At 35.7% G+C, this 136,785-nt stretch overlaps 15 protein-coding genes, 1 long non-coding RNA gene and 1 pseudogene across 27 annotated transcripts; 11 read left to right on the top strand and 6 right to left on the bottom strand.

The window, feature by feature from the left end:
* The first annotated feature begins 22,238 nt into the window (after positions 1-22,238).
* On the top strand, positions 22,239-27,635 carry LOC113693640 (protein trichome birefringence-like 5). 4 transcript variants are annotated; one of them, XM_027212219.2, is made up of 6 exons: positions 22,240-23,189; positions 25,129-25,321; positions 25,765-25,958; positions 26,363-26,518; positions 26,667-26,757; positions 27,058-27,229. In XM_027212219.2, exons 1-5 carry the CDS (start codon positions 22,366-22,368, stop codon positions 26,710-26,712), a joined length of 1,413 nt encoding a protein of 470 aa, XP_027068020.2. In that variant the 5' UTR covers positions 22,240-22,365; the 3' UTR covers positions 26,713-26,757; positions 27,058-27,229. The 4 variants fall into 4 exon arrangements, with proteins under 4 accessions (XP_027068019.2, XP_027068020.2, XP_071911312.1 ...); XM_072055211.1 differs by lacking the exon at positions 26,667-26,757 and having other exon boundaries at positions 27,038-27,229; XM_027212217.2 differs by lacking the exon at positions 26,667-26,757 and having other exon boundaries at positions 22,241-23,189; positions 27,058-27,635.
* A 2,578-nt stretch (positions 27,636-30,213) lies between these two features.
* LOC113693867 (nucleotide-sugar uncharacterized transporter 1) lies at positions 30,214-35,333 on the top strand. 3 transcript variants are annotated; one of them, XM_027212621.2, is made up of 7 exons: positions 30,214-30,513; positions 32,034-32,182; positions 32,280-32,488; positions 32,573-32,666; positions 33,637-33,803; positions 34,297-34,467; positions 34,718-35,333. In XM_027212621.2, the coding sequence occupies exons 1-7, from the start codon at positions 30,441-30,443 to the stop codon at positions 34,998-35,000; spliced, it is 1,146 nt and encodes a 381-aa protein (XP_027068422.2). In that variant the 5' UTR covers positions 30,214-30,440; the 3' UTR covers positions 35,001-35,333. The 3 variants fall into 3 exon arrangements, with proteins under 3 accessions (XP_027068422.2, XP_071911310.1, XP_071911311.1); XM_072055209.1 differs by having other exon boundaries at positions 30,302-30,513; positions 32,034-32,155; XM_072055210.1 differs by lacking the exon at positions 32,034-32,182 and having other exon boundaries at positions 30,324-30,513.
* Positions 35,334-38,879: 3,546 nt separating this feature from the next.
* LOC140010007 (auxin efflux carrier component 2-like) lies at positions 38,880-42,113 on the bottom strand. Its single transcript, XM_072056373.1, has 6 exons — positions 40,826-42,113; positions 40,480-40,741; positions 40,189-40,274; positions 39,931-40,088; positions 39,485-39,561; positions 38,880-39,331 (listed from the first exon to the last, which is right to left on the bottom strand). Exons 1-6 carry the CDS (start codon positions 42,033-42,035, stop codon positions 39,265-39,267), a joined length of 1,860 nt encoding a protein of 619 aa, XP_071912474.1. The 5' UTR covers positions 42,036-42,113; the 3' UTR covers positions 38,880-39,264.
* Positions 42,114-46,356: 4,243 nt separating this feature from the next.
* On the bottom strand, positions 46,357-49,462 carry LOC113709365 (uncharacterized). 3 transcript variants are annotated; one of them, XM_072055207.1, is made up of 5 exons: positions 49,152-49,462; positions 48,646-49,077; positions 47,902-48,006; positions 47,489-47,816; positions 46,357-46,642 (listed from the first exon to the last, which is right to left on the bottom strand). In XM_072055207.1, exons 3-4 carry the CDS (start codon positions 47,968-47,970, stop codon positions 47,505-47,507), a joined length of 381 nt encoding a protein of 126 aa, XP_071911308.1. In that variant the 5' UTR covers positions 47,971-48,006; positions 48,646-49,077; positions 49,152-49,462; the 3' UTR covers positions 46,357-46,642; positions 47,489-47,504. The 3 variants fall into 3 exon arrangements, with proteins under 3 accessions (XP_071911308.1, XP_071911309.1, XP_071911307.1); XM_072055208.1 differs by having other exon boundaries at positions 48,646-49,065; XM_072055206.1 differs by having other exon boundaries at positions 48,646-49,062.
* A 2,868-nt stretch (positions 49,463-52,330) lies between these two features.
* Positions 52,331-54,745, top strand: LOC113692627 (uncharacterized). The gene is made up of 2 exons (XM_072055205.1): positions 52,331-52,467; positions 53,357-54,745. The coding sequence occupies exon 2, from the start codon at positions 53,364-53,366 to the stop codon at positions 54,501-54,503; it is 1,140 nt and encodes a 379-aa protein (XP_071911306.1). The 5' UTR covers positions 52,331-52,467; positions 53,357-53,363; the 3' UTR covers positions 54,504-54,745.
* Positions 54,746-62,172: 7,427 nt separating this feature from the next.
* Positions 62,173-65,189, top strand: LOC140009497 (uncharacterized). Its single transcript, XM_072055204.1, has 2 exons — positions 62,173-62,505; positions 63,763-65,189. Exon 2 carries the CDS (start codon positions 63,770-63,772, stop codon positions 64,907-64,909), a length of 1,140 nt encoding a protein of 379 aa, XP_071911305.1. The 5' UTR covers positions 62,173-62,505; positions 63,763-63,769; the 3' UTR covers positions 64,910-65,189.
* Positions 65,190-66,655: 1,466 nt separating this feature from the next.
* Positions 66,656-68,766, top strand: LOC140009496 (uncharacterized). Its single transcript, XM_072055203.1, has 2 exons — positions 66,656-66,793; positions 67,334-68,766. The coding sequence occupies exon 2, from the start codon at positions 67,341-67,343 to the stop codon at positions 68,487-68,489; it is 1,149 nt and encodes a 382-aa protein (XP_071911304.1). The 5' UTR covers positions 66,656-66,793; positions 67,334-67,340; the 3' UTR covers positions 68,490-68,766.
* Positions 68,767-69,208: 442 nt separating this feature from the next.
* LOC140010053 (uncharacterized) lies at positions 69,209-71,486 on the bottom strand. Its single transcript, XM_072056425.1, has 2 exons — positions 71,302-71,486; positions 69,209-69,637 (listed from the first exon to the last, which is right to left on the bottom strand). The coding sequence occupies exons 1-2, from the start codon at positions 71,372-71,374 to the stop codon at positions 69,324-69,326; spliced, it is 387 nt and encodes a 128-aa protein (XP_071912526.1). The 5' UTR covers positions 71,375-71,486; the 3' UTR covers positions 69,209-69,323.
* A 4,063-nt stretch (positions 71,487-75,549) lies between these two features.
* LOC140009495 (RING-H2 finger protein ATL43-like) lies at positions 75,550-78,223 on the bottom strand. Its single transcript, XM_072055202.1, has one exon. It carries the CDS (start codon positions 77,578-77,580, stop codon positions 76,099-76,101), a length of 1,482 nt encoding a protein of 493 aa, XP_071911303.1. The 5' UTR covers positions 77,581-78,223; the 3' UTR covers positions 75,550-76,098.
* Positions 78,224-87,077: 8,854 nt separating this feature from the next.
* Positions 87,078-90,483, top strand: LOC113692752 (glutaredoxin-C4). Its single transcript, XM_027211287.2, has 4 exons — positions 87,078-87,517; positions 89,121-89,194; positions 89,951-90,049; positions 90,147-90,483. The coding sequence occupies exons 1-4, from the start codon at positions 87,315-87,317 to the stop codon at positions 90,221-90,223; spliced, it is 453 nt and encodes a 150-aa protein (XP_027067088.2). The 5' UTR covers positions 87,078-87,314; the 3' UTR covers positions 90,224-90,483.
* A 611-nt stretch (positions 90,484-91,094) lies between these two features.
* On the top strand, positions 91,095-95,946 carry LOC113693128 (uncharacterized). The gene is made up of 4 exons (XM_027211704.2): positions 91,095-91,467; positions 91,917-92,153; positions 92,880-94,127; positions 95,238-95,946. The coding sequence occupies exons 1-4, from the start codon at positions 91,211-91,213 to the stop codon at positions 95,839-95,841; spliced, it is 2,346 nt and encodes a 781-aa protein (XP_027067505.2). The 5' UTR covers positions 91,095-91,210; the 3' UTR covers positions 95,842-95,946.
* Positions 95,940-97,095, bottom strand: LOC113693129 (uncharacterized). The gene is made up of 2 exons (XR_011816908.1): positions 96,609-97,095; positions 95,940-96,375 (listed from the first exon to the last, which is right to left on the bottom strand). It is a non-coding gene; the product is annotated as an uncharacterized lncRNA (long non-coding RNA).
* Positions 97,096-99,776: 2,681 nt separating this feature from the next.
* On the top strand, positions 99,777-100,810 carry LOC113695222 (homeobox-leucine zipper protein HAT4-like). The gene is made up of 3 exons (XM_027214240.2): positions 99,777-100,025; positions 100,303-100,382; positions 100,473-100,810. The coding sequence occupies exons 1-3, from the start codon at positions 99,789-99,791 to the stop codon at positions 100,693-100,695; spliced, it is 540 nt and encodes a 179-aa protein (XP_027070041.1). The 5' UTR covers positions 99,777-99,788; the 3' UTR covers positions 100,696-100,810.
* A 5,497-nt stretch (positions 100,811-106,307) lies between these two features.
* LOC113695403 (homeobox-leucine zipper protein HAT14-like) lies at positions 106,308-107,350 on the top strand. The gene is made up of 4 exons (XM_072056001.1): positions 106,308-106,547; positions 106,656-106,748; positions 106,831-106,910; positions 107,038-107,350. Exons 1-4 carry the CDS (start codon positions 106,308-106,310, stop codon positions 107,348-107,350), a joined length of 726 nt encoding a protein of 241 aa, XP_071912102.1.
* A 5,471-nt stretch (positions 107,351-112,821) lies between these two features.
* Positions 112,822-117,143, bottom strand: LOC113697525 (protein LOL2-like). 5 transcript variants are annotated; one of them, XM_027217186.2, is made up of 7 exons: positions 116,617-117,136; positions 116,337-116,468; positions 115,788-115,898; positions 115,212-115,321; positions 113,411-113,491; positions 113,241-113,315; positions 112,822-113,153 (listed from the first exon to the last, which is right to left on the bottom strand). In XM_027217186.2, the coding sequence occupies exons 2-7, from the start codon at positions 116,461-116,463 to the stop codon at positions 113,112-113,114; spliced, it is 546 nt and encodes a 181-aa protein (XP_027072987.1). In that variant the 5' UTR covers positions 116,464-116,468; positions 116,617-117,136; the 3' UTR covers positions 112,822-113,111. The 5 variants fall into 5 exon arrangements, with proteins under 5 accessions (XP_027072987.1, XP_027072988.1, XP_071911299.1 ...); XM_027217187.2 differs by having other exon boundaries at positions 113,241-113,312; positions 116,617-117,134; XM_072055198.1 differs by having other exon boundaries at positions 117,049-117,114.
* A 5,069-nt stretch (positions 117,144-122,212) lies between these two features.
* Positions 122,213-130,376, top strand: LOC113696334 (uncharacterized). Its single transcript, XM_027215762.1, has 2 exons — positions 122,213-123,170; positions 129,709-130,376. The coding sequence occupies exons 1-2, from the start codon at positions 122,213-122,215 to the stop codon at positions 130,374-130,376; spliced, it is 1,626 nt and encodes a 541-aa protein (XP_027071563.1).
* A 5,380-nt stretch (positions 130,377-135,756) lies between these two features.
* LOC113694767 (uncharacterized) lies at positions 135,757-136,167 on the top strand (annotated as a pseudogene).
* The last annotated feature ends 618 nt before the right edge of the window (positions 136,168-136,785 follow it).

Genomic DNA, 136,785 nt, shown 5'->3' with positions numbered 1-136,785 from the left:
TCATCTTTCAAGGGTATGACATGTATAGGAACGAGTTTATACCGTAGAAGGAAGCAAAACTTTTTTCTGTACGCGATATGCTCCTACCTAAGTTCAAGCGGCTCTAAATGGTAAGGGTGCTTATTGCCGACAGTTTTGCTAGGTGGTATTCTTCTTCTTCCTTTTGTTCTTGTTTTCCTTTTCCTCTTGGGTTTTGATAATCGAGTAATATTCTGGCTTGTGAGATGATAAATAATACACATCTTAGCAAATTCGTAGTTTTGGAATTCTGAAATCAGTGCTTTCTATGTAAAGTGCATGACCATTGTCGTTCATTTTGGACCAGTGACATATATTTCCTGGAAATGCAGATACTGTTTACTAATTATTGAAGTGAGTCAAAAGATACAGCTAGAAAGAAAAACGGTAGGATCCAATATGCATTGTCACGAGAGCTTGTGGGTCTTTTCCGGAAACACCAGCATAAGATGGGATTGCCATTGATAACCTTTCTATTGATTTCATGAAAAGGGAGAAAAAAAAAACTAAGATTTTAAGTATTTGTTTCCCCTAATTGACATCAATGACAATAATGGATGACCCTTGCACCGTGTAGTAATGGGCGACCATCCTGAGGAATAATGTGGTTTTGGTTACTGGCAGATGTCACTGTTTCAGGTAAACAATGCAACGTGGTTGGAAAATATAGACAAGGTTGCTTCCTGCTATGCACATACTTGGGTACGAAAAAACGTGAAGATGGATGCAGTCTGTAAATTGAACCCCAAAACTGAAAGTTGAAAGTTTTACTGCTTGAATTGTGTGGAGAGGCATGTCTTTTCCCATTAGACGGGTCTACACAGAAGTTGCCCAAAGAAAGTCGAATTCATCTTGGCTTTTGTTTTGCGAATTTATGCACCATTCTTGCTATTTACAGGCAATCGCTAAGTTACACTTTGCCGATTTGGTAGCCAAGTGTTTTAACGAGTCTACATGTGATTATTTTGCACTCTACAATGTGTACACTAGCTACAAATGTATATATTAGTAGAATAATTGTATTGGTTTGAACAGTAAGAGTAAAACAACAGTCACCTCTTACATGTTTTTGGGAGTTGCAAATATGTAATCCCCATTTGGCAAATGAGTTTTTTTGGGTGTGTGTCTAAAATTTTACTGTATCTTACTATAGAAGTTGTAGGAACCCTTTGTGATGTGTGTAAATTTTTAAATTTTTTGAAAGGTATAGTTTAAAATTTTTGAAATTTTTTTTGAAATTACTGTAGTTAAATTTGTTAAAAAACTTGTAGCAGACAAACTTGACCAAAAACTTGTTTGTCAAATATTCGCAGCACTGTTTGGCAAGGCAAGTTTTTGCCTAGTTTTTCTCTTATAAGTTTTTTTAACTACTTTAACTATAATAATCTCAAAAAAATTTTCAAAATTTTTAAAATACACGCTTCAAAAATACAAAAAAAAAAAAAATTTCCCTTCTTTCATTTTTTTCTTCTTCCTCCCTCACATCAACCTACCACCACCTCCAGATCACCTCTTTCAACAAAGGCTTTTTTTTTGTTCTTTCTCTTCTCCCTCTCTCTCTCTCCTCCTCCCCTCCCCTCCCCTCTCCCCCTCTCCCCCTCTCCTCCCCTCTGCTTCGCCACCTCTCTCCCCCGCCACCCTCCCCTCTCTAGGGAGGAGGGCGAGGGTGGCGGGGAAGAGGAAAGGAGGAGGAGGGAGAAGAGGGAGAGGGAGAAGAGAGAAAAAAAAGCTTCTGTATTTACCGGCTCTGGTCATTGGTGGAGGTTCCAGCGCCGGCGGCTGGCAAGTGTTGAGGTAAGGGAGAAGAAGTGGAAAGGAAAGAAAAGGAAAAAGAAAGAAAGAAAAAGAAAAGGAAAAAAAAGTTTCATACTTTAAAATTTTTTTCTACAACTTCTACATTAAATTACAGTAAAATTTTAAATAAATATTTAAAAAACTCATTTGCAAACGGGATAATTTATGCAATTTTGATCTACATTTATAGATATCTAGATCAGCCTAACACCAATCAGACGTAGGCCATATGAGAATTGAGAACGTAATCATTCCATAATGATAGTGGTAACTGTACGTTTTAGTCTCACACCAAGTGTAAATATTGAAGGGAATTCTGTTATAAATCCCCATCAGTATTGTCTCACATGGTATCAGTCAAAATTTCCCGGAAACCAAAGCTTTCTTCTTTGCTTTCCATTTCAGGCCTACTTGAGCAGCTACTCCTCCCATGTCTCAAGCAATATTGTAATGTATTAATTCGTTACCGATGTTGATGGGATCTGTTTCCTAAACAGTGAGAAGGCATTGAATTGACATCAGAATTCTGAAGGAGACTTCAATGCTCTATGCCTCCCTGTTCCTATTCCTCCATGACAAAAGTAAATGGAGGCAAATTCCATTTAATTGGCCTTTCTGTTTCTGTTTCTGTTTTATTGCAGCCAGCCAGCGTCCCAGCAGCAACTATCCATCCATCCATGCATGCAACTCTATGCTTTGACCCACTTTTTCCCAAACATTAACATTTAACACCCGTTTTGCTTTATGATTTCGAGAGTCGACAATTCTGGTGATTGTGACCTTCGTCTTAACCCCCTCCAATACCCAATGTTCCAGTTCCCCCATCCTCCCAACTCATCTTTGTCTTTTATGGAAGAAAGATGATTTGTTGTTGGTTTCCAAAAGAAGACTTGCAATATTGGCATAAAAGGCCTCCTGTATTTTTGTCGTAAGAACACTACAACAGCTAAATCTACTGTGTTTTACTCAAATTTTGTTCCAAAAGTTGAACATTTCCACAGTTTCACTCAACTTTTTCCTGGTCACAATTTTATACCTTTCCAATCCTGTCTGTGTACAGCAAAGAAAAGAACAAATTTGTGAATGATAAAGCATGAAGTACTTAGTATCAGTGTGTAATGTACTTTCCCCTCGAATTTCTGAGTAATGAACCAAAAACCACTAGATGAAAAGTAACCATATCAATTAAAATGGATACTAGAGTACTTTTCAGGAAAATTAGTGAAGCGAAGCCATCGGGGGTGGACTAAAATTCTCAGAATCCTCTAAACTACATGCCATAATTCCGCCACGAAGCAAATAAAACTGAAAGGGAAAAAAAATTAGTACTAGAAGCCAATATCAAGCAACAGTTGAAATTTCGAAAAGAAAAAAATACTCTCCTTTCTCTAGCTACTAGCCAGTAATTCTTAATTACATAGTATACCAAGATTACATGCTGAGTAAGTTTACTCATCCGTTAATCTCGTCACGGGCTAATTAAGTTGTAGGAGCTGATCACATGTACGCATTCTATCTGTTATGCAAAGGATTCGGACCTGTTGGAACCATGCGTTTGTCATTATCATCAATCTTGTTCCTCCATTGTTTAGAAGAATACCTTGAGAAATGAAGTCCGAATGAGTTGCACCTGCTTAATGAATAACTTGCAGCATCTTCTGATGATGAGTTTATGCTAATAGTATTGGCTGATGGAGTCGTGAGGAAGAGCCCTCTTGCGGCAGCATTCGTCAGTCCATTACCTGCCAGAATCTGATGAAGTACAAGCACGAGCAAAATAGTACTACCATGTAGTCTCATTGCAACCAAGATATGAATATGTTAATTAGGAAAAATCCCAGTAGTAGTAGAAGAACAAGAAGCCAATTAAGAGTTAAGGTAGCTCAAGAAAGGAATTATACATACGAAAAAAATGGAAGATACATGCTTGAAAGAGAAGGGTCGGCAGGCCTGTGGGATGATGGGTTTAGTGGGGTTGCGGTAGGGGGAGGCAAAGGGAATAGAAGATGAGAATGAGCATTTGAGGATGGTGAAAGGAGGATGGATTTGAAATAAGGTTTTTGATGGATATTTATTACTACAGTATTGTATGATGGTAGTAGTATCTTGGATATACAGCAGAGACTTTAATTGATACATCAACATCCATTGGATCAGAAGGAAGGAAAGTGTCTCACCAAACTGTATTAATGGCTTTGAATTCTAGTCCTTGTACAAGTAGGTATAAAAGAACAGAACCGAACAGGCTGACAGAAATAAGTCCTTCCTTTTACCTGAAATTTATTAACATTTTTCTTTTAGAAGGGAACCAGAAAGTTGTTTAATGTCGCGAGTACGAGAGCGGAGAGGCGAAATAATATATGCTCAATTCAATTCCGTTATAGTGACATCTCTATTTCTCTCACACTCGGACCAGTTGACACATGCACGATTGCACAGCTTTAGGGGCTCTCTCTCTCTAATGAAGCAACTTGATGCTTCAGACGTGCTGGGAGAAAAGGAGAAAAGAACTAGAAAGAAGTTATGGAATTAAGTTGTTGGTTGAAAAAGGTTCTTCACATTACTGGAGACATTTCTCTTCCCTGTACCATTTCGAGTCATACAGTAGACAAAGTGTTCAACGTTTCCATCTTTTCATCATTGAAAAGGAGAAAACCTTTTTACGGTGAGGGCTTTAATATCAAGAAAAAAAGGAACTCCATTGTTGCATTATTCAAGTTTTTGTTCATTTATATCTAGAAAACGCCATCTCATTGCCCTTCTGGCCCGTAAAAACAACTGAGATACGTCAATGATGACGACAAATGAAGTTGTTTCATTGGAATAATCTGCGTGGAAGAAATGCACTAAATTTTTCCGAGTAACTAAATGATAAGCGGAATTAGAAAAGAAAGGGAATGATCGCAATTGAACCGTGGGATGCACTAAGTTTTTAAGGGAAAGATCGCAATTGAACCCTGGGATGCACTAAGTTTTTCCCAGAAATGACCTTTTTATTTCGTGCAACATGTTAGTTTAATAAATGTTTAAGTAATTGGGTGGTTGGGATATAGAAGCAAAAAGTGTAGGGATATTGAAGAAGTATGTGAAAGTTGCAGTTAGGTCTGCATACGAGTTAATGGTGTCAATGGGTTGGATTTGGATCTGGACTTGACCTGAATTCGATAAATTTTTTCAGTTTTGGGTTGAAAATAATTCCGATACTCTAACCCGGATCCGATCCAGTTTACTCTAACAAAAAAAGGGATCGAATACGGAGTATAGGATTCCGAACTGGATCCGAACAATATATTAATAATTATAATATATAAATATTTCTAAATATATTCTTTTACTAAATTAACAATTTAGTAATGACTTTGTAGATTGATTTGTGGTTAATTTTCAATTGACTATTGCGAGTTATTTGTGATTTAGTTTTGTAAATTGATTTGTTTAAGTTTGGAGATTGGATTTATGATTGGTTTTGGATTTAATTTTGAAATATTTAAATTTGGACTTTTTAGACCCGACTCGACCCGGACCAGTCGAACCCGGTTTCGAGACTCTAAGATCAAGACCCGTCGGGTATATGGGTCGGGTCCGGATCTAAAATTTTCAATTCCTGCCTGAACCCAACCAGTTGACACTCCTGAACCCAACCAGTTGACACTCCTAATACGAGTCGAGCAAATCGCGAGTAGATTATGAGTAGCTTGAGTCAAAGCTTGCTCGGTCAACACCAAACTCGAATTCGAGTTTAAAGATGCTCAATTTGTTAATTCGCGAGCCAGTTTGATTTTATATGTGTGTGTGTGTGTATATATATATTTTTATTTTAATAGTAAAATTACATATATATCCCTAATATTTTATTATTTGTTAAGAAAAACTACTATTTTATTCTTTTTTTTTAAAATAAAATAATTATTTTTTTATATTTCTAAGCTCGATTCGACTTGAATTTGAGATCGAGTTCGAGTTCGAACTTTACATTGAGGGCTCGTCGAACTCAAGTTCAAGCTCTAATTCAAGTTTGGTACAATTAAATTGGAACTTGACTTGACTCGTTCGCTACCCAGTTGCAGTGGCAATTTTCAAAGGAGAGTAGCTGCAACGATAACATGTTCCAACTAGGCATGACCACGGTTCCAAAACCGCCGGTTCTGGTTCCAGAACCGCCGGTTCTGGTTCTTCAAAGAGGTAGAACCAGAACCGCACCATATAAGATGGTTCTGGTTCTGGTTCCAGAACCGGCGGTTCTGGTTCTTCAAAAAGATAGAACCAGAACCGCATAGTTTTGATTTCGATTCCTTATGGTTCTGGTTTTGGTTCCGGTTCCGGTTCCGGTTTCGTATGGTTATATACAATTTTATTTAATTTCTTATCCTTACCAATTTTAATACGAATATAACAATATATTTAAAATTTTAAATAAAATGTAAAAAAATAAATACAAAATAAATATCATATTTTAATTTTATTATTATTCTACAAAGTACGAAATAATAAATAGATAATACAAATTTTATGAAAAGTACATTACATTGTCAAATTACATTACACTATCAAATGGTAATCATTTTAAATGGAAAAGAAAATATTTGATTTTTTCATTGAAATTGAGATGAAATATCAAAACAAACATTAATTATTTAATCATCTTCATTGCTTGCGACGGCACTAGAATCAGTTGTATAATTGAATTCTTCTTCTTCATTTTTTTCCATTTCTTGTTGTCTATATTCTGCTCTAGTCCAATCATCCACGCATGCTTGAATTTCTAGTGATTCTGGGCTTAATCTCGATCTTGTCTCATCCAAAATGCTTCCACCGGCACTAAAAGCTTGTTCCACTGCTACTGTTGATGCTGGAGTTGCTAAAATTTGCTTAGCAATAAGGGAGAGGATAGGATAATTCTCTGATTTTCGCTTCCACCAGTCAAGGACTTTAAACTGTTTAGTTAAGCTACTATCATCATGCTCAAACTTGGTAGTTAGATATGATTCGAGTTCCGTATTAGTATTAAGTGAACCCTTTTGTCGTTTTGACCTTTCAAGAAGTATTCTATCACCAATCTTGACAGCCCTTTTAAGACTATTATCAGTGTTACTAGAGGGTTCCAAAATACTAGTAGGAAATCGATCACCATAAGTAATAAAAAATTCATTATATAAAGAACAAATAAGCTCTTTAACTTCAAACACTTTTTTACTAACATCGTGGGCATAATTTTCGCTACTATATATTTGTTCATAATATGATGACAAATACTCATGCAAACCATCTAATCTAACACGAGGATCAAAAACAGAAGCAACTAAATATATATGTGGAATATGTTCATAATAGTTAGTCCATTTCCTAAACATTTCCCTAATAGGTTGCTTCAGAAAATCATCATTTTTAGCTTCATTTAGACAACCAACAATATTACATGCCTCAGTAAGGAATAAATGAGTAGTAGGATAATATACACCAGACAAAGTATAAGTAGCATCATTAAAAACTGATAAAATTTCTAAAATTTTATTACAAACAATCCAATTATTTTCATGCAACAATATTTCGGTCATGTTAGTTGCAAAGAATGCACATAATAATTCACTATAATTGTGTGATTCTTTGAGTAATTCAAATGTTGAATTCCAACGAGTAGGAACATCTCTTGAAAATCTTTTTGGATTTTTTCCATTGACTTTACAAAAAGTGCTCCACTTTTTCATTAATTTAGGGTGTGCCCATAAATAAGAAATTGCTTTTCTAATAGGTTTTATATGATTTTCAAGTGCTCGTAAACCATCTTGTACGGCTAAATTTAAAATATGGCATGCACATCTAATATGAAAAAATTTACCACCTAATCCAGGTTGGCAAAGATCTCGCAACTCTCCAATAGAAGCGGTATTTGCGGATGCATTATCAAAACCAATTGAAAAAACTTTTTTACATAGACCATATTCTCCCAAAATAATACTAATCATTTTAAAAATGTTTAGAGCATTGTGAGATTCATCAAAAATACGAAAAGCTAGCACTCTTTTTTGTATATTCCACTCATTATCAATCCAATGACAAGTTATGGCCATATAAGAATGTACTTGCCAATGGTCACTCCAAATATCGGAACATATAGATACACGACTATCTAAATTTGAGAATAATTGAATTAACTCTTTTTTTCCTTGATTATAAATATTTTTAAGTGTTCGTCTAAGAGTGGTTCTAGGAACATTTTTAAATTGAGGATTTAAAGAATTTTGACAATATTTCTTAAAACCCAACTTTTCTCCAAAACTAAAAGATAAATGTTCAATAGCTATCATTTTTGCTAATTCATTCCTATGTCTTTCTTCACTAAATCGAAATAGAGAAAGGTTAGAAGTAGCAAACCCGGTAATTTGTGTTTGTTTGTTGTCGATGCCCAATTCTTGAGGATGAAACTTTCTCAAATGCTTGTGATACTTTCCATAGCCATCTCCCATTTTGTATTGATAACTTTTTGGACAATAATTGCACTTTGCTTGACTTTTGCCATTGACGTCAATTTCTTTGGTGAAGTGCTTTGTGAAGATTTCAGATTTAGGAGTTTTGCTTCCACTTCTTTCCTCGGCTTCAATTGTTTGATCTTCAAGGATGGTTGTCATATGTTGACTTTCTTGAGTTGGACAATCATCAAAGTTGAAGACTTCATTTGAAGGAATATTTTGCTTACTTGATTTTGAAGATGAGCTACTGCCATCAAAACTTGCCATTTGATAGCAAATAAGCAAAAAAAAATTGTAAGTAATAATTTAATACTTACAAATTATAATGATAGATATTAGATGAATAAAAAGAATTAAGTAATTAGTAAAATATATAAAAAAGTGAACAGGAGCAAAATAGAATAAAAGTGAAAAAATTAGGAAATAGATGAAGAAATTGAGAGTAGTTTAGAGATGGAAGAGAGAAGATTGATTTTGGTGTAGTAGAAAATAAAATTTCAAGTCTTATTTATAGGACAAAATGAAATTAAAAATTTGGAACGTTGTATTGTAACGTTCCAAATTTGTAACGTTGTATTGAAAATTTGGACAAAATTACAACGTTGAATTGTAACGTTGTAAACTTGTAATTCAACCTAACCCCCAATTTGTCAAATTTAGCAGGCAGCCACCTTTCTTGTTTTTTTTCTATCCTTTGCTTTGTTTCTTTCTTCCGTTGAGAGCCTGAGGACCTTTGTGCAAGTCAGGAGCCCCCGAGAGCAAAAATTGAGAGCAAAAATTGTGGTGGCATCATGATGACCAAGGTCATCATGATGTCTCTACTTTTATTATTTTTTATATTAATTATTTTTAAATTTTTTAACGGTTCTGGAACCGGCGGTTCTGGTTCTGGTTCTATTTTTTAAAGAACCAGAACCGGAACCTTTATCCATGGTTCTACTACGGTTCTGGTTCCACGGTTCTGGTTCCGGTTCTGGTCCGGTTCCAAACGGTTCGGTTCCGGTCCGGTTCCCGGTTCTAAGTGGAACCATGGCCATGCCTAGTTCCAACGACTATTTTTTTCGGACATGTACAACTAAATACAAAGGCCATAAGCAAAGAATGGAAAGCAGAACCATTTTGGCAAGATTCAATGAATAGAACCCATAAAGAATATGAAGTTGGTAAAGAACAAGAGAAGCACATCATCTTCAGATTGTTCAGATACATCAGCATATATTTTGTAGGGGGAAAGGTAATCATTGCTACTTCAAGCTTCAGTAGGAATTCACTATCATCATTCACCATCAGGAATCGATATTGTTTGTGCAAAAGGAAGGCCACGATCAAAATTTCAGAGAGCAAGAGAAATCCAAACAAGCTATTCTTTTGTTGTGCAAATTACAACTATTTCCAATGGTATGAAGATAATGATTATGAGGTGAATAGCAGAAGAGGAGAAAGTCATTTAACATTTAAAAATGTCGAGGTAGTGCACCAAAATTCCACAAGAACCTTTCTGATCATGATCAACCTCATGCTAGTAGCAATATATGTGTTAGTTCAAATTGTGAAATCTATTGGCTGAGCACAGAGTCAGGTTTTCAAGTATTGTACTAGTTGTACCAACTAGTAAAACCTTTCTGGACATGGATTACCAGAAAGGAAGGTACTATAGGTTGGACATAAGTTTAAGGAAATGAATTAATTGGGCAATTCAAAAATATTTCGTAACATTTGAAACAGAAGCAACTATTATCATTGTCATCCAAGAATGCTGATTTAATGCAGATTGAGCAATGCACGAAAAATTCAAACATCAACAAAACCAAAAACATTCAAGGATAGATAAGAAGCTACATAGTATATAGTGCAATCAAGAATCCAACATCAAGAGAAGCACATGCATTCAATAAATTCAGAACAACACTAGAAAACAAATTAAATTTCAAATGAAGACAACTCAATTTTTTCAAGTTGCCTATCTTTGTTGGAATTTCACTATTTAGGGTTTTCAATTTTGGGTTATCAATTGATTTTGGTCAAGTTCAGCAATTGAAGATTTGATAAATTAGTCTATAAGTCAAATAGGGTAAAACAATTTTACCCTAGCACATATCCTGTGAAGACGAAAATGTCCCTCAATTATTGCCCTTGCTATGCACGTGGTAATGTTTTTGTTTGACATAACAACTCAAGTTGATAGAAGAGTTAAAATTATACGTTTTAATTAGTTGCAAGGATAAAATTTATCGGCAAATAGTTGGAGGATCATTAAATTTTATAATAGTTTAAGGGTCACTGCTATACATGTCTTGCTATTTTTGTTAAACATAACGACTCAAGTTGATGGAAGGATTAGAATTATATGTTTTAATTAGTTAGAGGGTTACAACTTATCAGTCAATAATTGGAGGATCAAAAGGTAAATTTGTGACGACCCCACCTCCCCCTAAGGCGTACCAAAGGGTTCGGCGGACCGCCTGCCCAACTCTCGCCAGGACTCACTCACTATCTCAATCGAGTCACGTACACACATTCATGAACCATAAATAACATTCCCAATTCAAGCTTATAATTTACATTAATAGAAATCGAAGTACGAAGTCTCAATACACCAAACTAGATCAAAACGAATACAATCCAAATACAACATGTTCCATCCGAGGAATAGCGTGAGTACAAGTCAAAATCAAACAGCTAGTCTATGCTAGACTTTACATATCTCACACCTCGCTCGTACCCCTGAAAGGAAAACAAATGGAGTGGAATGAGCTAAAAGCCCAGTGAGGTTCCAAATAGCAAATTGACCATTATTTATAAGTACGAGTTTTCGATATAGCAAAGTAACGAGCATAAATTGTTCATAAATGTGAACAGTAACACGTCAAGTAGAAATCTTAAAATGAGCGAATGTAGAAAATTTTTCAAAAGAAACAATAATCCAATAAACAATAACTACTCCAAAGTATAAGGATACGGATGACTCTCAGGAGCCAAATTCCCATTACATTACTAGAAGCTTGATCCCGTAGTAGTTGACACTCCGTCAACTTTCAAGTAAGTAACCAATCCAGTAGAACACCACTTAAACGACTCTCCGTCCACCGTTCAACCCCCAGCTGGGCCCAAAATCCTCAAGAACACGGGTGGTAATACTCGAGTATACCGATTAGTCGAGGAGATATCACTCCACTCGACAATACAAGAGACCCAGGGTTCGTTACCCAATCGACCAAGCCCTTGCCGGCTCGACTAGAGTAACTCGCCACAGGGTTTCTGGAATTCCAGGAAGTGCGCGCATCATAAACAAGTATATCAAGTCAATTGCAACAATAAACAAGTATATCACGTAAGGGCAAGTGCGATAAAGTACACTCTTGCCTTTACAATTCACGTATATAACATGTAATCAGATTGGTCACGTATCAAGTTCAAGTATCAAGTTCAATTCGGTATTTGAAAGCACTCACCCAAAAGATATAGTGCTACTGGTCACTTTCAGGTTATACTCCGAGTTCGGAGTCCAAATCTGCGATAAAACTCAATTTGAGAACTTTGAAACATGACTAGAGTTCGAAACTTAGACGTTTCGTTCAATAAGAATCAAGAAATTGAAATTCACTTGGAGAATACTCGTGAGATACTCGCTCACTTTTTAAATGATAAAACTTTGTAACATTTATACTTGAAATGGTCATGCGAGTCGAAAGTACAAGGGAAAACGTATTTTGAGCAATCATTATTTCATTTCTCAAGGGTACAAGTTCGGCCAAGTCCTTACTTATATACCTCGAACAAGAAGACTCAAGTACCCTAGATGGTTCAAGTACTATTCATATCAACTCGACCCAAGTCGCAAGTGTATTTATATAGTCCTCGAGCGTAAATTTGGGCAGCATGCCCTTTGTGTTTACCTAATTTTCCAGCCATTTAGGCTTCATTGTTTTTCTCAAACACAACCCAACATCATACATATAAGCAATTCAGGTCAAGAGCCGTTCCATAGGCTCACAATATCATAATAATAAGATTCGCATCAATAGCAAGAACAGAAATTCCATATAGCCGAAAGACAGATTTGACGTATAAAAGCGGAAATAACTTATCCGAGCCTACGCTAATCGGATTAAGGCGAAACCTATGCCGTTTCGAAGCTAAGACTCAGGGCTACAATGTTCATGAATATCACTAAGTCCAGTTTCTAATGTAACTTGGTCAAATTCGCCAATTACTAAACCAGAAACCAATTCGTCGGCTGCTTAAACGCAGAACACTGTAATGGTCATAACTCAGTGTACACAAGTCCGAATCAGGTGTTCTTTGAGGTATTTTAAAGCTACTTCAGAACACTACAACTTTCAAGTTTTGGCCCAGAGCTAAATCAGAATGGATCCTGGTCAAAAATCGTGATAAACTGGACTGAACTGAAGAAACGGACTGCTGGGAAATTCTTAAAACAGTAGGGGTATTTTGGACTTTTCACGACCTCCGTTGCTCCGATTGAGCTGAAATTTTACAGGCACCTATAAAATGCCATTCTCTACAACTTTCCTTATTTGACCAAAGGCCAAATCGGCCTCTAACATATAGATACAATTTCAGACAGAATGCTTGGGAAATTTTCCAGAAATCTGGAATGTTTAGCTCTAAGTGTAATTTCCTCAAATTTCTGGTTCTAATCACCACTAAACAACCTTATATAACCTTAATTGCAACATTTACACATCATACATCACATTGAGCAGAAAATCAGAACCCCTAGTTCATCAAATAAATTGGGGAAAACCTCTAAATCATGCTAATCATCCATGATTCCACCACTATAATCAAACTACTAACTTAATTTAACAAAATCAAAAGCAAAACTTAGAGAGATGAGTTCTCTTACCTTGGTTAGAAGTCTCTAAAAGCAGCCCCAAGCTTTCCTTTTCCAAACTTTCACCACCAAACACTAACTAACCACTCAAAGACAAGATTAATCGGTTTCTTTTGTTTGATTTCTCACTTTGTTGGTGGATTGAAGAAGAAATGGAGAAGAGTTTTGTTTTTCCTCTCTTATTCTTACTCTCTCTCTCTCTCGGCTCTTGGCAGCAGAAAATGAAGAGAAATGAAGCTGATTTTTGTCTTATAAGGAGTAAGAAGGTTAGAGTTAATTAAGACCACAATTTGGCTAACACTTGGACAATTCTTAGCCACTAATTTTTCTCTTTCTTCCCCTTACTTATAAGCCACAAATTTCGGTCCCCTTAGCTGTAATATAAGAAGATATTTTGGCTCAAATATCAATAAGCTTGTGGTGCAAGAAAGTGGTGGTCCAGTGGTGCGTTCAAACGGTAGTGCGCGGGACCCGCCGGTTCGCGCCGTTTTTCTTAAAAACTCACGTACTAGGGTTTTTACTTCCCATTCACTAACCTTATATTACTGCTACTACTCACATATTATTTTTCACTTAAAAGTCACTTTTAATCTCCAAATTTAATCCTTACTCTGTACCGAAAATTCATCCGGCGAAAAATCGCGAAAACCCTAATTTTACTCCAAACTTGAAACCAAAGCGTAAAACCTTATTTTCTAGGTTTAATTACACTTATCATGGAATAATTGGATAGTAGGGCTTTAATAAATGATAATCTTCAAATAAAAAGAAATTTTTAAGAAAACGTGAGGAATTTTCCAATTCCAGTAATTAAAATTAGGGTTTCAATTAAAATATGAGACATTTAGGAAAACCGGTTAGTCACAAGTAAACTAGGGTTTTTGGCTACAATATTAGGGTTTCTAGTCTTTTAAACCAAAATAAGGTTTTAAATCAACCCAAAGAAATACACTTTAATATTTTCTTCACAAACAACCTCCTAATATTCGGGATGTTACAATCTCCCCTCCTTAAAAGAATTTCGTCCTCGAAATTCATACATGCACTTCGAATAACATAGGGTATTTTCCTTATACATATCATCCAATTGTGCCATCTCACAGATTCACTGGAACTCAAGTGATAGCCTGTCAGGCAGATCAACAGATCAGGGTAAGTAACTAAACACAAGTAATAATCTAACCATATACCGGTTGGTTGAAAAATCGAATGAGACGGACGGGAGGGTAGAACATAATCGGGGCAATATCTTAAAATGACATCAAGGAAGCATAACCAAAGGAAGAAGAAAGAAATCGGTCTTTGGCGAGACTTTCTCGACATATACTACAACCTAATCATCCTCTATAGGAACCCTAGCCAAACTATTACTCGATTCGTCCATGAAAACACTCCTGGGTGTTCAGGTACAAGAATCCACAATAAGGTAATTCACAACTCGAGCCGGCCGGTCCCAAGAGTAAATTACTCATATTAGAGATTCCTACCCAGCATACATATCTAAGGTCCCCAACAATAGACAATTGTTCCACACTTAACAAGTCAATCCCCACAGTCCAAGAACCTTCTCCCGGCACGAGCTCGATAGGAGCTCTTATACCATCTGTGACGACCCCACCTCCCCCTAAGGCGTACCAAAGGGTTCGGCGGACCGCCTGCCCAGCTCTCGCCAGGACTCACTCACTATCTCAATCGAGTCACGTACACACATTCATGAACCATAAATAACATTCCCAATTCAAGCTTATAATTTACATTAATAGAAATCGAAGTACGAAGTCTCAATACACCAAACTAGATCAAAACGAATACAATCCAAATACAACATGTTCCATCCGAGGAATAGCGTGAGTACAAGTCAAAATCAAACAGCTAGTCTATGCTAGACTTTACATATCTCACACCTCGCTCGTACCCCTGAAAGGAAAACAAATGGAGTGGAATGAGCTAAAAGCCCAGTGAGGTTCCAAATAGCAAATTGACCATTATTTATAAGTACGAGTTTTCGATATAGCAAAGTAACGAGCATAAATTGTTCATAAATGTGAACAGTAACACGTCAAGTAGAAATCTTAAAATGAGCGAATGTAGAAAATTTTTCAAAAGAAACAATAATCCAATAAACAATAACTACTCCAAAGTATAAGGATACGGATGACTCTCAGGAGCCAAATTCCCATTACATTACTAGAAGCTTGATCCCGTAGTAGTTGACACTCCGTCAACTTTCAAGTAAGTAACCAATCCAGTAGAACACCACTTAAACGACTCTCCGTCCACCGTTCAACCCCCAGCTGGGCCCAAAATCCTCAAGAACACGGGTGGTAATACTCGAGTATACCGATTAGTCGAGGAGATATCACTCCACTCGACAATACAAGAGACCCAGGGTTCGTTACCCAATCGACCAAGCCCTTGCCGGCTCGACTAGAGTAACTCGCCACAGGGTTTCTGGAATTCCAGGAAGTGCGCGCATCATAAACAAGTATATCAAGTCAATTGCAACAATAAACAAGTATATCACGTAAGGGCAAGTGCGATAAAGTACACTCTTGCCTTTACAATTCACGTATATAACATGTAATCAGATTGGTCACGTATCAAGTTCAAGTATCAAGTTCAATTCGGTATTTGAAAGCACTCACCCAAAAGATATAGTGCTACTGGTCACTTTCAGGTTATACTCCGAGTTCGGAGTCCAAATCTGCGATAAAACTCAATTTGAGAACTTTGAAACATGACTAGAGTTCGAAACTTAGACGTTTCGTTCAATAAGAATCAAGAAATTGAAATTCACTTGGAGAATACTCGTGAGATACTCGCTCACTTTTTAAATGATAAAACTTTGTAACATTTATACTTGAAATGGTCATGCGAGTCGAAAGTACAAGGGAAAACGTATTTTGAGCAATCATTATTTCATTTCTCAAGGGTACAAGTTCGGCCAAGTCCTTACTTATATACCTCGAACAAGAAGACTCAAGTACCCTAGATGGTTCAAGTACTATTCATATCAACTCGACCCAAGTCGCAAGTGTATTTATATAGTCCTCGAGCGTAAATTTGGGCAGCATGCCCTTTGTGTTTACCTAATTTTCCAGCCATTTAGGCTTCATTGTTTTTCTCAAACACAACCCAACATCATACATATAAGCAATTCAGGTCAAGAGCCGTTCCATAGGCTCACAATATCATAATAATAAGATTCGCATCAATAGCAAGAACAGAAATTCCATATAGCCGAAAGACAGATTTGACGTATAAAAGCGGAAATAACTTATCCGAGGCTACGCTAATCGGATTAAGGCGAAACCTATGCCGTTTCGAAGCTAAGACTCAGGGCTACAATGTTCATGAATATCACTAAGTCCAGTTTCTAATGTAACTTGGTCAAATTCGCCAATTACTAAACCAGAAACCAATTCGTCGGCTGCTTAAACGCAGAACACTGTAATGGTCATAACTCAGTGTACACAAGTCCGAATCAGGTGTTCTTTGAGGTATTTTAAAGCTACTTCAGAACACTACAACTTTCAAGTTTCGGCCCAGAGCTAAATCAGAATGGATCCTGGTCAAAAATCGTGATAAACTGGACTGAACTGAAGAAACGGACTGCTGGGAAATTCTTAAAACAGTAGGGGTATTTTGGACTTTTCACGACCTCCGTTGCTCCGATTGAGCTGAAATTTTACAGGCACCTATAAAATGCCATTCTCTACAACTTTCCTTATTTGACCAAAGGCCAAATCGGCCTCTAACATATAGATACAATTTCGGACAGAATGCTTGGGAAATTTTCCAGAAATCTGGAATGTTTAGCTCTAAGTGTAATTTCCTCAAATTTCTGGTTCTAATCACCACTAAACAACCTTATATAACCTTAATTGCAACATTTACACATCATACATCACATTGAGCAGAAAATCAGAACCCCTAGTTCATCAAATAAATTGGGGAAAACCTCTAAATCATGCTAATCATCCATGATTCCACCACTATAATCAAACTACTAACTTAATTTAACAAAATCAAAAGCAAAACTTAGAGAGATGAGTTCTCTTACCTTGGTTAGAAGTCTCTAAAAGCAGCCCCAAGCTTTCCTTTTCCAAACTTTCACCACCAAACACTAACTAACCACTCAAAGACAAGATTAATCGGTTTCTTTTGTTTGATTTCTCACTTTGTTGGTGGATTGAAGAAGAAATGGAGAAGAGTTTTGTTTTTCCTCTCTTATTCTTACTCTCTCTCTCTCTCGGCTCTTGGCAGCAGAAAATGAAGAGAAATGAAGCTGATTTTTGTCTTATAAGGAGTAAGAAGGTTAGAGTTAATTAAGACCACAATTTGGCTAACACTTGGACAATTCTTAGCCACTAATTTTTCTCTTTCTTCCCCTTACTTATAAGCCACAAATTTCGGTCCCCTTAGCTGTAATATAAGAAGATATTTTGGCTCAAATATCAATAAGCTTGTGGTGCAAGAAAGTGGTGGTCCAGTGGTGCGTTCAAACGGTAGTGCGCGGGACCCGCCGGTTCGCGCCGTTTTTCTTAAAAACTCACGTACTAGGGTTTTTACTTCCCATTCACTAACCTTATATTACTGCTACTACTCACATATTATTTTTCACTTAAAAGTCACTTTTAATCTCCAAATTTAATCCTTACTCTGTACCGAAAATTCATCCGGCGAAAAATCGCGAAAACCCTAATTTTACTCCAAACTTGAAACCAAAGCGTAAAACCTTATTTTCTAGGTTTAATTACACTTATCATGGAATAATTGGATAGTAGGGCTTTAATAAATGATAATCTTCAAATAAAAAGAAATTTTTAAGAAAACGTGAGGAATTTTCCAATTCCAGTAATTAAAATTAGGGTTTCAATTAAAATATGAGACATTTAGGAAAACCGGTTAGTCACAAGTAAACTAGGGTTTTTGGCTACAATATTAGGGTTTCTAGTCTTTTAAACCAAAATAAGGTTTTAAATCAACCCAAAGAAATACACTTTAATATTTTCTTCACAAACAACCTCCTAATATTCGGGATGTTACAAAATTTCATAATAGTTGAATGGCCAAAAGTTAAATTTAAGATTGACAAATTAGAAATAATTAAGAAAGCATGTAAAAACTATTTGAAATACTGTACAAACGAAGAAAATAACTTTTTCACCTTCTAAGCACCTCAAATAAGTTTAAATATAATTTTAAACATTTTCTCCTTTTCTAATTTTCAAGCCATTGATGTGGATAAATAAAAATTAAAGATTCTAAACAGTTTATAAAATTTATTAAATTTGCTCAAAACATTTTACATAAAAAGAAAAGGTTTTCTCATTTGGTAATCTAAGGGCATGCAATAAGCATATGAATAAATAAAGATGAGCAATATAGAAGTTTTAAAATTATAGCTATCTTCCTGAATTGTAGCACTTTTATAAAAGAAATCTACGTTCTTGCCAAAAACAAATAATAATAGTAATGTCATAGTTATTTCTTATTATATGACCTTAAAGTACCAAATAGACAAACTCTACAGGAAAAAATTCTTTTATAATTTGAAAACGTGTTAAATAAATTTTTATTATTTATTTGTACTTTAGAAAAGCATATTGCTTATAGTTACAGCACCTATATTTTGGCCCCTTTAAAACAAGTAGATCTTCATACTTTTTGTCCTTATTTTTAATATTTGATTATCATACTTACATTTTTTTTTTAAAATAAGGCAATAAAATGGCAGTATTGGAGATTTCTGAAATTCAAACTTTCAATTTACATAACAGAGAAAGTGCGGAGTGGTGTATTACATTTTTAAGTCTGAAATAGGCGGTTCTACCTAGGCAATTATCTCAACAATGGGCTCGACAACAAATGCTGGACTATCTCAACAATGGCTCGACAAGAGGGACTATTGCAAATGCTGGATTGATGTCGATGATGTGGTCCAATTAATTTTGGTCGTGTGAATTTGGTCTATAAAGCTTGTAGTAATAAGTAATAACCTCAAATTTAGTATTGAGTCTGAGTCAAATGAATCAGGCAAAACATCGTAACCTGCGTCAACAAATCCCTTGGCATTATTATATTCTTCAACCACTGCATCGTTTTTCAAGAGAACATCTTGAATTTGATTCCTTACCGTGCTACCTAAGAGTATCCATCCTTTTCTTCACTTCCAATTATCAACTATTACCTTAAATTATCTATGATGTCCTAAGCAATAGAACGTACATGAAACTCTCCAATAATTTCATTGAGATTCGGAGATAGTTTCATCCACTCACAATAATTTCATATATAGTCTGATGGACGTTTGAAGGCAGTTCGAACAGCTCAAATTGACTGACAAAGGTGTCAACATGATTAATTAAACGCTTTAAAGTAGGAATCCACTATGAGAATTCCAGAGTCAAAACCTCCGCCATAGTTACTGCTGCATTGTTATACCTTCAAGAAAACCAATTAACCATTTTTTAGTCCAGATCAATTTGGTCTTACTGAAGAATAATAAAATTCTTACTACATCTTTCATATAATTTGTGTCATTTATGCAAACAAAATTTATTTAAAAACTAGCTTTTTGTGGTTAAATTTTGTGTTAATTCTAGTCCATGAGTGAGAGAGTTGGAAAATTATATTGTATATAATAATGATTTTAATAGATATTTAATACGCTCTATGTTTAAGAGATTTTTAGTGTAAACATGCATTTACTTTGATTATTTTCTTTAACATGACCTATATTTTTTTAAAATAAAATTTGAGCTTTATCAACTTTCGATGTCATTCATTGCCATGTTTGTCTTACAGACATGTGACAACCCCTTCAACCACCGTACTAAAGAAAATGAAATGCTTCTTTTTTTTTTTTCTAAAAAAAAATTTAGATGAATTTGACTCCTGTCACTGCTACGAATTAGGGTATAGCTTAGAATTTCAGATCATTAAAATGTTTTTAACAATTATTAAAGTGCATTTCTCCCTCTTCATTGTTGCCACTACGGATTAGGCTATATGTTTGAAATCTTAGACCATTGAAGGTTTTTAACAATCATTAGAGGGTCATTTTTCCCTCCCAATTGCTACCACCACTAACCGCCACCTCCTTCGCCATCTCACCCTTTCCTCTATTTTTTCTCTTTCTCTCCCCGTCTCTCCTCCTTTCCCTTCTCCTCCACCCCCCTTCCCTTACCACCCCAACGCTTCTATTCCCTTCCCTTGGTATCTCTCCTCCTTTCCCTTCTCCTCCACCCCCCTTCCCCTACCACCCCAACGCTTCTATTTCCCTTCCCTTGGTATCTCCTGGTTATAATTTTAATATTATATATATCAAATATAACAATACATAACATAATATAATTATATACATATAATATGAAATTGATAATATGATATTTTCTTGTGATAATATAGTATAATGTTTGTTGTTAATTTTTTGTGATTAAATGATAATCTCGTTATGTTAGTTAACTCTTTTTTTTGTGGCATGTTGTTTATAAAAAAAATAACGATAATTGATTCAAATTTTATATAATATCAAATTTTATAGAAATGGATTCATAAGATGAAAATGACTTTTAAATCTATCTCACGTTAATATTAGGGAAGTGGATCCGAATTGCATTGTAATCCATATTGAACATCAAAATTGCAGATTTCACAAGGGAGCGGGGTACGAGGCGACCTGCTTAGCCTTTTATTAATATATTGTGGATGCGCATACATATATATATATATAATTATACACGATACATGTGTATGTATGGATGTTTTTTTTTTTTTTTTCTGTTTTGGTTAAAGTAAGAGCTTTGTGAGTCCCCCTTAGGTTACCTCTTAGTTACTCTTAGCTTTAACCCTCAGTCAAATTTAATTAGTTGGGTGTGTGTGTCTTATGTCGTATTCGATGGGCATCCGTCCCACATCGCTAGGATGTGGGTTCTTTAACCTGGACTTAAGGTCCACAGGTTTGCCTTCCAGTTACCAATTGGCTGGATAGGTAAGCTCTATGGATCCCCATTAGGTTACCTTTTAGGTCCTCTTAGCTTTGACCCTCAGTCAAATTTAATTAGTTGGGTGTGTGTGTCTTATGTCGTATTCGATAAAAAAAAAAAATAAATAAGGATTAACTTGATTTTAATTCTCTAAAGCAGTATAAAATTTTAATTCCTTCTATACGACCTAAAAAAATATATAATTTTTTGTCATACATCATTAAAATTACTCGTAATATAAGCGATCTCAAAGATTTAAGCACATACACAGTACAAATTATTCTCTAATCATGCAAGCAACAAAATTGCTGTGGAACGGTTGACGAGGGAGGATTGAACAAAGTCTAAAAATGACATTGCTCCAGAGAAAATCTCCTTCAAACCACCTCTTAAAACTTAGGCACTATATGATAATAAGCCGGGAGACTTTTTATTTCATGCTTGCAGTATTTACACTTGGGATGCATAATCGCAGTTAATTAGTTAACCGTTTTTCCTCATCGACACTTTTTTAGTCTGCTGTTGCCTTTTCGGACGGCGTAGGTGGTTCTGGCATGGAATTGATTTGAAGAGCTAATACTCTACTACTGTCCTCATTGCTACACAATAATACTAACATTGATGCTGCTATTAGTAGCACAGTACTTCAACATTGGTATCCAAAGAAAACAGAAATTGCCATTTGACAACCTCTTCCCTCGTAAGACAAAATATATAAATACTTCATAAGAAAGGAAATACACTTGCATGGAATCAAATTGGTAGACTAACGACTTTAATTGATTGTCCTATTTTATAAGTATATTTAATGAATGCACATGATATCACCATCAAAAACAAAATGATGGACCAAAAACCAGGATTAAGTTAGTAATATGGTAGCCTGCAGATAAGATTGGTAAATGTCGGCTTTTCTCCTTTTCTGACATTTAGTTAAACAGATGTTGTTTAGTGTAGCAAAATTCTTGAATTATGTTTAATGGCTAAATAAATCACCAAATTACAGAGATGTGACGTTTTTGTCATTTTAGCCCTCTGCAGGCTTCTTAATTTGCACAAAGTCCAACTCCCTCTGCTCCTGTGTGAATTTTAAAAGGGCGTGGGAGGATCTATTAGCAAAATGGCAAATGCTGGCAACTGCTCATTCATTCCCCATTCCCCATTCCTTCACTGTGACAAAACAAAACAGAAAAATAGAGGAATCAAATGCTAATAGACCAGAACATGCTTTCCCCAAATGGCAACTGCCTCCACTTCTTCCCAGAAGAAAAATCAGCGCACTCTTAGAATTTTTATATTGCTGCTTTTGTTTCTCTTCACCTTATTCATCCTCAGCAGGGACGCTCTTGAACCCCAGTTGTCAATCTACAGAGATCTGTTTGTACAAACCCGTCCTCCCTCTTCCCTGAATTTACCTTTAAGATCTACCGAGACACTCATTTCAGCAGATCCTGAACTTGATGATAATGCAGTAGCTTTGATTGGTAAAAATGGCCTAAATACGTCTCCTGAGAATCCCATTTCATCAAAAGTGAATCTTGAGGATGAAACTAGTGCAAATTTATCGCTTGCTGATGGTAATGATGCTTCTTTGGATGCACCTGCTTCATCAAAATCGAATCTTGATGGTGAATTTCATGAGAAATCAACAACTAAGGAGCACCCTACATCCTCAAAATCTGATTTTGGTGACAAGGACACCGGAAAAGAAGCACCGGTTGACGGTAAGGAGACATCTTCTGAGGGACTCTTTTCATCGGAATCTGGAAATGATAATGAAGTCAGAAAGGACTCCACTTCAAGTTCTCAATCTGATGATGATTTAAGCAACACAAAAAGGGAAAAAGAAGGGCCAGTTTCTGAAATTTATAGTGAAGATTTTGCATTGTGGAAAGGTTGTGATTTTTACAAGGGAAAATGGGTGAAAGATGAGCAGTACCCAATATATAGACCAGGATCTTGTCCTTACGTTGATGAGGCTTTTGATTGTCAAAGTAATGGAAGGCCAGACTCTGAGTATTTAAAGTGGAGATGGAAGCCAGATGGATGTGATTTGCCAAGGTTAGATTTCATTCTTACACTAGATTTTCCTGATTATTATAGCCCTCTTGAGGATGGTGGCAATAATTCTATTCTGCTTATCAAAATTTGATTTTTCTAGTTGCATATGTTTGTATAGGTTAACATTGTAAATTGGTTTGCCTAAGTGGAACAACTTGGTATTAATTTGGTTAATTTTGAGTCACGTGGTCATTATTGATATTAGTTTATCATATTATGGAGGACAGATGTGTCAGACATTACAGTCAAAAAATAGTTAAAGCTATTTAACAAACTACATATTCTGCAAGATCAAAGGTTACGTAAATTAAACTCTGAAGAAGAATGTGAAGAAGTGCCTATCCTGGTGAAAGAAGCTGGAATGTATCCAGACATGGTTGATTTTGTGCCGTTTTCTAGGCTGGCAGCATTATATAGAAGATTGTTACGGTTGTCTGGAGTGGATTCCAAAATTCTATTGGAAAATTTACTTGTATTTTGTGGTTGTTCCCAAACATCTAACATGAAAAACAATTTCTGAGAATGATGTCTATCTGATTAAATTCAGGTCTTACTGATACTGTGTTGGCGCAGGTCAAGTATAAAAATGTTAGGTTACTGAAGGAGGGAGCAACTGAAAACAGTAGAAATAGAAGAAATATTTTATCTTGAGACAGATACAGTAGTAATTGTAGGGGGAAAATCGTAGGAGTATCGGCTGGGATAGTTTGGATATCAAAAATTAAAATTGACAAATTCACTCATCAAAGGTATGAAATAATAGTTTCTGCAAAGAAAAGCTGATTGAATACAATATTAATTGTAGGCAGAGTTAGTGCAATATCAGAAGTTACTCAAATGAGGTAATGAATCCAAGAGAGTTGGCCACAAAATAAAGCCAAGAGACAGGGTTATGGGGTTGACTTTTAAATTTGGAAGACGTCCTAGTAGAGTTGAGGTCTTTTAGCATGGTCCAATCCTTGTAATGAGGAGATGATTTTATTTTCTTTTTCTCATTCTCCTCTCATGTGATCTTACCATTTTGTATGCTTTTTCTGCTTTAACAGCATGATATTGTCATCAATCATACTTACAAGTCTTGTAAGAATTTGAATCCAGCTTTTTAAAATCTCTGTAAGAATTGATATTATCCCTACTTCATGTGCTTTTACTCTTGATGATTGGCATTATGGAAAATTACCTAAATAGTTTCCCATTTATTTTGGTTGAGAGTTTTGGCTCATCAGATCTGCTTGCAATTTCCAGGTTGTCTTCGCTGATTAAGCACCAATCATTACTTCTAAAGAGCCCATACTTATGCCGTATGATTTCAGCACAAACAACCATAAGTTATTAATCACAATGGATTGAAAACCAAACCTTTGCATTGTGCTTTAATAGTTTGTGTCCACCTCTCATTACTTGCCTTCATTTGGTTTCCTAATCTGAATGTCAATTTTCATAAACTTGTCTAAAATGCATTCAATAGCTCCTATGACATTTTTTCAAAAAGATAAACTATCTTCTTGGTTTATAGGATAGTCAAATTTATTTTTCTAGCAGAATGCAGGAGATATTGGGAACTGAACATCTTTTATGTTTTTTTGAGACAAAAAGACAGAATTTATTTAGAGAAAAAAGAGAAGTTACACCTATAAGAAAATGAATAATTCTGCTAGAAGAACCAAATAGTAACGAAAAAAAAATCTTTCTGACGCCTCAGAAAATCTGTTGCACTTGTACCCTTAAGAGTGCAGATAAGAACCGAAAGAAAGAGTGAAACACTCTATACATTTTTGCGGCTCTTTGGTTATTGGCAAGGAATCAATCTATTTCTCAACTACTTCTTGATTACTGACCAGTTTCTTAATAGTTGGTTTTGAAGTTTTTATCTTCAAATGAGCTATAAATTTACATTCGAAATCTTTTGAGACAGACATCTGACTGGTCCTCTTTGCAGATTTAATGCAACAGATTTTTTGGTTAGATTAAGAGGAAAGAGGCTGATGCTGGTTGGTGACTCCATGAACAGAAACCAATTTGAATCACTTCTTTGCATTTTGCGTGAAGGCTTACATAATAAAAGCAAAATGTATGAAGTTCATGGATACAGAATAACAAAGGGGAGAGGCTATTACATCTTCAAATTTGAGGTTAGTTCCGTGATCTTGCAGTTCTGATCATAAACATGGCTGATTGAATAAGGATCATTTTGCTTTTTGTTTGAAAGAGATGCCATGCCCTAAAGGACAATTGTGTTTCATGATCTGTGAAATGCCAGTAATTGGTGGAGAATCCCTTTCAGAATCTGTAATTACTAACTGGAATGCCTATCTGAAATTTTAGCCTGTATAAATGATTTTGATCCAAATAATGTTTATTGGATTACCAACACAAAAAATAAAAAAGGAGAAAAAAAGGTGCCGCAATATATGTTTGTTGGAGCTCCTCATGTAGCATTTGTCTGTTGCATTTCTAGCACATGCTTCTTTAACATTTTTCCCTCTTTTTTTTTTCTTCTGTCTTGATCTTTATAAAAGAATACATCATGTAGATAGTACTGATTAATAGGCACACTCATGAAATCGATGGGCAGGACTATAACTGCACAGTGGAATTTGTACGATCTCATTTCCTTGTCAAGGAAGGAATTCGTATCAATGCACAAGGAAACTCAAATCCAACTCTGTCAATAGACCGCATAGACAAGTCAGCTGGCCGATGGAAGCGAGCTGACATTCTTGTCTTCAATACTGCTCATTGGTGGACTCATGGGAAGACTGCTAGAGGGTAAGTCAACATCTGTATCATTCTAGTCTGTCATCTGTTCTTTCTGAACTCTCATCTGTTTTCTTTCTTTTGCTTCTTTTAAGCGTTTAAAACTGTACGGAACTCTCATCGTGACTTCACATGCAAAGCTTAGAGGAATAGGAGTATGCCATGTATGATGGCATCAGAAACTTCCATACTGAGTGTATATAGAGTGATACCATAATTACAATGTGATTAGCTCATAGTGTGCTACACATAGTAGTGGACAAGGTCATGGAACTTGAAAGATGTTTCAAGTGTAGTTTAGCTGGGTAATTAAGTGCATTCGTCCTACATGAAACAACACACAACCTCTTCTGCTGAATAAGCGTAGACAATTTGGAGCTTTAGACATGCAGCTGATGTCTGTTGATATTACGTAGGCAAAATTATTACAAAGAGGGGAACTACATCTATCCTAAATTTGATGCTGTGGAGGCTTATAGAAGAGCTATAAAGACATGGTCAAAGTGGGTTGACAATAACATGAAGAGAGGAAAGCTGATCTTTTATCGTGGGTACTCATCCGCTCATTTCAGGTACTCAAAACTTAAAACCATTTCTAGAAAGCCTTTCACACTTGCATAGGTTTGTCAAATAGGATAGAGACTATTTAAGGAGAGCCTCCTTTCACTACTGATTTATTCTCTCTCTCTCCCAAATTTACTTAATTCTTTGCTGCCACAGAAACATCTTAGGATCGAATTTTAAGGCTGGGCTTAATAGTAGCTGACTCACTTGGCTGCATCAATCTTGTCATTTTTATTTTTACCGTCAGGTTGTTGGTTTCTCCACTTCTGCAAACTTGGCCGCATCAGTATTATTTTCATTTGTACTCCCTGTTTCTGTTTTCTTTGGGTTCTCCTCTTCTATATTTTTCAAGTACAAGTAGCTTCATTTCTTTGCAGAAAGCAAAAGAGAAAAGAAAACAATAAAATAGAAGAACTGCATGGAAGTAATTCGGTCCTTAAACGTAAACTGCAGTTTCGAAATAATTCATACAGAATGTTCATATCCTTTCAACGCGTTAGAGAGATAACAAAGATTTAACTTTTTAGGCATCATTTTCGTTTTACAGAGGTGGAGATTGGGATTCTGGTGGAACATGTATACGGGAGACGGAACCTGTTGTAACTGGGAGTATCCTAGATAGCTACCCCTTAAAAATGAAGATAGTGGAGGAAGTGATCCAGGAAATGAAAGTCCCGGTGTGTCTCCTGAATATAACGAGATTAACAAACTTTAGGAAAGATGGCCACCCATCCGTGTATGGTAAGAATGTCACTGGTGGACGAAAGGTCTCCGCCAAAAGGCAAGATTGCAGCCATTGGTGTCTTCCTGGGGTACCCGACGCCTGGAATGAACTAATTTATGCAACTTTAGTTGCTGGACAAGGTTCTTTGATGAAACATTATTGACACCCTTTATGCTTTGTACAATTGATATTTTTCGTGTAAAGAAATTGAGCCAGAAATTCTCTCGCGGGGCTTAGAAAACTGGGAACCATAGACGCCCCTCCGAGATAGAGTTTTGTTATCCCTGTCAATATGGCTGGTTACGATCACCTGGTGACACCTTTATGGATGGAGAATCATGTACCAACAGCCATGTACAATAGTCTTTAGCGTGCAAATGAAAACAAGCTAGATTCTGTAATTTACACAAGCGGCTTCGGATATAAGCTGAAAAAAAAGCCAGTCAAAAAGGTGGAGGTCAAAAACAACTTCACCTCAGCTTCCCAAAATTTTAACTCATGATCAGCAGCACTTTTTGAGCTGTTGATGCTATGAGGTGGCTGCTTCCTGAATTTGTATCCGTGGGAAGATAATGGTTAGATGGTGCATGAGACGTGGGGCAGCCAAATTTTATTGAGCACTAGATCTAGATGAGATGGTCAAGTACAATTTGAGGTCCCTGCTTCGTAAATTTCATCCCCTCCCCTGCTAATTTTTTCTTTTTTGTTTTCAAGACAAAAGTATAATTTGATCACTGTCGAGTGACATTTGTCCCAAAATGTCAGAAATGGTACCTCAATTTTGTTTTATTGCTCATATCGGCTCTTCTTCCCGTGATGCTTGAGACTCACCGATTCTTGAACACCACAGACTGCACTGAGGATCACAGTTAATGGATTCAGTTTGTCAGGCTTCACATCATCACATGCATCTGTTGTTGACTCCTCATGCAATTGAGTCTTTACAATTCTTTGCTTGGTGTGTCATCGCCATCGCCCATCTACCTCCCTACCCCCACAATGGCTCAATACATCATGAAATTGCTGCTTGTACCCGAACCCATCTTCAACTCAAATCAAAAAGGGAAACTATCTTCTGCTGATTTCGTCCATTTTGCAGTGGTCCATTTATATTGTCCGGAAAAGCAATAAATTCTTAGACAATTAAGATTCTTGAAATCCATTGTGATGTGTTCCCTCAAAAAAAAAAAGCATTGTGATGTGAGGCAGTATTGAAAGTACTTGATAGTCCTCCGTCTTTTTTTTTTTTAAATAATAAGTGAGAGATCTTAAATTTTAAATTTTTTATTTACAATTCATTCCTCTTATCACATAAGCCAATCGGCCCCTCCTCTTGATTGTCCACCTTTGATAACCTTTTATAATGTGACTCACTTTTCTTTTCTTTTCTTTTTTTTCCTCCTTTGATTGAGCTATGATTAGCGGGAACGGACAGGCCTACAGTTGTCCAATGCCTCTCCGTTTGCGTAATCTATTGTTGATCCGCCTATAGGCTATATGACTCCAATAATTTCATGAACAACGCCCCCAACTCCAACTCCAACTCCAACCATTATTTCTAAAACTTTGCATGGTAAAAACTTTCAAACGCTTTACTGAATAAAATACTTGCTACCCGAAGCTGAAAAATCGAAGGTCAAGATGGGATATGGTCCGGTATTATCTTGAAAAGATAAATTTGGTGGCTTAATGTAGGATGTGATGATAAGCACAAAAGACCTTTCTTTGAGTCAATCAACTATATATTCTTCCTTGGTTCTTATCTATTCTATGATTATCTATGCTTGGAATGGAATCCCCCATATGTGAATGTGTAGGGTAAGGTAAAGTAATCACCAATCAAAAGAACTTGTTTACTTAAATGATGACCCTTTTTTTGTGTTTTTGTGTTTGTTTTGGAGGGAGGAGGGGGGGGGGGGGGGTTAGGGTTTAAATGCTCAAATATGAGGGGCTCCGGCGTTCATCGACATTGGTAATCAAATCTTTCTTTCAAGGTGTAATTTGTTGACTCAGTTCCATGTCTGTCCTCCATTTTGCTGACTCAAAGAACATCAATAATTACCAACTGACCAATTACAAAAAAATGTACATATATATAGACCTAACGTGAGAAAAATCAATTTCACTTCTTTCACTAATGCAGAACATCAAACGAAGAGGTTAGATTCTACTAATTCGCACCAAAGTTAACTCTTAACACCCATTGGGTTACTTATAGGTTTGAAACTCGGTTAAAATATTGTTTGGATATTCCATTTTTTTAAATAATATTTCGTTTGTATCATAAACATATTTTTCAACTCACATTTTTATATTTTCAATCATATTTTTATCTCACATACATCATATTATAAAAAAATATTACAATAATTATTTTAAATAATATTCAGTATCCAAACAGAGTTATCCCTTAAAAAGAAAAGAAAATATCCCTTAAAAGAAAAGAAAAGAAAATGGACGAAATGTACAAGGAACCAGAAATGTGGGTGGTCCACATTGCTTGGAACGAAAGTCCAGTTGGCAGCCCCAAGAGTAGTGTAGAGTTGAAGCCTGTGTGGGTATCAACCATTGTCTGCTTGTAACAAACTACCTTAATTAAACTTAAGCCGCTGACTGCAACTTGGACTCTCAGTCTCCCCCACTACTAGGCAAAGGTAAAGCCGTAAACTACCACTACACTTACACTACACTCCTGACTCCTCACACGCACACACACTGTCTCTCTCTCTCTCTCTCTGAATTTAGTCTGATTTAAGTGTCGGTCGGTGCTGAGTGATGAGGTCCATCTTTCTGTCCCGTGATTTCCTCATTTTTCTCAAATCTAAACTCATCCGTCATCTTTAGTGCGACTTGTACTTCACGCTTCATCTGTTGTACCAATCACTTCCCCCAAATCTCTCCGCCAAATCCTCTCGTCGCTACTCATTTTTCTCTCCAAGCTCTTATCTTTTAGCAGCCCTTTACTTTCAGACGCACACCCTTTTACGCATTTTCAGTTCTTCTTTTCAGCATAGTAGAATATAATCTAGAATGGATGTTTAGTAGTAGTAGTAGTACTATTAGAAGCTACTTTGTATCCTCTCGTTGTTTTTCCCCTTCTTGGTGTATTCCCATCTGAATATAATAATTGTATAACAAGCACCAAAGAAGAAAAGCTCTGAAAAATCGAATGCTGTGAATCTGCATTACATCAGTGGGGGGGAGAAATGCTGGGCTTTCTGATCAGAAAAGATGTCAGAAAAATTCTCAAGCGCAAGGACAGTGACGCTGGTGAAAGAGGTACTCTTCTACTTCACTCCCTTTTCTTTTCCTTTCTTTTGATTTATATATATATATAAATTTTTTTTTGAAGAGATTCTCTGTTTCTGGTTTCTTTTGCTTGCATTTCTGATTGCGAGTATGCAGTCTTTGTCATTTTTCTTTGACTTGACTCTACGGGTTTTTGCCAATATGCTCTGTTTTAGCAAAGATTAGAATGAAAAATTAAAAAATAAAAATCAAAGCTTTCTTCTTTCCTCTTTTCTTCTTTTCTTTTCGCGTTTTTTCAGAAGTTTTGTTTTATATGGGCATTGCAGTTAGCACTTAACATCTACTTACTAATTGGAGAAAAAAAAATTTCTATGATTAAATTAATATGACTGATCTTCAAGAAAATGAGTAAAAGAGCTCCATTTTTTTGGCGTGTTGAAAGTTATGCTGCTTGGTTAATAAGCACGTTAGGAAATGAGTTTGCTTTGAGCGAAGATATTGATTGACTAAAGCAATGTTCATTTAGTAGTATAGTTCGAAGACGAGGCTTCAAAAAGTGAACCAATTTTATGCCATTTTCATCTCTTTTGAGAACCAATTTTATGTCATTTTCATCTCTTAATTAGGAAATAGGTAACTTCAGGTCACAGGATGAATTGTATGAAACGGCTAGTTTTTACTGTATTGAAGTTAGATGAAACCATTCATAGTTTTGGGAATGCAACTATTATAATTTGCTTCATCCATTTGACATGCATATTTAAAAGTTTTTCATCTTCACTTGGTGCTTCATTTTCGTCTGAGATAGTTGCTAGACTTTTGTGTTAGCGGGGTTAATTGTTAACATATGTAACTTTTTCGTTGTTTAAGAAAATACAAGTTTGATCAGGATGGTTGGGTGGGGAGTTTCACTGTCAACATATCGTGTGCTACTCAATTAAGGCCTAGCAACTATTTCAGCATTTTTTTCTGATTTATTTTATTTATTACTTATTTATTATTTATATTTTTCCGTGGTTGAGGTGGGAGGTCTCATTGTCAACATATTGTATGCTACTCAGTAAGAGTGAGTTCTTACTGATGCTGATGCATCACTACTACTAGCTATTTGTGGACTGAAAATGTGAGACATGTAGTTGAAATGGACTTTAAGAACTTGACCCCCTCCTTTTCTGTTTTCGAATCAACTATGTAAATATTATGTGAAGGAATATCTGTTTTCCTTTTTCAGAGAAGAACCTGTTTAGAAATTCTTGTGAAACTTATGTGTTCTTTGGTTGATGCTAGTATTTAGCTGAAATTTGCTTAATCATTCCTGATTTTAGTTCCTAGCTGCAATAAGAACTATGTATACTCTATGCTTTGATAGTTTATCTGTGAAAATTACTCTTAGACCTAAATTCATAGCTGGTCAGAACCATAGTTTCCACAGGGCATCTTTCTAAGCCTCTTTACTAATCCAAAAATTTGCACTTTTGTATGGTTGTTATGAGATTTTTTTTTTGTTGAAAATTTCTCATATAAATGTACATTGATTGCAACATATGTAGGAAGAGCATTGGAGGAAGTGCGATCCTCTTTATTTAGCAAGTTAAGGTCGTTAGGAGGTGGGAAGCGTCAGCAGACATCACTTGGGCCTCCTGTTGCTCTTGCATTTAACTTTTTGGTGTCTGTCAGTATAATTTTGATGAACAAGTTGGTTGGTCAACTCTTCCTCTCCCATGAATCAGATTGATGTACAATTCCAATATATTTTTGGTTATTATTTTTACATTTTTGTCTGATGAATTTTACAGGTGCTTGTTAAAGTTGGATTTAATTATCCAATTTTTCTAAGCTTTATACACTACATATGTAGTTGGTTGATCATGGCTGTTCTGAAGGCCTTATCCATTCTTTCTCTATCTTCACCACCAAAGTCAACTAAATATTCTTCCCTATTGTCTCTTGGTATTGTTATGTCCCTCTCAACTGGTCTTGCAAATGTTAGCTTGAAGTATAATAGGTAAGGTTGCAATATATATTATCTACTTTCTCAGTAATCATGCCTTTCACTTGTTTAAGTCTTAATCAAAATGCATATTTTCAGTGTTGGGTTTTATCAGATGGCTAAGATTGCAGTCACACCAGCAATTGTGTTAGCTGAGTTCATACTCTTCAGCAAAAGGATCTCTTTCTTGAAGGTAGATTCTTGTTGCTATAATGTAGTCCTTCGATAGGACCAAACGTAGTCCTGGGTTCTCTTTCAGGATTTTAGTTTAGAAAAATGCTAATTGTGTGCATTTGAAATGGAGAAGACTAAACAGTTTTTCACTTAGAATGCTGATAAAATGTGAAACAACTAAATTGCTTGTTTAGCAAATGAATTTGTTGAGGCTGGACATTAAAAACCAAGACCTAAAATTTTGAACATGAAAATGTATGACTTTAGAATGTGATGTATTTGCTTCCAAAGGGAATTGAAGATTGCAATGTGTTTACTTGCAATTCTAAAACAGTGATCGAAAGGAAGTTTGAGCTTGCTTTAGATTGATAACTCCTACTTGCAGTTCAACTCTACTTTACGGATATGCATTGTAGAAATATTCTTTTTTCACAAACATAATGATTCAAAAGAACCAAAATGTTGCTGATTGTCATCAGACCATATTTTACTTGTTTGCACGAGTCATTGCTCCCACCTTTGAGGATTCCCTTGGCTAGAGTTATATGTTAATGACCTTTGATGTGCAAGAGTTCATTCATGATGTTTAAGTAACGTCTGCATTTTTTTGGTGAACTTGCAAACAATTTTCCTAGATTCAGTTAAATTAGAGTTTATATCAATTTGCTTTTATCAAGTCCTTTCGTTCTCTCTATGCCTTTTACGTCAATTAAGTAATTTTGAACTTTTTCCTCTGGTTATTTTGATTGCAATTCAGATTTATCTTAATTGTGAGCTTTAACATTCAATTACATTGTGGAGTTTGTCAGCATCATCTCAGTTTTGTTTTGGAGGCACTTGAGATGGCATGTAGCTTTTTCTCACCTTTATTACAAGAAGAAGTTGTAGCCACTTGCATTGGATGCATCATGTGCTCGTACACTTGTATTACCTAGAAAACTTTTTTCCATATCTTTTGCTGAGGTTTTAGTTCTTGATTTTCTCGCCAGGTTCTTGCACTTGCTGTAGTTTCTATTGGCGTTTCTGTTGCAACCGTGACCGATCTTCAATTTCATCTTTTTGGTGCTTGTGTTGCATTGGCGTGGATAATACCTAGTGCAATCAATAAGATACTTTGGTCCAATCTTCAGCAACAGGAGAACTGGACTGCTATGGCGTATGCTACATAATCCTGCTAAATCTCTGTTTAGTCTCTTTTTCTTTTTCTTTGTTTTCTTTGTGTTGAACTTTAGGATTGTTTGTTTCAAGCGGTTATAATTGTTGCTTTTCATCCAAACAAATTAAATTTTCATGAGATTTGGTTTGTCATTAGTGTCCAAAATTTCTCTGTGCAAAAGTAATTACTTGTGAACATCATTGGCCAAAATAATCTTACTTTGCTTTGGTTTTTATTCTGAAGTTGTTAGAAGGTTTCAAGTTCTGTTTCTTCTTTTATTTGTATCACGATCAGCTCTTGAGCTGTAATCATTGTTTGCTGTTACCAAAGAAAAAATTATCATAATCTCTATGTTGAATTGGTTTCTTCATTTCTGTGGCAAAAATTTTCAAAAACCTAGGGCCTTGGAATTTTTTTTTTTAAAAAAATTCTTTGTGTTTGTTCTTCGACAATCTATTATAAGAATATATTTTCAGATAAGATAAATGTGCAGGTTGATGTGGAAGACGACACCTATCACTTTGTTCTTTTTGCTGATGATGATGCCTTCACTTGATCCACCTGGGGTCCTTTCCTTTAATTGGAACTTTCATAATTCTGCAATTATTGGTGGTTCTGCTTTTCTTGGTTTCTTGCTTCAGTGGTCAGGTGCCTTGGCACTTGGGTAAGTGATGCTTATAGTTTTGATTTTACTTCTGCAAACTCCTCCTACAATTTGACTGCTTTAGCTGACACAGTTTAAGGCGACGATAAAACTTTTATCAGGCTTTAGCTGTTAAAATTTCTTATTAGATTTGTTGTTTGGCTTTGGCTTTAGCTTTGGTTGAAAAAACAAAAACATGTGGTTTACTTGTTTGGACATATGTGTTATTTGTGACTAATTGTGCGTTCTTCCTCTCCCAACGCTAACACAGGGCTACTTCTGCAACCACCCATGTGGTCCTTGGACAGTTCAAAACATGTGTTATTCTTCTTGGTGGCTTCCTCATATTTGGCTCTAACCCAGGACTTACTAGTATTTTGGGAGCAATGTTTGCTCTTGGGGGTATGTCTTTCTACACATACCTTAATTTACATTCCCAGCAACAATCAGTGATAACGTCTTCCAGACAGTCTTCATTCTTGTTACCAAAATCTAAGCTGAGCAAAGAAAACGGAGATGGCCATGAGGAAACCTATGGCGAGGAACATGTCTAAACCTGTATACTAACCAGAAGAGATTTAGCAAACCCTGGAGATGATTTTTTTTTTCCCTCTATACAAACATGGAGCCCTACACATTATCAGGAGTAGAATTGCCTTGTTATTTTTTTTTTTCTTTTGACAGCTAACCATGTAATACCCTTATTTCATTGGACAGCATGCAATGGTTGTCATATGGGGAAGCCTCTCGGGAGGGTGGTTTGTATATGCTCTTTGATTACTTCAAAGGATCACAATATGTGTACATGTAGCTTTGAGGCCTTCTTGGACTAAATTACAACATTTTCTTTCCCTTTCTTTTCTTAAATCTTAATTGTATTTGAGTCCTGTTGTGACGGTCTTGATTTTGCAACGATTTCTGCCATGTTTGAAACCGCATAAACTTGAGGTGTGTTTTCCAAGTAGGATGGGCTCAATTACTTGGGCCATTCGCGTATCCTAACCAATGATTGGTGGTGCACCTCATTTCTGAAGAGAAACTGATGGTGACTGATAACATCTTCCATGAATCATTGTCTGATTCAAAGGATATTGTTGGTATGCTTTTGTTTCGAATTATTCTGTTGGCTAGATATTATCATGCTTAAATTTTATGATGATAACGAGACCATGTTATGTCTTTTGCTGGTGATAGTCGATGTCAAGTTCATGGCAGTTAATTAATCACTTTCACTATCAATCACTGCCTTGGAAGCGGGAGATGGTACTACTTTTTTCTGTCTCCTCTGACAAGCAGTAGTGCCTGTATTGCCAACCTGATCCAGACAGATCGACAATGATCAGAACTGGTGAGTTGACGGTGGGAAAAGTAAAAAAGTTTCAAGTACCATAAAAAGGCACCGAACCAGAAGATCACTTGCATTTGCTGTCAATAGTTGCATATTGTCCTCTGCCGGGACTAGAGCAAGTCTTGTTCATTTTCCCAGAGATGGCAGGAAATCAAAGAAAATCCACATATGCACTTCTGCAACTATCTGCTAACTAACTGCATTATCTATTTATTTATTTATTTATAAAAAAAAAGTGAGCCTGAGTGAATAAAAAAAAGAACAACCAGCATTCTCTTGTCGGCTGTCCACGTGAGGCTGTGAAGTTTGCGTTACAACAATAACACAAAACCATATAGATCCCTTTTTTTTTTTCTTTGTTTGAGGTTCAATATATCACAACTTAGACTCCAATAAAATACACCTGCTTTAATTACTTGCATTAACTGAAGTGAATTTTTGGGGTTGTGCAACGGTTCATTTCCGCGTTTCTTGAAATCTGCTGGAGAAGAAGAATGTGCTGGCCTCCTCAATTTTGGATCAATCTATGAGGAAGTAGGAACACTAGCACATGTACTGTTTCCAGCCACTGAGGTTAACGGTAAGAATTCGGATAAGTTATAATTTGAAGCTCATTCATTGCTTAGTTTTATTTTTCTTCTTAAACCCATCATTAGTTTTCTTAAAAGCGTAATGTTACACTTAATGATTCAATTGTACGATCAGATTACAACCCTAATCTGCTAGCTAGAAAAACATTAGAATTAGGTCAAGCACCACCACACAAAGCAAAGATAACGCAAATGCTCTTTTAAATTTCAATAGACAGTCTTAATTCTTAGGTTTTGTATTTAAAGCATCTGCTTTAGCTTCAAATCCCATTTCCAGAATATGCTGGCAACTTTAGAATAGAATAAAAATTCAAAAAAGTAAAAGTACTTCTGTTTCAACAACTCCTACGTTTGAGAGAATTAAGAATACATAAGCTTGTGAATGAGTTGAGTAGAGCATTTACTATTTAGCCGGTGTAAATGCATAGGCACGACCGCCTAGGTTTGACCTTTCAATGTGCACGTAATAACTTAGGCCGAAGGGATAATTTCATAAACTTCCCCTGAGGTTTATGACAGTTGTACTGAGCTTTTCTATAGTTTGAAAAGTTATACTTACCTCCCTTGATTTATAGTTTAATTAACAAAACCTTAAAATAATATTGACTTGGTCAATTTTTTAAATAAATACCCAAAAATGTGCTTGTGTAATGAGTTTTAATTTATTTCCCTATACAGTTATAAGATTATTTTGTATAATTATAAGGAAAAGTTGCCAAATTTTCATGTCCATATCTACTATTTGATAAACAGCTATAATAATAATTTTATTACTATGATATGATACTTTTGATGGTATTTTATTATTGATTTGGATTTATAAGATAGAAAAGAAAATGTTGAAATAATTCGTTTAGAATTTATGAATTTTTGGAGTAGTGAAATTATCATAATTTAGTAGTGCTTTTGGGCCATTTTTTGATTTATTGTTAATTTTAATACCAAAAAATAGAAAACATAGATCATAAAAAACATTGGATTACATATAAAATTAACTCGTCAAAAAAATCACTAGTTCAATATTTGATTATATAAAAATTAGAGGAAATAGTGATAGTTCTACAGTTTTATTGGCAAAAAATTTAAAAAAAAAAGGAAAAAGAATGAAATTATCCCTAGGCCAAAAGCATGCAACTGAAATTTGTACGGTGGGAATTCTGTTTTCTTTTCGATCTCTTCCTTTTCCTCCTGTCAAATCAGGGTCTTGTTTTCTAAATGTTTATGCGCCTTTTGATCTTTTAGTTTGTATGTTGTAGTCATGGAAAGGTAAACATTATTAATCTTCCTTCTATATTACTATATCAACGGAATTCAAAGACCTAAATTAGCTAGCAACTGAACATACTGATGGTTGTTTATCAAGATATCGTGCGCTAAACGGTGATGGATGCCTTCAATATATTTGCAGTGAATTCGAGAAATTGCTTGCCAGAGTTCTTGTTCGGTTGTCACAAAAGAACAACTTGGAATGATAGAGATATTGTGAAGGGAAATCTGTGGAGAATGGTTTAATCCAATCTTGTTAATACATGTACGTAGACTAGCATTTTACACCAGCAGTGTAAATGCAAATGACCTAGCTAGGGAAAAGTTAACTCTGAAAGAAATATTCATATCAAATTCTAATGGTCGTCATCTGCCCTCGTTCTTTGACTGCATCATACCGTCAAGTCCAACATATTATGATTTACATAGATCTGATCAGGCTGGTGAGGTGTACTAAATTAAATGATTCCACTTACTTTTGAGTTCTTGAAAATGGAACCAAGTAAAATGGAATCTTGAGCATAGATTTGAAGGAGTGTTCCAAGTCCAACAACTAGACAAAGAAAACATGCATGTCTGAACAAATTGACATTTTGCGTCCGAATGAGAACAATTAAGAACAAAATGACTTTGGAGGGTTAGATTCATAACTCTTAAACCCCAGTTTCCTAATCACTGACGCACATGACAAACCATTAAATTAGATCAAGAGACATCACAATCTACAACGAGCATTTCAAAATCAAAAGGTGAGTTTTGAGCAAGCATTGAAGGCAGTCTCATCTATTCCCTATTTAAGCATTCACATGAATTGAACTTAATTAGCTGGTGTACCAAGCCAAGATTGCCGGAATAAAAAATGTTTCTACTGTTAAATTTCATCCTTAAAAAATTCGGATGCAGTACAATTATTTGGAACTCTTTGAAGTATCTTCAACTCAAACCCACCTCGTTTGACTTTTTTAGGGTATCAAATCTAGTAATTGACAAAAGAAAAAGGGCGCAAACACCTTTGTTTAAGGTGTGTTGAGTTTTTTTACATCAGGTTGTATATATATGTTGGAACTGTGTATTGTGATTGGGATACTGAGTTACAAACTTATAACACAAGTCGATCACATGCAAATCAGTTTGACGTAAATAACAAATTTTTATGCTATACGGAAATGGAGATTCTGTATCTGTACTAAGGATAAGATTAGGTTGAAGAAATGGTGATTGGCCGCGTCGAAAATTGACAGAGTTCTAAGCATGCATTCCATATTGATAATAAGCAGTAAATTATACAACAGTAGTTCTAAGCATTCCATCTAGACATACTACATTGATACTTTCTGCCTAACTAGCAACCTAACTTAGTCAATTAAAGTAAAAAGAAGAATAGATTAGGAGTAGAAGAGGAGGACCCTTTGGAGCTGTGAAGAACTACTTAAAAATGAAGCAATTTCTATAACGTATTCCAGAGTAACATGCAGGCAGGCAGGCAGCATATAGTTTCCAAGTCACGCACTGAATCCAATGGCATATTTTATAACCGTAGGATAGTTGATTCACAAAGGCTGTCTTGGATTTATCGATACAAAATCTTTTTCCTTTTCTGCATTCTGAAAAAACTCATAGCCCAAGAAGCACATAGTAGAGTATTGTGATGGGTAAAGCAACCAGCATTCCAAAGATAACCCTGCAAAAGATTTCAATCTTCTAATTACTACTTGTAGCAATTTACTTAATATATTGTTTTTATTGTTTTGGTGTGTGATTCACATTTCAACTATGCATGTAAATGGATGAGCTAATCAATTTGTACGTAAAAGTTGACTAGGGAAAAACTTACGCTGTGCTCAAAATGTCTGGATGGACATTGTATTCTTTTGCAAATACGAAGGGAACGATGCCTTGGGGAAGAGCAGCCTGCAAAGTCAAGAAAATCAAAGTTGAGTTGGAGATTCAGCCTAATCTCCAACCTAAGTAATCATCATGGAAATGATGTTCACATAGGAAGCATTACGTGATAAAGAAATGATAATGACCAACCGGGCACATGAGATACTCACTGTTAAGCTATGGTTGTTGGGAATATCCAAATTAAGAATGCATCGTTGCATGAAAAATGAAATCCAAAAAAAAAAAAAGAAAAGGCAAAGACAACTAGATGAATATTTGAAGAGCTAGACAATTTTTCAAATTCATCTTTATTGATCAAAAGAAAATGGTACGGTTATTTTGATTGGTCTTGCAATGAAGTTCTGGCATTTTAGTGTCATGAAAAGTGTAAATCACCTGGACAATAGCCACATGTAAAAGAACTCCGCGGAGACCAATGGCGATAGATGTTGCTGCCATTACTGCTGGCCCAGTTAAGAACCTAACTGCCATTGAAAATGTGGCCACGGATTTTCCACAGGCTATGATTTTGGGTTGCAAAGCCATGAATAAGCCTTCAATTTCAAGAAATAAGTAGCTTAGTTATCAGCTTTGTATGCAAGACATGATACTGTAGATACTAGAGAACTTCTTAGAGTGATCAAAGTGAAATACCTAGACTGAACATAGCCATTCCAAGGCCAGCATCAGAAAGGATGGATATTGATCCCTTAACAATTGCAGGCATTTGAATGTTCCACCTGTCCAATAAAATCACCAGTTTAAGTATACAGTAAAGCACTTTAGCATCAAGAATAGGTGTAACATTTTACAAGTTTCCTAGTCTACAAAAGTTGTAAACACATGTAGAGAAAAAAATATATACACACGCACCAAAAAAAAAAAAAAAGGCAATAGCAAAAACATAATGCAACAGAGTAAAAAAAGGGTGAGAAAAATGGAAACCTGAATGAAATGAGAGACCATATGAGGCCAAGAAGACTTGAATAGGTGTTGGGATTCCTGATGAGCTTTCGCCAAACCATGATGAGTATCAGTCTAGTCATGACCGTTGCAGGAGGCATCTGATGCTTTTTAGCCTCAGCTACATCATCGAAATCTATTTTCTTGTGGCACGAGAAAGGAGAAGCATTTGCTGGAAACTTTGAAGCATCCTCAATCTCAATCTCTCTATCCCCATTGGTTTTCCCTGCTGGACTTCCAATTCCTATCAAAATATGCATGAACGCATTTTAGTTAACACAAAGCACTGCAAGTTTTATTTTTCAAAGATCAATAATTTCTGGTATACCTCTTGAAGCAGCAACATCCTCTTGAAGCTTAGTAGGATCAATGGCCCCTATGTCTGTTGAATTATCTCCATTAACTGCATTTTTGGTATGTGCTTCAGATACAGGAGAGGCACTGGAGCTCCAAACAAACATGTGAAGCTCTTTGTTGGGCATTGCAGCACTGCCACTTTCCTTTCTCTTAGGTCCACTGGCAGGCCCTGAAAACATTGGGTTTGGAGGAGGATATGAAGCTAATCCATTATTGAACAGCTCTCCGCTCATGCTTCTTCCTCCCTTCTTCTTCCCAATCTTCATCATCTCCTCTTCAAAATTTGATGTCCTTGGTGTAGGACCCTTAGAGGAATGCAATGAAAATACTTCCCCACCAAAACTATTTGTATAACCAGGTTTAGGACTCGCACTCCCAGCCTTGCTTGAAAACATAGCATAGAAATCTGTCTGATTAAAACTCGAAGCCCTCGGGGTTGGCTCCCTTGAAGATTGAACAGAATAAATCTCCACTCCAGTCAGGTTTGATGCTCTGGGAGTGATGGCTGATGAATGTAGTCCTTTATTGAATGAAGATATCATGGAAGCCGAGGTTGATCTCCTAACCACCACATGTAGCTTTCCATCATCACCAATCTCAGCATCTGCCTGCAAAGGCTCTCGACCGTTTAAAGAAATAACATCCGACTCAACGCGAAAAGAGGTGATGGAAGCTGCAGTTTCAGGAAATTGCTCAGAGATGAGAAGCTTTGCTCCTCTATATTCAAACATGACCAGCATAAGAGTGTACCAAATAACACTCTGCATAACCACAATTTGAACCATTAGGTTCCCTGAGAAATCTCCATACATGGCTCGAAGGAGAGGGATTCCCATGACAAGAGTGTTTGGGAGAGATGAAAGGGAAAAAAGAGTGATCATCCATTCCAAGCTTCCATTTTTGGTAAAGGCCTGCCATACGAAAAGGGCTCCAAGAATTACGACTTTTTGCAACGAATCAGCAGCAATAAAATGGTAATTCATTGCATAAATATCATTTGAGGAGATGAAATGGAATCCCAGTAATGGAACGGCAAAAACAGCAACAAAACGGTTGATGCCTGAACATTGATCAGGGGTAAAGATTTTCCACCACCTAACTGAGCCATAGGCCAGAATCATAGCAACATATAGTGGTACTATGGCTGCAAGAACATCATAAATATCTTTTCCAGTTATCATTGTAGCTAACACTATCTGTAAGATAGAGAGAAAAGAGGAGCTGGTTTTATGAGTATGAAACAAACTCTTTTGGCCTTATTCCTTGCGAGGAAATGATATGAGAACTAAGGGATGTCATATATATATATATGAAAGTGGTAAAGAAATTCCACATTTTCTGATAATTATCTATACTATATTAAAAGCACCAATATGATTTAGTGATTTAATTTTTTTTTTCGAGAATGCCCTTTGTTAGAAATATTAATGACTTGCTTCTATTTACAAACATAACTATAATTCCGAGTAATGTTGAGGGCTATTCCCGTAATACCAACCTTTAAGTTACGATTTAGAAGTAAAGTTTCTCATGGAACAAAAATTGATTTGGAAAGGTTATAGATTTTATTTTTTTGTATAAAGTTTACTTGAAAAATATCCCCATTAAAATTTAATGACCATTTAAGAAATTGGACATTAGTTAGTCAAATTCATAAAAATTTTGACTAACTTCATGTATATTTATAAATTCATTGTCTTATTTCATAGCATCACATTAAATAAGTTGTATAATCCCTTAGTACATAAGATAGTCATACAAAGAATATAGACACGACTAAATTTAGTTCAAGTCCCTTAGATCATATTCTGTTACCGATTCCAAAAAATATGAGAGAACGGACATTGCGGACACATATTTATTATAGATTAATATTAATAGAATAAGAGACCCTTAGTAATTACATTACATTCCCAAGGTCATTTTCTGTTCTTGTTTTAACAGCCACTCATGCAGTGCTAGCTTTTAAATTTTATCTAAGAAAATAAACAATTGAAGCAAATTTCCATATTGAATAAAATCTTATGAATATATTTCAAAAATTAGTGAAGAACAAGAAAGAATCTTTAGTTGAATAATTTGGAAACTAAACATGAATTCGAAAACTAAATTTATGAAACAGAACAAAAAGAACAAAAAATGACGAAAATGAAAGACAAATTAAACGAATCAAAAGAAAGTAAGATTCTCTGTTGTTTTAATAACAGTTTAGACAAAGGGAAGCTAAAGGATCTTGGATGTTGGGAATTTTTCTCCCAATGTAACGTGCATTAAAATCATACAAGTATCCAACTAAATTATTGAGGACCCCATGGTTTCTACTTCCCGGTGACAGTTTCTAACATTTTTTTCGTTTATTTTGCATGTCGTTGTGACCTTTATTCACGATAATACTAATTTTGAACTTGTATTTAGGAAGATGAAATGCTTTCTTACCAAATAAAATTTTATTGGAAAATAGTTTTAAGGAATAATTTTTTAGAAATTCATAAAACAAAAAGGGAAAATGACCTGTTTCATCCCTCATATTTCGCAAAAATATTTTTTTCGTTCCTCACTTTTAAAATGAAGCAAATTCGTCCCTAACATTTAAAAATTAAAGCTATTACATCCCTGAACCTAATTTTCAATCTGAATCAAACTGTCCAATAACCCAGTAATAAATTTCGAAAATAGCATTGATAGATAATTCGGTCAACTTCATCATATTCACATGACATTTATTAAACCAAAAAAAATAAAAATTATAACATAAAAGGCCATTCTTTGTCTTGGAATAGTAGAGTTTTTTTTTTTTTTTTGATAAATCTTTTCATGCACCGTTAGTATATCCGCTTGCGAATCTAGATGTGTATCATAAATATAAAATTTGGTGTTTAAATTAAAATTAAAATGATATGGAGGTGCATAAAACCGTCAGTGTATACAATCATAATGTAAAAAAAATTAATCTTTCTTTTTTATGTTATAATTTTTTATTTTTTATTTTTAGGTTCATTAAATTTCACATGAATATCAAGTTGAGTTAACCAAGTGATCTACCAATTACACCCCCAAAATTTATAATCAGGTTGATTGGTGGTTTGATTCAGATTGAAATTTGGGTTCAGAGATGTAATAATTTCAGTTTTTAAATGTCAAGGACGAAATTGCTTCAGTTTAAAAGTAAGGGACGAAAAGAATATTTTTGTGAAATGTGAAGGTTGAAACCGATCATTTTTCCAACAAAAAAAATAAAGATATTCTTTTTGGCTATTATGACTGTCAAAAATAAAAATAATGGAAGTCGTAGCGTTAAGGTGAGACTATCCGGCAGCAGTAAGATAAAGGGCAAAAGCCCAACCCTTAGGGTCTGTTTGTTTCGCCGTAAAATATTTTCCGGAAAAAGATTTTTCTAACTTCCAGTGTTTGGTGAGATTTAAAGCAATGAAAATATTTTCACAGGTAAAATGATTTCCTCCCGCCAACGGAAAACAACTTCCATTGAGATATTACTGAAGTTGTTTTCCTTGACTTAAAGGCTCGTCCTTCAATGAGCTAAGTACTCTTCAGATTAGGAGAAATAAGAGCGAAGGATAAATAAAGTGCTTGTAGATGAGATATCTCTAGAAGGTTCGCCATTGAACACATCACCTTTCCTCCCTCTTCTTATCTCGTCCCTTCGTCTTCTCTTGCTCCATCTCTGATAATTCTTCCCAAACTCAAATCCAAGAAACCCAAACACTTGTAGGAAATCGACACATGTACACTTTGTAAGGGTCTGTACAATGAATAAGTTTTTTGATTCTGGAGCTGAAATCTTGATTTATATTCTTATATAGGATTCTCTGTATTTAGGTTCTTCTCCCTTTTATCACTTTTTATTTTCTAAAGCTGAACATTTTCGCTTTCATTTTTCTTTGGACATCTTTGGTTTCAATTTTTTTTATTTTCCCTGCTTTTTCAAAGGAACAACATAATGACATGATATTATACCAATATAGAATACTGTTTGGCTAGGTTTTCTTGACTTTTAACTCTTCTTTCCCAGCCCTAGTGCAATAATGAAAAATGAACCAAAAAATGTGTTTAGTTCATTTCACAAAAGATGTTGCCTCTAGTGCAGAGGTTATCAAATTTTTTCTAGTATCACTAATTTGAAACAACAAAGAAAATGTTGCAGCATCCAATTTGATAAAAAAGACCCTTCACCCCTTAATGATTTTTTTTTAAAGAAAGATGAAAAGCCAATTCATTAGCTTCATTAATAATTCCATTTAAGAATTCATGGTGTAATATGAATAAATATTTTATAAAAATGATAATATGATTATAATGGATAGAAACTAAAAATAACTTGTAATGAAATGAATGTTTTGAGAGTAGAAAAACATTTGCAACCTATCAACATACATATTAGAAATTTTTTCACTAAATAACCAAACACTGGAAAATTATGGGGAATGAAGTAATTTTCCAAGAAAATGACTTCGATGGAAAATATTTTCCCTAGGAAAACATTTTCAGCCCAACCAAACGAACCCCTAGTTAGCCACCAAGAGATGGAAATGAGAGGGAAAAAAAATTTATTTTTTTTTGGCAAAGTACTTATTTTGTATCTTAGTTAATGGATTTTTTAAAAGTAATTAAGACCCCTTTATCTTGAGAATAATTCTATTTTATGTGATTAATTTTTTGTCATTTGATTGATATACTGAGTGATCAGGAGAGGACTTTAAAGTTTTTTTTCCTTACCGTCAAACTCATGTTTAGAATCTTTTGTGTCAAATAAAAACATTATCATATCCTCGTAAATACTATATATTGTTCAGCTAAGGCAAGTGATTGTTTTTCTGACACTTGACAGCGTCATTCACAAGATCGATTCACTTTCCTATCGGGAGCAAACTCCATCAGGAAAGTGCTTTACCGACCGTAAAGATTAGGTTGATCCAACTCAATTAACAAGTCATAATCCCGAGGATTAAAAGCCATTTGACCCTACAAAAAGCCCAATCCACACTACAAGAAAATTGCGTTTCTGTGACAGGCGAAAGTCGTCACTAAAAATTCAGAAGTTGTCACAAAAAAAAGCTTGTGACGACTTTTACTACTGTCACAGAGCTGTCACTAGTTCTATGTCACAAAAGGGGGTCCATGTGACGACTATTGTAAGTCGTCACAAACGATTTCGCTTTTGTGATGACTCTTGTCGTCACTCATTGTTGTACATTGTGTGACGACTTTTATTGTCACTAAACTGGCTAAATTCTTGTCATAGTCAACCCTTGGAGTTGTCACATTATGCTTCCGTTCAGTGACGACTTTTATTGTCATTGTTTTCCATCCATAAAAAGTGACGACTTTCTAGTGTCACTAGTAAAACTTGTTGGCAGTGACAACTTTTTTATTGTCATTTATTTTTTTGTAAAAAGCAATAAGCTAATGTTAATTACGCAACATAGCTACCAACAATCACAAAACGTTCATTGAGTAGCAAGGAGAAAAAAAAGCCAACCTACGAAAAGAAAACCAACATTCATTTCCAATAGAAGATCAACCGAAATACATATATATATAAATGTTGCCTCAAATGAGTCATAAACCATGCACCATCCAAAATAAGCCATTCAGTTACAATACTAGTGATTTCCCATCCACAATAGAGAGTAGTAAAGTTCTATACAAAAATATGAGCACGATTCCCATCTAGAACAAAACATGAGCACGATAGGCCTTGTAGTCTTCAATTCAAAAACCATCTTCACAGCAATGACTGGCTTCTTCTTCTTGGGAATCGTGTTAGAACCTACACGTTACCAAAATTGAAGCAATGAGCACTGGTGTTAAAACTGGAACTATACTTCTAGATAGGCACCATATTATAAAAACTAATGTACACTGTTCAAATGACACTAACCAAAGAAAAGGTCATCGCCATCTAAAATGCCTTGACAGTACGTTATGGCTAGATTAGTGTTATACCATCAATTCTGGTTTGACATCCTTGAATAGGCTTGACGAGTAAGAAGGAAGACAAAATATAACAGTTCAGGAAAGAGACTACGAGATGACAACATCAGAGGGCTGACCGATGAAATTAAACTAATACAAACAACAAGAAGTTTGGACTTAGCAGAATCATCTTAAGTCAGCAGGATCGTGTAGTAAAAGAGTGAAAGAAAAAAGAATTTAAGGCTGTGGAACACAAAATGGAAAACCAGGAGGCTTCCGTCCAATAAAGGCCTGAAAAGTATCAAGAAAATTATTTATTTAAGAATCATGACACAATCAAATGTTTCTTCTCGTATCAGGCATAGAGGATGGGGCTACAAGTACATAGCCCAACGGCCAACATGCAGCTAAAACCTAAAACTTAAACTAAAAAAGTCAATAAATCAAATATGAAAAAAAAAAGAAGCAAATCACGTTGAACAGATCACACGTATCTTTAAGAGTTATTAACCAACCAAATTGAAAATTAAAGTGTTACATGAACCAATTCTTACAAGACACACTGAAATTGATTTAGGGGTGCAAAGTTTATAACTATGAAGAGCAAACAATTGTATTAAAAATGAATCTCTATTTTGTAGAACCAGAATTCATTTCCCTCAATTGTAATAACTATGAAGAGCAAACAATTTATTTATACCTGACACAAAAGTTGCTTATTTGCGCAAGTCTTTCAGCTGGTTAGCTAACTCATCATATAGGCTTCTTGTTTCTGTTTGTTGCTGTTGCAAGGTCTTAATCAACTCTTGCTGAGCAGTGAATTGTTGAGTTACTTCTGCAGCTCGTTTTTCTGCTTCATCTGCTCTTTTTCGGCTGTCCTCAATCTCATGCCTCCAGCGTTCTACCTCAGCAGCTTGCTTCTTGGTTGCACTACGACCGCGGATGTGTCCAGGTACGTAACCAAGTTCTTGCTCGCATATTTCCTTGCTAGTCATTGAAGTTGTAGCCTGCAATTCCCTCATTTTGTCCTAGGCAAGTAAAAAATATGATCATTATGTAGCTGGAATGGATGTCAATAATTTAAAAATCCATTATCCAAGTGAAACAGCTCACCAAGGTCTCTTTTGCTTTGTCATTTACCAGCCCCCCTGACTTCTTTGACTTTCGACTTAACTCAAACATGTCTATCTCTGAAAGCTCGACATCTTCTTTCCTTTTCTGTCCAAATTTTCAATTTTTTCATTTTCAGTCATATGACAAAAAGTAACAAGAAGTTAAATCTGCAAATGTGTGCAATTCAATAGGAAAGCTCAGATTGAATTGAAGCCTGTGGCATTTGTCAGATTACAAATTTCTCAGATAGCAGACGTGGCATATGAAATTGAGGGAGCTACAAATCAACGTATATAGCTTTAGTATACAACCAGAGCTAATGCTAGAGTCATCCAATTTCCAAGACAAAGCCTCTCAAGACTCTGTTTTCTACCATGAAAAATTAGCTATCATGTTCGGACAAACACTGAACTAGCCGAATGTTCCTTTTTCTCACACGCAAAACGCAAGCAAAATCATCTTCAAGTAGAACTCTCAACTGGGCATTTCATCGAACAGGTCAGGGGTATAAAGAATTTCGCCAATCCTTTGCTCAATTTGAAGTTAATCAGCCCCAAAATTTACAGCATCCCAATCAAATTTCTCACACAACAGAAATTATAGCCCCACATGAATACATAGACGTCAGAAAAGGATAAAAGTTTTACTAAAAAGAAGAAAGGAAGAGAAAATCAGGTCAATACCTCTCATTTTCACCCATCCGCTAACAAAATTAAAGAGAGGAATGGAGAAAGGGAACCTTACCAAGCTTTTGCGGTGAGGACTTGCAGGTGGTGGTGGTGGATTCTGGTGGCAGCAGCGGCAACAGCAACTCCTTGCTGATTCCTTCGATTCTTGGTTTTTCTTTGCTCTGTTTTCTTGTCGAAGCTCTTCCCTTTTTCCACCCCTCTTTTTTCAATTTTTCTTCCGTCTACTCTCTGGCTCTCTCTCTCTCTTTTTGCTCTGTTTTCTTTTTCCTTTCTCCAAACCTCCTCCCTTTTTCCGTTCAGCCGAAGACCTCCTCTCCTTTTTTTCTTTCATCCAACCAAATTAATGCAGTCAAAATATGTTCGCATTTCATAGCTCCTCAAAGAAAGCCGGTTCTGACCATCCCTAACACTGTTAATACTCCAGATCGCAAGTGTTTCGGATGCGATTTGGCCAAGAGTATTATCTTCCCCACTGCTAATTAACAATCTAATTCATAAATTAGTCTTTACAATAGAAGGCTGAGCAGCTTTTGAAAGCAAAAAAAAAAAAAAAACACATACCGCACAATTAGCTGAAAAGGGGGTCGGAGAAAAGTCTAAACTAAAGTCGCGGAACGACGAGGGGGCTTGGAAGTGTTCTGACTTCGCTTCTTCGGCGAGCTTGACCTGAAGATTGGCACTCGTCAATGGTGCTTTAGAGGAGCATTTTGCGGAAGCAGAAGGTGTTAGAGGTCCAGAGTTTTTCGGTGTTCACCATAGGAAGGAAAGATTGAGAATGAAATTTGTCTTTAAGCCTAGTTTGGGAGATGAGATTTGAGCAGAAAAGAAAAGAAGGGAAGAGAAATGTAGCATTTCCCACGTTTGACAGTTTTAACTGAAATAGAAAGGAAGAGAATCTGACAGATTTGGAAGGAAAAAGAGGCTGCTACAGTTTAAAAAAATTTCCAGCCCAAATCGGGCGGAAAGTAGAGAAAAGCTAAGGAAAGGCTGCAAAAAATTTTTAGATTACCCATTCTATCCTTAAAAAGCTATTGAATGAAATATTTATTGACCAATGTATCCAAAATCACCTCCTTTCTTTCGTAAACTCCCAAACAACACTAAAATCTCTTCTTTTCTTTTCTTATCCTTTCTTTTCTCTTATAACTTAACCTTTCTCTTCTTTTCTTTTCTATCCTCAACTCACAAACTAGCTATTAGTGTTGGAAGAGAGAAGCGGCGAGACTTTTGTTTGTCTGTGAACAACCAAAAACGACGTCTTTTTGTAGAGATTTCAGCCACAAGCTTCGCGCCTCTTTCAGATTTCAGACTGGCGCTCTTTTTTTTTGGCATCTAAACACGTCTTTGAGATTCCAGGATTCACGCCTTTAGCTTCATACATCTTTTTTCTTTTTTTTTTTCCCTGGTAAAATTTTTTTTTTCAGGTTTCTTTTTTCATACTTAATCTCTTTTTTTTTTTCTTAATCTCATCTATAAATATCAAATAAATTATTTGATATTGGTTTCTTTTTTGTGCATGTATATATATGTGTGCTTGTTTGTGTCTATATACATCTTTTTGGGTTTGGACAACTCAATATACAAATTATTTATGAAATTACCTTACAATAAAACTTACACAATAAAATATGTTTCAAAAATTTAACATGCATAGAATTGCTTATATACAGTATAGCACTTCTTACTCATGCTTATCATACTCTTTGTCTATTACTTAGTTTTTATAATAAATTAAAAGAAACATGTAATCAAATATTCTGTTAAATGTGTTACAACTCTCAATCTTATTGCACGACAGATATTTTACTGAATAATTTTAATTTCGTATATACCCATTCCATATGAAAATAATTATTACTTATGATGTATTACACGTTATACTAATCTTTCACAATGCTAACATTAGACTACAAATTATATTCAATTACACTTTTTCAAATTATTTCAGTTATTGATTTTTGGGGGTTGTTATAAGTAATAATAAACAATTCATGAAAAAAATTTTATGCTCAGACATGTCTATTATGTCAACTTAGCAAAAATTACAAATATCTAAAACTAGTTTGTTATTATATCATTTGCATTTTGCTAATACGTAATGAATAGGGGCTAAATTATAAAATTAGGGTGTCATATCTTCTGTGCTTTTGCTCATATAAAAGAATTGGGGGCTAAATAATAAAATTAGGGTGTCATAGTAGAATTAGTGAAATTTGATGAAAATACTATAGAATTGCTTATATACATTATAGCACTTCTTACTCATGCTATCCTACTCTTTGTCTCTTACTTAGTTTTTATAATAAATTAAAAGAAACATGTAATCAAATATTCTGTTAAATGTGTTACAACTCTCAATCTTATTGCACGACAGATATTTTACTGAATAATTTTAATTTCGTATATACCCATTCCATATGAAAATAATTATTACTTATGATGTATTACACGTTATACTAATCTTTCACAGTGCTAACATTAGACTACAAATTATATTCAATTACACTTTTTCAAATTATTTCAGTTATTGATTTTTGGGGGTTGTTATAAGTAATAATAAACAATTCATGAAAAAAATTTTATGCTCAGACATGTCTATTATGTCAACTTAGCAAAAATTACAAATATCTAAAACTAGTTTGTTATTATATCATTTGCATTTTGCTAATACGTAATGAATAGGGGCTAAATTATAAAATTAGGGTGTCATATCTTCTGTGCTTTTGCTCATATAAAAGAATTGGGGGCTAAATAATAAAATTAGGGTGTCATAGTAGAATTAGTGAAATTTGATGAAAATACTATAGAATTGCTTATATACATTATAGCACTTCTTACTCATGCTATCCTACTCTTTGTCTCTTAGTTAGTTTTTATAATAAATTAAAAGAAACATGTAATCAAATATTCTGTTAAATGTGTTACAACTCTCAATCTTATTGCACGACAGATATTTTACTGAATAATTTTAATTTCGTATATACCCATTCCATATGAAAATAATTATTACTTATGATGTATTACACGTTATACTAATCTTTCACAGTGCTAACATTAGACTACAAATTATATTCAATTACACTTTTCCAAATTATTTCAGTTATTGATTTTTGGGGGTTGTTATAAGTAATAATAAACAATTCATGAAAAAATTTTTATGCTCAGACATGTCTATTATGTCAACTTAGCAAAAATTACAAATATCTAAAAATAGTTTGTTATTATATCATTTGCATTTTGTTAATACATAATGAATAGGGGCTAAATTATAAAATTAGGGTGTCATATCTTCGGTGATTTTGCTAATATAAAAGAATTGGGGGCTAAAAAATAAAATTAGGGTGTCATAGTAGAATTAGTGAAAGTTGATGAAAATACTGTAGTATACAGTGATGCAAAACGTTGTCACAAAATTGGAACCAGGTAGACTTTCAATGACAACAAGTTATGTTGTCACTGTAGAGAGAGCGTTTGTGACGACTTTACTTGAGTTGTCATAAAATCATTTCCCGCGGCATCAAATGAGATGCGCGCCAACTATTTCGTGACGAGTTGAGAATGACAACTTCCAATGTTGTCACTGATTATACTTGTGCTGTACTCATCTGTGATGACACCTAATGTCGTCACTGAATTAGGTTATCTGTGACAAGATTTTTGTTGTCACATAAATTTTTGTCACTGAAAAACATATTTCTTGTAGTGCCAGAAAAAGGAGAAGGAGCCCAACACATTACCATAAACTTTAGGCGGTGGGCGAGGGTCCTTGTGGCAGACGGCTTATAAAAACATGTCAGTCCGAGGAAGGGGAAATTTAGGAATTCAAAGCTGCAATAGAAATCAGCGTTTTTTCCGCACTCAACCGCTTCTGCAAGAGGTATCTTCAGATCTATCTATTGTCTTCCATCGATTCAAACTAGTAATCGAAGCACTCGATATGTATGCAAGTGATATAAAAAAAAAATTATTTAGCTGTGAACTTTCATTATTTGACAACAAAATTTAGTAGTAGTAAATTAAAAGAGTTAATACAACAAAATATCATGAAAATCAAACAAAAAATTTAAATCAAACAATTATCTGTAATCAGTTGTGTTTTAAACATGGATTTCATTGGTTATGTATGTTAGTGGTTGAGTTGAAGTGATTGGTGGTGAAGAGTTAAAAAAAAATCTAAAAAAGTGAAAACAATGAGTTTGTTTGGAAAGGAGTTTATTTAGATGATTTATTTGAGATAATTATTAAGCACTTTTAGCACTTTTTATGATGTGATGTATGTGAGATAAGAAGGTGATTACGAAGATAAAAGTTGATTGAAATTTGTGAAGTAGATTTTTTTATTTCGAAGCTTTCTAATCCAAACACACCCAATTTGCTTCCGCTTTAGCTTTATTATTGTAAAGATATCTGCTAACAAACTTCTGATATTCCTGTTTGTTATTTCGTTGTGCATAGTTTTTTATTTTTTTTCGTTTTATTTGTTTGTTCTTTCGTTGACAGTTACTCTTGCATTTTGCCTTTTTCCCTTTGTCGAGCTCTTTCAAGCAAAGTAGATTTCTTTTTTTTTTTTGTGGTTATTTTTATGTAATTTTTCATTTTGAAATCTGATCTGGTCTGATGGAGTAGATGAATAAGCAATTGTTTAATGGTTACTCTTTTCTGTTCCTCCATTTGATAGTTTTCGTTGCAATTTTATGTCCTTTTTCTATGCATAGCTTGTTGAGTTGAAGATGATATATCAATGAATATGTATATTATTTTGTCAGGCTAAACATGAGTGTACAAGAAGCTGATATGCTATCTTCCCAACCCATACCAAAGAGGCAAAAATTCGAACCTGACAAGCATCTCTTCGTGTGTTTCCGGCCCGTTGTATTTCCTCTCAATCCAATGTGGTATGCTGTGAAGTCTGTTTCATTATCGCATTTGTCTGGCGGTTCATCTGAGCACGACAATCGGCTCCAGGATGTGGTTGAATGGAGTGACACGACCTTACCTCATGCTATGGGCTTTTGTTGTGCAGAAGGTATTCTCTATGGTGTTGGTGGTGAAATTTTTGGCGAGGACAGTATTGACCAAAATTCTTTGGTCCGAGAGTTGAGGTTCACGCATCTCCCTCTTGGAGGAAAAAGTTATCTGCATTCTGGTATAAGAAGCTCAATGAAATGGGGGAAGATTTTGCCCATTGTAGTAGAAATTGGTGGTCTTATCTATGCCCTCTCTCGGCCCCCAATCTTAGATTATGGACGACGTGAAACAGTCTTTGAGGTTTATGATCCTTCAAAAAATGAATGGACTGGTCTAGATGGCCCCCCTTTCTTGAGTCCATTTACTTTTGGTGCTTTCCCTTATTCATACGTGGTTATTGATAAGAAATTCTGTGTTTCAAATCGGGCTGGCTCGTGTGCTTTTGACACTGAAAATCGGACATGGGAAGCTTGCAATTTATTTGCTGGTTTCTATGATAGTGATATTATGAGCTCTGAAGAAAAGTACTTTTTCATGGAAAGCCATGAAGATTATAAGTACTTTTTAGGTGGTGATATTGGTCCTCCATTTCCATTTGTTGAAGATGCCATCTTCTATGAGGATTTCTTGTTGTGCAACGTGCCTTATTTCAACCCCCCTGTAGTCGCTCTTGAGATTGTTGATGGGAAAGTTGCCAGAAGGCTGACCTTGTTGAACGGCATACGGCCCCGTGCTAATTCTCATTTTGTTGATCTAGGAGGAGGTGACTTTTGTCTTGTTTCCCAAGCAGTTGAACGGGACGAATGCCCGGAAGAGCTGACAGTTGTCAAGTTTAAGGTTTGGAAAGGTGAAGATGGAGGCTTGGGATGTGCAGATGTGATGGAATCCACTCTTAAATTTAGTGCCCCAGGTCTGTGCGAGACCATCTATGTGTTCGCAATGTGAGACAGAAAAAGTTTTTTAAGACTTGGGTGAACCTATTTAGCTACAGTCATCGCAATTAAGGTAGATATTCAGAGCATATGCAGCTGAGGATTTGAAAATCTTTGGAGCATTCGTGTGTTCTTTTTGTAAATTAGATGCTGGCGCCCGTGCACGAATTTTATCGCTTCTATGCCCGTGAAGGGGGATTATCTGTAGTGAACTTCTTGATGTTTATTACTAATTATTGGGTTTTATTGATATCAGCTTAATGGTCTTCCTGCAAAATGGTCAAGGTTGTTGTTTGCAAAGGGTAATCAAGGATTGGATTTGCTAATTTTCTTGATCCATCATCTCTGAGCATGTGACACATGTTTTCTTTTCTAAAACCATTGATTTGAACTTCAAATGCTGTTTGATGAATCAACAGGAGAATAATTACCAAAAGCAAGCATTTCATCCTTTCCGTCTCTCCTGGATTTCCCAAGTAAAAGTTTTCAATACTCCATTGGAAGATCAATGTTCATGAAAAAAGGAGCTAATAATTACAGAAAAGGAGGAGAGAATTTTGAGTTGGACTGGATCAACGAATCAAAAAAAAAAAAAAATGTTAACGCAAACCATGCATTCATTATCTCTTAAAGGCATTTAAAATGTAGTGGAAGTGGGCTTATAGCTAACTTTTAATTTCTAGGGAAAAATTTTTTGAACTCAAAGACCATCCTTTGGTAGATATGGGATGACCTTTTTTTCCTTTTCCATTAAGATTGTTAAGATCTCAGTCAAATTCTTGGAGCCAAAACAATGGCAAAGAAGGAAGGAATTAGTTCTTGATATAAGCTCCAAGCTAGCCAAGTAAATTGTATCCGACAATTTTCATTCAACTAGAATTTTATTTTTCACAAACCGTGTTGACAAAATAAAAATCAAAAGGCACCTGGTACACTTTTATTCCTTCAAATTCGTAATAAAAACTTCTAATTGTTGATTGTTTTGGTATAAGAAAAGATTGAAGCTAACCTTTAAATATCCTTAATTTTGGGCCAAATAATGTGGAGCCAAAAAGATGCAGTTTCACTACCTTTAAGTAACAAATAAATCAATTAGTTGAAAGCAATAAGAGAATTTGGCAGTTTTACGTAATTAATAAAAATTAAACATCTAGTGTATTTCTTTGTACGTAAAATACTAGAAAGCATATGTGCTTTGCCCTGGAACTGTTGGCAGCGTCGATGAGCCGCACATCCCGATGGCTTACGATCCTATGTATCATGTATGCATGTTTTACGAGATTACATTCCTTTCATTTTGTTTTTTTAATGATCTATGGTTTGTTTTTTTCTGATCGACATATCCACATTAATCAAGCGCTATATAATTTATTTCCTTAGAGCCCTAGTTGCCGCCTGCATAAATTGTTTTTTGCTATTGTGTGTTTCTGTTGTTTAGGCCTCATCGTCTTTGACGTTTTGGGTTGAATGAACTCTATTATATCTAACTCGTATATTATGGAATCGTTTATTTAATTATTTGTTAACAGAAAAACTAAATTTAACAACTTTCAAACAGATTACAATAATTACTACATGAATTTGAAGTTTTTAAAAACAGGAGAACAAAAGGCAAATAAAGTCCTGAAAACAAAATTATATACATACACACACATATAACTTTTTTGCTATAAATTTACGGTCGCAACTTCTCTACAACAAAGGGAGAATCAATGTGAGATTAATTGTTGGTAATAGTTTGTAATCAGAAAGTTCAAATTCATTGTCCTACATTGAAAGATGATAGAGTGCTCATTGTCTATATATGTTCTTGTCTTCTTTCCTTAACAAATTTGTTTCAAATATTAGTTTAGAGGGAAATTTTGGTAGGAAAGTTATGCCAATTTATGCACCAGTGGTCAAAATTACATCTATAAGAGTATTATTAGCATTGGCTTCGATGATTGATTTGTGTGGACATGGATGTAAAAACGACTTTTTTAAACGGTGACTTAAATAAAGAGGTGTATATGAAACAACCAGAAGACTTTGTTCTACCATGAAAATGAAAAGTAAGTTTGCAAACTGATAAGATCTCTGTATGGTTTCAAGCAAGCGCCATGTAAGATGAGAACCCCATGCTTTCTACTTCCTGGTGATAGTTTCTAACATTTTTTCATATATTTTTGTAAGGATCGAAAACAACCAAATGGAAGAAATAAACTATGTAAAGATCACAAACGTAACAATAAGTAAATAAAAAGGAAAGAATTGCAAACCAATTAACTGCCACCTCCTCTTGAGCTTGTAGATTAATTCAAACAAGCTTCTTCAAGTTGATGAATTACAATCACTCTTGTGTACAAAGGAAGGTTCACCTCCTCCTTGCTCCAAACTCCACTCGGTCAAGTTAGAAAATTTTACTATCCCTCAGGACAATTCTCGCAGAGTTACACTCATGAAATATTCACTCACAAATGAAAAGCTTACAATGAATCTCACACTACTAAGACTACAAATCTTCCTTGGAGAGTATTTTCTCACTAAAATCACTCTAGATCTTTTGCATTTTCAGTATGCAAAAGTTGTTTGAAGATTCTGAGCATACTCTATTTATAGGAGACCAACAAAGTGCATAATTAATGCTTCTAACGGATAGAAAGTAGCTGAACAGTCAACTAACCGTTAGAGTATCGAACGTCCGGTACTCCTATTTTTTGTGTTCGACAGCAGGCAGTGAGTTTGAAAATTTTTCTTCAATTCTATCGGACGTCCGGTGCAAGCTCTTTGTGCGTCCGACAGCAAACAAAGAGATTTGAGAAATCATCTTGTTTCTATCGGGCGTCCGGTGGAGACATATTCAGCGTCTAATAGTTTGGTTGACTTTGAAGGATCCTATCGGACGTCCGATGCTTCCGTCCGATCGAGGTCAGTGATCCAGGGGGAATGTCTTATTTCTTTCGGACGTCCGGTGGTGGAGTTCTTCATGCGTCCGAAATTACGCAATGATTATCGGACGTCTGATCCCAGCGTCTGACAGCTTTCAACAGCCTTTGTCCCTTTCAATTGCACTTGATCTTTGAATTTGATTTGCTTCACAACTGAAAATATTTTTTGAAGAGATATTAGTATTATCCATTATTTTGTAAACATCAACAGTTAGGGACCAAGATCAACATTCTCCCCCTTTTTGATGATAACAAAACAATGGATGGAAGAAGGAAAAAGATTGAGCATATGAGCGAGCATAATCTCCCCTTCACTCATTGCATCCAAACTTATAATCTCAGAATAACTCCTCCTTACACATAGCATCCATTTCTCCCCTTTTTTGTCATCATAAGGTGAGAGTAAAAATCTCATACCGTAATCCAGCAGCAATAACAGAGAATTCAATATTTCAAACAAAAACAGAGAAATGATACCAGAATTCAGCAATTACCAATATATCACAGAGACTTGATACCAAAAGAAATACCAACATATCACAGAGAGTTTAACAAAGCAAATCATCATTAGATCAGAATTGTTCTTTTCTCTCCCTTTTTGACATAATACAGATTCAGTAATATTCAAAAATATCAGCGAAAACTCAATTCAAAGTATCAGAAATATCACAAGAGAATTAAAAAAAAATATATTATGAACAAGAATCACACCAATCTTACCAATATCTCCTACTTGTTAAAGTTAGTATCATGTCTAACTATCCACATGCATTTCATGTCTCTTCTCATATTCTTTCTCACATAACAATCACTTTTCATGTGATCTTTTTGACAACAAAAATTACACATAACCAAAGAGTTATTTACATGAACAGATTTAATAAATCTTACTTGTCTTCTCTTATAGATAGCAAATTCATTTGCAACAAAATTTATCTTCTTCTCATAAGTGCCAAAATGAGGTTTTGATTTATTACCTTGAAAACAGTTTTATTTTTTATGTTGGAACAATTCATTTAAATTATCCATTCTTCTTTTCAAATCACCCTGTTCCTTTTTGAACATTTCACAAAGTCTTGTTTTTCTATCAAACTCAAAGTGTAAAACAGTCTCACTCTTTTTTAAGAAATCACTTTCAGTTTTTAGTTTTTTATTTTCTTGAAAAAGACGTGTATTATCCTGAACAAGAAAGCTAATTTTATGTTTTAATTTCTTGTTTCTAGCATAAGATTCTTTCAAACTATCATGCAATTTTATAATGAAAGATTCAACATCATCATCACTTTCAAATTGAGAGTTAGAAGAAATTACCTCATCATCTCCAATGGCCATAAAAGCCAATTGAGCAGATTCTTCTTCCTCTTCAATTTCACCATCAGAGTTGCACTCATTCCATATGAATTGAAAATTGTTGAATCTTGATTTTCTTTCAACTTTCTTCCTCTTCATTGGACACTCACTTGCATAGTATCCAGGTTGGCCGCATTCAAAATACTTATCAGTTTGTTTTTTGTTAAACTCTAGTTTTCCTTTATTTCTCAAGTTGTTGGACTGATTCGGGAAGAAATTGCTCGGACCACCTTTTCTGAATCTCCTCTTGTTGAGTATTCTTTTGAAACCTCTTGTGATGAGTGCAATGTCACTGTCATCACCTTCCATGTCTTCTCCATCCAGGGAGGCTGTATCCTCTTCATCTTGTGAAGTTTTCAAAGCAATACTCCTCCTCATTTTTGTGTCATCTTCTTCCTGCACCTTGGATTTGAATTTCAACTCAAAAAAGGTTAGAGAGTTAATAAGAGATTCAATAGGTAGCATATTTAGATCTTTAGCTTCCTCTATGACAGTCACTTTACTCTCCCAATCCTTCGATAAGGCATTCAGAATTTTTCTGTTTTTCTCACCTAGAGAGTAATCCTTCTCTAGCACTTCCAAATCCTTAATAAGGTTATTGAATCTGCAATATATCTTGTCAATATTTTCATGAGATTTCATCTTAAAAAATTCATACTTAGTGACCAGAATGGATTTCTTTTATTCTCTAACATTCTCACTACCTTCATGAATTTCTCTCAGTTTATCCCAAATTTTCTTGGCTGACTTGCAGCCTTTGATTCTAATAGATTCATTTGAGTCTAAAATATAATATAACACATTCATGACTTTTGCATTTAAGGTGAGATGAGTTCTATCCACAGCAGTCAGTTCATTTCTTATTTTTGATCTAGATCTATGAGTATTTTCATCTATAAGAGAGGCATCATATGGACCTTCACTAATAATAAACCACAATTCAATGTCAATAGATTGTAAAAAGATAATCATTCTTTCTTTCCAACTCACATAATTTGACCCATTAAACATAGGTGGTCTAATGACAGAATATCCTTAAAAAAATATAGCATTATTGGTTGTCATTATTACTCCTAAGCCGATTGAGTTTAATCTCTAGGAGACCAAACTCTGATACTAATTGTAAAGATCGAAGACAACCAAGTGGAAGAGATAAACTATGTAAAGATTACAAACGTAACAATAAGTAAATAAAAAGGAAAGAATTGCAAACCAATTAACTACCTACCTCCTCTTGAACTTGTAGATTAATTCAAACAAATTTCTTCAAGTTGATGAATTACAATCACTCTTGTGTACAAAGGAAAGTTTACCTCCTCCTTGCCCCGAACTCCACTCGGTCAAATTAGAAAATTTTACTATCCCTCAGGACAACCCTTGCAGAGCTACACTCATGAAGTATTCACTCACAAATGAAAAGTTTACAATGAATCTCACACCACTAAGACTACAAATCTTCCTTGGAGAGTATTTTCTCACTAAAATCACTCTAGATCTTTTGCATCTTCAGTGTGCAAAAGTTGTTTGAAAATTCTGAGCATACTCTATTTATAGGAAACCAACAAAGTGCATAATTAATACTTCTAACGGATAGAAAGTAGCTGAACAGTCAACTAGCCGTTGGAATATCGGACGTCTGGTACTCTTGTTTTTTGCGTCCGACAGCAGGCAGTGAGTTTGAAAAATTTTCTTCAATTCTATAGGACGTCCGGTGCAAGCTCTTTGTGCGTCCGACAGCAAACAAAGAGATTTGAGAAATCATCTTGTTTCTATCGGACGTCCGGTGGAGACATATTTAGCGTCTGATGGTTTGGTCAACTTTGAAGGATCCTATCGGACGTCCGATACTTGCGTCCGATCGAGGTCAGTGATCCAGGGGGAATGTCTTATTTCTTTCGGACATCCGGTGGTGGAGTTCTTCATGCGTACGAAGTTATGCAATGATTATCGGGCGTCCGATCCAAGCGTCCGATAGCTTTCAGCAGCCTTTGTCCCTTTCAATTGCACTTGATCTTTGAATTTGATTTGCTTCACAACTGAAAATATTTCTTGAAGAGATATTAGTATTATCCATTGTTTTGTAAACATCAAAAGTTAGGGACCAAAATCAACAATTTTGCATGACGTTGTGACCTTTATTCACGATAATACTGATTTTGAACTTGTATTTACGAAGATGAAATGCTTTCTTACCAAATAAAATTTTATTGGAAAATAGTTTTAAGGAATAATTTTTTAAAAATTCATTAAACAAAAAAGGAAAAATGACCTGTTTCATCCCTCACATTTCGCAAAAATATTCTTTTCGTCCCTCACTTTTAAAATGAAGCAAATTCGTCCCTAACATTTAAAAATTAAAGTTATTACATCCCTGAACCTAATTTTCAATTTGAATCAAACCGTCCAATAACCCAATAATAAATTTTGAAAATAGAATTAATAGATCATTCGGTCAACTTCATCATATTCACATGCCATTTATTAAACCAAAAAAATAAAAATTATAACATAAAAGGCCATTCTTTGTCTTGGAATAGTAGAGTTTTTTTTTTGATAAATTTTTTCATGCACCGTTAGTATATCCGCTTGTAAATCTAGATGTGTATCATAAATATAAAATTTGGTGTTTAAATTTGAATTAAAATGATATGGTGGTGCATAAAACCGTCAGTGTATACAATCATAATGTAGAAAAGATTAATCTTTCTTTTTTATGTTATAATTTTTTATTTTTTCTTTTTTGGTTCATTAAATTTCATATGAATATCAAGTTGAATTAACCAAGTGATCTACCAATTACACTCCCAAAAATTGCACTCAGGTTGATTGGTGGTTTGATTCAAATTGAAATTTGGGTTCAGAGATGTAATAATTTCAGTTTTTAAATGTCAAGGACGAAATTGCTTTAGTTTAAAAATGAGGGACGAAAAGAATATTTTTGTGAAATGTGAAAGATGAAACCGATCATTTTTCCAACAAAAAAAAAAGATATTCTTTTTGGCTATTATGACTGTCAAAAATAAAAATAATGGAAGTCGTAGCGTTAAGGTGAGACTATCCGGCGGCAGTAAGATAAAGGGCAAAAGCCCAACCCTTAGTTAGCCACCAAGAGATGGAAATGAGAGGAAAAAAAATTATTTATTTTTTTGGCAAAGTACTTATTTTGTATCTTAGTTAATGGATTTTTTAAAAGTAATTAAGACCCCTTTATCTTGAGAATAATTCTATTTTATGTGATTAATTTTTTGTCATTTGATTGATATACTGAGTGATCAGGAGAGGATTTTCAAGTTTTTTTTCCTTACCGTCAAACTCATGTTTAGAATCTTTTGTGTCAAATAAAAACTTTATCATATCCTCGTAAATACTATATATTGTTCAGCTAAGGCAAGTGATTGTTTTTCTGACACTTGACAGAGTCATTCACAAGATCGATTCACTTTCATATCGGGAGCAAACTCCATCAGGAAAGTGCTTTACCGACCGTAAAGATTAGGTTGATCCAACTCAATTAACAAGTCATAATCCCGAGGATTAAAAGCCATTTGACCCTACAAAAACCCAATCCAGAAAAAGGAGAAGGAGCCCAACATATTACCATAAACTTTAGGCGGTGGGCGAGGGGCCTTGTGGCAGACGGCTTATAAAAACATGTCAGTCCGAGGAAGGGGAAATTTAGGAATTCAAAGCTGCAATAGAAATCAGCGTTTTTTCCGCACTCAACCGCTTCTGCAAGAGGTATCTTCAGATCTATCTATTGTCTTCCATCGATTCAAACTAGTAATCGAAGCACTCGATATGTATGCAAATGATAACAAAAAAAAATTTTTTAGCTGTGAACTTTCATTATTTGACAACAAAATTTAGTAGTAGTAATTAAAAGAGTTAATACAACAAAATATCATGAAAATCAAACAAAAAATTTAAATCAAACAATTATCTGTAATCAATTGTGTTTTAAACATGTATTTCATTGGTTATGTATGTTGCTGGTTGAGTTGAAGTGATTGGTGGTGAAGAGTTAAAAAAAAATCTAAAAAAGTGAAAACAATGAGTTTGTTTGGAAAGGAGTTTATTTAGATGATTTATTTGAGATAATTACTGAAGCACTTTTAGCACTTTTTGTGATGCGATGTATGTGAGATAAAAAGGTGATTAGGAAGATAAAAGTTGATTGAAATTTGTGAAGTAAATTTTTTTATTTCAATCTAATCCAAACACACCCAATTTGCTTCCGCTTTAGCTTTATTATTGTAAAGATATCTGCTAACAAACTTCTGATATTCCTGTTTGTTATTTCGTTGTGCATAGTTTTTTTTTTTTCGTTTTATTTGAGCTCTTCCGGCTAAAGGCATCTCCTTTTTTTTTTTTTCCTTCTGTTCTATTATTATCTGATATTTTTATTTTTAATTTTGTGAAATTTTAACTTGGTTACGGAGGAGATCAGAGAGCGAATTTGATATTGTTGGTTACACCCTTTTTCGTTATTTTACTTCTGATATTCCTGTTTGCTATTTCGTTGACGCATAGGCTTGTTGCAGTTTTATTTTCTCGTTTATTTGAGCTTTTACAGCTTAAGTATTCTCCTTTGTTTGCTTTTCTATTATCTGGTATTTTACTCTTTTTTTTTTCAATCTTTTGTGGAAATCTGAGTTAATTTCTTTAGGAGATGAGAGAGCGAATATAATATAGTTGTTTATTCCTTTTGTTTGTTCTTTCGTTGACAGTTACTCTTGCATTTTGCCTTTGTCCCTTTGTCGAGCTCTTTCAAGCAAAGTAGATTTCTTTTTTCTTTTTTGGTGGTTATTTTTATGTAATTTTTCATTTTGAAATCTAATCTGGTCTGATGGAGTGGATGAATAAGCAATTGTTTAATGGTTACTCTTTTTTTTCCCTCCATTTGATAGTTTTCGTTGCAGTTTTATGTTCTTTTTCTATGCATAGCTTGTTGAGTTGAAGATGATATATCAATGAATATGTATATTATTTTGTCAGGCTAAACATGAGTGTACAAGAAGCTGATATGCTATCTTCCCAACCCATACCAAAGAGGCAAAAATTCGAACCTGACAAGCATCTCTTCGTGTGTTTCATGCCCGTTGTATTTCCTCTCAATCCAATGTGGTATGCTGTGAAGTCTGTTTCATTATCGCATTTGTCTGGCGGTTCATCTGAGCACGACAATCGGCTCCAAGATGTGGTTGAATGGAGTGACGCGACCTTACCTTATGCTATGGGCTTTTGTTGTGCAGACGGTATTCTCTATGGTGTTGGTGGTGAAATTTTTGGCGACGACAGTATTGACCAAAATTCTTTGGTCCGAGAGTTGAGGTTCACGCATCTCCCTCTTGGAGGAAAAAGTTATCTGCATTCTGGTATAAGAAGCTCAATGAAATGGGGGAAGTTTTTGCCCATTGTAGTAGAAATTGGTGGTCTTATCTATGCCCTCTCTCGGCCCCCAATCTTAGATTATGGACGACGTGAAACAGTCTTTGAGGTTTATGATCCTTCAAAAAATGAATGGACTGGTCTAGATGGCCCCCCTTTCTTGAGTCCATTTACTTTTGGTGCTTTCCCTTATTCATACGTGGTTATTGATAATAAATTATGTGTTTCAAATGAGGCTGGCTCGTGTGCTTTTGACACTAAAAATTGGACATGGGAAGCTTGCGATTTATTTGCTGGTTTCTATGATAGTGATATTATGAGCTCTGAAGAAAGGTACTTTTTCATGGAAAGCCAAGAAGATTATAAGTACTTTGTAGGTGGTGATATTGGTCCTCCATTTCCATTTGTTGAAGATGCCATCTTCTACGACGGTTTCTTGTTGTGCAACGTGCCTTATTTCACCCCCCCTGTAGTCGCTCTTGAGATTGTTCGTGGGAAAGTTGCCAGAAGGCTGACCTTGTTGAACGGCATACGGCCCCGTGCTAATTCTCATTTTGTTGATCTAGGAGGAGGTGACTTTTGTCTTGTTTCCCAAGCAGATGAACGGGACGAATGCCCTGAAGAGCTGACAGTTGTCAAGTTTAAGGTTTGGAAAGGTGAAGATGGAGGCTTGGGATGTGTAGATGTGATGGAATCCACTCTTAAATTTAGTGCCCCAGGTCTGTGCGAGACCATCTATGTGTTCGCAATGTGAGACAAAAAAAGTTTTTTAAGACTTGGGTGAACCTATTTAGCTACAGTCATCGCAATTAAGGTTGATATTCAGAGCATATGCAGCTGAGGATTTGAAAATCTTTGGAGCATTCATGTGTTCTTTTTGTCTCTGTGTCTGTTAGCAACGAATGTGTGTGTTATTTGTAAATTAGATGCTGGCGCCCGTGCACGAATTTTATCGCTTATATGCCCGTAAAGGGGGATTATCTGTTGTGAACTTCTTGATGTTTATTACTAAATATTGGGTTTTATTGATATCAGCTTAATGTTCTTGCTGCATTAACCAATGCCTTGACGTCAATAATCTGGTCATTACAATATTAGGAATCTTAGTCCTTCCATGATATTGCGTGTGGATATATGCATGTTTCGCAAAATGGTCAAGGTTGTTGTTTGCAAAGGGTAATCAAGGATTGGATTTGCTAATTTTCTTGATCCATCCTTGCTAACATATAACAGTGCAAACACTTTCATCATCTCTGAGCATGTGATACATGTTTTCTTTTCTAAAACCATTGATTTGAACTTCAAATGCTGTTTGATGAATCAATAGGAGAATAATTACTAAAAGCAAGCACTTCATCCTTTCCGTCTCTCCTGGATTTCCCAAGTAAAAGTTTTCAATACTCCATTTGAAGATCAATGTTCATGAAAAAAGGAGCTAATAATTACAGAAAAGGAGGAGAGAATTTTGAGTTGGACTGGATCAACGAATCAAAAAAAAAAAGTTAACGCAAAACTTACATTCATTTTCTCTTAAAGGCATTTAATTAAAATGTAGTGGAAGTGGGCTTATAGCTAACTTTTAATTTCTAGGGAAAAATTTTTGAACTCAAAGACCATCCTATGGTAGATATGGGATGACCTTTTTTTCCTTTTCCATTAAGATTGTTAAGATCTCAGTCAAATTCTTGGAGCCAAAACAATGGCAAAGAAGGAAGGAATTAGTTCTTGATGTAAGCTCCAAGCTAGCCAAGTAAATTGTATCCGACAATTTTCATTCAACTAGAATTTTATTTTTCACAAACTGTGTTGACAAAATAAAAATCAAAAGGCACCTGGTACACTTTTATTCCTTCAAATTCGTAATAAAAACTTCTAATTGTTGATTGTTTTGGTATAAGAAAAGATTGAAGTTAACCTTTAAATATCCTTAATTTTGGGCCAAATAATGTGGAGCCAAAAAGATGCAGTTTCACTACCTTTAAGTAACAAATAAATCAATTAGTTGAAAGCAATAAGATAATTAGGCAGTTTTACGTAATTAAAAAGAAATTAAACATCTAGTGTATTTCTTTGTACGTAAAATACTAGAAAGCAAATGTGCTTTGCCCTGAAACTGTTAGCAGCGTCGATGAGCCGCATATCCCGATGGCTTACGATCCTATGTATCATGTATGCATGTTTTTGAAAAGTTTTATTGTAGGTATAGTTGTTAAAAATTTTGTAGCAGACAAAAAACTTGCTTGATTGTTCAGCTAAGGCAAGTGATTGTTGTCCCGTCAGTTGAGTCATTCACAAGCTCGATTCACTTTGATATTCGGCCTTCTCACTCCCAAATAAATTCACCAAAGTCCATCAGGAAAGACCCTAAGATTAGGTTGATCCAACTCAGTTAACAAGTCATAATCCCGAGGATTAAAAGCCATTTGACCCTTCAAAAAGCCCAATCCAGAAAAAGGAGAAGGAGCCCAACTAATTACTAAAACCTTCAGGCGGTCCTTGTGGTGGACGGCTTATTAAAAGGGGAAAAACATGTTAGTCCAAGGAACGGGATGGTGTCAGGGAAATTTAGGAATTCAAGGCTGCAATAGAAATCAGCGTCCTTCTTTTGTTTTTCCGCACTCAACCGCTTCTGCAAGAGGTATCTTCAGATCTATCTATTGTCTTCCATCGATTCAAACTAGTAATCGACGCGCACACACTCGATATGTATGCAAGTGATACCCAAAAACAAAACGTTTAGCCGAACAAAATTTAGTAGTAGTAAATTAAAAGAGTTAATACAACAAAATATCATGAAAATCAAACAATTATCTGTAATCAGTTGTGTTTTAAACATGTATTTCATTGGTTAGTGGTTGAGTTAAAGTGGATAGTGGTGAAGAGTTAATCGACGAGTTTTTAAACAAAAAAAAAAAAGTTTAAAAAAGTGACAACACATCACCAATTGCTTCCGCTTTAGCTTTATTATTGTAGAGATATCTGCTAACAAACTTCTGATATTCCTGTTTGTTATTTCGTTGTGCATAGTTTTTTTTTTGTTCCTCCATTTGATAGTTTTCGTTGCAATTTTATGTTCTTTTTCTATTTCTTCGTCGTGTCTGCCTTGCATTGTCCATCAATTGTATAGCTTGTTGAGTTGAAGATGATATATCAATGAATATGTACCTTCTTTTGTCAGGCTAAATATGAGTACTGTACAAGAAGATGATATGCTATCTTCCCAACCCATACCAAAGAGGCAAAAATTCGAACCTGACAAGCATCTCTTCGTGTGTTTTATGGCAAGTGTAACTCCTCTCAATCCAATGTGGTATGCTGTGAAGTCTGTTTCGTTGTCGAGTTTGTCTGGCGGTTCTTCATCTGAGCATGACAATCGGCTCCAAGATGTGGTTGAATGGAGTGACACCACTTTACCTGATGCTATGGGCTTCGGTCGTGCAGGAGATATTCTCTATGGTGTTGGTGGTGTAATTTATGATGAGGAAAGTTTTGACTATCCTGACCAAAATTCTATGGTCCGAGAGTTGAGGTTCACCCATCTCCCTCTTGGAGGAAGAAGTTATCTGCATTCCGGTACAAGAAGCTCAATGAAATGGGGGAAGTTTTTGCCCTTTGTAGTAGAAATTGATGGTCTTATCTATGCCCTCTCTCGGCCCCCGATCTCAGATTATGGACTACTTGACACAGCCTTTGAGGTTTATGATCCTTCAAAAAATGAATGGACTGGTCTAGATGGCCCCCCTTTCTTGAGTCCACGTACTTTTAGTGCTTTCTATTATTCATACGTGGTTATTGATAAGAAATTATGTGTTTCAAATCCGGCTGGCTCGTGTGCTTTTGACACTGAAAATTGGACATGGGAAGCTTGCGATTTATTTGCTGATTTCTATGATAGTGATATTTTGAGCTCTGAAGAAAAGTACAGTTTCATGGAAAACCAAGAAGATTATAAGCACTATCTAGGTGGTGATATTGGTCCTCCATTTCCATTTGTTGAAGATGCCATCTTCTATGAGGATTTCTTGTTGTGCAACGTGCCTGATTTCAGTCCCCCTGTAGTCGCTTTTGAGATTGTTCGTGGGAAAGTTGCCAGAAGGCTGACCTTGTTGGACAACAGCATACAGCCCCGTGCTAGTTCTCATTTTGTTGATCTAGGAGGAGGTGACTTTTGTCTTGTTTCCAAAGCAGATGAATGCCCTGAAGAGATGACAGTTGTCAAGTTTAAGGTTTGGAAAGGCGAAGATGGAGGCTTGGGATGTGCAGATGTGATGGAATCCACTCTTAAATTTAGTGCCCCAGGTCGGTGCTGGACCGTCTATGTGTTCGCATTGTGAGACAGAAAGAGTTTCTAAGCCCCACATCTCTCTCTATATATATAGAGCTGAGGATTTGAAAATCTTTAGAGCATTCATTCATGTCATGTGCTCTATAGGAACATCCATCTCAGTTTCCGTTAGCAAGGAATATGTGTTATTTATTTGTAAATTAGATGCGGGCGGCCGTGGACGAATTTTATTACTTCTATTCTATGCCCGTAATTAAAGAGGGATTTATCATCTGTAGTGAATTTGCTGATGTTTATTGCTAATTATTGGGTTTTATTATGCTGCATGCGGCTGTGTTTCTGAGCATTTGTCCTGAGCATTTTTTTTTTTCCTTTTTCTTTTTGTTTGGATGGAATGAGGATCATGACGAAACTGAGAACTTATTGGGCATTAAATTTTCACTTTCTTTTCTGTATTGGTCATCTCCAATACTCCAAAAATCCAATCCTTCATTTGTTTTTCCCCCCTTAATTTCGCACAGAGAGTTATTATATTGAAGTGCGCAGCTATATCATCAAGTTTTTCGAAAAAATAGAAATATATAGCACATATGATCAATGTCATTTATATTGCTTCTTATGTACATTACAACGTAAGCAAAATTGTGCATCAAATTCACATTTTATATACATACATACATGTATGTGTGCCCGCATATATACAAACACAGCACGCATAGAAATCCCTCATATTTGATCCAAGTCAGTAAATGCCAAAAAGAGGAGTCATAAATGAAAAACCAAACAAAAATAAAAAGGTGGTGCAGTTAGATATACAAGTCCATAGACCTCATACCAGTTGCTTTATATTTTAATTCATCCAATTTATACTTGTAGCATTCAACTACTGAGCAAAGCAAAGGAGGTGGGCTGATGAGCAATGAGGACAAAAGAAGGCCCTCCAAGACTGTTTTTCTGGCTGCTGCTGCTGTTCTTTGGCTTCAGAAGAACAAGCACTTTCTGCCTCTTCCAGATCTTCTTTCACGTCCACAGTACCCCGCTGTAGCACTATATTCCACATTACATGAACGTCTTGATATTCACAATTTGCTACATCATCCCGAAGCTTTAAAAGTCCTGTCTGGGTATCACTGTTATTGGAACTTCTGGCTTCAAGTACTCTGCCAGTAATGTTCTTCTTGCGTTTCCCATTTCCTCCTGCATTAACCAATGGGCTTGATCTCAATAATCTGGTCACTACAATATTCAAGTAACATCTATGGTGAACGTCAAGATAGGAATCTTAGTCCTCCCATGACATTACGTGTGGATGGGTATATGCATGTTTCACAAAACGGTCAAGGTTGTTGTTAATCAAGGATTGGATTTGCTGATTTTCTTGATCCATCCTTGCTAAGATATAACAGTGCAAACACTTTCATCATCTCTGGGCATGTATGTGATACATGTTTTCTTTTCTAAAACCATTGATGATTACTAAAAGCAAACCATCATCTAATTAATGAATCACAGAAGAATAATTACAGAAAAATCACAGAAGAATAATTAGTAAAAGCAAGCATGTCACCTTTTCTGTCTCTCCTGGAGTAAAAGCTTTCATTAATACTCCATTTGAAGATCAATGTTCATGAAAAAAAGGAGCTAATAATTACATAAAAGAAGGAGAGAATTTTGAGTTGGAAGACCATCCCATGGAGGATGTAAGAAGAAAGACCTTTTTTCCTTTTCCATTAATTAAGAATGTTAAGATCTCAGTCAAATTATTGGAGCCAAAACAACAGCAAAGAAGGAAGGAATTAGTTCTCGATATAAGCTCCAAGCTAGCCAAGTAAATTACAAGGATTCGCATCCTACAATTTTCATTCAACTAGAAGTTTATTTTTCACAAACTGTGTTCACAAAATGAAAATCAAACGGCACCTAGCACACTTTTTATTCCTTCGAATTCGTAATAAAAACTTCTAATTGTTTTGGTATAAGAAAAGATTGAAGCTAACCTGAAAATATGCGATTGCACTGCCTTTAAGTAACAAATAAGTCAAGTAGTTGAAAGCAATAAGATAATTAGACAGTTTTACGTAATTAAAAAAAATTAAACATCTAGTGTAATTATTTGCACGTAAAATACTAGAAAGCATACGTGCTTAGCCCTAGAACTTTTAGCGGCGTCGAAGAGCCGCATATATCCCGATGGCTTACGATCCTATGCATGCATGTTTTACGCAATCATCCAGTAATCCTTTCATTTAACGATCTAGAGCTTGTTATTTTCTGATCGACATATCCATATTAATCACGCGCAACATAATTTATTTCTTTAGAACCCTAGGCGCTGCATGCAGGAGTTGTTTTTTGCTAGTCGGTGCTTCTGTTGTTTAAACCTCATCGTCTTTGACGTTTTTGGGTTAAATGAACTCATATTTTGTTATTTATTATCAGAAAAAAAAAATTCAACAACTTTCAAACAGATTAAATTAATTACTACGTCAATTTGACGTCAAATATTTCAAAACTGAAGAAGAAAAGGTAAATAAATTCCCGAAAACCAAATTTTATAGATGTGTGTATATATATATATATATTCTTTTTTACCATAAAATTAGGGTGGCAAGTTCTCTGCAGCAGCGAAGGGAGTATCAATGTGAGATTAATGCGCAATGAAATTTCACATTCAGGGGTCACTAACTGATCAGTGTTCTTAAAAACCAACTAAATCAGTATCAACAGTAATTTATCAGAGACGAAATCAAACAATCAGAAATCAAAGAATTAACCATCAAAACACCTTTGGAGGCTAATCAAAGCGAATCGTTGCCATATCCATTAATTTTACCAATTGAAGCATCAAAAGAGCAGCTAACCATTTTTTCGTGCTTTGAACACTCTGGCAGTGATGAGAAGCCAAGCCCTCCTGAGCTTTTGCCACCACTCCATCCTTGACACAATAATGAGAAAAAACAATCTTCGAAAAGTTCAAAAATCAAAGGCACTGCAACAACAGTTGGCAGCTCCTAAGATAACCATGTATGCAGAGAGAAGAAGAAGAAGAAGAAGATAAAATAGTGAAGAGGTGGATCATGACCATGCATGCATTTAAAGGCGAGTGACGATGTGATCGATGACTTGTAGAGTTTGAGGTCTGTTTTTTTTTTTTTTTTGCTTTTTTCGGAGGAGGGTGGTGACTAGGATACTATACGAGTACTGCAACTCCTTTTAGTTAATAAACGTGAAGTACAATGTGAAGTGGCATGCGGTGGAGCAGTGAAAGTAGGAAAAGTACACGAGTAGAAGACAGCAGCTGCAGCAGTAGTAGTTAGTTTGCTGGATATGCACAGAGAGAAGAGGGACGGTGATTGACGTCGTCAAACCGCATCACCTCAATTCCCAGCTTCACATATATACATACATATACATACATATACATATATATATATACACATACACACACACGTATCCATGTATGCCATTGGAATAGGTACAATGAAATGCTGATGCGATTATGCAATTGTTTTATATATATATATATTTACTACATAATTTAATGTATACTTGTATGATTTATTTGTATCTATGAATTTTATTTGCATAGACCAATTCAATATATGAAAATTACTGTATTTACTTATCCCTAATTCCCAATCCCCATATATGTGCATGTATATCTCCATGTCAATCTGCTTTATTCCTACTTTCCTGCACTTAAGATACGGGTAGCCGCTTCAAACCTCTTACATGCTGACTTGTTATACTAAATCTTTTCCTTTGTTTTTCTTGGCCTTCTTCACTTTTTTTTCTCTTGCATGCTGACTCGTTAGCTCCAGCTTAGCTGGCTGCCGGAGGAGGAACTTCAGCGCAGTGGAGGGGGGTCGAACCCCTCGATTGTGTTTTCTGTCGATCGATTAGATAGGCCCATCCCTCATCTAATTCCATCTTTCTATTGCATTCAACTTTTAAAATGTTAATTTTATTATTTAAAAACAAAAATTGGATGATATTTTGTTATTTTTGAACTTTATATATCTCGAAAATTTTTGTACTCTAGTTTTTCATTGTACGTTTAGAAAAATACTCACGGATACATATTGGATACCAAAGTTTAGATTTGAATTTACTTTTTAGATCCATAAATATTTATACTTCAGTTTGTTATTGTATATTCAGAAAAATACTCATAGATACCTATTGAATGTTCAAATTCATGAGTTCGAGTCTGTAAATAAAAAAATATGCTCCTCAACAATTTTTTTTTCCTTTTTCCCCCCCTTATTTCATCCTACTTTAGCATAGTCGTTCAGAGCCCAATTTAAGAGGGCTGCACAAGTACACTTTCCTCATGCCATGAAAAGAAAGTAAGAATTAAAATCGAAGTCCTTGCAAATTGCTCCAAATTGATTCGATCAATTAACAACTATTTGGGTCAAGTAAAATGGATCACAGCCACAGGTTGGAATAGTGATTTAAAGTCGATCCACAATCAACAAGAGAAAGGTTATAATACACGGGTCTCTTTGGGGTGGATGGAAATTCGTGAGCCCTTTGGTCACATAGAGCATATACGTGGCAACAATACGGATTCTCTCAGTCTAAGCCTACATGTAAGTCGGGCATCATATTCTTTTCCTCAATCATCATCTAATTAATAAAGTGAATCGGCACATATTTATTTTTTGCTTGGGTTAGATGACTACATCAATACTTTATTTAATTTGATTGAGTTTGATTATTTTAGTAGTAGACAGGAGTAACTTGACATCTGACCCACCAAGAATCCTTCCCCAGCGGAATCTGCTAAACCTAAAGATACTTGTGATTGTCTTGCTTACGTTTTTTTTTCTTTTAGGAGTACACCTATCTTAATTATTGGCTGCTTAAACCCTCACATTGCATAAATAACGAAGACATAAAAAGTTGATTGCAAGGACAAAAGTCAGATTATTCGCCAATATAAGTTGATTCAATTAGTAAGAATTAGTCACTTTTTTACTAAAGACATATGTGTTTGAATCCCGTTATCAATATGAGAATTGTGTTAGTGGATAATCTATAAGAGTTTTATGAGCGATTTATGGTTTAGAGATCAATGCCTAACTCATTCGTGATGGTAGTTGGAGTCGAATTCATTTAAACTTTTTGTTATAAAAAAAAATCAAATTATTTAAAAAAAATAAAGGAATAAAAGGGTACTGACTGGCTTGGACATGGAATTTAACCTCAAGCTGCTGGATGCTGGCCATTTACCGCCCCATTTCGCCGCCGGCGACTGTTTAATTCCTAAAACCGCTGCAACACCTTTGACTCTCAAAACATCAAGGCATCATCCTTCGAATGAAGAGTGAAAATGTTGATTCTCACATAGTAAGAAACAGAAAAACGAGAGTAAAAAGTTTAACTAAGATTTTAAAATCTTATTCCTAGAGATTTTAATGTGTGGGTTTTAATGGCAAGGACCTTAGACTACAAGTTAGTTGCATGGGTTTTCTACGTACGCTCCTTGACGAAATAAACCACAAATTCTTTGAATACAATAAGGAAAATAAGAATAAATTAATTTTATGAAAATAACAAGAAAAATAGGCATACTGCATTCGTTAATGATGTCGATAGTTACGTAATGTTATCCTCAATTTATCGCTCCTTTATCTTCTCATTTCTATATTTTAGATATTTTTATTCTTAATTTGCGTGAATTAAACCCCAAGTAATTTGATTGCGAATCTTTAAAATTTTAAGTGATACAAAGTAACAATTGTTAGAATAATTACGTAAGTTACAGTTTTAGTGATGCTATTAGACAGAGTCTGTAACTCTGAATCTAATGGTGGAGAGAAGAAAAATATTAGGAGGATGCTTCGAATTGTATGCTACTACAGCCTACGAATATAAACGGGCAGCAAACTTTTGTCTAATTATGCTTGTTTTTTACAAATAAATTAGAGTTTATTGTTTTATGTCGTTACTAAAACAATAATAATTCACGTTGACCCGACAAATAAAATCACTTTCTTGTGCCTATGTCCCCTAATCTCCTCGCTAAACAACATTAGAAAATTTGGACAGCTTAACAGCACCCTTCCCAGTTCCCTGCCCTACCAACATCCACTTTCTCAAACCCAAAAAACAAGTAGTTTAATTTGTTTTAAAAAAAAAAAGCCCAAAAGACAAGAATAGTGAGAAACAGGAATGCAATAGTTACTTTACTTGCTACTAATATTAAATTTTGCAATTTCATTATGCTAGTACTTAGGACAAATGTTTTCATCTTTTTCTTGAGATCTACCACTCCTCTTGGCTCTAATTGGCTTTTCCATTGCCATTGCTACAATATAGTAGCATTTGCCTAGCAAATCGTGCAGTTCATTTCTGAGTAGGGTATACATTTTACAGATCTTCCCAGTTCCCATCATGATGACCATGATAGATGAACCGCTTTCCACTTTCCTCCCCCTATTAAGAAGAAGATGAAGAAACATCCTTGACATGTCACCCCAAACAACTCATTGTCTACCACACATGACCCACCCTCCATCAATACAAAGTTTATTTGGCTAAGTCTTCGCCCGCTCTAATCACTTGGCAGGGGTGCAAACGAGTGGAGTTTAATCGAGTAACTCGTGAGTTTGCTCCATCAAAACTCGAGTTTGAACTCGCATTGATTGAATTCGAGCAGGTCGAACTACTTGACGAGTCAAACTCTAGTTTAATATGTGAAACTCGAAAGCTCGTCGAGCTTAATCGAGTTTCTCATATGTATATGTTTTTTTTAAATTTTTTTATTTATTAGTATAAAATGTCTATTTTATTCCTTGTTTAAAATTATATAAAATATGAATTTATATTTCTTAAACTCGATTAGGCTCGATAGGCATGAGTTCAAGTTTGAACTCGAGTAATACAAACTCAAATCAAACTCGAACTTGAGTTTAACTTTCAAGAACTCAATGTGCTCGAGTTCAAGTCCAAATTTTTAACTCGAATCGAGTTCGAGTTAAATCGATTCGATTACACCCCTACCACTTGGCCGGATAGATAGTTAATTAAGAATTGAAAATCACACGCATTTCAGAATTGTGAAATTATTGTGCAGTTAATTCGCCTAAAAATATATCCAATTAATAAGAAGTATTATGCCTTGGTTGAATTTGATTAACAGCAATGGTAACGGTGAGACAGATTATGTATTGTAGGTTTTGAACCTTCCATGTACAGTAACAATGATTCCATCTTCAAATTGCCATTGGCCCAGCCTGCATTCCTCCTCCTAGCGAGTAACCCAGTACATAGGTCTCTGGTGATCGGTGAGGCGATTCACCCATACTCCTCGAGTCTTAACAAAATATATACTCTACTCCCTGTGTATGACTGACCAAGGTTTGTTTTTGTCGACTTCGGGCACATCAAATATAGAAGAATATACCCCAAATCTATTGATCTTTTTCCCCCTTCGGTCGTTTAACATGTCAGCCCATTTTGGTAATACATTCCGACATCGAACATTTTTTACAATTTCAGCAACACCACCATTTTCATTTTCCACCCCAAAAAAAACCTATTGCGTGTGTCTAGTGTCCCAAAAGAAAAAAAAACCCCCCAAGAAAGAAAAAGATCAAATACTACATAGGAATTACTATTACTAAGTACTCCCTGACTAATGACTGCAGCTAAACAGCATTAACAGACGATGACGAACTTGTTCTATGTACAGCTGGCTGATGGTGGTGGTGGTGGTGGTTATGGTGATGTTGCTGATTTTGAGATTGAGAAACCCAAGCCATCCACCTCGATACAGCTCCTGCCTGTCGTTGTTGTCTTTGCAGCCGCTGCTGCTGCTGATGCTGTTGCTCGTCTTCATTACTCCTAAACCTACTCATCCCCGTGATTTCCGACACGCTTCTCGTATTTATTACATTCCTGCCACCACCGCGACCACCACTACTACTATTATTACTACTCTTCCCTGCATTAATTTCCCCACAGCCAAAGCTACTACTCGAAAACGACGGCCTCGATCCTCTGGACCCCGAGAATCGACGGCTGTCACCCAAAATCATTTCAGACCGCAGAAACAGCAAATCCGACGGCTGTACGTCGCTCCACCTATGGTTGGGCCCATCTGCTGTTTCTACTTCCGTTCTTCCCCCGGAAATTATGATCCGGTGCTCTAGCCGCCTTTGTTCCGCCCCACTCCCGCTCCGGCTTGTCTTATCCCCCAACAACAGCTCGTCTTTTCTGGGACGGTCAAAGCAACCAACTCCCACCATCTCGCTGTTTCGTTTCTTCCTAGAGTTCCAGCTGTCCAGAGACCTTCTCGCCCCAAACGACGTCGCCGCCGCGTCACCTCCCCTGGGTGTTTCCGCAATCACTTCCAACGAATTCCCAGCGAAAGAATGTCTCCCGGACACCCGGGAAATGCTGCCTAACTCCGGTGTGGGATGGTTCACTGATGAGGACTTCAACGGCGGGGTATCGTTCTGATACAAGACTCTATTATCTTCCACCAGCAAGATGTCTTCCGGGTCGACCCGATAGCGGCAGAGAGGGCAAGTGGAGTGGGCATCCAGCCAAGTATCCACGCACTCGACGTGAAATGCATGTTTACATTTTGGCAAAAGTCTAAGAACTTCGGTGTGTTCGAATTTGTTCAGGCAAACAGCGCACTCTAGCCCGTCTTTTTGACCCCTTAAGGACGCGAAACGGAAAACAGGGAGCGATTCAATCACGGCCCTGTCTATGCCGGAGTTTTTCCGAGCAGCAATCGCGGGATATCCTATTCTGGAGGTGCTGGATAAGGGGCTGTTATCCCCTCCTCTCCTGCAGTGCTTAGCGTAGAGGAGTAATAGAAATGTTACTGAGAAAACGGTGGTGAGAACTCCTACTATCACTGCTATGCTAGGCCTGAATGGGGATCCCTTTGTTCTGAATGAAAGTTGGGGTGGTGGAGCAAGTGGGGTTGGGGAATTTCCACTACTTTCCCCGTCATCATAGTATGCAGTAGAAGTCATACTAGTACTTGTTGTTGTTGTAGTGGTATTAGCTAAGGCAATTAGGAAAGAAAAGTTCGACATGAATAGGAGGAGGAGGAACAAGGAAAAAGATGGCCAGAGAGAGGGCAGTAGGCTCAAGAAATTAGTAGATATGCCCATCCCTACCGGCTCCTCCCGTCCCGTGTGCGGGAATGATGATAATGAATCTTTGGAATTGAAGAAGAAATATGAAACTAGTTTTTGGGAGAGATTCGACAAAATGGGGTCATATGGCTAGACTACAAAAGAGACAAGACAAGTGCTCCGGAAGGACATCTTGTTCTCGATCCAGCATAAAATTATGCTTATAGTACAGATATCAATATGCTACTATAACAATAATATACTGCAACAATTGGTAGTTAATTAGGGGTAGCGTGTCTGGTGACAAGAAGATTTGGACATTTTCAGGCAGAGATGAAGGGCCTTTCCCTTTCCTTCTACTTTTGCCTGTTCAACAACAGAAACAAGAAGCTTCAATTGTGCTCTGTTGTTTTAAGAATCAGAAATTGACGTGCCTTTGCTGGCATGTGGCCGCCGTCTTGACATAGTTCTTCTTAGGTTTTGAATGTCTGTATCTGTAGAGCGGCACATTAGCATTAGCAAACAAGACATGATGAAAGGTGAAAGTGAAGTGAGTGAAGGAAAAAACAAGAAAATTTTTTGGGGAGAGAGTTTGATGTGTTAGCTAGGAGAGTGGATCTGAACCTCAGCCACAGCTACTGGAGCTGAAATCAAATAACCGTGCGTAGCTTTAGGTAGACAAATGAATCCTAACATGTGACACATGGCTGGTGAATTTACTGTCCAGCGGTTAGGCCACAAATTGGCCCCTTTGGCTTTCTTATGATAAGGGGGTGTCTGTTTAATATGGCTAGTACAAGTTTTTTGATTATGTGGAATTGCGGATTCTGTCTATTTTGTATTGTCGCAGTAACTTTCATGTGTCCGATTGTGCAGGCAAAAGGACAGTAGGAAACAAGTACGACAAAAAAGAAAGTTGGGCATAAATTCGAGTTCATCTTTCGGTAGCACACGGGATTGTAGCATAAATAAATGCGGAAATGTTACCTCCCCATCTGATCAGAAAAGTGGGGTTCATCTTTTTGTGAAACGCTGACAGTTTAGGGTAATTAGTGTTCAATAATACCACGTGACGACCTGCCATCTCTTCTAACTCTGAAATTGGTTTAAAAAGGCATAATTTCACAAATCTCCCTTGAGGTTTTTGATAATTTCACTCGACTCCCTTCAGGTTTAAAAAATTACACTAACTTCCCTTTGTGTGATAATATGACTATAATGTCCTTCACTTAACAGATAATTCACAATATGATACAAGGGTTAAATAGAACTAGGGCTGTCAACGGTCCGGGTCTAGACCCGGTGTGAGGACCCGTAATTTTCTTAATTTCTAGGTTTTAATTTCTTTTAATTGCATGTTTTTTCCACATTTTCTTTATTTGAAAATTTTAAAAAATAAATTTTATGAGTAAATATAGTTTTAAAATGATTTTTCTAGTATCGGTTAGTTTTTGAGAAATTAAGAGCGTATATCGGACGCGGGCCCTGCTAGTGCGAAAAGTTCGGAAAATTCGGCCAGTTAGGTTAAGTTTTGGATACTGGATTTAATTTACCGAGTGCTAAGAGATAATTAGAAGTTTCTATCTGGATTGGTGTGAGAGGAAACCAAGAGATAGAGATGCATTAATTATAGTGACAAGTGTCACCATATGGTTAGTGGTTACTTTTGACTACTATTCATATTTTTACCATTTTACTAAAAAAACTCAAAAATTGACCAAAATTCACTCCAAATTTGCAAGCTCATAGCCGACCCTCTCCAAGAAAGAAAGAAAGAGAACTCTTCAAGTTTTTGTTTCAATCTTGCTCAAATCTACCAAATCAACCACTTAATCTTGCTTTTGTTCCATAGAAAACCTTAAGTGAGTGATTGTGAGGTGTTTAGTGGAGTTGTTTGGAAGGCTAAGGTGATTAGTTGCTCCCTCTCTTGTGTTACTAAGGTGAGTAGTGAAGGAACCCCTCTCCTCCATCTAATGATGTTTAATTCATGATTTGTGGTAGTTTAAGATGTAATTTTATGGATTATATCTTGATTTTGGTTGAATTGGTGATTTTTATAATTATTGGTGATTTTTCTGTTTTCATATGATTATTATTATGGGGTCATGTATGATGATTGGAAATGATATTTAAGAAAGTTAGAAGGTGGAAAAAGTGGTTAATTGCAGGAAATTTCTGTTTTGGAAGAAATTTTGGAAGTCAGGGTTTCATGTTCTTACATTCTGCCCGGCACTGTACCTCATAGTTAGGGGCCGAATTGGCCTTGGGTTAAAACATGAAAGTTGTAGGGAATGATATTTTAGAGATGCCTACAAAATTTCAGGTCAATCGGAGCAACGTATCTTGAGAAAAGACTGAAATACCCCTACTGCCCTGTTTCTACCCGAATTTGATAATTGCGTCTGTAATTGGTTATTTTGGTTGGGAATACTTCGGAATTGGTTGTTGAGGTCTTCTGATGAATTGTATCCGTATATCTTAGCTTTCAGATGGCTTTGGAATTACTTGATTTGGACTTAGGTAGCCTGACTTTTGATGTTTAAACCAGAATGCGGTTTGTGAACCTGTTTTTGCGGTTCTGGTGTAGTATATTGAAATTTTGACCTAGTTACGCTCGGAACTGGACAGAGTAGCCTTCTTCAATATTGTAGCCCTATCTCTTAGCTTCGAAATGGTATATCTTGTATCTCCATCCGATAATCGTAGTGCCAATTGTACCAAAACCGCAAAATGATGTCAAAAACTGTTTTTTTTGGGTAAAGCTTAATTCCATTTCCGGATCTTCTTGGTTTACTCTAGTGCTGATACATTCTTATGGAGCCCTATTTTGATAGTATTGGGAATTGGTTTTAACTTGTAATCGAGTCTTATTGTGCTTATTTGAATATTTTAGGGCTTGACTTTCATTTCCGGTCATTTTCCTAGCTAAATTTTGTACTTGAATGACTTTGAGCCTATTGAATGGCTGTTGTGATGAATTTATATTTCGTATGACTTTGGGACTGGCTGAGAAAAATAATGAAGCCATGACGGCTGAAAAAGTAAGCAAATTTAGGGGAAATGCTGTCCAATTTTCTAAGCCGTTTAGTCTCTTTAGGTTTGAGTTGCCTTTTGAAAGTCATATTTTATTCTTTTGTACTAGTACTTACCATGAAAAGGCGTACGACGCGTAGTCGAGCCTCACTTGTGCATTCCGTTTACTCGATTTTGAATGTGAAATCTTCAATTGATTTATTTTGATTATTTTAGGGTTTCTTGGCGATTAAAGCCAATCTGAACTGAAAACTTTGAAGTATCCGTACTTGAACCTGTGAGTGTACCACTTCCCTCACTTGTTGTTTCACTCGATTTCTGTACATGCAATCTATGATATGAACGACTGAATTATCTATTTATTTTGTTGGAGACGAGAGTGTACTTTATCACATTCGTTCTCTTGTCTGTTCATATGCCAATTTTTGGTGTGAATCTGAATCTGTTATCTGTATCTGTATCTGCATCTGTATCTGTTCTGACGTCGTTTGGAAGCTCGTATCCAACGACCTTTCTGTGACCTCTGAGCTCAACACCTGTGGCTAGTTACTCGAGTCCGACCGGCAAGGGCCTGGTCGATTAGATAACGAACCACGGTAGTCTGTTTTGGGATCTTTGGGTATTGAGACCCTTGATTCCGGTATACTCGAGTATTACCATTTTTGAACTGATTGGAGTTCGGGCCCGGTAAGGGTATGTGGGTGGAAGGAATCGGAGAAAGTGGAGTCTACGGTATTGGTTACTCATTTAGCGTTGACGGAGTGTCAACTATTATTTCGATCAAGTTTCGGTGAAGCAAATGGGAATTTGGCTCCTGAGAGCCACCTGTATCCTTCCTATTTGAATCATTGGTTCTAACTACTTTACTTTACATCTGGCATGTGTACCTGATTTGTTAAATGTGAAATGCCATGATTTTACTGCTTTATGTCTGGTACCTCATTGAGCGCAAGTTCACCCCTTTCTGTTACCTTTGTTTTTCCTTACAGGGTTCCATATTTTGAAACCAAGATTTTTGGAAGAAAAGAGTTGAGCCAGTTGTAGGACTTCTTTTGTTTATGCTCTTCTGTAACTGAAACCCTAATTGTATTTTGTATAGCGTGAATACTCTGGCTTGTATGTTGGTTCATTGGTTCAAGACTCCGATGTAAATCTATGTATAAGTATTTAATTGACGTCCCGTACTTCCGTATAGTTTGGTAAGCTCTGTTTAACCCTGGGTGGTCTCCAATTGTACGTTTTCGTTGAGTTCTCGCGCGTCCTATCTAGGGTTTGAGTGGTTTGACTCCGTAGTTCTGGCGAGAATTGGGCAGACGGTCCGCTGAACCCTTTGGTTCGCCTTAGGGTGAGGTGGGGCTGTTACACCCGGACCCGGACCGGATCCGTCAAATTTATCCGGGTATGGGTAGGGATTTAATTCCGTTACCCGGATCCGGATCCGTTTTGTCAAACAAAAAAATGTGTCGGATATGGAATATAGTATTCCGACCCGTATTAGACCCGGATCCGGATATAAATGGATTAATAATTTAAAATATATATTTATTAATATAATTTGATTATGATGATGTATTTGAGTAATCAATATAATTGGACCTGGATCCTAATCAATATAATTTGATTAGGGTGATGTATTTGAATAAGGTTAATTTGATTTCTTTTCTTATTTGATTTTTTTTGTATTAGTTAGAAATTAGTTTATAAATATATGTTTTTTTCTCATTTTTGTTAGGAATTATAAATTTTGTTAGTTTTTTTTCGGGTAGACCCGGATCCAGATCCGGGACCCGTCGGATCTGGATCCGGAACATAGAGTAAAAGACCCGTCGGGTAAACGGGTCGGATCCGGATCCGATATAGTGTGCCGGGTCCGGGTCTGAAATAATGAATTTCGGCCCGGATCCGGCCCGTTGACAGGCCTAAATAGAACCAAGAGAAAAAAAAATCCTATTTTTTCTATTCTCCACCAATAGTCATTCCTTCTTTCTTTCTTTCTCTCACTCTTATAAGCAACGATTCTTTCTTCCTTTCTCTTATTGTCCGTTTGCCTTTCCTTTCCTTTTACTTTTTCTCTATATCGACATCTCTGTTTATCTTCATGATGACCTACCATATCATAACTATCTCTGTTTACTTTATAAATATAGCATTATTTTACTTGCAGGAGTAGATTTTATTGTCAACTAAAGAGAAATGAATATGCTTATAGTGATGATAAAGAAATAAATAATGCAATTGATAACTAAGAAGCATGGAAGATGAGGAATTAGTGAAAAAATTGTTGGGTTGATTGTTATCCTGAAAACTTAGAATATTAATAAATGCATTTGATTTTTTAAATTTGATTAATATTGTTGGTTTTGATTTTATTATGGATGGCTTTACTTTGTTTTACAATGTTAATATATATTTCTATGGAGGTCGGAGTATTGTTCTACTGGTGGAGATAGGTTAGATTATTATTTGTTTTGCGACAATGTTAGATATTGAATTGAAGTTTAGAGTGTGAGTTTGGTTGTTGGTTATCAAAGGAGAATTGATTTTTCAAAAACATTTAGACTGGGATGATATTACAAAACAGATGTTGAGATTTTTGGAACTGCTAAAATTCTTAAACCGTTCATACTATTTATTTAGCAGGTTTGTCACATGTTTGAAAATAATTAGATTTGGTATTGGAGTTTGAAATGTTTGCTTGGTAGTGGTGCTGTTGCAAAATTGGAAGAAGGTGTTGAGAAAAATAGTTTTCTTTTGTTTTTTATAGAACAGGGGTAATTTAGGGTGTTTGAGAAAAAATCTAGCTTGATAGGTCATTCTTGTTACCTAAATAGTAAAAGCAAGAGAACTAGGTGTAATTTCTAAAACCTAAGGACAACTCTCTGCAACTATTTGATACTTCAAGGGAGGTTTGTGAAATTATCTCTTATTTTTATCTTTTTTTCTTCTTCTTCTTTTTGGTGGTGGAAGATATTAATAACTTTTTAATAGTTGGAGATAACTTCAAAAACCTCTCCCGAGATTTCTGGCTATTTTAGTGGTCTATCTTTAAATTTTAAAAATTACACTAACTTCCCTTTTGATTAATTATCTCGTTACATTTAGCCCCAATTAGCAATTAAAAAGTAATATTAGAATAAAGAAAATAATATGATTCCATTATTATCCCTCATTTACTACATTATTTAGTTAGTTTAATACCAACCCACACATTAAAGAAAAATATTAGAATTTGCTATTTATATATAGGAATCAAATCACTTAAAGCATCAAAAAATAATATATCATTCTATATTTTTCACTTAATGTAATATCCAAATTATTTTTTTATTATATACCCATTGTTAAAAATGATCAAAAACAAATTATTAACAAAAATTTCAGCCAAAACATCACAGAGAATGAACTTTAACTTCATAAATATCCTTGACAACATATTAAAATTAGTTGCTAAAATTTTTATGCTATTAAAGTTCGCTCTTTGTAATGATTGGTTACAATCTTTTTTTAATTATTTGTTGTTGATCATGCTGGATAATGGACTTACAATTGAAAAGAGTAATTTGAATTTTACATTAAATGAAATATATATAATAATATATTGCTATTTTTTGATACTATATGTAATTTGATCCTTGATGATAAATAACATGTTCTAGTATTTTTCTTTTAATGTATTGGTTAGTATCAGACTATTGAAATAATATAGTAGATATGGAGCAATAGTGAAATCATGTTATATTTTATCTTTTAATATCACTTTTTAATTATTGATTGGACCTATATATTACAAAATAATAAATCTCAAGAGAGGTTAGTATAATTTTTAGAACGTAAAGAAAGATTAGTGAAATAGTTGAGACTTGAGATTGCTCATTGCTGGGATTTTTGTTGAAGCTCATTGATGGTCAGACGAAACATGTAACAGTACCAACTCTTTTTTCACAAGGAAGAAGAAAAATAAACGAGTTAACTGAGAGAATGAGAGTGAGAGTTCATCCGAATATATAATTTTTGGAGTTGTAAATATTTTGTTGTGATTTCCTTACTTAGATTAATATATATATATATATTAAGCAAGAACTGTAATTGAGTTTCTTAAAAAGAATTAATCCAACCAATTTGTTGAACATTTATGAAATTGTGTCTGTCCATAGCTTCAAATATCTGTCAACTTCAACGGTAACTTAGTGTGACTCATCTCATCGGACTTTCGGTACGTAAATAGTATTTGGGTGATTGATTAATTAATAATTGACGACAAGGTGGAAGAAATCACTATTTTAGGAACTACAATATGCAGCCGCCCCGCCCCGGGACAATGATTGTGAATTTGTGATTGAGGAATGGCATCCAAAATTAGTCAACAAGGTTCTCAGTTGTCTGTTGATCAAGTTTAGACCTCAAAAACTCGGCTAAATTATTGGGCTTTTGTTTTTAATGTAAATAGATAGTTTTTTGTGGTTGTTATACCTAAAATATCCAAATTATTGTTGTGAATTTGGAAGTCGATTTGACCGGCCCATCTACCCGCACTTTCCTTGAGACATTTTTGTCAAACACCGATTTGGCCCCCTCAGAGTTGCCGTGCATTTACCAAAAAAAAATTTTAAATACTAAAAGTACTTCTAAAATATTTTGTAATTAATTTTCATAACTTAAGGAACCTAGTATTTGGCAATTTAAAAGTATTTTTGTTAAAGTATTTGCGTCAAAAGTATTTTTTTTTTTATAAGTTATGGTAACCCCAAATGGGGCTTTAGACAAAATTAACAACTATCAGAGAAGCCTATTTTCTATCCTCAATCTTGTTCCATTGTTAGTCCTCAACCTCAAGGATTATTTTCCACATAATTTTATTTTAATTAATAAAAAAATTAATATTTGATTTTGGCTATCATTTTCCTGTATTCAAGAATTTCCTCAAAACTTTTGAAACTTTCTCTGTAAATCCTGCTGTACTCATTTTTTTTTGCCCCCAAATCAGGCCGTGCTTTAGAGTTTTGACACCCAAGTCATAGCTCACTGTCTAAGCATACTAACATTTACGCCATGCTCAACTAAACTCAAGCTTATATCTAATTCCACCTAATTTGGACTGATCAAGCTTGGATTGTAGGGTTAAACAAATTTCACTTCTCTTTGTATGTTGAGAAATAAGGGAATAGTATGTTGACAGAAAAAAATAAGGGATTAGTAATATAGTATGTTGAGAAATATATGGCTAGCAAATTTCATGTCTTCGTCATTAATTATTTAATTAACTCGTGCTTGGTTAGACTCACATCAGCAAGTTTATGGAGAATGTTATAATCTTGTAGATAAACCAAATCCTCATCGATGTACTAACTAATTTTGTTTTGTGCACTTGACCCTCGAGTTGGTGGTCTACTCTTCCAGTGCCCCAAAGTGCAGATTTTACTCCCTAAACTTTAGGGCACTTGACCCCAAATTTTGGAGATAATTATACTAGTTTGAATATAAACAAGTAAACTTAAGATCACATTTACTTAAACTTAGCTCACTCAAGCTCAACTTCAAAGCCAAATTGGATCTTTATTTAGTCAAGCTCAGTCAAACTTGTGTGATATAAATTTATATAATTTTAAACAAGAGATATGGTAGTTTTTCACACAAATAAATACAACAAAGTCAAAATACATATGTATTTGAAATTTGATTGAACTCGGTCAAACTCAACCAATTTTCGAGTTTTATATATCCATCTCTAAATCAACTTTGAACTTGTCAAGTTATTCGAATTGTTCGAACTTGATCAACATGAATTTAGAGTTTGAACTCTAATTTTGAGCAAGTAAACTCACAAGTTATTTGCACTCCTATTTAGAAGTCGATTTCACAATGTACCCCCACTTGGATTGATTTCTTAGACATTCTTGTCATGCATAGCGAGACACAACTGGACTAAAGACTCTAACAGTTGTCAGTAACAATTGTCCGAACGGAACTTTTTTATTTTTTAAATATGTAATTCTATGTGAAATACTTGTAAAATTTAATAATGGAGACACAATTATTATATATGAAACCCATATGAATAGTAACAAAACATCATACTCGTATTGTGAAGATCTATAAAAAATTTACATAGAATTACAAAACGTTCAAAAAATGTTACAAAATATTCAAAAAACGTTCAAAGGATTATTTACCCCATATTTTTATTTTAATTAGTACAAACAATTAATATTTAATTGTAGCTATTATTTTTCTATTTTCCTAATTTAGAGAATTTCCTTAAAAAATTAAACACTTTCCGATAAAATTGTGCTGCACTCATATTTTTTGTTGTTTTAATATAAGGCCATGATTTTGACCACCCCAGTTGAAAGCTCACTAAGCAAGCTAACACTTAGGCCATGCTCAATTCATCTCAAGCTTATGTTAAGTTCTGCCTAATTTCGATTGACCAAGCTTGGATATTAAGATTAATTCGACTCCATAGCTATAATGAGAGGTCTGGCTACGTGACAGATAAATTAAGGAACTAGTGCCTAGTAAAAGATATGACATTAAATATTTCGTAAATACTTCCAATTTTATTAATTGGTAATATGTTTTTTAGTATTTGGTAGTCGAGTTTTTTGTTTATCATTTCAATACCACAGCAGCACAGATCCTCAAAGAATCCTCCCAAGTAGTCTCAGTTGATAAAGAATCCAAGGGCGGCGATTGCATGACCTAGACCCTGAGCCGCCGTATCAAAAATTACAGTAGAAATGGTTAAGGCATCATCTGTTATTCATTTGATCTTCATATCAACTATTTTGACTGCCTTCATTTTTTTAAGCTCATCGGCTTCAACGCCGTATGAATCCGATGACGAAGCTGAACTCGAAGCCGCAGCAGCCGCCGCCACCCAGTTCGTCAAGGAGACCATTGGTTCTCATACCATCGTTATCTTCTCCAAATCTTACTGCCCGTAATTACCCGTCTCCTTCCCTCTTGATTTTTCATTTTTGGTTTACTGAAAACTCTGTATTTAGGCATTTCAGATCAATATATTGCTTAGGCTGAATATGCTTGCTATTCTTTTAGAACTGGAATAGGATCGGAATTGGAAAATGTAACTATTCAATTTAAGTTGCATTTGTACAGAATACCATACCAATCCGATTCCATTTCAGGTACAGAACTAATTACAGCCTTACTGGAATTATAAGTTTGAAAAGCTTCGTGTGTTGAAGCTGGCTTTTTGCATCGTATTGGGCAGAAAGGGGTAGTAGCTCTGTGCCTTAGAACTTTATATGATGAAAAAAATTACAAGGAATAAAAAAAAAAGGTACATTACAACTCAACCGCCCAAGATCAGTTGTATAATATACTAGAAACATGTTAGATCCACGCACTATAAGAAAGAGACAGTTTAGACCCTTACTTGTCGGTTAACTCCAGTATATGGGAATTTTAGATACAGAGGAAATCAACTAGCCTATTCTGAGTTTAAGTGTTTATTTCTTTTGCAAATTGAGGTAGATGAAAATGAATGATATGCTATGAAATGGAAGCAAATAACTTCAAGAAATGGGAGAAGCTGGAAAAACGAGAGAAAGAAGAAAGAAAAGTCTTATGTTAGACATTCTATGCTTCTTGAGAACAAATTTAGAGGAAGATTTATTTGGTTGGGCCCTTACTGCTAACATTGGGATGTAACATTGGAAGTTTTTTTTGTGATTGCCACTAGTGATGCTAGCTCTAATTGCTTGTCATCTCTGCTCTGAGTCTTCCGATTGGTGTTATTCATTGCAGATTGGTTGTTTTTAGTACATGTCTCGCTTTACTAATTGGACAACTTCGGCCTTGTTGAGCGCCAAAGTTTCAACTACCAACTTAAAATCTTTTAATTTGTTTCATTTTAGCGTTGCGTTCTCAGTTTATGGCACAGACAGCCATGCTATTTGGATCAAGACGTTTTGGAAGCCTCATAAGACAAAAAAGGACGAAAAGAAAATGTCGTCTGTTTGTCTTCCTCTATTGGCCCTGGATGATATTGGCACTGGTTTGAGATTGTTCTGTTGGTATAAACACAAGTATTAGAACCCCTTTCTGAGTGAACTGATGTTAGTGAAGCATTTATGAAATTGAAACTTCAAGTTTGAGCTTCCAAAAATTGATTCATCAAATGTCATCATGCACTTCTAGAGCTGTTTATTTTAAAGCTAAAGGCACCAAAGTAGAATATCTTAGTTAGTGTGGCTGTTGATGTGATATTTTTGTGATGGTTTTCTTGCGGTAAAGCATACTGATTAACCATGCTAGAAATGAAATGCTGAATTTGTGGACAAGCTTGAAGCTTTCTTAACTCTTTCGGATTGTCCACCTTCTAAAGATACATAGCCAGCTGAGTGGCTATCTGCCATAGGAAAAGGTTTATTATCATGCTTTCTTGTATTTCTGGCTACCATACTGCATTTCTAAAACTGCTATATTACACACGCAGCTGTCAGAACACTTGACATGCACATTATACTGTTACATGTTTCTTTTGTTTTTTGTTGTAACTTTGTTAAGCAATTGATTTGCAGATATTGTAGAAGGGCAAAGGCTGTTTTCAAGGAGTTGGAGCAAGTACCATATGTTGTTGAGCTTGATGAGAGAGGTTTGTCAACTTCCCCTTCCTCCCCCCCCCCCCCAAAAAACCACCAGCCCAAACAAACAACACAACCCCAAACACCATTCTTTGCCCCTTTAGTGTCTCTTATTCATCTTGATATCTCCAGCTGCTGATGCTTTTGGAGCCTGCCAAGTGTAAAATTTTTAAAAGCCTCCTCTGGAAACTGACGTGTTCTGGGTTGTATCATGAAAAGGACAACATTTCAAGGCTTTCCTTCAGGCATCGTAAAACCTGGATGCATTAGTTGCCTAGACATTGCTAAATGATGATGCATCAAATCATGCTTTTGAAGGCTGCTAATTTTTTGTTTTCTAATCTGTGTTCCTTTTAATTCTGGCTTGATCAACAAAGGAGATTATGTGGCTTATAAAACTGCAGCTGTTTCAAACTCGGTAGTCAGTTTCTGGTTCAGAGAGTTGGAGAGAGAGATTTGTCTCACTTTCTTCTTTGGGGTTGGAGGTGTAGGAGCTGTTTGAATGGCATCCCCTGTGCTGTTTGATAGAGGCTTTAGAAAACCTATGGTGTTCAAAATATGACCTTGACAAAGAATTACTAGCAACCATTTTTTTCTCCTTTCTTTGAGGATGTCAGAGCAGATTGTCAGCTAAGCAGTTTGGATGACTCAACTATTTCATAATGGAGAGGGATGGGAATTTTCTTTGGGTCGCATTGCTCCCCTTGGTCTATATATGATCATGCCATTACTCTTCACGTTTCTGACTGAGTTTTTCTCTCCTCTAGATGACGGTTGGAAAATTCAGAATGCTGTGAGCAAAATTGTTGGAAGACGCACCGTCCCACAAGTTTTCATTAATGGAAAGCATATTGGAGGTTCTGATGGTAATTAACTACACTGCACATCCAACCGCTTTTATCTAATTCCCATGGTTTTCATGCCAACTTTTATATCCTGAGGATAACACAAACATTCTTCCAGATACCGTCGAAGCATATGAAAGTGGAGAATTGGCTAAACTATTGGGAATTACTACAAGTCAGAGGGACGATCTCTGAGCAAAAGGTTTTGCAGCTTGAATAACTGTTGCGACGAGCAGAAAACTGAATGTGTCTAGATAAGATAAATTCCCTTGCAGACTGGGCAGTTGATAAACAGCAACATTATCTATAGAGGCTGCAGTGTATCCCTGCTTCATGATTGCCAGTCTGTTTCAACCAATACTAGAAAAATAGAAATGCATGAACTTTTTCTTTTGATGATACTGATCATTATATTGGGCAAAATTTCTTTCAAATACAGTACTGATGGTTGCTAATTTTGTTACTTCTACTTTCCTCGCACTACCTAGCTCATCAATGACAAAAACATGTTCACTACAAGTGGAAATTCAATTGTGTGAATGACTCAAAAATTTATGCAATCTTGTAATATCTGTTCAGATGGGTCCTCCAAATTGGTCCAAAATCTCGATGTGTTCCTTCCAAATGAAAATGCCGATCCTCCAAAGCAGCAAAACATCTTAAATTTGGTTCCTCAAACCACAAAAGTTGCCTCCAATCAACGTGTCTCTATATGAAAATAGTTCTAAATTCATATGAGTGTGTAGTGTACCTGTCTGATTTGACAGTGATTCTGTTCCGTCAGTACGAAAAAAGAATAAAAAAAGTTTCATTTAGGTTGTCCAAAAAAAAAACAAAAGTATCAATTGGATCCCTCGTAATGAAAAAATTATTAAGTTCGTTCTCTAGGTTGAGAAAACAGGTCCGTCCAACTTGGTTTTCCGAATCTATTATTCTAATTATTTAATGACAATAAATCAAACAGTTTTAAGAAAAAAAGAAATATTACTTGGATCATTTTGTTATTTCATTGGCAAGCCCTTAAAATTAGGGTACCGTGTAGGTAGATGATCTAAGGGCAGAGAGAAGTTGCTAGGTAGCATTTAACTTGAACAGTTGCAAATTGCAATTCCAGAACTCATTCTTTCGCGTTTGCCCCCCCACCCAGTCCCCATTACAAGAAGAGACTGTCCAAGACTTGAAATGAAGAAATCCGAAAGAATGAGTAGAATAAAACCCAGAAAGCGGATCCAACACCAACAATTAGCAATCCGAAACCCCAACTCGGAGACCCTTTTTGCTATAATCTTGGCAGCCCTTTATTGTTCTTCTGATAACGAGTCCTACTCCTCTCGTAATTTTCACCTCATCAACCATTGTCTAAATCGACTTCATCGCTCTCTTCCCCAATACCTATCTCCCCCAATTCTCTCCTTGCTTCCTATCCTTCTCAACTCCAAGTAACTTGTTTATTTAACTTTTTGCCTTCCCAACTTTCTGCCATATTATGTTGCACATGTTTATCTTTTTCTGTTGTTTTCTGCACATTTGTGTAGCAAGATTCTTTCTTTTTTATGTCCCTTTTTATCTTTGGATTTATTAATACGTTGTAGTGGGTATTTATGTTCCTCAATTTTTGGGCTGTAGCTTTTGCATATGTAAAGGTTGTGGCTTTTGGACATATTTTCCGGGTTCCCTTCTGTATTTGCTACTGATGGTCCATACTTCATAGTTAGCCATTGAAAGACAGGAAGGAAATAAGGATAGTGACTGGCTTGATTGCTTAAATTTCTTGCTAGAGCATGCTTTTGGATTGTCGTTGCGTTGTACATTGTGCTATAGGAGTTGTATCCTTTTCCTTTTTTTTTTTAAAAAACTAATTTATTTGAGTTTCTGGGGTATGTCTTAGGAGTGATGAAATTGCTTGTAAAAGTGCTGAGCTTGTTGGAGCTGCATCACTCATTTCGATCGAAATGAATGAAATGATTGCTTTAGAAGATGGGGTAATAATGGGGTTGATCAATTTGATGCTGGGAAGTTCAAGTAGCGATGTATCCGTTGCTGCCTGTAACGCAACTCTGGATCTTTTGACCACCTCCATTGGAAGACAGAGGCTGCTACATTTCTCAGTCCTTGAGAAGCTTATGTGAGTAATTTTCGAATTTAGAAATGTGGTTTTTCTGTTTAGTTTCTTTATACTGTTTTATAGACTATAATACAAATACCTTTCCACATGAACTGTGTGGCAAATGCTGTATTTATTGCGCGTTTTTTAATGCCTTATTATGATGCGCTTTGACTATTCCCAGTCTATTAGATGGAAAAAAAATCTTTGACTGGATATAAAACTTGGAGGATTGTAAGTTTAAGTGAAATGCTGCTAAATAACATGTAAGCTAGCAACTGACAAACATAATCAAGTGATTCTGAGACAAAATAATCGTGAAGCAAGTAAATTGTGTCGAACTATAGATTGCATTTCAAAAGTTGATTTCAGTGCCTGAATTCTGTATGTTAAGAAACAAGTCTGCTTGGAAATCATCAGCTATTGCTTTAACCTATTGTCGCTTTTAATCAAGTTTAACAGTTAAAAATTTTGAAGCTTAAGAAAGTTTATCTTGATTAACTTCAGCTTCTATTTTCAACTGTGTGACAATTTCTTGGTTATTGGGATATTAGCAAAGGAAGAACCGTCTCAATTTTTTCACTGTCAAAATGTACTTGTTTTCTACCTTAGAATTCTTTGGTGTGTTTTCAAAATTTCATCTTGTTAGATAATTTTGGCTACTTATTTATCTGGATTAACTTAATCCTCCCAAGATTTTCACTATTCAACTCACAACTTTGCAGCTCTGGACTTAACATCTTGTAGTGTTTGTTTCATTCAGGAATATAAGCCATTTCCTGCTGTTGTTTCTCTCTTTAGTGACCTGAAAGGCAGTGGAAGCTGCCTGCGAATGGTGTTTGAGGAAGAAGAATACACTGTGCTGCTATTTCATGCTACTCTTGTGCTCATCAATTCTTGTACAACTAAACAACTGCAGGATATTCCAGGAAACCTTTCTAAAAGTTTCATCAACCACTTGAAAAGATTGTGGGAAGAAGTACATTGTATGATCTTATGTTGTACTTCTTTGAATTACAGTCAGGAAAGACATTTTTGTGTAAGTAATATTGGAACAAATGATCTGGCAGAAAGTATTTTCAGGCTTTCAATAGGTAACAATCAAGTTGAAGAACATTCAAATGTCAAAGAAATTATGAGAAGCATTTTCCCTTTGGGGGAGGTTGATTTTCAACAATTTATATTAGACTACTGGGAGATGTCACCTTTACTGATTAAAGGCTCATTGAAGGATTCCCTCAAGCAAGGCAATATTTTTGGCTGTCTTGTTGAATGTTTTCAATCAAAAGAAATTCCTTCTTTTCTTCTGTCTATGCTGAAGAAGCTGACTTCTTGTCCGCCAATAGAGTCAGATGAACTCAATGTCCATCATTTCTTGGAGGAGGCGAGAGATAATCTTGGTTGTCCAATAATCTACGAACAGGATATTCGTGTTGTAAGAACGCATTACTCAGAGGAGTTGGATTATTCTTTCAGGCAATCGGGCTCTAGCAGATCTGAAGCTCATTTTTTCAATGTCAATGATATGCTAGAATGTGAGGAAGCATATAATAGTGGCTACACAATTGCTCTGCGTGGTATGGAGTTCCGATTTGAAAGTATAGCTGCAATTGCAGATGGCTTAGCAGCGCTCTTTGGCCAACCATCGGCAGGTGTGAATATGTACTTAACACCTCCACACTCGCAAGGATTATCTTGCCATAGTGATGATCATTGTGTTTTTGTGTGCCAACTTGGAGGGGTAAAGGAGTGGAACATTTTTCCCCGATCAAGTTTGCAGTTACCACGCCTGTATCAAAGTAATGGTAATTGGCCTGATTCTGATCCTGAAAATCAAGCAGTAAATGGAAAGCTGCAGTTCCTGCTTAAAGAAGGTGATGTTCTGTATATTCCTAGAGGTTTCCCTCATGAAGCGCGTGCAACCATTGATGAAGATGGGTCAGCTAGATTCTCCTTGCACCTCACTCTGGCTATTGAGGTTGAGCCTCCATTTGCGTAAGTGCTTGCTTGCACTAACTTTTACATTCTTTCAAGAGTCTCAGTGTTGGGAAAATTCCAATCTATCCTCTTACATGTCTACATCCGGCTGAAACTTTATCTTAACAAACTTGCCATATTATGTTTCTTTGCAATAGCCCTAAATAAAATACTACTCAAATTTTGTCATAATTTTCCCAAACGTTTTGCGCATTTTTTATTCCCCCCGGAGGCCGGGGGCTGACCAGATAACTCCATAGTGATCCTGCACAAAAAAAGCTCCATAAGAATCCTTATGTGATAAATATGAAACAATAGTGGTTTTCCCATCTAACGCTTTAAGAAACTCTAAGAATTCAATGTTTATGATGTAAAAAGAGTCTTGAAGGATATCCATTTAAAGCATGCTTTTGGTAGTCAGTAGTTTTAATAGGTCATAAAGGTCGCAAACTTGGGTACGTTCGGTTTTGTTGTTTTGTTGAATATTTTCTCAAATATATGTCTTTTCTTTTGAATTTATTCAATAGGTTATTTTCTACAAAGTCATGAACAAAGAAAGCTAAGTAAATATATTAATCATGGGTCGGAACCCTATTGGAGAATTTATGCCAGGTGTAAACAAAACTGTAATTGATTTGGACCTCTCTATCATTCATTATAAATCGTCTGAAATGATGTTGGACTAATGACAAATACCACATTGGATCAAAATTGACTCTCTTTCTAATTATTGATCCTATTGCACCAATTATTGCTGATGATATTGGAAAAGGACCAATTTTTGGGGAAACTGAAAACATCCAAAAGGTGTATTACCTGTGACTTTGTTTTGGGGTACCCATTTTAAGTTTTGGACAAACGAGTTTTGTTCATTTATCAGAAAAGGAAAAATAATATATGGCATGATACAGCAGAGAATTCTTCATTACGTGCCTCTTTGAAATAGAGATGGACTGGAATCTCAATTTTTTCTTTTACTACCACTTTTATCTTGGAGTCAGATAGAATTATGAGAAAATTTGAAAAGTCAATACAAGTAATTGTGTTGATATCTCAGCTTTTGAAGAGCCAGTTATACTCCTTTGACATCAGTCAATTTCTGACTATGTTAAATCATCTTTATCTCAGATGGGAAGGTTTCGTCCGTGTTGCACTCAATCATTGGTGTGAGAAACAGGGAGGACCTCAGCGACAATTCAGTGATTCGATGTCTTGGAGTCTATATATCACGTCAGTGAACCTGCTGCATGTTGCAATCAAGTTGATAGGTGATAATGACTCAACATTTCGGAAGGCTTGCTTGGTTGGGCAGATTTCTTTGTCAACAGTGACTGAGGGATGGCTCAGTATGAACCAGAGGATGATTTTCAATTATCTGACGAGTAGGATCAATACCGAGTCAAAGTTTTCAGATTTTCTTGAGTTTTTGGAAACAGCTGTTCAGAAACATGAAGATTTTTTCCAGCAACTAAGATGGCTGCAGCATCTTACCATGGAGAGGGACTCATCACATGGATCGTGTATTTCCTCAACTGACACCAGAACTATTCTGCACTTTTGCATGCAGCATAAGGACATTGTAGAAGATGCATTTTTGCTAGTTAAATCCAAGTTCTGTGCTGAAGTTTTATTTGAGGATGTTGAACCAAACTATAAGATGCTGCTTGAGAGATACAAGAGAGTAAGGCAGCAGTATACAAAAGGGATGCTTTCGCTCCATTTGACTAGTTGATAAAACGTGAAACCTAGCTGTGATAAACAATAATATTTTGTAAATTGTGATATTCACCAAAAGAGAGTATACGACTAAATATTAGCAACGGAGACCAGTTATGCAGACTAAGCTCTTGGAGAGTTACTTGTATTACAGTCATCTGCCACTCATAAAGTAAATACGGGAGTCTCTATTTTGTCTCACTAATTAGGCATGTTTCACTGCTGAAATAGACTAGGCAGTACAGATTAATCAGCTTGGAATATTCTACATCCAATATGGTATGGATCTTATTCCTGCATTGCTATATTCACTCATGTTGCTCACTCATAAGGAGCGTGCATAATCTCTGCTAAATCTCTATGGTTTTGGATGCTTAGGAGTCGGTGTAGGATGTGTAGTCGCCCCGTGATAATCGATATGGTAAGCAATGTCCTCAACGTCCGTGTTGCTTGAGTTTTCTGGTTCCATGGAATATGCCTCGGACTCTTGGTTTGAAGGTTTCGCTCCACGTCCAGCAGCCTGCTCTACGCTACCAACATAGGAGGAGCCCTGCAAATTGGACGTCAGGAGATTTTCCTCGAGCTATCACAGAGACTTGCATAATCGTGAAATTAAAAGAAAGGATAATCTTCAATTGAAGCAACGTAAGATGCATACAGCAGGAATTTAGATAAACCTAAAGCTAGGATATGTTATATGTTATTTATTCTGGTTCTTCTAAATTTCTTCAAATTTGTTATATTATCAAAGTTAGGAGGACTAATAGTAAGTATACTACTAACCTTGAGATTCTGAATTCCTTGTTGGCTCTTGTATGAGACGCTCCATTTTCTGGAAGAAGAAGAAGAAGAAGAAGAAGGGTTGGCATCCTCGCAAACTGAAGTGATTGCCACTATTAGGAGGTAGAAAAAGATAATGGCCACCAAGTATCTCATGACTAATGCACAAGCAAAAGACTGGAAGAAACTATCTGTTGTCTTTTGGGAGAGTAAAACAGATGAGACTAGCAAATAAATAGAGAAGCTGAGAAAAAGGCTAGGAGGGGAAGGGGTTGGGGGAGAGAATCAATTATTGACTGGGGGCAGAGGAAACATCATGTATAATACGCCCATGCTTGTGGTTCTTTGTGTGTATTTGGACGACATGACAGTAGACCAATCCCGGACAGCTTCATAAATTCTGTGCTTCAGATGCTGCTTACCAAGTCAATCGTTGGGTTGCATGCGCCAAAAAAACGTAACGTGCATGCTTCGGGGCTAAACTCTTCTTATCCACAGAATTCAGACCTTTTGGTCCTAATTCATGTGAACCTGCCAATAAATCAAGCTCTTTTATTTGTTTTCTTGAACAAGAGTAATGTTTTTTCAGCATCTGATTTTAGGCAAACCGAATCTTCTTTGTTTTGTGTGGTTTTTGTGTTGGGGGGCAGCATTTTTATACTACCCTCATTTCTGGTAAATATTACTACACTTCAATATCACTTCACATAAATCTTGAAGAATAACTTCACATCCCTTCGTAGATTATCTGTTTCCATAAAAATGGTGCTGAATTTGCCATCTTCATCATTAAGAACACGTAAAGGGTGGTCATCATATTTACTTAGATAGACAACCATGAGAATAGGCAGAGAAGAACCCCGAAGGATACTGAAGGACAAGCTTTCCACTACATCGCGTAGCTAAAATACAATTTCAAGAAACTTGGAGGCCTTCAAAGTTATCAACTAGAACCAACTCAAGTGAGGTCAATTTTTTCAACCGCAGATTACACTGCTTTCTGGTTTTCGTTTACTATAATTTGCTACAACAAAAAAAAAAAAAAATTGATCAGACAATCTAAAATTCTTTCATCTTTTTTTTTCCCTCTTGCTATTATTAGCTGTCGACTAGTTTCAATCCGTCAGACCAAAAAAGAATTGAAAAGTAAAAACGTAAAACTTTTCGATGGGAGTCCTTTTTTCTAGTTTTGGAATCTGTCCTCCATATGTCTTTCTCGTTGTCCTCTGAGAAGGAAACAGTTTCGGCCTTTTGATGAAAACAACCCATCTAAACCTATAAAACTAGTTTTTCTCCCTCTAGGTAATACCAGAAAACTTGGTATTTCAATGACATTACACGTTTCAAGCTTTTTTTTTTAAAAAAAATTTCTTTCTTTTATGGTCTCCTCAGCTAATTAGGTGTCTATGCATCCAACATGATCATCATTTTTTTTTAGTTTTATTGATAGCATTTATTCAGCTTTGTAACTCTTTAAGTAAGAACCAGGACAAATGCACTTTTAATTAGTTCTTAAAGTTTGGGGTAAAATCAAATCGGTTCTCATTGATTCAAGAAAAACAAAAGTAGTCCCAAAAAAAATGTTTAATTTGGACTAAATTAGTCGCTAAAAGTGAATTTTCCATTAGAACACCTGATTAATTTTGGGTAAGATTTGTGTGCAGCACCCAACTAGACATTAAAGCTTAACAAACGAGAAAAGGTCCCGTGTGAATGCCTTCTATTCAGAAAATCGAATCAACATTAAACCAAAACCTTACAAAGTATAAATCTCGAGTCTTTGTGTAAATTTTTTGGTGATAATTCAGAAGACAAGCCCAGCATGTTGGTTTGCCTGAAAAATCTAATGGCGTAAATTGACTAATAACTTTGAAGTTTGAACAGTTACGTGCTGAATTAATATATGGTTTCTATTTGATGCTTGAAGATCAATGAAAGCCAAACGACCTTATTAATGAAGCGAGAACAACTTAATATATCTGTAGGATGTTGTTTAAACTGTTCTTTAACTAATTTATAGACTTAAGATGAAATATTTTATTATGTTTAACAAAATAAACGCTGGACTACTAGTGTGTGTTCTCTTTGTTTTAATGCAGTAGTGTGTGTGTGTGTGTCTATTTCTATTCAAGTTGTTTTAAATTACCAACGAGTGAGTTCATTCACGTAAATGATCAGTTGTGTCTTCAATCACATTTGTACCGTCTTTTCTATCAAAAGAATATAGATAACACTTACACTGTCTGCCCTGCTAAGGATCTTTGTGTCAAAACCAGAAAACCTTTTTTTTTATTTTGTTTAACTTTTTGCTTGACTAATGATTACGTCGACCTTGATAGCGTATGCAAAACCCTCATTCGGAAAGAGAAAAAAAAAAAAGAATAATTGGAAGATACTCGTTGATTAACCTCATATAAACTATTTATCTTTTTGTATTTTATCAGACAAGCAACAACTAGTCTAACATACTCTTACTTCTATTTCTACTCTAGTCTCCATTGGGAGAAAAGAGACCCAACAGAGTTTAGAGAAACCGATGGAGACTAAACCACCAATAGATCGGACGGGTGCACTATGTACGTATATGAATTTAGAAGAAACCACATACAAATTATTTATCTAATCTTTAAATAGTTTGGACTACAAAAAATATCCAAAACCAATTCTTAAAACCGTGTATTTTTCTTGGGGGTACGCATTAGTCCTGGTAATTCACATTCTCATAGAGAAAATGAATTTCGAAAATTGAAACCTCTCTTCCGTTCAACCTTATCTTTTTTATTTTTTTTTTGAGGCTTATCTTTAGATTTCAACAGTTCGGGGGTTGCCAGCATCCAAACCAAATAATAATGGGGAATTATTTTTCATACATGAAAGTGCCAAATGCCATTGTTTCTTGTCAAAACTGCACTAACAAGTCAAATATATAATAGTAAATATGGCAGGTGGAATTTATTGAATTTCCTTCTGAGGAGATTATTGCATATCATTGCTTTTGTCCTTTTTTCATATTTTAAATCTTTATCATATCTCTATTATTAATTGTATGCAACTTTCATGTGATTACAACCAATAAATATATCAGCCCGGGAAGTTTTTCCACTCGGCCTATATATATCCTCTTCCTGCTGTCAGTATTTTCCATCCCAATTTCCTATATCTCTTTCGCTTTCGAGTGAAACCATGGAAGCTCGTGAAAACTCAAACACTCAGCTTTCTCTAGCGCTTGGTCCCCGTAAGAACACCAAGAGGGGTCCCCGTAAGAACACCAAGAGGGTTCTCTCTTTGGAGCTCTCCCTTGGAGCTCAGCAGGTCCAGGGCCAGGAGAGTAGTGATGAAAATGCCAAAAAGTCAAGGCTCTCTAAAGAGCAAGCTGCTGTCCTTGAGGCTAATTTCAATGACCATCCGAATCCGGATACAGTAATGATTTTTTCATCTTCATTTCTCGATTTTTATATTATTGTATCCACTGGATTGAACTTTGTGTTAGGTAGTTATAGTCATAACGTTAAAATGCTTTTATCTTTATGTCATTCCATCAAAAAATATTTTCTTAGTAGTGGTACGAAATTCGTTAAGCTAAAACAATTTGATTGGATATGGGATCACATCATTAGAAGATGAAAAATGATTTCATATTAATAAATGTTGATGTTTTACATGTTATAAGGACAGGAAACTGATTGAAATTTGGCAGGCTCTAAAGAACGAGCTAGCTGACAGGTTAGGCTTGTTCCCTCGACAAGTTGATATTTGGTTTCAGAATCGCAGGGCTAGGTACGTAATTATTCATAACCTTTTTTTTTTCTTCTGATTGCATGTATGCTCCTACTCGAATCATAACAAAACTCAAATCTTGTGATGAAGGACCAAGTCCAAGAAGAATGTGTCTGAATGTGAAAGGCTGAAACAGGTGTGCAAAAATCTCATTGAGGAAAATCTCAAGCTGAGTGAAGAAATTGAAAAGCAGAAAGCACTGGCAACTGGTGATCAGAAAGGAGCATTTTATGCTTATGGTCTCTCAGGTTATGTGCTCGTGTGCCCGGTATGCCACCAACAATACCTTATCGGGAGTTGTGGTGCAATGTGAAACAGGTCCAGAGGCCTAGAATCAAGCAAGAATACTACTAGTGCTTTAAGAATTTGCGTTTAAATAAAATTATATTAAGCTAGCGCTCCTCCTTATGTATAAGAGAATTGCTAATGTGCAATGGACAATAGAAGAAAAACTTCTTATTTATGTCTCAAGATATGACATATGTTGTCTCATTCATGTCCTATAATTTTAAAGATATCCAGCATAAGACGTATAGCAAATTAGCAATAACCATGATCAATCCCCAACCCGACTTATCTCTCAGACTTTCAATTTGATCCTTCCGTTCGACTACTAACACCATTTGCCCGTTAATTGCTTCAGCAGCTGTATAATTTTGTTGCATTTTTATCCTCCTTATGATCAAGAATTCTTCGAGGCCCAAATTCCAAAATCTAGCTTTATGGAGTTGTTATAACACCGTCTAGCTTTATGGAAACACAAAGCATAAGAACAGAAATGAGAGTATAATCTCAAGGCCAAGATGGATTTTTAATGTTCTGAAAACGAATGTTGATATAATTTTTCAGAAACTGGACTAGTCCTCATATGGTAAAGGAGACAAAAAAATGTGAAATGGAGGACAAGTGACAAACAGGAAGTGGAGAGAGTGATTGGAATTGAGGTTTAAACGTCGTATATAGTCTGTATTTCTTTTTTTTTTTTTTAAAAAAATCTGTATTTTTACTGTGTTACTTTTTCAACTATTTTGTAGCGTTCATGATTACTATGACTGTTGAAGTTTACGTTTATGAGAATGCATCGTACAAGCTCTTACAAGATTATCTAATTAAAACCATTAATTTTCGCTTTGACTATGCTTTTCTTTTTCTAGTTTATATTATGATAGCATTCATCAGTAACTTTTTAACAGATTTTCCTACATAAAAGTGATAAAAATGGATTACCATGCTTATTCGTAAATGACGCTTGGGTCTATACGTACCATGCATGCACAATTTGTGCCCTACAAACTACGGCAGTGATCATGCACATTTTTTTAGATTAAAATATGCCATATTTAGGAAGAAATTATTTTATATTTATATACAAATGTATATATGCTCACATACGTACCATATAAAAAATAATGCGTGTGGGTGTATAATAATAAAACCGAATTACGAGTAGGAATATTAAAGGATGATGGACCATTGATCAGTCTTTCAAAGTATATATTTTAGGAGCTTTTGGTTTTACTGCATTTTACTCTTTTATTCAAAGAAGTCAAAAATATGATAGAGGAATGAATACGTACACTTTATACTTATCGCGAAAATTAACACTGGCCATTGATTCTATTATTCACTGAGACTAAATTGTCCAAATTAAGTCTTTGGAAAAAGGCCTTACAATGTGTATCTTTTCCAATATTTATTCCATCAAGGTAATTGCTTTCATCCAATAACTTTAGTTTTCGGCAATTTAAGTTCTAGCAGCCTTTTACATTTCGTAATAATAGCGGTTTATGTTTTTCGATCACAACTAGTTGATATATATGATGACCCTGCAAGAATTTTTTTTCTTAAAAGAAATTTTGAGTATCAAGGAACTAAAAGTTGAGTAATGAGATAGATACTCAGAGTACTTAATAATGTGATAAGATGAAGTCGGATGAAATAAGCTACATTGTTCTTTATTCTCCTTGCATTTGAACACTTTTTCATTTTTATTTTAATTTCACAAAACAGTAAGGTTTGCTACACCCTTCTAAGCAAACCCTATAACAAAATAATCCATAACTCTCTCTTTTTTTTTTTTTTTTTTTACCCTCCCTCCTCTTTCCACACCCTTTCTATTCCCAATTATCAGATCCATGATTTGAAACTTAAATTTGATAGTAGAAAAAATTCTAAATACTCTCTCGTAATCACTAGACAATCTCTGTGGTTAAAATAATCAATGGCTCTCATATAGAGTCACATAATGTTTTAAGTTTACCGCTGGTCACTGCACCTCACAAAGGCTTTCCAATTTCAATTTAAAAAATAATTAACGCATAAATGCCATTTTTGCTATACATTTTTTTTTTGGAGTTATGCTAACCCCTTGTGCATCATGGCATCAATATAAATGAAATTGAAAAAGTTTAAAAAAAAAAAACCTTTTCCTTGTACTTGTAATTGCCACTCACCAAAGTATAGGCCAATTATTTCGTTTGGCCACAGCCGGCGTGCTATTACTTCTTGTGACTTGGAAGGACGCTCAAGTTGAAAAATTTTTCTAAGCTAATTATTGGCCTTCAAATTGCAATTCTAATGCCACATGCAAAGCCCCACCCTACTGAACCCTCCTTTTATTACACTAGTCTTTCATTTGTCATCCTAAAAACCTTACCCAACCCTCGTTTCTTTTTATTCCTTCTTTGCATTTCCCCATATTTTGTAAACGACAATTTTGTTCTTTAAGAGTTACGAACCATGCATGCATGCATGATTGTGCCCTACAATCTACAGCTAGCATCATTCCTATATAAGCACTGCAGAGGGCAAAAGCTAAAAGAAATTAATAGAGAGGATAATAAAGTTGTACTTCGTTCTATTATATATATATATATGTGAAATTAGATTTCGACTGATATTTTTCATGTTATAATTTGGTATGTTATGCTTTATACTTCCAGATTACATTTGCTTTTATCTAATGTCAAAATATCATTTTTATTTAATTGTTTCCCAAAAGGCAAGGGTTGTAAAGTTAGGAAGAGGAAGAAAGACAATAATGATCGAGAACATATCCTCGTTTATGTTACTGAGGAATAGATGCTTAATTCACAGTTAAATTAACAAAATTCATCCCACAATTAAACATCATCTAGCCGTTAATGATTGTCATGGATTAAAAGAAAATGACACAAGCTAGAAAAGAAGAGGGCAAATTAAGGCTTCTTTAAACTTGTGCGGTAGCTTCACATTAAAACGAAACACGAGGCAGATTCTCTTTTGTCAATCAATAGTGCGGGATGGCAAGACGTTAACTATAAGGCTTTAGCCAGTTTTATAGCATTGGGCAAAAGATACAACTTGTATGAACGGCCAATTAATTTAGGATACTTAACCGCCAGTGGTAAAGCTAATGAGCTGATTATCAACTTAATTGGTTTTAATGGTTTGTTAGAAAATATACAATAAACTAGTAATCTAGACACGAACAAATTTTTTCAACTTTAAGAGTATCTTAGTCTTCAGAGCTTTTTGTTATATGCTTTTCGCTGAAGTGATAATCGATATCAATCTTTCTATCTTGAACCAACTGAACAATGAATCCAAGAAGAAAGGGACTTTTTGGACCACTCATTTGCTAACTTGCTATTCACTTTAGTTTGTTTACCACATTCATATATTTCCTTCGCTAATTGTTATATAGTCGCCAAACACTATTCGTGCTCTTATCACATTATTCTCTCGCAATGGGTATGAAAGAGTACATAAATATATTTCTCATCCATCTTATATATAGATAAGGCTTGTGTCTAATTTTAGAAAATTCTTGTATTTTAATTGAAAGATTTGATGCAAATTTTGAAAATTTTTATATTGTGTAGATTATTTGGAAGCATTTAAATTTATAAATCACCAATTAGTTTTTCTTCTTTCTTTTTCTCGTTTAAAATGACTTGATCACATTATTCTTTCGCAATCCATATCAAAATACATAAGATATTTTTTTCAACCATAAGAGGAATTTGCATACAAAAAGCACTCAATTTCTCGCGTAGGTTTTGTTTCATTACAGAAGATGAAGAAGAAAAAGACTACGCAAAATAGTTTTAAAAAAATCAATTATCTAACACAAATCATTTAAGTAGTTCATAGTTTTGGGGAGCATTGAATTACGTGATAAGGTGGGAAGAATTATAAATAGGAGGTTCTAAATTCAATACGTCTCACTTTAAAATAATAGTTCGTAGGTTTTGGACCACGTAATAATTTTATAACCAATTGGTAGGCAAATATAATAGCTATTGTTTCTAACAAATTATTGCAATCCAACTTTTCATAGCAATATTTGATAATTATACGCTCTCTCAATTCAGCCTTTCCTAGTTAAAATCAAGAACTCATGTGGTGCAGGTGTACGTTTGAAAACGTCTACCTTTCCATGGTTGCTCTCGTCTCATTTCTATTGCCAAATCCTGTGCGCAGAGCTATAGTATAAATGGATTCTTTTCATGGGTGTCAATTTGGCAGCCGTTAATATATCTAAAATTTATATAACTTACTATGAATATATGCATACTAATAATTATTATCCTTCCTTGCATTTATATACTTTCTCTATTTAATCTTATCTACCTTTTCTTATATTTATTTACTTTTCTTAATTAATTTTACATTTATAAAACATGACGTCTAAAATATATCTTAACAAATGACCTATAAGCGCCCGTTAGATAGACCCAATATAAATAAATAATGATTCAACAATTTGTGAGGTTTCCAACATTGATCCAAATTAAACCTTTCCAAATTAAACCGCGCGAATTCCCTTATATGCCCATATTCCAAAATTGCAATTGATTGTTGGCTAAACTTAAACTTAGAAGTTACACCCGTAAAATCAAGAATGCCACACGGGATATTATTATACTTCGAGGCAAGGATACAATATAAGACTCAAAACTCATAACGCGTACAATTACTATCTCATATTATTGCAGTTTTGCTTTGTCACCCTCTTCCATAACTTAATAATAAATGCATTTTTAAATTGTTCAACTTTCACGAACCAATTAATGTATGGCTCCATATAGAACTCCAACAATCTTCATCATTATCGCATCTCAATTTTCTTAGCAACTCATTGAGAAGGGCTTGCAAAACTAAACAATAAGAAGAATGGCAGAACCTCATTCACTAATTGAAATTTGAAAACATGTTATTGGACCAATCCACAAATTGGGCTGCAACAATTTTTAGAACCAACTTATAGGATCATTTTTGCAAAACCATCGTCTAATTTTCCAATAATATTAATTCATGTTTAAATGAAGAAAATTTATTTTAATAATTGCTAGCTCTCTTTAATTAAACATTTTATTTTTTAATACCAATAATCCAGGGGGTTGGTGAATGTTTCATAACCGTCCGGCTATTACAGATCTTGCTTGTTTTCATCTCTATCAGTGAATACCTGTGAAGTTACATGCTGCATTTAATCAGATTATCAATCAACTCTGCAGGATGAGTAGCAGCAAACCAGAATTACTGAGGGAACTTTTGTCCTTCAAACAAATTAATATACACAAAATTAAGGTTCAAATCTTCCATAACATTAAACATACAAGTCAAACATCTAGAATAAGCATGGCTTATAGACTAATTGAGCTTCTATCTAAGGATCCACAAATACTCTAACGCCTGCAATTAATTACTATTTCATATTATTGCAGTTTTGCTTTGTCATCTTTTATAACTTCATAATAAATACATTATTTATTTGATCCCACTTTCATGTAACAACAAATTACTCCATCACTCCAAAAAAAAAAAAAAAATTCCTAGCTACAACCTATATATACGTATGTATATATTCCCCCCTTTCCCAACATCATTCTATCATTTCAACTTTTCTCTCCATCTCTCCCTCTCTCTGTATCCTCAATCATGGTGGATGATGACTTTTGCAACACCAAACTTGCCCTCGGAATTGGTACTTCTTCCGGCAATTCAGTGCCTAAGCCAGACAAGCGTGCCTTGTCATTGGACCTGTCCTTGGTTGACGAAGGACAATCTAGCAGAAATAGCGAGGATAATGGCGGTGAAAGCAGAAAGAAGTTGAGGCTCTCTAAGGAGCAAACAGCTGTTCTAGAAGATAGTTTCAAAAAGCACACCACTCTCAACACTGTAAGTATTTCTTTCATTTTTTCCCGTCACAGTCTTGACGTGTTAATTAGCGCGCCTTTTCCTTCTAATCTTATTGATACTCTGGACGTGTATATTATCTATGAGCAGCATGTTACTAAATTTCTTAAGGTGAAAAGAATTGCGATTAAATGTAGAGAGAAATATATGATCAGGAGAGACCAGATCACATCATTAGAAGATGTACTTGAATTTATTTCGTTTGGATTTACAAAGTTTTTACTAGTTCTGAGGACAAGAAATATTCGATTAACACTTGTTGCAGGCTCAGAAAATTGAGCTGGCTGCCAGGTTAGGTTTGAAACCTCGGCAAGTTGAGGTGTGGTTCCAAAACAGGAGGGCCAGGTGATTATTTTATCAACACCTAAATCCGAGTTTTTTTTTTTTTAATTTCTCTTTTCTGGGTTGTTTATTACACTTCGTTTTCAATTTTTATCTGATTGAAAATACAATTCTTGGAATGATCTCGAAGAACAAAACTGAAGCAAACAGAAACTGATTGCGAGCTATGGAGGAACCATTGCGACAATCTGAGAGAGGAAAATGGCAAGTTGAAGAAAGAGATTGACGATTTGAAAGCCTTAAGGGCAGCATTTTATGCACAAATAACAAACTGCGTGGGGATCTCAGTGTGTCCGTCGTGCAAAAAAGTGCAAGGAGTTGCCACTAAGGGGAGTAGCAGTGGCGATGGGAAGCATGAAAGAAATGCAACAGCCGCTGCAGCCTCCGGGGACGTGGTCCAGAGCCCTAAGTACAAGCATAGCGGCTTGAAAATTCGGGGTTAATTATAATCATAGAGAGGTTGAATCTTTGTTATAGGGAGCTAGTGTCTCAAAGTATGGAAGCAATTTCAGTTACAAATTAATAAAGTTGCTAAGCATTGTAGCTTAATTAATTATGAATAAAGTTTGCAATGGCACTTGCAGCCATCAATATTAATGGACACCTGAATTTCACTAAATTCTTGGACTTTATAAACTTTCATATCTATACGAACTGATGGTTTTGATTATGGCAGACACAGCCTAATATAAAGTGTGTGTGTGTGTGTGCGTTTTTTTTTTTGTGGGGTGTGTGAGGTGATCGATTCAATTTAATGGCCATCCCGCGTATTCAAACTGATAATTTTAGGTAGGGAAAGACTGAAATATTTGTATATGCGTCTGAATATATTGATTTGATCATCTAAACTTACCCAAAGATACTTCCCGTAGAAGTAGTCTTTTCATGCAATCGATAAAACCATAGGCCAATGAATCATACGTACGATACCGAATATAGCAAGTACAAGCAAGATTTGCAATGTAGGGGCTCAAAGAAACCAGTGTAGTTGGAAATTGATTTAATTGAGCTTGTACTCCCTCTAAAATCCTTTCAGGCAAGCTTCACGAGTTGGAGACAACCCAAACGATGAAATATATAAACATTAGCTGATAGGCAAATAAGATATCATGGCGTACGAGGTACTCTTATCATAACACCTTCAATCCTTAAAAAAAAAGTAATTATCATATATGGGATTAATTATCTACCCACTTTAACTTACCTCCTAGTTTTACTTTGATAATTGTGGACATCTTGATCCTCCTAATACTGAGAATTCTAATAGGCCTAAAAGCTAGGAAAGACATATCCTTGGAAAAATTCACAGCACGTGTATAATAGTAGAGAAGACAGCAAAAGTTACTGGTATAGTCTCGATCATCTTAAAATAGAGAGATTGTCTTATATGTTTTTTCTTTGTGCGGTTCAAGTATAAAGATAAACGGTGAGTTCTTGTTATTTTTTACGTAAGCGAGTACAAATTTTTGTCGCTAAAGTGCATGCAATTCAGGATTTTTTCCGTCATACTTCAGAGATTTTTATATCGTCCTTGTGCGCATTTTGGTGGATAAAAATCTAATGCTTGCTGTTATTAGTCATTCCACCAAAAAATGCTTATACGTTTAGGAACAGCATATCATATTTCAGCGTATAGAGCATCCTCTTGTTTTAGATACCTATGCGAAGAAGACTAAAACTTAATTTCTGACTGATAACGTTTATATCATGATAAACTTCACGCAGGAACTTAAGTAATTTTTAATATGTGTGTGCGCATGTACGTGTATATATATATACTAATCTTTTTATTCCTTCTCACATCCTTTTCGTCCTTAACTATCAAGTCACACAGGATTCGAACCCTAAATTTTGATGGGAGAAAAGACTATAACATCCCTTCCCTATTCATTAAGTCGACTCTGGTGATTCATTGCATAGAGACAGTACTGTAGATTCGTGCAATTGTTTGTTGTATATTAGTCCACGGTTTATGGAAAATATCATAATAGATAAACTCCTAAAAATTAGTTGATGTGATAGAATTTTAAATCTAAATTCATGTTATTTGCCATAATTTAAATTTACTAGGGTAAAGAATATTTTATACACTAACAGTGTATAAAAACGTTATCCTTTTTTATTTCCATTTTCCATTTAACCCTAATAAGATTTATTTCTTGAGGCCACAGACGGCTTGCTTTTAATTCTAGCTTGCTGGATGGACAACGAAGTAAAAGATTTTGTGTAAGCTAATAATTGGCCTGAAAATTGCACTTCCTCGTCGATATGCCAAGCCCCATCCTAATTAAAGGTCCCCCTTGATTGAATATTTCTGCTACTCTTTCATTTCCTCCTGATATTTTTGAAAGGACACTTAGGTCTGTTACGTGCCATGCATGCACGATTGTGCCCTACAAATCACGGCGTTGATCATGCATAATAATTATGATTGCAGATGCTGCTATTTTTAGTAAGATAAATGCTATATAAATAACTGAAATACTATCGTCTAGGAAAATTATGGAGAGTATGAGTCCAATTTTATAAAGCTGTTAATTTTTACCTTTCACGGTTGAACTGCCCATGATTGTTCTCGTTTATTAAAAAACAAATTCCACTAATTGTTGGTCGAGATGTAGGCTGAACCATCCAAAATCCTTGAAAATAGGTCCTTTGCAAGTTTTTAATTGTTGCTCTAAATGACCAATTAATTTTGGATCTTTTATTTATTCATTTATTTTTTGCAAAAACTATTTCATATGAATCAATTAATTTTGTTTTACAGAATCATGTGAATGATATTAAAACTGATGCAAGAAATTCACTAGTACGGACTTAAATCGTTAAGGAAGACATAGTTTGTAAAAGTAATACTCCAAGAAAAGTTAAAAAAAAAAAGAAAAAGAAAACACCTAATGTAAAAAATAATGATAAATGGGTTTTTTTTGGCCAAAACAGTCATAACATCTAAATGATAAGAATTAGGACATCAATTTTACCGCATCAAAGAGACCACGATGTTTTTCCTATCACTTTGTTTTTGCTTTAATAACGCTCTCTCTACATCATCTTACTAAAATAAATAAAATAAAAAAGTGTTTGTATGGTAACGTTTTCCGTCTCTCTCAATATAATTCCGCGTTTGTATACTATAATTCCAAACCAATTATTTCGTGTGGCCGAAGTAGGAGTGCTTTTACTTCTTGTCCCATGGAAGATTGAAAGGACACCAGGCTAATAATCTGCCTTAAAATTGCATACAACGATAATTAAGCATTTAAGAGTTGAATTATGCATACATATTGTGCCCTACTACAATCTAGGGATACATACAAATTTATGCATGCGCAGAGGAGAAAAGCCAAATGCAAGAGAAAGGGCAAATTCAAGTTGTATATATCGTGGAACATTTTTTTCAAGTATCTAAGTGCATTATGATTTGCATAGCTTGGCCATATTATGCTTTATAGTAGGCAATATCGAAATTGGCATCGTGCTTAATGATCAATAGACTATAGACTAATCTACTGTATTGATCTTAGATGAAGTTTTTCTTGTGGCCAAAATGCCTATGCTGCATATTTGATCCCATTTACTCTAATGTTTTTGTACTATCCATTTATGTAATTTGAAGATCTTGTGTGATTATTTAACAAGTCTGGCTCTCTTCTATGTTTGGGATTGCTTTTTTTAAATTTTCACAATGATTGCTATTTGACTACATACTTGAAAAAGTAGTCAAATGATTGGATGGTCAGACAATATAAAAACGTGAATTTGAAAATCCATCGACAACAATCCTTTAGAAACAGAGAAAAGGGGGTAGATCATTGAACGAATGATCCGATGTTTCCTAAAATCAGAACCTACTAAAGGGTTTTTATTTTATTTTAATTTTTTCTCCTTTCTTTCTTTTTCTTTTTCTTTTTCTTTTTTAGAGCTAATCTTTCGCCTCTTGGAAAGGCCACCTATGTAGAGCGAGGCTTTTAAAGTTCCATCGGCCGCTAATTAATTGAGAACGCATTTCAGTAGTGTTAGATGGACCCAATTAAGCCCACAATCTAACATCAACTAACACCAACTAGCTTTTTAATCATTACCTAATTTCGTAATCAAGAGGGTTAGGTTTGTCTTTAGATTTTCAAACCTTTGCTACAGAGAGGCACTGATCCCTAATGCCAAAGACCACTTGCTTGCTTCAGCCGAATCGGGATATAGTTTAGGGCTATTTGTTAAATCATGAAGTGTTGACTTCCTCAACTGACTCAAAGATCAAAATAAATACTTTTATTATTATTTATAATTGAATTAATCTTTTCTATATTAACATATACATACACTGAAAGCTTGAAAGTATGCTACGGCATCTTAATTCAAGTTTGAACTCCAAACATGTAGCATACGTCAAGACATGTTAGTGTACATACAATAAAGTCTTAAATGCTGCTTGAATTTCTCCCTTCGAAGGAGTCTCAACTCGTGGGAAGGAATTTTTAAGCCGGAACTTTAAGTTCAGCTCACGTAGATGGGGTTTGGCCATTTCCTACCGCAGATCCTATTTGTTGTTAATGTCACGTGGTGGTGCATATGAATATGAAACATGATGGAATGCCTTCGCGTGTATACATTATTATTGTAAGAAAAGATTACGCATTATCAAAAAACAAAAAAAAAAAAAAACAGATTTGAGATTTATTGACATTTCAAAGAACAAGTTTAAATGCAAAATTCCAAATCCATTGACATCGGTAAGATTTTCATTCCACTTCTCGATATTTTCACGATAAACTTCAAATTCCTTTGCTTGCTTCAAGCCAATTGTCCAATGCACCTCATTAGCAAAAGTAAGAAACAATTCTTTTTTTTTTTAATCTCCTAATTTTAAATGTAACCCTGGTATTAAATATAAATTTTTTTAAAAAAAATATTTGCTCTAAAGACATAGGATAAGCACATTAAAAAGAGAGGGTAGGCTTACTATAAAATTCTAACATTATGACTCACATTTGATTTACATAATACTTTCCAGTTGCCCTCCTGAATTACATGTATAATAAAGTTTCCCATATAATGTAGTCCCAAATTCACCATATAAGATAAAACTTTTATGGGCACTTATTACGGGATCTCTATCCTTTTCCTATGCTTCATCTTCAAAGCCCATCGACTGAATTAATTGGCATCCTGGACAACTAACATTAAACGAGGCTAAGTTTCCACGCCTCCAACACCACATCTTATTTGCAACTAGAGAAGCACAATTCGATCAGGTCAGATGATCACAAAATATGGAGACTTAAAAAAGAATTTAATTGAAGGAATTGCGCATAAATTTTCGTGTCCCATTCATTTAGAGCACCAAGATTGCCGTGTTTTACACGTACATACCATCGACCAGGACGACTCATAAGAGTTTTAGTATGTCCATCGTTAACCAGTAATACACGCAGGTAATACATTTTGCCTGGTACAGACGGATAAATAGGATTAGAACTCGTGAGAAAGATATGTGAAGATCATATGCTTCCGTCTATTATCAGTTGAACCCTGATTCACCAATACTAACCACTTACACACGTATGTGATACTTGCAAGTTAGATGTATAGTAGTTAGTAGAAGCGTTGTGCTCCAACATTCCCAGCTAAGCAACGTCCCCCAACTTTTCAACAAATTAGTATAATTTCCTTTCAATCGGATCAAAATCTGCAGCATTTTCCAATTCAGGGACACCTCGAGAAACACTTGATTATCTAGGTAGAACTCATGACACACATTTTCCTGGAACATAAGCGCATAGATTCTCCCAAGTTCCCCATCAGTTTTCTCCCCCTCCTGAATGACCATAAATCTGTTTTAACAGACTTCAAAGATCACGAATAACTGTGAAATACTGTAAACAATTGAAAATAAAGGAACTCGCACCATACAAAATTGTATATCAAGTCCCATATTTACCACATATGTATATTCAAGTTGCAAAAAGTCATATCCATAATGTAACCACACCAGGCATCAAAGTAGCAACACTTGGATTGTTTAATGTACATCACGCTCACATAAAAAAATTATAGTCATAGTGTCACAATTATGCCAAGCCAATTGGACCATTTCCTCCACCTATGCACAACTCTATATATACCATTTACTGTAGCTTGAGGAAAATAACTTCCCTTTGCTTAAGCCTTAAGATACCGCGAGGGATGGACCATCACCTTTGTTGGTCATTTTTTTTCAGTGGTGACACCAACAACAACATTGCTTACCTGAGAAATTCATATACAAGTTTAGAAATCTCGATATCCAACAAAAGCAATTAAACATGACAGGCTATTACAGTTTGTTGCACCTACCAGTTTCCCGCTTTTGTCAACAGACATAGGATTTTCAACAACTACAGTTTGACTTTGAGAATGCGCCAATCCCTGCTGAGAAATAACGTATTAGCCAATACACTTACTAAACTACCAACAGTCTCCAAGTTTCTCAGAGAACTCAGCATAGGACACACAAAAAAACTCACAGATGAAGTAGAAGGCATCAATGGTGGTGTTACTGTTCCACTAGGTTGGTGCATTGGAATTGGAACCCTAGTATTACTCATCTACAAGGAGAAAATTCTTATAAGCTCGAACGAAAAACAAAAGAAAGAATGCAGATAACATGTCAGCCATACATACACTGAAGCTGGGGGAAAGAAAGGGCAATTAGAATTTAGTACGTCAACAAAATGTGGCACAATGTACTTTAATGGACTTGATAAATAAAATGTAGTCACAGTCAGACGTGAACCTAGAACCAACCATGCAAACAACTGAGGAGAGAAAAAGGTATGTGTGATAGATGGGAATGTGTGACATGATTACTTTAGAATATCAACCTAGAGGAGGTACAAGAAAGAGTGCAAGGTCATAATTCCGATGCCAAACATATGTACTTAAATTTGCAAATGGTTTTAATAAATAGATTCAAATCTGACCTGAAAGCCTCCAAAAGGAAAAATGAAGAATTCATGCGAGGAACTCGTGAACCCTTTAATTGTTCATTCTGAACTTTCTTTGATTTACTTAAAAGGAGGTACAGGCACTAATAAAAAGCATATAAAATCTTGTCTCACCAAAATTGACATATGTACCCTCACCATTGATCTATAATCACCAAGTCCTACACTTGTGCTCAAGGATCACATTGTTTACATTAAATCACTTAAACCTTGATCTTAATCTCCAATAGAGGTAATCAAGTTTCACAGATTTTTCCTCAAGTTTCTTTAACTAACTCTATTCACAATTACGTTCCTAACATCATCTCAAATCTATAAACCCTGCTTCTCTCTTCTCAATATTGTTGTACCCGAAGAACAGACATAATCGAATTTACCATGCATCGCCATCTTTTGACAAGCTTTCCACTCTTTGGATCACCATAATTCAACGAATAATTTATTCATTTATTGAAGACAACCTAGAATCTTCCAAAAGACCAAGAACAAGCTCACTGAAATAATCCAAGATCAGGTAATACCATTGGTCAGGTAGTTCTAACCATGCAGGCATATATGACCTTTATTGAACTGACGCGCAGAAGTTAGTAAGCACTATAAGAAGTGAGCTAGATGACAAAATTTCACTGTTGAGCCTTAAATGTAGACATATGAGTTCGTTAAATGATTATCCAACAACTCAAAAAATAAAAATAAAAATAAAAATCTTTTCTGATTATTTCGATTTCAATTACATGAATTGTTTTTATCCATTGCAACTAACACATCAACGAATAATTCCAGAATGTACTAAACTGCTGAATTAGCAGTCTCTGTCTGGATTCCAAACCATCTCATTAGAGCTAATTATCTCAAAATCTAATCCTACTTTTCTCTTTTCCCATTTAACCATAAAATGGAATCAATCAAACCATCCTTGTTGCATCTACCCGACCAATATGGCATTCATTTAGCAGTGTTAAAAACCTGCTTTTAAAGCTTAGGAAGCCCCGAAAAGGTTATACAGGACTTCTTTGAACTTACTAAGCATGGGCGAACAATATAATACTACAAGCAAATTACTCTGCCCAACAGGAGCACACAAAATCTAGTCAATGTGTAAACCTTGAAAGGAACAAATGAAAAGTGAGGACAAAAACATGTCGTCTCCAAAACATTCTATAGGAACAACAGAAGATAAAGCCCAAAGACAAGGACTAACTCCCTTAACCACAGGTAACTGAATTCCAAGAACCCTAGCCTTTCTCAAAATCAGCAAATTTGGCATTAAAAAAAAAGAATGACAAATTTAAAAAATAAACAGAGACTCCGGTATACTTACATTCACGTTAGTAATATAGTGGCAAACAGCACATTTAACTGACGGCGCACCATATGGATACATAAGTGTAGTGCGGCAGTTTCCACAGTTGACATGAGCAACATTAGACACTTCATCCATGAAGAAAAACCAAATGAAAACAAAATGTTAGGTCCAGGCATGTAAAATAGGATATAATGGTAACAGAAATATAATGCAATTCAGATCCATGGAAAAACATACTTACAAGCAGCAAAATTGTCTAATCTTAATCAGAATATTTGACAACAGAAAAGTTCCAAAACTTCAACAAAGCTCCAGATAAAGATCATACTAGACATATCTTAAATAAATATTTGTGAACTAGATCCAGACTTTCACATTATTGTTAAATGTCTCCAGTAGTTCTCTGAACAATAAAAATGTTACTTAAGAAAATAGAACCATGCAGCAAAAAGCATCCACTTTTATAAGTTTCTGAACAATAATAGTCTTTGCAGGCCAATAGAGTCAACAGCTCTGAGTTCTTTTAAATAAACCTTGTTACTCCTGTGTGTTGTTTAAAAATATAGAGGTACATGATAAACCATAGTATACCAGGTGCAAGATTCACAGTATGGCAACAGGAGCATCTCACACTCGTGGCACCACGTGTGTACATCAACAATGTACGGCAACCTCCACATATAAGTTGAGCCATATCCATTCCTGCGTGACATATGTGAAAAGATCAATTTTTACATGTCCCGAGACTCCCTTTTCACCTATATGTCCTATATGTTAGCTTTTGAGAACAGTGCAATTGCACTCTCTGAATGGGAGAATATATGCCAATAGCAAGTGATAAACTCCTCTATCAACTATGCAGTTCGAACAAGAAAACTGCATCCTACACATACAAAGTTCAGTTAACTCATTATTACCAATCATGCTATACCCTAAACTAATTAAACAAAACAAAAAAGGTGGTCTTAGGCTATATCATAACCAATAAACCAGTAAAAAAAAAAAGACGATCTTTCTCTATTGCAAAAACTATGCGTATGTAACTTTTGAGGGACAATAAATAAGCAAACTAGAAATATGTAAATATCTCTGGAACAAAAAGAACAGAAAACGAGAAGAACTAGGAGAAAGAAAAGGTACCGGGAGGCGGGAGTTGAGGTGGGGGAACGGGAGTCAGGGCATTGCAGAAAGCGCAGCAGACATTGGTGGCACCTCTCGGGTACAGCAACACGCTTCTACACCCACTGCACACTATCTGGCTCTGCATCCCCTCTATTACATTCACAATAACAGTTTCACCGTAAAAATCACAACTTTATCGTCCAATCCAATCCAATAGATAAATAGACAACAGCCCAACGAAACATAATAAATTCCTATTCAATAGAAAAAAGCGAAAGAAGAAAATCAATATACTTACTGGTTAAGCAATTGTTAGCCAACAATTAGATGTGATTAGGTAATTATAGAAGAGGAGAAGAATGAAAATTAGGGCCAAGATTGGGGGAAAAAAAGAATAAATAAATCGGGTATGCCGGTGCGGTGGTTTTTGGGATCGAGATTCGATACAGAAATATGAAACTATAAATAGAAATCAGAAAATGGAAACCTAACGGAGAGATTTTAGAATCGAATCGAGATGTTCAGTGAGGAAGGAAGGCAAGGCCAACTTAGGAAGGTAAGGGGGCAAATTAGCTAAGCTGCTAAAGATAGAGAGAGAAAGAGAGGGACGCGGTGGTAAATGGATGACCGGGTCAATCAACGTCGTCGGACGGGGAAAGTAATTTCAGATTAATTAGGAGGGAAGGAAGCAGTACGGCGGTTTCTCTCTCGTGGGGAGAGCCCAGCTTACCAGAAATAACGGAATAAAGTCCTTCTCTGGATTACCCCTCTTCCTCTTCTCCTATTTTTTACTTCTCCATTTTTTCGATTTCCACTTTCCATCTTTTGTTGTTTATTATACCTTATGGAATCTTCAATCGTGGCCATATTATGCAACATTTTACATAATTAGAATCAGGATTTTTAGTTCTATTTTCTTGTTCCAGGGTTAACTCTCAAATTAGCACTATAAGATATAAATTGCTCTCAAATTAGTACTATGAGATATAAATTGTTAAGTGACTAAATATGGATGTTGATTTTGTATATAATGACTATCTAACACTAGCATCCTTTGATACATGTCAGATGTGCAAAAGACAAAAAAAAAAAAAAGAGAAGAAGTTCAAATTCAATTAAAACCAATGGCTCTGTTTGGATCTCCTGTTTTTGGAGTGTTTTTCAAAAAGTAGTTTTTCAAATATAATAAAAGTTACAACAAAGTACTCTAAAAGATAATCTAAAAATTAGTTTAACTTTTTTTAAAATTTTACCAAATATCTCAAAATAAAGTTTCAATAAAAAATATTCCAAAATATTTTCTAAAAATATTTTAAAATATACTCTAAAAATTCTGCTACAGCAAAGTTTTCAGAATCGGATCGAACCGGCCATGAGACCGGTCTGATTCTATGCTATAGTTGAAGTTGTCCATGAATCAATCAAGACCGGTCAAAACCGTCCAACCCGGTAAATCGGGTCAAACCGCTAATTTTGGGTTTTTTTGTTTTCCTTCAATTTTATTTTTTTTTAAGTTTTGCAAAATGTCGCTAGTAAGAACTGAATTCAAAACATTTGCTACACAAGACCAACATAGTAACCATTGTACCATCATATCCACTTAGTCTCTTTTTATACCACATTTATATAAAAATAAATCTCCATCTTTCTTTCCTCTGTTTTTCCTACAAAACCTCATGCTCTCATAACTTTTTCTTTATAATTTTCAACTCTTTCTCTCTCTCCTCTTTTCTTTCGTCATCCTTTTTTAATCAAACATCTTTAGTTTTAATTTATTGATATTTTTCTTCCATCTTTTAATTTTATTTTTGTCTATTAAATTGAATTTTTTTAAAATAATTGTTTTTCTTTAACCATAAAAACTAATTATTAAATACCACAATCACTCACTTTCATCTCATTTTTTTACTTCTTATCAAGTTTGCATCTCTATTTTCGATTCTCCTGACTTTCTCCAAACTCCGAACTTCAAACTTGATTTGCAGTGATATTCTTCCACTCAAAATCTCTTTCTTCGCTTGGTGTGTCTTACACAACTGGCTACCTTTGGATGTTACTCTAAGGACTAGAGGTGTAGTGCTTGTCTTGATGTCATTGTTGTCATCAGGAGGAGGAATAACTTGATCACTTGTTTCTTCAGGGGCCAGTTGTAGCACGAGTCTGGGAGCATTTTGGGAGACGTTTTGGCATCTTGGATGTGGTGCGCAATTCCCTGTCATCGGTATGGGTGTCATGGTTTAATTCACCCTTTCGAGCCCAGGTAGGGCATATACGCATAGCTGTGCTAGTTTTGATCCTATGGTTCTTATGGAAGTCAAGAAATCAAGCCCGATTTGAGAATGAAGCGTTTGAACCTTAACAGGTAATTGCCGAGATTAATGGATTCTTGGATCAATTAGGGGCTGCTAAGGTTCTCAAAACCTAGCATTTTAGAAGAGATATCGGGGATCCGTGGGCTACTTGGATTGGTCAAAGAGTAAGGCGTGTTGAGTGTGAGGTTGTTTCCTGGCAGAAATCTCCCTCATGTTATTATAAGCTCAAGATGGATGCTAGTGTTCTCTGGGGGCGGGCGTCTAGAGGTGGTCTCCTTCGGGATTCAGATGGGAACCTGATTTTTGTCTTTTATAAGGAATTTGGAGAATCAAATGTATTAATGGCTGAAAGTCTGTCGTTGTTGCATGGACTTTTGTTATGCTTTGAAAGACAGTTCAACACTTATTGGTGGAGGTGGATTCGAAATCCCTTGTTCGCTTGATCCACTTAGGGGTGGTAGGTAAATAGCCGTTCTGCAATATTCTCATGAGAATTAGTGGATTGCTCTCTGACTCCTCCTTGTCATTAGTGCATGTTTATAGGGATACTAATAGTACGACATACAAGCTGGCGGGACTGCGGCTCCTACAAGACACTTTCTTTCCCTCCTTTTAGCATCTTTCTGCAATTGTTAGATCATCTCTACTTCTAAATAGGAGGAGGTCCCCCATGTTCGCCTGTGCATTAGTTTGTAGTTTTGGCATTTGTATTCATTTTTCGTTTATTAAATAAACCCCCACCCCGTGTACAGGGCTTTGTAAAAAAAAAAAAAGAGGATCAACTCATCTACATTCACAAGTTCGTATGTAAAAAAGACACATCTCCGACCATTATTTCATAGTTACATTAGGATTGGAAGGAAAACCAAAGGGGCAAAAATATCCTTCTCAGTATACATTAAGAAATAAATAGCAAATACATAGAGAAATAGGAAAAATGGTAAAAACAAAGCATACCACCAAGCCAATGTATAGAGGAACTATGATCACAACTAGCAAGTAAAGGATCCCTAGAGGGCTATGGGTTCACTGAAACGGGAGAAAATAATGAAAAGATGAAGCCAAGCTGGCAAGGAAGTTATGTAGAGAAGATTTTGAGAGGAAAAAGCTCGAAAAGGGGAAAAATTTGTCCTAAAATTCAGAGCGCATCTCCAATAATTTACATTGCATCGATAGAAATGAACATTGCAAATTGCACCAATCATCATTTTAGAAAAAACCCCCTCTCTTTTTGAGAGCTTCCCTCTCTACGATGAGAGCTTTGCCTCCTCTTCAGTGGGAGTAGAAATACTCTTTAGAACACTTAAACCCAACTCTCATCGGTTCCTCCTCTGTAGCTTTTCAGTAGTTCTTCCAGTTTCAAACAAATCTTCTCTTTCTCCTTTTATTGAAGCTGATCTTTGGAAAAAAAAACAAAAAACAAAAAACAAAACAAAACAAATCTTCTATTTCTGAAAATGTCTTAAACTCTCTGCTTTTAAACTTTTTTAATTTCTTACTTTCTTGGCTCTGGGGTTAGGGGGTATATGCCTGACCCAGCATCTTGATTTTATTTTCCCTGCGCAGGTCGGTAATGTTGCAATTCATCGAGTGAGGTGCCTGGAATACCATTGAATATCACAACAAAATCATGGCGGAAGAACTTGTGGAAGTGTTTGACAGATTTGATTTATCCAACAGAGAAAGCTCATGAATTATCTTGGACGGGGTCGATGTGCATATAGGTAAGAAAGAATGCAGGAAAAGTCTCTTTGGAAGAATAATGGGGGAAAGGATCACCAACTTCACAGGAGTGAAGAACTTTGTCAATCAAGTGTGGGGTTACCCAAGGAATTTGGTGGCTGTGGAGCTGGGAGCAAATCTGTTTCAGTTTAATTTCTCCGATGTGATGGATATGGAAAAGATACTGAGTGGAAGACCATACACAATTGACAACCAGCTCCTCAACATCAAGCCGTGGGAGGAAGGCATTGATCGCCAGATGGAGGCATTCCAAAAAGCCCACATCTGGGTTCAACTATGGAACCTGCCAATACATTGGATCACAAAGGAGATAGGGGTTAAGATTGGTGGTATATTTGAAGATGTTGAGGATATTATTATCCCAATGGGTGGAAGTAAAAAAGGGAGACATATAAAGCTGAAAGTGGTGATTAATACATCCCTTCCACTGTTGAGAGGAACGGTGGTGAAATTAGGTGGTCAGAGCATCTGGGTAGAGTTCAGGTATGAAAAGTGCCCGGATTTCTGCTATGGATGCGGATTAATTGGGCACAGTGACAAATCTTGCAGGCACAAATCAGGGACAACCAGGGGCAATTCCAAACCTCAATTTGGACCTTGGATGAGAGCTCAAGCCAAGGGAGCATCCCCAAAAAAGAGAACAGAGTATCGGTCTGATACCCCTAGAGATCCAAAAGAATCGATGAATGCGGTTGCACAGAAATTACTGTTCGAAGGAGAATACATAGTTCACCAGTCAAGGGGGCTGGGATCCAGTAGAACTAACATTGACGAACTGAAGATTGTCAGGAAAGAGAGGGAAGATGACACAGTCTTGTCAGGCAAAGAGCGGGCGCAAAAAATCCATGATCAAAATTCAAAATTGGGCGCGGCGGAAAAGAAAGTAAGTGAGCCCACCTCTGAAAACACAACAGAACAAGAAGGCGGCAAGTGGGTTCAAGGGGAAGTCAAAAGTAATTTAAGCCCAGGCCCAATTTGTAGCTTGACTCCAAAATGTCCCCAATATAAGCAGGATTTCAAACAGGGCTTGGAGGATCAGATGGACATTTTAGTTGAAACTAACGAGGAAGGAGGAAATAATACCTCTCTCGGACATTCTCCTGGAGATCATTCAGTTGCAAACCAAGGGGTATGCAGTCTAATACCAGCAGGTAGAGAGATGGGAAATAAAGGTAGGAAGCAATTTAAGGTAGCCAGGAAAGATGGTAAAGGGCTACAAGGTCAGCTGGGTAGGCTCCCACTATCAGATATGGACATGAACATTGAAACTACAACAGTAGCTGCAAAGAGGAGATTACCAGAGGAGGAGGAAGAAGCAAACCGTATGCAAATTGATGGGGGCTTAGCTAAAAGAGTTAAATAGAAGCAAGATTGCAAATGGGAACCAAATTCTGAGGTCATGGAGGCAAGCCTTAATTGATCTCCCAAGTCCACATGATAGTTGCGGCGTGGAATTGTCGAGGGGCAGGGAGCTCCTTGACTATTCCCTGTCTTAAGGAGGTAATCCACCTTCACTCCCCTGACATTATTTTTTTATGTGAAACAAAAAATCAAAAAAAGTTTTTGAACGGGTTTAAAAGGAAAATAGGGTATGAGGAAATGGTTTTAGTAGAACCTGTTGGTAAAGCTGGTGGGCTTGCTATTTTTTGAAAAAATACCACTAAGGTTTTGAATGTTTTATTTACCCCTTTTACCATTGAACTTCTGTTGAATGATGACAATGAATCTGGTAACTGGTGGTGCATTTTTGTTTATGCTAGTACTGATGATAAAATTCGGAAAAAGCAATGGGATTGTTTGTGTAGTAGGAACAATATCTGGGGTAAAAACAAAATCTTAATGGGTGATTTTAATGACATAATTTCCAATGATGAAAAATGGGGGGGCAGAACACGACCAAATTGGACTTTCTCTGATTTTAAAGACTTCATTAACAAAAATGAGCTCCTGGATGTTGGTTTTGAGGGCCTCCCATGGACTTGGAGTAACCTTTGGGTGGGGGAGGATGAAATTAAACAGAGATTGGACAGAGTTCTTGCAAGTGTTGACTGGTGTGAGGTATTCAAAGATGCAAGAGTGACCCATATTGAGGTTGAAGCCTCTGATCACAATATCATCCTTTTAGAGACAGAGCCTAGAATTAGGAAGCCAAAAAGAAGATTTCATTTTGATCCCAGATGGCTACAATATAGGGAAGTAGAAGGCCTAATCCAAGAGGCGTGGGGTAAAAATCAAGTGGGGTCCAGAGCTGTGAGAATCAGTAGGAAGATCAAGCAGTGTAGAATGTCTCTCTCGGCTTGGAGCAGAACATTGAAGCTAAATAGCAGGATGGAAATTAAAAGGATCAAAGAAGAAATTCAAGCTGCGAGAACCAGAAATGGAAGTGATAATAAAGAAACCATAAGGATGCTTAGGAAACAACTCTCTGATTCCTATAGGCAAGATGAACTTTATTGGAACCAGAGGGCAAGAATCAAATGGCTTCAAAATGGGGACAAGAACACAGCTTATTTTCATGCTGTGGTGAAGGGCAGAAGGAAAAGGAACAAAATTTCCAGACTGGAGAAGGAGCAGGGAGGATGGTGTGCAACTGAGGAGGAAATTGGGGAGGAAATTGCTCATTTTTACAGCCAGCTGTTCACATCCTCGAAGCCATCAGATTTTGATGAGATATTAAATGGTATTCCTAAGACTATCATGGAGCAGATGAACCTGCAACTTACCAGACCTGTCACTGAGAAGGAAATCAGGATTGCTGTGTTTTCCATGCACCCCAACAAATCCCCTGACCCAGACGGTATGTCCCCTGTTTTCTTTCAAAGATTTTGGGATATTATCAAAGTAGATGTAGTGGATGCTATTCGAAGCTTTTTTCACACTGGTTTCCTTCCGAAAGCCATCAATGAGACCTTGGTCACCCTTATTCCTAAAATAGACAACCCCCTCAACCTGGTTCACTTTAGGCCTATTAGTCTATTGACAGGTGCCGAACCTGTGCAATAATAATAATAATAACCTAACTACCACTAAAAGCAGTCAATAATTAATCCCAAGTACTGGAGCAGGGACTCTAGATGTGCAATGGGTTACTTGATTCACCCTGTTCCCGAAGAGTTTGTTTAATCCGATATACCAAAATTAATTAGTTGACAAAAATTACTGAATAGTAGACAGTGGCAAATAGGGTCGTCTCCTCAGAGACTGGAGATATTTGTCTCTTTTAAATTTCAATTGGTAAGAGGGGGGTTTCACCGATATGCAACTAAAAATAATTAAACAATCCAACTAAAAATAAATAATTAACTAACACAAATATAGCAGGAATTAAATCAAGAATAAATAAATTCTAGCCAATGATACAACTACTCAGACACAGTCCATTTATCCGATCATTGATGCAAGAAAGGTTCACTTAATTTATTAATAGACTAGTTATAGTCGCCGACGAATTCTAACGACCAATTTTTCCTTAATTTATTGATAACCAAGATACGACCATTGATTACCTCTAACCAGAAAATACTTCTAGGTACGACCGTAGGAATTAATTTTTCAATTGCATTAATCACTAGAAAAATCTAACCCTAATCAATAACACGCTACGAGAGTTATTTAAATTAGATTGCACGTTCCCGTAATGTGTAAACACACCAGTTGCCACTAATATTAATCAATCAAACAATTACGAATTTAGTTGACTAAATTGGCACGAGATTAATAAATCACATTGAACATCGGGCCCTTGACATTCAAATAATAAAATAATCTCATGAAAATTCAAGCAGATAAGGTGCAAATATTAATAAATAGAGGAATGCGTGAAAACTAATTAGATCTCACAAATTTTCGGGACTGTGCCGTCGAGTTGACCTTTGACTAGATGGGAGGCTTAGTCGCGCCACATAATTAAATCACCACACGAATTAATAAATTGCAAAGGCATTGCGTTTCTTACTAGAAAGCAGAGAATAAAAGATGTTTTCCCCGTTGGAGAATATTGTCGAACACCTGGCGTGTGTCAGAGGCCAGTCAAAAGAAAGAAAACTAGAACTAAACTAAAAAGCTAAAACTAAAGCTGTTCTTTTCTTCTGTACGTTGTCCCCTTTTAAAGAACCAAAAGAAAGATGACTAAAAGCTATCTAGGTGGTCCCCACACATGTGGACAAAGGCTCCAAATTGCTTCTTGTTCCAAGTCTCTCTACGTTACTTTCTTTGGAGAGCCCAATTGACCAAATGCCTTTCACTAACTTGTGGTCCGTATGATGAGAACATGAAGATTTGGATTCCCTTCAAATTCAAGAAAATTCAATTGATGGTTGATGGTACAATCGAGTTCAAGAATCATTGAAGATTTGTTATGCTTATTTCTTGTTATTTATTTAAGTAAGTTTCCAGCAATACTTGTTAGTTAGTCTTGAGTTATTAAGGGAAATAAAGACTAAGGTCATGTTGACCATAGTTAAGCCAATTGAGTCAGTTAGTTTCCTATTCTAATTGAATTAGAGTTTTAGAAAAGTAGTTAATTACTTTCAAATTTATTTAGGAAGTTGTGTCAAGTCAAATAAGGAACCTTGTATTATTTCCAATTTAGATTAGGGTTTTGAGTCTTGTAAGGCTATAAATAGCCAACTTTATTTAACTATTGAGGGAGATGATATTGAAGATGAATTAATAAAAAGAGAGTTGTCTCCTTTTATGGAGTTCCTTGATGGAACTTGAGTTTCTTCTTGAACTGTATCAAATATTTAGCTTGGATACTTGTGGTGTTCAAGGCAAGATGATTACATCATCTTGTTCTTTCAATCCAATAGCCAATCCACTAGGTTTCTAGAGACGGGTTCTCTTTAGGTCTAGTAAGGTAGTTATTGTTCCATAGCCTGATCAAGATAGATCCTTCCGCTGCCTGATCGACTTGGTTCTTCAAGACAAGTTCTTGTTGGGTCGAGTTCGTATCATCTGGTATCAGAGTTTCGGCTCTTAATTCAGGTTAATATCCTTTTCTTTTCTTTTCTTTTTTCTTCTATTTATTTTTCTACCAAAATCCTAGCCGCCTTTTGATTTAAAAGAAACAAAAAAATAAATTTTGATTCTTGTTCTCTTGATTTTATCACTTGAATCTAACCTATCCTGTGATTGATCGAGGTTGAAATTTTTTTGGTGTGATTACGTTCTTGAAAACAGGTTTTTCAAGGGTTTAACTCCCATTAAATTTCTTCCAAGTGAAGTCGTAACCTTGTGTCAAGTCGTCAAAAAAAAAATCGGACTGTTCACGGAGAACTGTTCATCGGCATTGTTCATGCCTGTAGCAGTACTGTTCATCCCGCTACTGTAGCAGTACTGTTCATAGTATTGTAGCAGAACTGTTCATCCGAAAAAAAGAACTTTTTTTCCTTGTGTTTGTTTCCAAAGTGAGTTGTGTCTTGATTGGTTTCCTAATCGTGAGTGATATTCAAGTCTTGAATGGTTTCCAAATCTTGATTGAAATCTTGATTGATTTCCAAATCTTGATTGATATCCTGATTGATTGCCAAATCTTGATTGATTTCCAAATATTGGTTGACTTCCAAATTCTAGCCAAGTACAATTGGGTGAAGATATTCTTGACAAATGGAGCATGTGCAATGGTTCGCGTTCATAATCAAGTTGAGTTGATGACATGGTTCTTGGGTTGCATTTATCAAGACATTCTCCGAGTTACTCTTTTGTAAACAAGCACTCGATTTGAGGACAAATCGTCTTTCAAGAGGAGGGGAATGATGAGAACATGAAGATTTGGATTCCCTTCAAATTCAAGAAAATTCAATTGATGGTTGATGGTACAATCGGGTTCGAGAATCATTGAAGATTTGTCATGCTTATTTCTTGTTATTTATTTAAGTAAGTTTCCAACAATACTTGTTAGTTAGTCTTGAGTTATTAAGGGAAATAAAGGCTAAGGTCATGTTGACCATAGTTAAGCCAATTGAGTCAGTTAGTTTCCTATTCTAATTGAATTAGAGTTTTAGAAAAGTAGTTAATTACTTTCAAATTTATTTAGGAAGTTGTGTCAAGTCAAATAAGGAACCTTGTATTGTTTCCAATTTAGATTAGGGTTTTGAATCTTGTAAGGCTATAAATAGCCAACTTTATTTAACTATTGAGGGAGATGATATTGAAGATGAATTAATAAAAAGAGAGTTGTCTCCTTTTATGGAGTTCCTTGATGGAACTTAAGTTTCTTCTTGAACTGTATCAAGTATTTAGCTTGGATACTTGTGGTGTTCATGGCAAGATGATTACATCATCTTGTTCTTTCAAACCAATAGCCAATCCACTAGGTTTCTAGAGACGGGTTCTCTTTAGGTCTAGTAAGGTAGTTATTGTTCCATAGCCTGATCAAGATAGATCCTTCCGCTGCCTGATCGACTTGGTTCTTCAAGACAAGTTCTTGTTGGGTCGAGTTCGTATCATCTGGTCCCTACCAATTCAAGGGCCCAAGGGTTGAATCCCTTATAAGTCTCCATTTTCTCCATAAAGTCCCTCCTTTTTGATAGTTTTCTGTTTCATTCCTGAAATTAAGTCCAGATACCAAATATAAGTAGATATCAATAATTAACACAATATTTGGCAGGGATAAAAGGGGAAATTAATAATAAAATTACTAACAAATTATACCCTATCAATTCCCCCCACACCTGAATCATGCTTGCCCTCAAGCATGGAGACAACTCAACTCAACAATGGCTAGCTTTCACATTAACATTACCAGCTGTGCTTATACCAAAATCAAGATTTAGTGGCTAAGTGTCGAGTCATATTTCTCCCGGTTAGCTCCTAAGTTCATAAACCCGTCCAATTCATGGCTAACTCGCCTAGGAAATCCAAATATTAACTAGCATAGTTAGCAATTAAGTCAACTGGCAACCAAAGTCCCAATATTGCGAACCAAGGATCAGCGGGCCAACATGATCATAAACTCACATATTTCCCTTTTTTTTGTTTTCTCTCTCTTTTTTTTTCTTTTTCTCTTTTTTTTTGGATTGAATAAATAATGCTTAGTCCCGAGCTATTCAATCCTTTTGACGTGAACTCTGACATTTTTAGATGAAAGAGGCCAGTTACTCAACTTTTCACAGCTTCAGGACTACTTACTCATAGATATCGTCACTTTTTGACGCGAGAGTCGACACTTGTGGTGAAGACTCCCGGTTATTGGGTGACGACACTAGCGGAGTATAGCCAATGTTATTCTCACTAACGTACCAAAATAACAAACACTTAAAGATCATGGCCCACGTCATCTCTAAGGTTTTGGTAAACAGACTCAAACCTTGTCTTAACTCTTGCATCAGTTACTCCCAGGTTACTTTTGTCCCAAATAGGCAAATTCTGGACAATGTCATTGTAGCTCACGAATACATGCATTGGCTGAAATCAAAAAGAGAGGGGAAGGAGGGGTACATGGCCATTAAGCTTGATCTTTCCAAAGCCTATGATAGAGTCGAATGGAATTTCCTTGATGCCGTACTGTGTAAAATGGGGTTTGCCCCTCTGTGGATTAGATGGATGCATGGGTGTCTGTCCTCAGTGTCTTACTCCTTCAATGTTAATGGTGTTAAGCGAGGGTATGTTAGTCCTACGAGAGGTGACAGGTGCCGAACCTGTGCAATAATAATTACTAAAAAGTCCTAATTACCACCTCAATTAAATAATTATAGAACAAATTCAAGTACTGGAGCAGGGACCCTAGGTGTGCAATGGGTTACTTGATTCACCCTGTTCCCGAAGAGTTTGCTTGATCCGATATACCGGGTTTGTCTATAAAAATACTAATTTTTGCGTACAATAGCAAGTAGGGTCGATTCCACAGGGAGCAGGTAGGAAATTATTTCTTTCCAAATCAGTAGAACAAAATTGGGGGATTTTCAATGGGAGAGAAATAAATAAAATAAAAGTAAAATAAAAATAAAGCGAACTAAGTTCAAAACCAACTCACAACGCACAATTCACTAAAAATAGCAATTAATAAAAGTCTACCCAAAGGATCAACTGCTCAGGCACGGTCCAACTAAATGATCATCGATACAAAGATATTTCATCTATTCATCACTAGGTTGGTTATAGTTATCAATAAGCTCTGACAACCAATTCTTCCTTACCTTTTCGACAGTCAAGGTACGACCATTGACTGCTTCTCTAACCAGATAACAACCCTAGGTACGATCGTAGGAATTTAATTACCCAATTGCATTAAAGCTAGAAGAACCCAACCCTAACCAATAAACACGCTAAGAGGGTTTATTTAAATTAGATCTTACGTTTCCCCATCATAAAGCCAATTATGGTAGTTGCCACGGGGTGTTAACTAAATGAACAATTACGGATTCTATTTAATTAACGTGGCAGTAGGCTATTAAATTAAATCAAATATCCGGCCGTTGATATTCAATTAATAAAATACCCATGAACAATTAATTCAGGAAACGCACGAATAGCAATAAAATGGAAGAAATAATGAAGATTCGATTAGATCTCACAGATATTATGGACCGCGCCCTCGCGTCGACCTTTGGACAGAGGAGAGAATTAGCCGCTCCTTATCGTGTCAATCCCGCGTGATTTAATTGAATTCATTCAATTATTTGACGAAGAATTGGGGAAAGGAATTAATTGCAATAACAACAGAGAAGGCCCTGCCTTCGTCTTTGCTTCAGAATCGCAATTACAAAGCAAAAAGCTACCAAGGAACTGTCCAGCGGAAAAGTTGAAAGTCAAAAGAGAAAGGGACGTCTAGCGCCTGGGGAAAGAAAAAAACTAAAGCTACTGTTTTGATTCGATGTAAATCTCCCTATCTAATTTGCTGCCCAAGAAGAAACAAAAGCGAAGGGAGCCGTCTGACAAAAAGTAGCCAAAAGAAAACTAAAGCTAGGGTCTTCATCCTTTTTGAATCTTGCCTTTTATTCTTTATAGCCGCCGCCCAAGAAAGTCAAGCAGAAGCCCACAGACGTCTGGCCCTTTCTTTGCTTTTTAATTGAAGCCTTTGGAGTTTTAATCCTGTGCTCCTCGCGGTTCACGTGGACCAGGGTCCGGCTTTCGGTTTTGTCCACCTTCTAAGGCGTGGCCACGCCCTGAGACGAGAAGTCTTCTGGAAATTTACTTCGCGAGATCATTTTTCATGCCTACCACCTACAATTCACACAAATACCGAATATGAGTGAAATTCCAATTCTTAGTACCGTGAATAGCCAGAATTAGGACAAAATAACAGTGTAAAACACGCCAAAAAACCGTCCTGTCAAGAGGGATTAGGCAGGGAGATTCGCTTTCCCCGTATCTTTTTTTGTTTTGTGCTGAAGGACTTTCTAACCTCCTTAATAAAGCTGTCAGTAATAAACAAATCTCAGGAGTCAAGATTGCAAGACAAGGACCCAAAGTTTCCCATCTATTTTTTGCTGACGACTCACTTATTTTTTGCAAAGCTAATGGTGATGAAGCAGGACGTATAAAAGCAATATTGGAGTGTTATGGGAAAGCATCGGGGCAACAAGTCAACATCAACAAGTCTGCGGTCTTCTTCAGCAAAAGTACAGGCAGTAGAGAGAAGGAGGAGGTACTACAAAGGCTAGGAGGAATCCAACAGGTTACACAGGGGAAGTATCTGGGCTTACCTTTAGTTGTTGGAAGGTCTAAAAACAGCGTGTTCAGGTTTATTAAAGAGAATTTGATGACTAAAATCCAAAACTGGAAAGGGAAACTTTTGAGTAATGCTGGGAAAGAGGTTTTGCTAAAATCAGTGGCTACTGCTCTCCCATCATATGCCATGTCTGTTTTCAGATTATCCAAAAGCTTGTGCAAAGAGCTAAGTGGGTTAATGGCCAGATTTTGGTGGGAAAATGATCAAGGGGATAAAAGAATGCATTGGAAGAAGTGGACTGACTTAGCTGAGAGGAAAGTGAATGGTGGACTTGGGTTTAGGGACTTACTATGCTTCAATGAAGCTTTGCTAGCCAAACAAGTTTGGTGAATTCTCACTTGTCCCAACTTGTTGGTTAGTAAAGTTATGAAAAGTAGGTACTTCCCTAACTCTAATATCTTTGAATCCAAGGTAAAGGCTAGGGCATCTTGGATTTGGCAAAGTTTGCATAGTTCATTAGAGATGCTGGATAGTGGGATGTGGAAGCAAGTTGGGGATGGATCCACGGTGGAGATCTGGAATGATAGATGGGTAGAGGGTTCAAAAAGTGGAAGAGTCTCCTCTCCTAAACCGAATGGTTACCAACTGACCAAAGTTTGTAATTTGATTAAAGGGAGGCAATGGAACAAGGACATCATTCAAGGACTGTTCGTAAAGGAGGAGGCAGAGGCAATCATGTCAATTCCACTCAGTGTATTCCAAATGAAGGACAGGTTCATATGGAAATATACAGCAAATGGCTGTTATTCTACTAAATCTGGTTACGCTAGGGCCAAAGAGCGAATCAAAGAGATCAGTGAGAAGAATAAGGCACAAGATAACTCCAGCATAAACAAAGAAAGATCCAAGGTCTGGAACCAGCTTTGGGGACTGAACATCAAACACAAAATTAAGCACTTTTTGTGGAAATGCCTCCATTGCATCCTTCCAACTAATGAGGAAATTTTTAGAAGGACGGGCAAGGGTGATCCACTTTGCAAATGTTGTGGGGAAGAACAAGAAACTACTGAACATGCATTACTTCTCTGCAAAGCTAGAGAGATGGCTTGGGCAACATTCCCTGTTTCATGGGATGGTATTAAAGACTATAGTTGGAACTTTTGGAAATGGTGGGAATATATGCAGGAGGCCAGATCAAGGGAAGATGGAACTAAACACATTGAACTCACAGCAAACTTTCTCTGGCAAATCTGGAAGGCAAGGAATGAGGGAAACTTTCACCAGGCAAGGACAGAGGGGCACCAGATAGCCAAAAAAGCACTGAATGAATGGTTAGAATATGAGGAAGAAGGTAGCAATGCTGAGAGGGACAAGGAAGTTAGGTCCCAAACAGATGACAGGCAGGGCATGTTAACTGGTCTGGTGGAACAGCATAGCTCCATTATGTACACGGATGCTGGAATGAATCAGACCAAGAAAAAAGCAGGAGTGGGGATCATAGCTAAAGATAACAATGGCAGGATCCTGGCAACTTGGTCCATTCCGTATTCAGGAGCCAGAGATGCGGCAGAATTGGAGGCTATTGCTATTAGAACAGCCTTAAGCAAAGCCATAGAGGAAAACATGTCATCCTTGTTGATTCTCTCTGACTGCAAAGCTGTTGTGGACAGAATCAATATAGGATGTCAAGGTCTAAACTCTCTGGACATGCTAATTGAAGATATAAGGCAACTGAGTCGCTCATTCTGGAAATGTTCCTTTTTTCACATTAGGAGAGAAATGAACCTGTGTAGTCACAGGTTAGCTAAGTTAGCAGTTAACTTGGTACAAGAAACTAGGTGGAAGCAATCCTTCCCTGTGTGGCTTAACAAAGAAGCCCACAATGATTTCCTGGCAGTTGCCAGTCTTTTGTAAATCTGTTGTGCAGACTAATTTGTAACCCTTTACCTATATATTGAAGTTGATATTTGACAAAAAAAAAAATCATTTTAGGAAGACGCTCCTCGTAGATTTAGACGCAGCAGCAGAAAGAGCTAAAAGAGAAAGAGGCTACATGAGCATGTCTCATCCTGCTCAAGACGAACCAATCAAGCGGCCCATTCACCCGCATAAGAAAAATGATAGAGCACCCACGTGATCTGGCTGTATAAGGAGGCATGCACAAGTCATGTGACAATGATGAACCCTTTTGGCATTGGATGTTATGTTGTTCAGGCACACAATTATTTGGGTTGGGTTGAGTCTAATAAAATACAAAGTTGTCTCATGATAATATTGGGCCTTATACCTAGGCCCAAACATTATTGGGTCCAACATCGCAGAATGCTTGATCTCAAAATTTTTAGGTTGATTGAGCCTAGAGTTACCTATCCAAGTTGATAGACTTAGGCCTAACGGCCGATGTCTCATGTAGGGGTGTGCATTCGGTGCAAAAGCAGTAATTCGGTACAATGAATTCGGTGAATTCGGTTATTCGACCTATAGAAATCTAAACCATTTTCAATTTCGAATTGGCCATAACCGAATTCATTCTGCAACCGATTTCAAATTCGAAAACGGCAATGAATTTGGTCTAACCGAATTCATCTATTAAAAAAAAACTGATTTTTTAAAAATTATTACTTATTTGATCCCCAAATTTATTCATAATTTAACACATTACTTATGCTCTAATCATTTTGTGGTTTAATTTAATTGATATTTATTTGATCACTTATACCTAGAATCCTTAGTCTATGATTTAAGGAACACATAAAAAGTGATTAATTTAAACTAGAATAAACCTTAGACTGTACAATAATTAGTGATAATTTATGAATTTATAATTTTCAATGATTAATAATAAGTAATATTAGTTGCAAACTTACAAATTACAATGATTAGTGATAAGTTATATTAGTTACAAACTTATAATTTATTTCAAATCAAAATAAAACTTATTTACTTACATATGTTATTGTGAAAGTCAATACACTAATACATTGATTTGCAATTCACATGCATTCACTTACACTATTTAGTTGTCTTATCTATACTTAAAACCTTAAGATTAGTGAATAGATAATATGAATTTTTATGTTAAATATGTAATATAAATTTAGAGCACACTAATACTTGCAAGTTACAGATTACGCATTCAAATATTCAATAATTCAAACATGAATGATCAATGATGTATCAAATTACCAATATCTAAATTCTAATTACTAATTATGTTTATTGTTTAATATTTAGTATTATACATATATGTATTAATTATTATCCAATTCTAGTCATGTTACTCATGTATAAAATAATAAGTAGTTATCTTATATTGTTATGTATTACTATATATTTGTATTATTATAGTCATATAACAATTAACAAATACTAAAATAATATATTGTACATTATTATATATTATTATTATTATTATAAGTACATGATATGATGATAATACCATATACTAATTATTATTAATAGCATTTACCTATATAATATAATAATATATTAGTAGTATATACTAATACTAAATAACATTTATCTATATATTATATAATTTTATATACCAATTTGGTATTCGAATGCGGTAATGCGGTACCTTATTTCAATTACCGAATTTGAATGCGAAATCAGTTATTACCAAATTCATAATCTCATTACCTATTTCATATCATATTAGAATTCGGTGAATTCGATATGTACCGAATTTGTAACAAATTACCAAATACCCGATTTCAAATTATCGAATTGAATTTGAATTCGGTCATGAATTCGGTATGAACCGAATTTGCTCACCCCTAGTCTCATGACATGTAATCAAATCGGTGGCCTTACAATTAGGCTTGACGGTAGAATTATGAAATGTTTAAGCTCAAGTTAAAAAAAATCACAATTAAGTTTGGGCCTGGCCCATAGGAATTTGAAATAGTAAAGCCAAGCTAACCAATTTCATTTATTGAGTTTTAGGCTTACAAACGAGTTGGGCCACATTAAATCATCCATTCTTTAAATGTTATGTATCGTTAAAAACATAAGTTTTAATTAAATAATAAAATATTAACATGATTAATACAAGATTAACCTTTATTAGGATTACAAAAAATGTTAAAATATTAATTTTCAATGAGTGAGAATATATGGCATAACAATTAGTATATTTTATAAATAATATCTATATTTTTAAACTCAATATGTCAAGATAGACTGAGATTAGTAATGCCTAAGCTAGCCCATTTAATAATTGGGTCTATATCTTAAACCCAAATGCAACTCAGCCCATATATCAAGAAAACACAAATTTGAATTTTTAGGGCCAAATGGTCCAATCTACGCGGTCACAACCAAGTCATCAAATGAGTTGATAGTGGGATGACATGTTCTTGGCCATGGGCCTACTCAAACAACCTATTAGAGGGCACCGATGCAATTTCACTTAAATTTAGATCTTTCGACAATTTTGAAATGGTAGCAAAGCCACATATTTTGGGAAGTTTGCAAAATTTTACTACTGTTATGAGTAAACAATTACCTAAAGGCAAAGTTTCTTTTCTTTTCTCTTAATTAATAAAATTTTTCATATAAATTTTTAAATTTCTCAGTGGGGTATATTGGATTTCAATCAGCAGTGAACTAACCCATTTTTGCTGGATATTGTTGAAACGTATATCTAAGAAGCTCAAAATGCAGATAGGCAGCGTCACTGGATTTGAGTCCGTTGTTAGCAGGCTAAATGAGGGCCTAGCAAAAACATACCAGTAAGGAGCCAGGTTTTGTTCGCTGGAGAGGGATTTTTGTTGGACCGTACCCTATTCAGAAAACTCTCTGTGAACTGTGCGGATCAGTGTTCTCAAAAAACATCATTCCTACTGCCGCCGTTCCTTTGGCGCTAATTTTGGACTTCAATTTCAAGCCTCAGCACCCAGCTCATCTCCTATTTGGTTCTACTCTTCTTAGCCGTTGGTCCTCCATCACTGTCGCTCCTCAACGATTGCCGCCACCGCCGCCGTTCAAGCCTTCATTTCGGACTTTAAGTTCAAACCACTGCAGCCAGGTAAATAATTTGGCGCATATGAATGTTTGCCTTTCAGACATTATAACTAATCTTTGTGAACAAAATGCAGCTAACTTTTTGCAAGGTAAATAATTTGAATGACGACATCAATTCTTTCATGTAGTTGTGGGATTAGAACTTTATAATTAAGGCTGACAATCTATATAACTAGTATGTGAATTACAAATAGAGCGATACTCATTGCAGTATTAGCTGTTTGACTCAGAGGCATAAAATACTCTGCAATACAAACAAGAATATACTTGATCAATTATTCAAAGCTGACGCTTATGGCTAATTAGGATGGGGATTCATGAGATGAGAAGGGTTTTTGAATAACAGCATATAATAGAATTTCATTTCTCAATGGTGCAACCAATTCTTTCAACAATTGAAGGATGGTTACCAGACTGATTGTTTGGAGATTCTGTTAGGCTTTCCTCTCGTCTTTAATTCAGATGTTCTAGTCGGAGTGAGAGGTGAACTGGCTAGTGATAAAAATTGAAGCAAGTAGAAGTTAAGTGCCCTGTCTACAGCTTAATTAAGTTCAATTAAATTCCTGCAAACAATCTAGTTTGCTCAGCAGTGCCTTGGCTTTCGCAGTAGCTTAGGGTTGATGGCCACGTCATTGAGTTCCTTTCATCTATAGCCATGTCTTGGATGACAATTGAACTGCTGCTTGGCCCAAGTTTTGTCACTCCATTGGAGAAGAGCTGAAGCAATTCTCTTTTGTTGGAAATGAGCTGACCAATGGAAGAGGATGTTTTGAAGAATGAGAAAGAAGAATTTACAATTGGGCCTTTATCTATTTTGATGTTGAGTGTCAAAAATAACACTCAGGTGCTCATTAACTGTCGGAACAACAAAAAGCTTCTTGGTCGTATGCGTGCCTTTGACGGGCACTGCAATATGGTTCTGGAAAATGTTAGAGAGGTGCCTAAGACAAGGAAGGCAAGAAAAAAGCTCTTCTAGTTAACAAGGATAGGTTCATTAGTAAAATGTTCCTTTGCGGGGATTCTGTAACCATTGTTCTGCGTAATCCCAAGTAAATGTTTTGGAGTTCCGGCATGTGATAAGACACGACTAGCAAATTATGATGTCAATATTAGGACTTGTGTGGAATCTCTAGTGAGCTGAATTGAAGTTGTGCTTTGGTATGTGCTGTCTTTTTACCTTGTGATTGTTCGGCTTATCTGTACTCACAAGGGATAGCTCTGCATGTTTGGATGTAACATACATACATCTGTCTAAACAATGGTTGATTTTTTGGCCCTGATCTTTTTAATCTTTAGATTAGTTTGTTTGAGATGTTTTTAAAAAAAGCATATGAAAGTTAATGAAAGTTAAATTTTGTGAGTTTGGATAAATTTGGTGAATTGTTTGGTGAATTGGATATAAATTTGGATGATTGAATTCTTTGGTTATATTTTGTAAATTTGATTTGCAGGGAATTAAATATGTATATATGACGTATTTACGATGTCATCCGGTTCGACCACTATCGACCCCAATTGAACCCATTGAACCCATTGAACCCTAACTCTTGGACTCGGCCGAGTCAATTTCGGTCGGAGTTTGAAAACGTAGGTGCAGATTTCTCGAACCCAAACTATCACCAAATCCCAATCCATCTATCCAAAAAACTCTTTGTGAACTATACGGATTTCACAAATCCAAATCACCACCAAACCCTAATCCATTATTCGGGATCAAATGGAAGATTGGGAAATTAATAATCATAGTTGTAGATTTACCCAACTAAATGTG

Source organism: Coffea arabica, chromosome 6e (assembly GCF_036785885.1).
Source record: "Coffea arabica cultivar ET-39 chromosome 6e, Coffea Arabica ET-39 HiFi, whole genome shotgun sequence".
Classification (NCBI taxonomy): Eukaryota; Viridiplantae; Streptophyta; class Magnoliopsida; order Gentianales; family Rubiaceae; genus Coffea; species Coffea arabica.
This window is presented reverse-complemented; position numbering and strand designations above follow the sequence as displayed.

Bases quoted from the DNA above. Each gene is read 5' to 3' on its own strand.
- LOC113693128 (XM_027211704.2), top strand. From the start codon at position 91,211: ATGAAGAAATCCGAAAGAATGAGTAGAATAAAACCCAGAAAGCGGATC. The intron at 91,468-91,916 runs GTAACTTGTTTA...GGTATGTCTTAG, and splicing joins CCTATCCTTCTCAACTCCAA to GAGTGATGAAATTGCTTGTA. The intron at 92,154-92,879 runs GTGAGTAATTTT...AACATCTTGTAG, and splicing joins TCAGTCCTTGAGAAGCTTAT to TGTTTGTTTCATTCAGGAAT.
- LOC113695403 (XM_072056001.1), top strand. From the start codon at position 106,308: ATGGTGGATGATGACTTTTGCAACACCAAACTTGCCCTCGGAATTGGT. The intron at 106,548-106,655 runs GTAAGTATTTCT...ATCTATGAGCAG, and splicing joins AGCACACCACTCTCAACACT to CATGTTACTAAATTTCTTAA. The intron at 106,911-107,037 runs GTGATTATTTTA...ATGATCTCGAAG, and splicing joins TTCCAAAACAGGAGGGCCAG to AACAAAACTGAAGCAAACAG.
- LOC140010007 (XM_072056373.1), bottom strand. From the start codon at position 42,035: ATGATAACTGGAAAAGATATTTATGATGTTCTTGCAGCCATAGTACCA. The intron at 40,742-40,825 runs GTATACCAGAAA...ATATTTTGATAG, and splicing joins GGATGTTGCTGCTTCAAGAG to GAATTGGAAGTCCAGCAGGG. The intron at 39,332-39,484 runs GTAAGTTTTTCC...AATCTTTTGCAG, and splicing joins CCAGACATTTTGAGCACAGC to GGTTATCTTTGGAATGCTGG.
- LOC140009495 (XM_072055202.1), bottom strand. From the start codon at position 77,580: ATGGGCATATCTACTAATTTCTTGAGCCTACTGCCCTCTCTCTGGCCA.
- LOC113693867 (XM_027212621.2), top strand. From the start codon at position 30,441: ATGCTGGGCTTTCTGATCAGAAAAGATGTCAGAAAAATTCTCAAGCGC. The intron at 30,514-32,033 runs GTACTCTTCTAC...CAACATATGTAG, and splicing joins CAGTGACGCTGGTGAAAGAG to GAAGAGCATTGGAGGAAGTG. The intron at 34,468-34,717 runs GTAAGTGATGCT...ACGCTAACACAG, and splicing joins TCAGGTGCCTTGGCACTTGG to GGCTACTTCTGCAACCACCC.
- LOC113692752 (XM_027211287.2), top strand. From the start codon at position 87,315: ATGGTTAAGGCATCATCTGTTATTCATTTGATCTTCATATCAACTATT. The intron at 89,195-89,950 runs GTTTGTCAACTT...TCTCTCCTCTAG, and splicing joins TGTTGAGCTTGATGAGAGAG to ATGACGGTTGGAAAATTCAG. The intron at 90,050-90,146 runs GTAATTAACTAC...ACATTCTTCCAG, and splicing joins GCATATTGGAGGTTCTGATG to ATACCGTCGAAGCATATGAA.
- LOC113696334 (XM_027215762.1), top strand. From the start codon at position 122,213: ATGGGTGATTTTAATGACATAATTTCCAATGATGAAAAATGGGGGGGC. The intron at 123,171-129,708 runs GTATGTCCCCTG...TTTGTGCTGAAG, and splicing joins CAAATCCCCTGACCCAGACG to GACTTTCTAACCTCCTTAAT.
- LOC140009497 (XM_072055204.1), top strand. From the start codon at position 63,770: ATGAGTGTACAAGAAGCTGATATGCTATCTTCCCAACCCATACCAAAG.
- LOC113709365 (XM_072055207.1), bottom strand. From the start codon at position 47,970: ATGTTTGAGTTAAGTCGAAAGTCAAAGAAGTCAGGGGGGCTGGTAAAT. The intron at 47,817-47,901 runs GTGAGCTGTTTC...TTACTTGCCTAG, and splicing joins ACAAAGCAAAAGAGACCTTG to GACAAAATGAGGGAATTGCA.
- LOC140010053 (XM_072056425.1), bottom strand. From the start codon at position 71,374: ATGGAGTGGTGGCAAAAGCTCAGGAGGGCTTGGCTTCTCATCACTGCC. The intron at 69,638-71,301 runs GTTAGCTGCTCT...TGGTTAATGCAG, and splicing joins GTTCAAAGCACGAAAAAATG to GAGGAAATGGGAAACGCAAG.
- LOC113693640 (XM_027212217.2), top strand. From the start codon at position 22,366: ATGGCAACTGCCTCCACTTCTTCCCAGAAGAAAAATCAGCGCACTCTT. The intron at 25,959-26,362 runs GTAAGTCAACAT...GATATTACGTAG, and splicing joins CATGGGAAGACTGCTAGAGG to GCAAAATTATTACAAAGAGG. The intron at 26,519-27,057 runs GTACTCAAAACT...TTCGTTTTACAG, and splicing joins TACTCATCCGCTCATTTCAG to AGGTGGAGATTGGGATTCTG.
- LOC113697525 (XM_027217186.2), bottom strand. From the start codon at position 116,463: ATGCAGAGCCAGATAGTGTGCAGTGGGTGTAGAAGCGTGTTGCTGTAC. The intron at 113,492-115,211 runs GTAAGTATACCG...TTCTCCTTGTAG, and splicing joins ACTATATTACTAACGTGAAT to ATGAGTAATACTAGGGTTCC. The intron at 113,316-113,410 runs GTGAGTTTTTTT...GTTATTTCTCAG, and splicing joins TGATGCCTTCTACTTCATCT to CAGGGATTGGCGCATTCTCA.
- LOC113695222 (XM_027214240.2), top strand. From the start codon at position 99,789: ATGGAAGCTCGTGAAAACTCAAACACTCAGCTTTCTCTAGCGCTTGGT. The intron at 100,026-100,302 runs GTAATGATTTTT...GAAATTTGGCAG, and splicing joins ACCATCCGAATCCGGATACA to GCTCTAAAGAACGAGCTAGC. The intron at 100,383-100,472 runs GTACGTAATTAT...CTTGTGATGAAG, and splicing joins TTTCAGAATCGCAGGGCTAG to GACCAAGTCCAAGAAGAATG.
- LOC113692627 (XM_072055205.1), top strand. From the start codon at position 53,364: ATGAGTGTACAAGAAGCTGATATGCTATCTTCCCAACCCATACCAAAG.
- LOC140009496 (XM_072055203.1), top strand. From the start codon at position 67,341: ATGAGTACTGTACAAGAAGATGATATGCTATCTTCCCAACCCATACCA.